Source organism: Nyctereutes procyonoides, unplaced genomic scaffold (assembly GCF_905146905.1).
Source record: "Nyctereutes procyonoides isolate TBG_1078 unplaced genomic scaffold, NYPRO_anot_genome, whole genome shotgun sequence".
NCBI lineage: Eukaryota > Metazoa > Chordata > Mammalia > Carnivora > Canidae > Nyctereutes > Nyctereutes procyonoides.
This window is the reverse complement of record NW_026575134.1, coordinates 1,737,557-1,839,415: the sequence shown is the minus strand read 5'-3', so window position 1 is coordinate 1,839,415 and position 101,859 is coordinate 1,737,557. Positions and strand designations below refer to the sequence as shown.

The 101,859-nt window shown below is 56.8% G+C and overlaps 2 protein-coding genes across 8 annotated transcripts; both read left to right on the top strand.

Moving 5' to 3' along the window:
* The first annotated feature begins 22,312 nt into the window (after positions 1–22,312).
* DDC (dopa decarboxylase) lies at positions 22,313–77,010 on the top strand. The gene is given in 16 exon segments (XM_055301260.1): positions 22,313–22,484; positions 23,155–23,383; positions 25,191–25,304; positions 26,994–27,113; positions 33,619–33,753; positions 34,434–34,577; positions 47,073–47,139; positions 51,129–51,223; positions 55,886–55,953; positions 62,550–62,626; positions 66,952–66,971; positions 70,934–71,000; positions 71,003–71,031; positions 72,609–72,710; positions 75,771–75,983; positions 76,625–77,010. Coding segments are annotated over 15 exon segments (1,542 nt in total). The 5' UTR covers positions 22,313–22,410; the 3' UTR covers positions 75,972–75,983; positions 76,625–77,010.
* Positions 77,011–82,307: 5,297 nt separating this feature from the next.
* Positions 82,308–90,926, top strand: FIGNL1 (fidgetin like 1). 7 transcript variants are annotated; one of them, XM_055301307.1, is made up of 3 exons: positions 82,308–82,426; positions 87,357–87,439; positions 87,745–90,926. In XM_055301307.1, exon 3 carries the CDS (start codon positions 87,757–87,759, stop codon positions 89,785–89,787), a length of 2,031 nt encoding a protein of 676 aa, XP_055157282.1. In that variant the 5' UTR covers positions 82,308–82,426; positions 87,357–87,439; positions 87,745–87,756; the 3' UTR covers positions 89,788–90,926. The 7 variants fall into 7 exon arrangements, with proteins under 7 accessions (XP_055157282.1, XP_055157287.1, XP_055157285.1 ...); XM_055301312.1 differs by lacking the exon at positions 82,308–82,426 and adding an exon at positions 82,480–82,502; XM_055301310.1 differs by lacking the exon at positions 82,308–82,426 and adding an exon at positions 84,134–84,174.
* Positions 90,927–101,859: the final 10,933 nt, after the last annotated feature.

Here is a 101,859-nt window from a genome sequence, read left to right as displayed (position 1 = left end):
CGTGAAGAAATACGGGTGAAGGTAACGGAGTCCTGGAAGGTTCTGTTGGGATGGAATCAGTCCCTGGTCTTGGCTAGGTGATCTCAGAGGCCAGGGTCCCCGCCACACGCAGCTCCCGACGGCAGTGGCGCCCCATCGGCCGCGGGCCCAGGCCCTCCGGCGGCAGGTCGGCGTGTCCCCGGCTGGTTATTTTGTGCCCCCTCGCCAGGCAACCCCTCCTTCGACAGACGCCTCTCTTGGGACGTGTGTTTCCTTTGAACAAGCCAAGGCACCACGCCGTGCTGCAAGGGCGTCCGCGATCTGAAAAGCGTCGAGTCTCAGCAACGTAAAGAGACGGACATCCACGTACTGGGCTGCAGACCGGATGCCGTGGCTTTGAAACTCTGAGGGGGACTGCGCAGTGTAGATGGGCCTTACGACTCGCCTGGAGGGGCCGCCTCCCGGAGTCTGCTTACAGGATGCACCCAGACCCCCCAGCCCGCCAGCGACGTCGGGGCGTCCGCAGGTAACAACACCGGAACAGGCTCTTCAACTCCAGGCTGTGTCTTGGAAAGCCTGAGCTCATGTGATATCATGAAACGTACCTAAGATTTAAGATCTTGTGTCCACAAGCCTCCAAAGCTGATGTGCAAACACAACGCTTTGCTGAGCATCCAGGCCTGAGGCCCCTCGCGAACCACTGCTGAGCCGTGACTCTGCCATGGGCTGGCCCTGGTCACCAGCGCTGGCTCTGCCTGAGTGAGGGGTGCTCAGGCGAGCGATCCCCCCCACCCACCCACCCACCAAGGGAACGTCCTGTACCAGCTCGGAGAGTCCGGAAGAGTGTTCCTGCAGGTGCCCACAGTGTCGACGAGCCTGAGAACGTGCCCTGTGCTGGCTTCCTCCCATCGCTGCCTTACTTCCCCCATCCCTGCCCCGGTTTTCTGTGGTCACGAACAAAATAAACTACTTGTGCCTGAATCTTTGTCTCAGGATTAGCTCCGGAGGGACCCCAGACCAAGATGGGGACCGGACTGGAATTGGGGGCAGCAACATTCTGGACGGAGAGACTTCCTTTAGCATCACGCCCTAATGTCCTTCCAACCCACATCCCCCCGTGGTTCTTGAATGCACCAGCAAACGATTTGAACGTTCCTCTTGAAAGAGAGATGTGTGAGTAGCAAGGAATTTTTTGCAAGAGAAAACTTGTACAGGAACCCTTGCCCTTCCAAGTATCTCCGTTCCCTAAAAGGCGTGGTTTACCTGCTGAGGGACACGGAGATAGATGCTCCGCAGAACGACGACAAGCTCGGGAAACAGCAAGATGAGAGAGGGGGACTTTTGCTCCAAAATTAACGTCGGGAGAATTGTTCTACTAGTTGGGGGGATACATTAGGACCCTCGTCGGTCTTGCCTCCCTGTAAGTCCCAGGGGCGGGTGAAGATCTAAGAGTAAAAAAATGTAAGTGTAGAAAGACATCACAGAGAAATAGGGGTCCACGTGTCTACACTCGGAGTGGAGGAGACAGCAAACCTGGCACCGAGGAGCCCAGAGGAACAGACCTGGGCCATCCGGTCTGAACAGCCCTGGAGTGAAAACTCTGAACATCAAGGAACAGAAACCGCAAAGTGGGGAAGGGATATTGGCTGTGACGCAGCATGATGATGAGGTGCTGTCGAGTGCGGGGAAGCAGGCGGCAAATGCAGCTCGCCCGGCCCTACCTCCTACCTCCGGGGGCTCAGCGCAGTTGCTCCTCCAGGGTCAGGGTTGACAGACGATACTGACAATAGCACTGTCTCCAGGATAGAATTATGGAGGGATGTTTAATCAATGTATTTATTTTTTTTTAAGATTTTTATTTATTTATCCAGGAGAGATGCAGAGAGAGAGGCAGAGACGCAGGCAGAGGGAGAAGCAGGCTCCCTGCGGGGAGCCGGACGTGGGACTCGATCCCAGGACCCCGGGGTGGTGCCCTGGGCCGAAGGCAGATGCTCCACCGCTGAGCACCCCCCCCCCACCGCCCCAGGCACCCCTGGAGGAATGTTTTAATTGCTGCTCTCGGAGGCTTTAGTGTGCTCCCTCACGGAGCACAGGGGCACCCTTAGCTGGGTTCTTTCCCGAGAGCGGCCCTGTGCCCGCGGAGGGCCGTGCACGCTGCACGGAGGTCAGCAGAACGTCCCTAGGACACAGAACGTTCCGCTGACTGGTTAGACCGAAGCATCTCTGGAAGGTCTCGCTCGGGGGAGGACGGCGTCCCCGAGAGGGAGGTGTAGGCAAAGCGACCTCCCGACGCCAAAGAAGCCACGACGCTGAGGGGAAAGGCCAACCGGCCGGGTCGGGTATGACAAGAAATGGCCTGAGAAGGAGAAGACGGAAGCATGTTTTGGGCCGCCAGCCGCGGGACGCGTGCTCTCCCATCGGGTGCAGCCCACCTCCCGGAGGCCGCGGGCTCGCCGGGGGCCCCCGGGGCGATGGTGGGGAACAGGTGTGAGCTGCAGTGCAATCTCTGGGGCAGATCTCGGACGTTATGCCCCACGGGTGCACTCAAGTGTTAGGACTTGTGTGGTTAGATAAAAAGGATAAATGGGGTCAGGTGGATGCCCAAGAAGATTTCAGGCCACCGAGTGGTCATCGTGGCAGGTCGGTCCAAGGTGGCACCAGGCCGGCTGGCCCGTCGGCACAAAATAACCCCCCGAGGGGCGTGTGTGGGCAGGTGCCCCGAGGTCATCCACCCGAGACCGTGGACTGATCCCACCTCAACAAGAATTTTCCACTAGTCACTTAAATCCCTTGGTACGTTTGTCTGCTGGTAGGAAAACTGTTGGTCAGAGTGACATTACCGGGTCTCTTCCTTTTCTGTAAGTCGTGCACTCGTGTACTCCGTCCTCTCACACACTGTCCTTGGGTGATTTGATCCAGTCCTATTGCTCCGAACCCCACCCCCACGTTCGTCGCGCATAACTTCATTTCCCGCCCAGACCTCTTTTGTGAGCCACAGACTCCTGCGTGGAAAAGTTCATGCACGTCTCCACCAAATGATGATTTATGTATTTGTGGCTTCAATTAAATGTGGTTTTTTAATCCCCGAGCCAAACTCTTAATCTCCTTCGTGCCCCAACCTAAACGGGCCTGCCCTGGGCTCCTCTTCTTAATCCGTGATGATCACCATCCCTCCAGGGGCCTCCTGTCCCTTCAGTCATCGTGACTCCCTGGCCATCCTCTTCCAGCAACCTCCTGACACCCCCACACTCACGTCCACACCTGCTCACGTGCAGACCCACCCACGTGCACACACACATCCACAAGCAGGCCTGTGCGTGCACACACGACCCCCTCCCCTCCCTCAGCCCATCCAAACTCCTGCCACGTTCCTTGGATTTCTGCTCTTCCCCGCGAGTCAGGAGAGTAGAGACGAGTTTACTCTTGTCACCCGTTGGTCCGTTTTCCACACAAGGGCCAGAGTGACCTTAAATGAAGACACACAGACGCTAAGGCCCGGCTTTCTAAAAACACTCCAGAGCCTTCCCCTGCAGTTGGAGGAAATACAGATTGAACCATGGCTCAAAAGACCCCCTGCCTTGTACGGTCCTTGGGGGCAGGGGCGGGGGTGGACTCCTTTTAGGGCTCGCACTGCTCTCTGAGCCTCACTGCCCTCACAGATGCCTTCCCTCATCCTTCCCCTATGAGGACAACTACTTCTTTGGGGTCGACTGATGTCAGGCTGCACGTGGAGCCGTTGGTATGTGTCCCTGTAGGGCCCCCTTCCTCTCCCTACTCCTCTCCTCCAGCGGCTCCTGCAGAGCCTTAGAGTCTCCGCAGTGCCCTCAGTGACCCCACCCTGCTTCCGTCCGGGGTCCCAGCACTAACCGTGCATCCTGGATCCCCACCCCATCCCTGGCCTTTCCTGGCCCCCGGGCGCAGAACACCAAGAGCTCTCCCTCCTCCAGCCTGTGACGAGCGCCTCAGGCCATGGCCATTCTGTCCTCCCCGTCTGGGCCCAGTTCTTTAAGGAATGGCCTGAGCACGGCCTCCCGCCCCCTCTGCCCTTTGTACCTGCCGAGCCCCTAGCTCCGAGCAGCTGCAGGTGCACCAGAGAGTCCAGCCCCCACACTCCCTGCAAACGTCTCTGCGTGTTCTCGATGCCCCCTCTCAGCCGTGCTTTATGTCCCAATAAAATTCTCTCAACTGTGTTTTCTCCGCAAATCGCTCAAAATCTTGCCCACTGTATGGTTCTCTGCATCGTAACCATCATTTCCGTGGTTGGGGAAGGAAGAGCTGGGGCGTGCGGGCTTAGCTCGGGGGGCTGCCGAGAAGGCTTCCCATGGTGCGAGGTGGGAATTTATGGGATGACCTGATGAGGCTGAAAAATTGCGACCGGGGCTGTTTGGGGAAGTGTAGGCGGTAAAAGGATCCACGCGGGACTGCAGAGGAAGCGAGCCAGCTTTGGGGAGTGAGCTTTCCCTGGAGGTTTCTCCAGATTTCCTTGACCTTTATCACCAGCAGAAGTTAATGTTTAACCAGCACGGGAGGCTGCAGGAGCGAGGACAGCAGCTGTCTGGACCTCAAGCTGCAAAGAGTGACCTGTCTGAACGCCGCTTGCCCACGTTTCCCTCAACCCCAGAGCCAGCGAGTCTCCTGAAAGGGAACAGACTCAGAAGGAAGTAGGATTCCCAGCCCGTAAGTCCCTGGCTTCATACTTAATCAGATGGTTAATTTTTGGAAACTGCAACACCTGTACTTTGACTCTCGGTCCCAAGGTACCGATCACTGGCTTCACATTAACTCACCTGAGGACCGGAGGTCACTACTGGTCACCACTAGGTGAGCCTCACAGGATGACACCTACTGGTCACCACTAGGAGCCTCACAGGATGACACCGCGGCTCATGTGGGCACAGGCCCTCGTGCCACTCGCGTGTGGCCAGGTAGGTGCTGGGGAGGATTTCCTGCCTGTCGCTCAAGGGCAAAGACAGGACAGACAGGGGCACATCTGGTCCTTCCACTTGCATCCACTGTGGTTTTGGGTCCTTTGTTCCCCTGAGTCTCCGTTTCTTCCTCTCTAAAACGGGGATTTTTCTAGCACCTACCTTGTCAGGTAACTGTGAGGATTAAGGCTCAGACTGTCCGGAAAATATCCAGCACTCGGGAGATGATAGAGAAATAGTGACTCTTCCCTCACCTGTAACGTGTGGAGCATCAAAGACAAGTCAGAGTCTACCTGTGGAGTGTGATTTGAGGAGAGCTGGAGGGTCTCGCTGCCCACTTGCCGTGCTGATTGTAGTCCCGTCCGTCGGAAGATGCCGGCCTTGGGAAGGTCATTGCTTCTCCATCAGGCTTGAGTTAAAACAATGCTTCTGAGTGGTTAGTGTGTGTTGGGATTCACCTTCTGCATCTTTAACATATCCTCAGACACACGAGATGCGGAGTCAGGAGAGGTGAGGAGGACAGTCGCCCAAGACCTCCTGGCTCGTGACCACACAATTAGCACTTAGATGTTGTTGTGGCACAGCCTGGCCCCTGCCGCCCTGCCATTCTGGGGGAGCCTTGCATTTTTAAAGCAATGCCCATGTCCCAGGCAGAGAGTACTCACACGAGCCCGTTGGAGAGTAAGGAGCGGGGTCCGGAGGGACAGGACCAGAGATGCAGGACTGTCGGCAGGAGCGGGATGGGAAATGTGGAGGCGGGGAACGTCAAAGCTCAGCCGGAAAGTGGCAAGTGCAGGACAGGACACAGGGTCGGAGGAAGGCTCTGGGCTTCCAATGTGGCCTGAGGGCACGGCAGGCATTATCGAGATACTTTCCCCATGCACAGGCTTGGGGCCCGGTGCTCCCAGTTCTGAGGGTCCCTTACCAGAGGAGGCCAAACCCCTGGGGGCAGTCTGCCCTGCCCTTGGTTCGCCTAGTGATCCAGTGTGTTGGGTCCAGGAAGTGACAAGTGGCACTCATATTGCCGGGGTAAGTCCGGGGTTCGGGCTTGCACTTGCTCTTAGGGTTACGCATGGTGGGGATAGAGGCACCCGAACGCGGGATGTCCTCACAGAGTGGATCGAGGACATTTTGAAAACAGGAATGTATTGGTGCTGCTTGAAATTTAAATCTTCATAGTGGAAGAAAGATAAATAGACCTTAAGTATATTAAGCAAAGCTTGACACAGCCATGGGGGGAGATCAACCAACTCACCATCATAATGGAAAATTTCAACACATCATTAGCGATGATAGTAAACTGAATAGTGATCAAAGGGACACAGATATTAGATTTGGAAAATTTCGATAAGTAACCATCTTCACGTATTGGACATAAATAGAAGCCCTCACCAGAGAGCTAGAGAATGCTCTTTCTCGAGTGCATGTGAACTGTTGCAAAATTTGAGGATGTAACAGGCTGTGGCCTAAATCTCAACACCTGTCAGAGAATCGCTATTACCACGAGTTCCCTCACTCCGATGCAGCTCAGGTCAGTTCAGTTCAGTTCTGTTCAGTTCAGTTCAGTTCAATTCAATTCAATTCTGTTCAGTTCAATTAAGTTCAGTTCAATTCAATTCAGTTCGGTTGTTTTTTTTTTTTAAGTAATAATTGCTCTCTATGTCTGAAGTTTTTTTGAAGAGGTACCACAACTCACACATCAAGGGAAAAATACAATAGAAGTGAAATAATACTCAGAAATAAATGCTAATGGAATATGCTACATTTTAAAGCTTGAGATATGGATTGGAAGCAGGATGTAGAAGAAAACGTGTAGTTTCAAATGCTGATATTCTACATTGGAAGAGCACAGAAATTGAGACAAACAATTAAACGTGCTACAGAAATAACAGAATGAGGATAATCGAACACAGGCAATAATAAAGATCAAGAGTAAAAATTAATGAAAAAAAAATAAAGGTAGATGAGGGCAGAACAACAAAGCTAAAGGGTTTTCTATTTAGAAACAGTTCTGGGGCGCCTGGGTGGCTCACTCGTTTGAGCATCCAACTCTGGATTTAAGCTCAGTTCTTTATCTCAATACAAACTAAAGACAAGAAGGGGAAAATAAGCAAATAATATTGTAAGAAAAGGGGTCGTCATTACAGGGGCACCTGGGCAGCTCATTCGGCTAAATGGCCGGTTCTTGATTTTGGTTCAGGTCATGATCACGGGGTCCTGGGATCGAGCCCCACATTGGGCTCCCTGCTCACGGGAAGTCTGCTTGAGGATTCTTTCTCCCTCTCCCACTGCCCACCCACCGCCCCCACTCAGGCACTCTCTCTCTCTCTCTCTCTCTAATGAAAAATAAATCTTAAAAAAATAAGGAGACATCATCATAGATCCAACCAAGCAAAATGGTAATGAGTATAATGGTAATGACAAGGAGACAAACCTTTGTCATTAAATTTAAAAATTAGAAATTATATTAAATTTACATTTGAAATAACATCAAGGGGAAATAGAAATCCTACTGATCGGTCCTAAATTAGAAATAAATTGATTTGTTCATAATATTTCTTCAAACATGGGAGGAGGGGCAAATTATTTTTATGTACGGTTTGTCACACACTGTCAGTGACTTGGATAATTCTAAATTTCAAAATTATATAAATTGCTTAGAGAATTAAAAAAGAAGGGATTTTTCCAGTCTATGAGACCACAGAATCTGACACTAGAGAAAATCCATGTTAGCAAGAAAAATTACAATTTTATTCATGAGAAAGTCGTAAAAAGTCTATGCAATGGTTAATGCACCAGTTTTATCCCAAGAATAAAAGGATTATTTGAAAATTAGAAAATGTATTAATGGCATCATCATATTAATTTAGAGGAGGAAAAGTATGCTTTTCTCTTCTGATGCAGAAAATATCTTGGTAAAATTGAACATCAACTGATTACAGAAGAAGGAATAGATGAAACCTTCTAATAAAGAATGTCCAACGAAACCGTGTTATCAATAGTGAAATGCGAGCAGCATTTTTTTTAAAGTCAACAAGGTAAGGATGTTCACAGCTGCTTCTCTTCAACAGCATCATGGAGACCCCAGAATAGTGCCAGGCACATACGTATGAAACTTTTTTTTTTTTTTTGTGAAGATTTATTTGAGAGTGAAGAGTTGGGGCAGGGGCAGGAGGAGAAGAGACTCCTGAGCAGACTCTGTGCTGGGGGAGGAGCCAGACCCAGGCTCTATCTTACAACCCTAGGATCACAACCTGAGCCGAGACCAAGAGTTGGACACTCAGCCAATGCACCGCCCAGGCACCCCCACATACGGAGTCTTAAATTTTAAGTTTCCTAGTAGCCACATCTTAAAAATTTAAAAATCCATGTGAACTGTAGTAGAATGACAGATCTTATGCAACACCTCAGTGGAATATGGCCCTACACTCAAACTGTGCACTGGGGAAAGTTCTTATGCTGCTTCAGTTTTTAGATTTGAGTATAAATTATGAAATAAAAATAAATGAAGCATTCATTTCCTCACTAGCACTGGATGTGTTTCACGAGCCCCACAGGCAGGTGTGGCTGGCTCATGGCCGTCGTCCTAGAGAGCAGAGTCCTAGACAATGTAATAAGGCAAGAAAGAGAAATTAGAAAAAGGACTAGAAAGATATTGAAATCTGCTTGAAATAACAGACAAATTATCAAAACCTTGAAGAGAATGTAATTAGGTAGCCAGAAAGAGAATCAAATCTACAGAATCAATGGAAATTCTTTTCTTAAAAGATTTTTTTAATATCTTTCAGAGAGAGAGATCATGAGTGGGGGGAGGACAGAGGGAGATGCAGACGCCCTGCTGAGTAGGGAGCCCGATGCGGGACTCGATCCCAGGACCCCGGGATCATGACCTGAGCTGAAGGCAGACCCTTAACTGACTGACCCCCCCCAACTCCAATTCTATACTTTAGCAATAAACAGTTACCTTCTTCGATCACTAACAAGAAAGATAACCTTTTTACATATTTATGAGACATTTTGTTTCCATTTCTGATAAATGCCGTAATTCAAATGAGCTTTCTTTTAGTGAGAAGGTCTTTTTATATTATAAAACCTAAAAAAAAAAAAAAAAAAAAAAAAAAAACCTAACCCCCAGTTAGCAAATTTTAAATACCTCTTTCTATTTGCTTGTAGGTTCTCTTCCTAATTTCTATGGTTTGAAGAACTGATACTCTTTTTTAAAGATTTATTTTATTGTATTTATTTTAGAGAGAGTGTGTGCGTGTGCATGAGCGTGGGAAGGGCAGAGAGAGAGGATCTCAAGCAGACTGTGCATTGAGTGTGGAGCTCAATGCAGGGCTCGACCTCACGACCCTGAGATCATGACCTGAGCAAAAAATCAAGAGTTGGATGCTCAACTGACTGAGCCACCTCAGAATAGATACTCTTTAAAAAAAAAAATGTTCTTTATTTATTCATGAAGACACAGAGAGAGAGAGAGACAGAGACACAGACAGAGGGAGAAGCAGGCTCCGTGCAGGGACACTGCTGGGGGACTCGAACCCGGGACCCCGGGGTCACGCCCTGAGCCGGAGGTAGACGCTCACCCCCTGAGCCCCAGGAGTGGTGGATTTCACTTGATTCTCACCCCCTGGTCCAGGGGTCTGTGCGGGGTCAGCCCCTCCATCACCACACTTGTCCTTCTCGGCCAGCCCCCTTGTCTTCATCCAGGTTTACCACGCAGTGTGCTGCAAGGGGGTGGGGGCCGCCCTCTCCAGAGCCTGGAGTCCTCGCCGGGGGAGCCCTGTGCGTGCAGCCACCTGCCGCCGGCCCGCGGGTGCGTCCAGTGGGCTGCTCCCTCTTCCCACTGAGTCCCGCTGCTCCTGCCCACCTCTCGCCTGCAGGAGCCCACCTCCGTGCTGGGGGGAGCAGCGTCCTAGCCTCCTGCCCTCACTGAGCCACTGAGGCAGGGAGGGAGCCACACACCAGGGGCCGGGCTCCCTACCAGCCCATTAGCCCCACCACCCACCTGCTGCAGGCCCGGCCCTGCCCTCCAAGGCCTCTGTTCCTGGCCAGCAGTGTACCGCATGCTGCGTGTGCGTGCGTGTGCGTGCGTGTGCAGGAGTGGGCTCTGTGCACACCTTAAAAGAGAAATGAACCCTGCCTCCCTGCCTCTCGTACTGCACTGCTCGGCCTGCCTGAGGGGGTGTGGGAGGAAGGAAACCCAAGAATCTTGCCATTTGTGATGGGCCTTGAGGCCTTATGCTAAGTGAAATAAGAGAAAGACAAACACCATAGGTCTGACGTCCCTCACAGGTGGACTCTAAACAACAGAACAAACAAGAGAACCTGGACTTACAAAGAAAAGACTGGCAGTCGCCAGGGTGGGGGGGTCACCTTGGGGGGGGGTGGATACCCAGAAATATCAACTTGCAGCCATAAAATATAGATATTGCAGAGATGTCGTGGCAGCGGGGAGGGTACAGTCGATCGTGTTGTCTGCTTGGGGTGGTGACAGCTGGTGCGCGGGCTCGTTTCACCACCCATGCGAGCGTCCGATCGCCGTCCTGACACCTCAAAGTCCCATAATATTGTAGATCAATTATACTTCAGTTAAAAAAAAAAAAAGAGCCAGGGGCATTACCGTACACCCGCTATAAAACATCAGAAAATCCGTCTTCAATCAGGTGTTTTTAAACATGTTCTCTTTTAAAAAGAAAAAAATATATAGAAATTTGTGTGCTGAGTGCTGGTCGCCTTCAGGGTTAGAGCAGGATTTTGAATCGCATGAACTGGGCCAGGTCCTCGGCTGCTCCTGCGGCTCTCCGACCCGGACCGACGGGCTGGGCAGCGGCCTGTGTGTGGAGGGGCTTGGTGGCCGCCCTGTCACCCCCAGGCAGCCCTGTCCGCGCTGGTCCTTCCTCCTTGAGAGCCGGGCAGCCCGCGGTTACGCAGAGGTCGCCCTGAGGGTGTCCCCGAGTCTGGGTCCCGCACGGAGCGCCGGGGACGCAGAGCCCTTTCCCTGCACCTGTGGCCCTGGCCCCGCCGTCTCCACTGGCCCCGTGGTCCTGCTCCTCCCCTCCCCCTGCCCTCGGGCCGGGTGGGGAGCCGCAGGGCGGAGGTGGGAGATGCTGCGGGTAAATAAGCAGAGCACGCTGCTGATTGGCTTTGGGGAGGCGGACACTGTCTATATAAGTGGCAATCACATCCTCTGTGCCTTTGAACTGTCACGGAAGAGAGGAGAGAGGAGAGCGAGCGGGCGAGCACCTCTGGGCTGCCTGTGAGTACTGCTCTTTGTCCTCGTAGCCCGAGGGACCGGCCACCCTGCCGGCGCGGCCCCTGCATGGCCGGCACCCTGGGGTCTGGAGCCGGTCGGCGTCCTCTGGCTGTGGCTCGGGACGGCTCGGTGCCCAGCCGCGGGCTGCGGGGCGCCCTGGGAACGCTCCCTCGACGTTGGCGCCAGCCCAAGCCACCTGCCCCGGGCATGTGTCTCTAAGCAAAAAGTCAGGCAGAGAAGCAGAAACTTGTGATGGTTTTTCAGCCCGCCGTCCCTCAAGCGTGACAGCAATAGAGCAAAGCGAGCGGGGATGGGCTTCCAGGCTGATTCGCGGTGCGTGTGGGGCACAGAGGCCGGGACGGTGGGAAGGGAGGCCCAGGGCCGAGGGCACAGCTCCCCGCGGGAGAGCAACAGTCCCCCTACAGGGTCGTGAAGGCGGCAGGGGGAGCTGCAGGTGGGGATGCGCTCACCTGCCGGGGACCACTGTTTTCTCCAGTTTCCAAGGGAGATTCAAGCAAGGGATCTGGGTCCCCCCCCCCCAATCCTATTTCTCTCTTATTTTCCCCTCCTAATCCTATCTCTCTCTTATTTTCCCTCCCTAATCCTATTTCTCCCTCAAAGGCTCCGAGAACTGGCCGCTCACTCGGTTTCTGGGGCAGATGGGCGGCCTTTCCCCCACGGAGGCCGTCCCGAGAGCAAGGGTGCAGGTGACGGCCCGGAGCCGGCCTGCTTGGGCCCTGCGGGCTGCCACAGGGAAACAGAACCTTCCCGGGTGGGGGCAGCCTGTGAGATCCCCGCAGAGACAGCCGGCTCCTGGCGGTCAGCGTGGGCATGACGAGGCGGGTCCGGACGATCCTGAATGGGAAAGACTCTGTCCTTTACCGCAGCCTCTGTCCCTTTCCTGGACACGTACCAGGTGCACCCCTGTGCACACGGTCAATTTGATGACAATAATTAAAAAAAAAAGAAAAAAGAAAAGAAAAGAAACCCTGCCAAGCCCTTACAAATGCAAATAAGTACGCGGTGGGGGGATTTACATCAGTTTTCCACTCTCTAAGAGGTGGATCCTTCTGAAAGTTTTACCCTGTAACCTCGGAAACTGAATCTGGTGGTGAGTCTGGGGAAAGACTCCAGGGAAATTAGACTTTGTGGGTAACAGAGGTCCTGGAGGGCGCCGGGTGCTCGTCAGCACGTCTGGAGGATGCTCAGGGCGTCAGGGGCGACAGGGGTGACCGCGGCAGCGCCTGGGCACACACACGGCCTAGGGTGAGCGACCCAGTCCTCCGGGTGTGCAGGGCCACGACGGGAAGTGCCAGCGGCCGTGGGGCTGAGACGAGCCCCCTGCTTCTCCGAGCCCGTCCCCCCATTTCGTGGGCCAGGCTGGTGCTGCTACCTTGCAAAGCTGCCGTGACGACGGGGAGGACCCGGCTGGCCCGGGGAGGGTGATGGTTGCAGCGTTTGCTCTGGTGGGAGGGAGTCGGGGAGGCCCTTCTCCGGGGGGGCACGGAGCTCAGCGCACTTGGTCCAGCCTCTGCCCACTTCCGCCCAGGTGGCGGCTCAGGTCAGGGCTCTCACCGCCCACCTGCTCCTGCGTTGGGACCGGCAGCCCCGCAGCACCCGGAGCACACCCTGGGCCGCAGGTGCCGCCTCCCCAGCCCAGGCCACAGCTTGCTCCAGGCAGGCTCCGGGCAGGCCCCGGGTGGCCGCGGCCACAGCTGCGGGGGCGGAGGCCGGCTGCAGCACCCACGGCTCCTGCTGCCGGTGCCACGGCCCGGATCGGGGCGCCAGCCCCTCTGAAGCCCGTCAAACGGCAGTTGGAACACGCGCGGGCAGCAGGCTCGGCAGAGGCAGGCGAGACACGGCGTGCGTGAGCCTAGCAGAAGTTGGGCAGCAGCCGGGGCTCATCTGCTTTCCTTGGACAATAGGATGTGGCAACTGTGGGTCAACGTGTTCTTGGGCTTTGACTTGCAGAAGCCTCGCACGCAGGTTTCTTAGCAACGGCGGGCGCAACCGCCTCCGAGGAGTGGCAGGGAGATCGCAGTCAATATTTACCACTGACCCGATTTGTGAAAAGGAAAAAAAAAAAAAAAAACAGGGACTCCGTAAAGAGTGCGCCTACTGACAGACTTACGGTGGCAGGTGTCGTGTATTTGAAATAGATGATAAATCCATATGTGACCGAGCCACAGGACGTGACCACTATTATGAAAAAACGCAACCAGCTAGAGCATAATTTAATAGTGTCGCGTCTACGGGAAAGGCAGATGGTGGGGGCCTTCTGTGAGCTGTTCATGTGACTACGAGACAGGGAGAGAAAGGGGGCGAGGCTTTCAAGGGGGACGACAGGTGCTTTCCATGCAAGGAAAGTGTCTTCTGGAATAACGTGAACTGAAGTGGAGACGGTGGGGGGTGGGGAGGGAGTTATTGGAATTACCGGATGGTTCCTGTATGAACTTTTCAGAATAGCAAACGTGGGTAAAGGGATAAAATGTAAAAATTCTACCTTTGGATCGGAAATGCAAACAAATGATAAAAGGTAGCAGAGAGGGGGTGTCCATGCTTGCCGTGCCGCCCGGCGGGTGGCGTGTTTGTCGCATTGTGGGTCTTCTGGAAGGAGGCTGACGACATGCAAAAGGGCGGAGAGCCTGACACCTGTTAACTCCGTTCGGGCGTGGACACCTCCGAGGGACAGACCCCACGGGAGGTGAAGCAACGTGGCTGGTGGTGGCAGCAGCCGACAAGGGACAGGCTGCGCGGCAGGTGCACGGTGTCCGGGCACAGCCACCCCGTGGAGCCTCCCCGGCAGGTGTTACTTAGGGTGAACACGTGCACTCCGGGCACACGTAGCTGGGCAAGCGCGACAAATGAGTGACAAGCGAGGTGCCCACCGTCTAATTGTCCGAGATCAGGAGTAAATCGGAGCGACATCAACCAGGTTGTGGCGAACGTATTTTTCCTCTGAGGTCGCTTCAAGTTTCCGTTCCTCGGTCGCCTCAGGTCACGCCGGGATACGTGTGCAGGGATGCGGGTGGGAGTAGCGTGTTTTCCCGGGGGGGGGGCGGTGAAAGGGAAATCGTGATCTCTCTCTGGGCCCTACCCTGGAGAGCTGCGGGCCGAGCTCCGATGGGGTTGCTCATTAACCAGGCCATAAAGCAGAACCGGTTCCCTCCCCGCTCACAGCTGCGGCCGAGGAGGAGTGAGGCCGGCCCCGGGGCTTTGTCCGGGTGGGGCTTTCCTATGGGAAAAAGGAAAGGTACCTCCAATCCCTGCGCCACCCTGGGGTTCGGTCACCGCCGGGTGACCCAGCCGGGTCAGGCCCGTGTTGTCATACGATGGTTTCCACACACACGTAGCAACAAACGTTGCTCAGAGCCCCGCGCCTCCTGCCGGCAGCGTCTCACCGCCCGGTTTACGGGGCAGGAGGCCGACTGGGGGAGGCCAGCGCGGTGGGGCAGCGGCCCAGCCTCCTGCAGCACAGCCGGGCCTCCACCTGTGGGTCAGGTGGACCCCAGGTGCACATTCTCTCTGCTCGGGGCCAGTGCGGTGCGGCGGGGATCGTCCCCAGTGCGGCCAGGCTGGCCAGACGGGGGGGGGCGGGGGGTGCTGCCCGGGTGCCCGGTGCCGCCCGTTAGAGCCCTGCCTTGGCCGGAGCTCATGCCTTGGCGGGTTACTGATTACGTACCTCGGTTGGAATTCCGGGCTTAATGGCCACATGTCTCAGACTGGAGGCGGCGGCGACAAGAGGTCGGGGCGCCTGGCACAGGTACGCCTCCCCAGAGAGCTGGAGCCAGCCCGTCCTGTTCCCTTGGGCCCGGAGCCCCAGCTCCGCAGCCAGGTCCTGGGGAAGCAGCCTGGACGCTGTGGCCTCCAGGGGGCGCCCGGGAAACCTTCCCGGAGGGGACGGGGGTGGACACGGGTTTCCAGAATTTAGTCTTTTTTTTTTTTTTTCAGGCTTTGTCAACCCAAACCCTGGCCAGGGTTGCCGGGCACATGCCACCCCTGTGCCTGAGTCCAGTGCATTCAGGGGGAGCCAGGCCAGGGTGCGGGGTCCACGGGGGGCCCCTAGCTTCTCGGCCGAGGCCCTTTTCCATGAGTTCAGGAGGATGGTACTGTTCCTGACGAGGTTATTACGATGATTAGTAAGAAAGTACGTGCCGCGAGCTCCACACGCTGCTGGGCACCCGTCCGCTAGTATAATGCCGATGGATGAGAGTCCCTGCCTCGGCAAGGACACCCCAATGTGCATGAAAGTGACTGAGTGGGAGACCACGGTACATGTGCGATTGGGGGTACCTGCCTTAAGCATCGGGGTTGCAGGAAGGGCGCTTGGGCAAGAAGGACACGGAGCTCGGAAAGCGTTGCCACCCCTCGCTCCACACACGGGAAGGGCCTGACGTCTCCAGGCCCTAATGCTTCAGACTTCCCACCTGCAAGATTAGGGCGGCAAAAGCTCAGGTGTAACCAAGCTTAAAAGAGGCGGGAAGCCCGCCTTGAGTCTCTAGTCATGCCCCACCCGCTGAGCCCCGCTCCCAGGACACCGGGATCCTGTACGTTTTGCCAGTGGGAGGCGCTGGGGGAGCGTGGAGGACACAGGTATCCCCCGTGGACGCTGGCCCAGGCTCCCCCGCGGGGCCGGCTCGGGCCTGCTCAGATCTCCGCTCTGTCCCGGATCGGGTGGGCGTGGGGCGCGGAGGCTCCCCGAAGTTAACCGGCCTTCCTCCCAGTTAGTGAGCAGTGAAGATAAGGTGCAAACCCTGGACTCTGAACCGAGTCCACACTCCGTCCTGCGTGAGCACTGCCTCCCGGGAGCGCCTTCTCCTGCGGTTGCTTCTCCTCCCACGTGAGTGAGTCTGTGGAGTTTCTCGGTAGCTCTCAGGGCTTGTGCGCGGCGGCTACTGACCATCTGCACGCAGGACTGACTCGTTCCGACAGCTTCCTGGAGGAGTGTGGGCTGGGCGTGCGAAGCCAAGGCCCTGCATCCGTCGTGGCCTCCAAGAAGCGCGTTTGTAGGTTTGTAGGCAGGGAGGTCTGAGCCTCGAGCCCTCGCCCTGCTCCCAGGCCCTGCCTCTCACTGTGCCATCTGACGGCGTCCCCGAGCACAGTCCAGGGCCCCAGGGGTTGCAAAGACGCTGCGAGGTTTCTGAGGACTCCTTCAATGTCTTGGCTGGTCCTGGGTCCGTTCAGGTTTTCTATTTCTTCCTGTTCCCGTTGTGGTGGTTTGTGCGTTTCTAGGAATGCGTCCGTTTCTTCCAGGTTCCCTAATCTGCTGGCATGTGGTTGCTCGTAATACATTGTCATAATCGTTTGTGTTTCTTGGGTGTTGGTTGTGATCTCTCCTCCTTCGTTCATGATTTTACGTATCTGGGTCCTTCCTCTTTTCTTTTTTGGGGAGTCTGGCTGGGGGGTTATGGATCTCATTCGTTCTTTCAAAGAACGAGCTCCTAGCTTCATTGATCTTTTCTACTGTTCCTCTGGTGCCTATTTCATTGGTTTCTAGTCTTATCTTTATTATTTGTCTTCTCCTGCTGGATTTAGGCTTTATTTGCTGTTCTCACTCCAGCTCCTTTAAGGGTAAGGTCAGGTTGTGTATTTGAGACCTGTCTTATTTTTTTTCTTTTTTTTTTTTTAAAATATTTTATATATTTATTCATGAGAGACAGAGAGAGAGGCAGAGACACAGGCAGAGGGAGAAGCAGGCTCCCTCTGGAAAGCCTGACAGGGGACTCGATCCTGAAACTCCAGGATCATGACCTGAACCAAAGGCAGAGGCTCAACTGCTGAGCCACCCAGGCGTCCCGAGACCTGTCTCATTTCTTGAGAAAGGCTTGTGTTGCTGTGTACTTTCCTCTTAGGGAAACCTCTGCTGTATCCAGAAGGTCTTGAACAGTCGCATTTTCATTTTCATCTGTTTCTGTGAAATCTTTAAAATTCTTCTTTAATCTCCTGGTTGACCCACTCATTCTTCAGTTGGATGCTCTTTAGTCTCGATGCATTTGTGTTCCTTCCAGATGCTCTCTTGCGGGCTAATAAGGAGGCAGTTGATGGAATGAACGCTGGGTGTTACATGCAACTGATGAATCACTACACTCCACATCGGAAGCTTATAATCCACTACATGTTAATTAACTGAATTGAAATTTAAAAAGAAAGAAAAGAAGCTGCGTTTGCAAAACACTGGGATTTCCATTTTGTAAAGAGGTGAGCTCAAGGACTGTGGATGGAAGAAACAGGTGAAATCACGTTTCACCGAAGGAGAGGGAGGAGCTGTTGCTGCTGGTTCTCCTACCTCACAAAATGAGGTACTTTTGCTCAGTTAATATATTTATTTTTATTTTTTAAAAATACTGTTTTTAAGAGCAATTTTAGGTTTGCAGGAAAATTGAGAAGGCAGTTCAGAGTTCCCATATATCCCCTCCGCCCCTCACCCCCCCGCCATGCCCCGCATCATTTCCTCTAGTTTTAATAAAAAATTTTGCCCCAATGCCAACTCTGAGGGGCACTTAACTCATTATCCCATTTAACCTCCCAAGAGTGCTTAGGGCTGGGCATTTTGACCAGGCACCTTTGTGCAGGCCTAAGGGGGTGTCAGAGCTCAAGGATGTGCCACAGCTCCATCGCCATCCTGACGGAGGAGATGGCCGAGCCCCCAGGCGTCTCAGGGGCCTCTCGAGATTCTTCACTGCCTACACAGTCTTAAAAAAATGCTAATTTAAAGATTAAATTTAAAGCTCCTAAATTGTTAACCAGAGTCTTCCCAGTTAGGGAAGAGCGTCAGGGATTTCTCTTAAGGCAAGTACAGAGCTAGCCACCCTATTGTTAGAAGACTCTCATTGCTGGAAGTTTCCTCGTGGTGTGGGTTAGAAGAAGCATTTCTGGCGTTGGGGTTATTTCTGCTTCTGCACCCGCAGAGGAAATGTCCATCAAGAAGCCAGGTGACTCAGAGGAAAATTGGTCCAATTACTTATATGCCTGGATTGGTGCTGATGTGCGTCAGGGAAAGAGACAAGGCCTCAGGCCCCGGGGAGAAGCGTGTTTCAAATCCTAATTATGGTTCATTTTTCTTGGAATAGTGTATAAAAAGTGTAAGTACTTTTTATCAAGTTAGAGGAGGAAAACCAGGAAAGGTTGCAGTGTCCGGCATCCCAGGGTTTGGACAAGACCTGGCTGCTGAGCAGCTGGAGGCAGGACCACAGACAGACACAGAGCACCCCTTTGCGGCGGGCCCCCGGCTGCCCCCGGTGCTGACTGACTCCCCAACACCCAAACCGTGGACTTGGTTGGTCCTGTCAGTTCAGCTGTGTCATCTCTGAGGTCCCACGGGCGCTCAGCCCCCGACCCCCACGGCGTATGGGACACCCTCCAGGGCCTGGTGTGGGTTCTGGCCAAACACTGTGGCTGAGGTTGGTCCAGGCTCTGGTGGGACTTTGGAGCCACAGGAGAGGGAAACTCCAGTCCACGGTGAAAATTCGGGTCTATGCTGGGCTAACTGAGCTGTTAGTGAGGCTGGAGGCACAGAGGCTGAGCATGGACGTGAGGGACCCGGAGGGGATGGGTCAGGGTTCCGTGGGGGTCATTGTCTCTCTCTTAAAAAAAAAAAATTAAAAGATTTTTATTTATTTGAAAAAGAGAGAGCATAGGCAGGTTGGAGGAGGCAGAGGGAGAAGCAGTTTCGCCTCTGGGCAGAAGCCTGAGATCATGACCAGAGCCACAGGCGGATGCTTAACCCATTGAGTCCCCAGGTGCCCCAGGACCTTTGTCTCTTGGGGCTTTTTCTAAGGCAGATACTGGCTGTTTTAAAGGTAAAGAGTAGGGTAGGGACGCCTGGGTGGCTCAGCGGTCAAGCGTCTGCCTTCAACTCAGGGCGTGACCCTGGGGTCGTGGGATTAGGTCCCATGTCAGGCTCCCTGCATGGAGCCTGCTTCTCCCTCTGCCTGTGTCTCTGCCTCTCTCCCTGTGTCTCTCATGAATAAATAAATAAAATCCAAAAAGAAAAAAAAAGGAGTAGGGTATACTAGAACATATTCCAGAAAGAAAATGTTTACAGGGCCAGATGTTTGGTTCGTCCACTCATATCATCACTCATTCATCCCCTAGATCGCAAGCATTTGAGGAGTTCAGTGTGACCTCGGGTCAGTGCTTGGTCCTGAGAAAGCAAAAAGCAACAGTTGAAGATGCTGCTTGGAGAAGCTCCCGTTGGCAGGGAACGTCCGCGCAAAGATAAAGCACAAAACCAAATAAGCCGTGGGGCAGGCAAGAGGGACGAGGGAGTGCAGGGGAGTTCAGACCTGCCTGACGGATAAGCCAGCGGGTGGGGGGCGGGGTGGAGAGGTCCGGGCAGGCCAGGGTCCCTGCACCCACGCAGCACGGTGACGGCGCACACAGAATCCCGGGCTGGCCCGCCCGGGGATCAGATGATGTCCGCACAGGCTCCTCTGAGGGCCTGCAGGGGCGTCACTCCCAGGCTGCATCATGGTCGACGTCTTCCAGCCAATGTCTGCCTAGCTCGGGGGCCTGAGCTATCAAATGGCTACAAAATGAGCACGAGATCCCCTTCTAGAAAGGTGCATGTGGGACACGGTAGGCAAATAGATGACAAAAGAACTGGGATGTCATGAGCCAGCCTCCTCTTATAATTTGGGACTATTTCTTCTGGGGGGTGAGACGGTGGGTGTCCATCCGTTTTCCCTGCGGTGCCCTGTGTTGGCCATCTGTGCCGTGTGGCTCACAAGGCAGCAGCCGATTCTCGGGGAACTGAAGCATCCTTCTTCTTCTTCTTCTTCTTTTTTTTTAAGATTTCATTTATTTTTCATGAGAGACACAGGGAGGGAGGCAGAGACACAGGCAGAGGGAAAAGCAGGCTCCACGCAGGGAGCCCGACACAGGACTCGATCCCGGGTCTCCAGGATCATGCCCTGGGCTGCAGGCGGTGCTAAACCGCTGAACCCCCCGGGCTGCCCCTGAAGCATCCTTCTTAATGTTGCCCAGCTCCGCACGCTGGGTTTCCACTTGTGCACGTGCTATCCCCCAGCAGGGCACACGCAGGTGGCCCCAATACCTACTCCACTAGGAATTTTTTTTTTAAATTTCTTTTATTTATTTGAGAGAGAGAGAGAGAGAGAAAGAGAGAGCACAGAGGGGAAGGGCAGAGGAGAGAGACACAGCAGACTCTGTCCAGGACATGAAGCCTGACGCAGGACTCGATCTCATAACCCTGAGATCAGACCTGAGCCCAAGCCAAGAGTCAGGTGCTCACCCTCCTGGGCCACCCGGGCACCCCATCCACAGGACATTTTTAATAGTCATTCACACAGTACAAATCATCGAGGAAAAGATCATGAGATTCGATCACCTAAAAATTGAAATTCTTATAGATCATCAGCAAAATTAGGTCAAACAAAAACATGAAGAAAATGTCTGCAGGATGCATCACAGAGATAAGAGAGAACCTAGTACAGCAGAGCTTTCACAATTAAGTAAAAGCGGTGGACAAGCAATTCAAAAAACAAATCCACGTGGCGAAGAAGCGAGAGAAACGCACTGAACCTCATTAATCCAAAAAAAAAAAAAAAAATCCAGACTCGTCAGTCCCCGGGAGGCTGGTGAAGCTCACAGCTAGATTGCTCAAGCACAGCCCTGGCGACGGCACGGCCGAGCGAGCACTGTCACACGCTCCCGCCGGGAGAGCGCTTCGGGGAGCTAGGATTTTGGGGACACGTGTGGCCCTGTGACTTTAAGATACAGAAAATATCTATTTAATAAGACTTCGTTCCATGGAAATTATGAGGTCAACGCTCTTCCTTTCAGAAAATTGTAACGCAACACAACGTGTGGGGGAATGTGGATTATGCCTCTAGGTGTCTGACGGAAGAGCCAATAGGTGCCGTTTATCGAATGTTCCTTTTGCGCCCCCCGTTCTAAGCTCTTTCCGGGTACTCGCTAATTGACACAGAAAAATCCTTTGCGGTCCTGCCGTTACCGTCACGACTTTTGTTTCCAGGTCAAGTTTGCCACAGGGCCGGTTTACACCGGGCAGCACAACCAGACATCTGGGTCAGAGGCCTTCGGCTCTCAGTCCTGACGTGTTGGCCGTTGGGCTCCAACAGCTCTTCCCCCTGACGCAGTTGGGACTGACCGAAACGTCCACCGATCGAAGCGTATCGTGAATACAGCACGCGTAAGCTGGGAAATATGAACGAGGCTGAGAACGCACAGGCTGGAAGAGTATTAACGCGGGACGCGCACTCGTAACTGCTTAGATAGGTAAACTGACAAAAACACCTGCAAATCCATACAGTTTTGGTTGAATCTGAACCACACCAACTTGAAATACTTTGATTTGGGGTAAAGGGCAAGCTTTACTCTCTGTGCAAAGTTTGAAATAATCCGTCACTCCAAATGAAAAATCCGTTTCGAAGCCTGCAGGTCCAGGGACTTGTAAACCAGAAGCTACACAGATAAAGCTTTGTGGCTTTGCGCTAAGAGCCTCCGGAAAGTCTGACCGTGATATTTTGGACGGGAAGCAGAGCTCTCCTGGGCCTCGAGCTTATAAACACAAACCGGGGACTCCAGGCCATCCCACGTTTTTAGCATCTGCTGATGCTGTGACTTGGAACCGTACCTTAAGTCCCAATCGGTGTCACCCACACGGGTTCCCTAGATGCAAAGTGTATCCTCAAACAATAACACTGAGATGAGGGTTTGATCTAACAATTGGTCTTAAAACAACCTGGAAACGTCCAACGGTGCCCCCGGGGCCGCCCACGGAGCAGGGAGCGCTCTGCGGAAAGCATCCTTGGAGACTGGAGAGAGCGCTGAGGGGTGGAAAGGCATCTCCAGAGTGGCCCGCCTCTGCCAAGACGCCCTCCTGGAACACACCTCAGTCCTGCGTCTGTGAGCCGTCTTCATCCACGCACCTCGGCACGCCAAGCCCGGCTTTAGCGAAGAATCCTGCCAGCCGGCTCATCGGGAAGGCTCCCCCCTTGATATCCAGCCGAGCGCTTCTTCCCTCACCCTAGACCTCGAGCCGCGTTGCTCTGAGCGGCCGTGTTCCATCTGCGCCCTACGGTACCTGTTGGCTATGCAGCCCGACCCGCCGCCGTGGCCTAGGGGGCGGAATCCAGTCTCCCTCCCCTGTTGCAATAGTCTTGAATAAAATCTTCAGGTTGTGTTTAACAAACGTCTGGCAAATCATTTCTCCTTAACACCTCTCACCTGATAAATGTGGTCAAGAAAAAAACGCAGAACCCTGGCATGGTCGACGGGAGCCGATGGAAGACGTGCTGGCGTACTGGCCCCACGTTCATCACCTGTGCCGTGTATGGAAGGTATAGACTCACCCCTGACCTGGCGCATATTCCCACGGGAAGGTCCATCCGGAGTGATGAAGCTGTGAACCGTGGGAGGAATTCAGAAATGCACCCCTTGCTTAGTACGTGGTGGTCCCTGACGAGTACAGGAAGCCCCTAGAATTCTGAGGGGTGGGCTCCCACTGACTCCGGAAGCGACAGGGTGCAGACAGCAGCCGGCAGGAGGTTATGCACCCGAGCTCTGGGCTGAGCGCGGGACGCACACCGTGGGAGGTCGCTTCTGCACCGTGCTGAGCGATCGGCTCTGTCGCCTGCAGTTGTCGTGCGGGCCCAGGAGCCCAGAGGGTTCTGCTCGCCTGCCTCCATCCAGTGGAGAGCCAGGGGCACAGTAGGACCGGGCAGGGTTCACCGTCTGGCTTGGGCAGGGCCGGCGTGAGGTGCGCGCGTCCAGTCCCTTTCTCTGCTGCAGATGGTGAGACAGGAGCAGTGGCCAGGGGTAGGGTAAGCGTGTTGCTTCGTGTCCAAATCCAGTGGGGCTTCCACGGTCCGGACAGGGACGGAGGCGCACCCCAGCTGGGACCCCAGCTGTCACCACCCAGTCGCGGAGCAGTCAGCTCCCTGGCAACTGGCCGCCCCGGGTGAGAGGTCGTCGTGTTGGCTGACAGATTTGTTTTCTCCGGCTGTGCAGGTGCTGCCTCTGGCGAGGCCCAGCCGCCATGGACTCGGCTGAATTCCGAAGGAGGGGCAAGGAGATGGTGGACTTTGTGGCCGACTACCTGGAAGGCATCGAGGGGCGCCAGGTGTACCCGGATGTGGAGCCCGGCTACCTGCGGCCCCTCATCCCCACCACTGCACCCGAGGAGCCAGACACGTTTGAGGACATCATCAGTGACGTGGAGAAGATAATCATGCCGGGGGTGAGCGTGAACCCGAGGCCGCGGACGGGGCAGGGGGCTAGCGTTAGGGTAGGACCTACCGGGCGCTGGGCAGTCACGCGTCTTATGCCACCTGGTCCTCAGAGCCACCTTGCTGGGGAGAGATTTTATCACTCCTATTTTCTAGCTGAGCCCACGGGGGCCCAGAGAGGTTAGGTGATCCACCTGAGGCCGCACAGCGAGGACGCCATGGAGCTGGGACGGCACCCAGGTCAGTCCCCCTGAGCCCCTGGTGCAGGCAAGAGTCCTTCCACGCATTCCTGACATTCTTGTATTTAGCAAGAAGGCAGATCACAAGCCTGGAAGAGATGTTTTATTTATTTTACTTGAGACATTTACTTGGGGGGGTACAAGGCCCTGCTTCTGAGCAGACGCTGCCCTGGAAGGCGGCCGGCTCCTTTACCTGCAGCCAGTGAGTCATGGGGCCACCGACCCGGCTCCTTTACCTGCAGTCAGTGAGTCATGGGGCCACCGACCTGGCCAGGGCTGTTCCTCAAGACCTGGGCGCCTCTTTTGGGGCCGCTGCCCGCTTTCCAGCCTCCCAGGGGTTTCCTTTGACATTTGTGCTTGGAGCTAAGTGCAGGATTCCTGTTCTCGCCTGGAGGTTGTGCAAACACACGGAGCGCTGGCTCCCTCGCTTGCAGCCCCTCCAGGCAGGAGCGGTTAAATGTCAGGCGGAGGGGGTGGCGGGTGGCGTCGTCTGCTGGCGTCTGGGCAAAACACCCCGGGGCTGCAGAGCTCAGACGGCAGACAGCTGTTTGCTTCTCCTGGTCCTGAGGTTGGCAGCGCAAGATCAAGGTCGCGGCCGATTCAGTTCCCGGGAGGACCCTCAGGCGGGCTTGCGGATGGCCGCTCCCCCTCCCTCCTGTTGCCTCTGCTCCTTGCCACATCCGATGCACCCCTACCTGCCCGCAGGGGGGCGGGGGCACTCCTAGTACCACCCACCTCGGTGTGAGTCAGGGCGTCAGCCCGGGACCTGGGAGCACAGGCACACCCGGCCTCACCCGGAACGTGGGACGCGACAGGATTGGGAGTTCTCCTCCTGAGTGCGAAGGGGGCGGTCGGGGCGTGCAGGGTCTGGGCCCCGGGGTGGGACTCCGGCCCTGCCCAGCCCCCCGTGACTGCGGGGACGGTACGGGAGCTCCCAGGGCTCCGTGGGCAGGTGTGCGGAGTGAGAGCAAAGGCACGCGGACCCCCAGCGGAGAATCAGTCCCGTCCTGGCCTCCAGGGCCCCTGCCTCCGCAACTACAGCACCTCCGTGACCTGGGGGCGGAGGGCGTCTCAGAGGCTTTGTTCTGTTCCCTCAGAGCAGACCGGTCAGCAGGAGGAACACATCAGAGACGCAGAGCAGCGCCCACCCCTCCCCCCCCCCCGCCCCACCCGTCGTCTTCTCCCCTCCCCTGTCTCCTTCCCTGACCCTGGGACGTCCCCAGCCAGCCCTGCATTCTGGCTCCAGAGGCCTGTCCATGCACATCTGCCCCCCCTCACTCCCCCCGGGGCCCCTGCAAGGCTGGGGACAGAGGAGACAGGGATGCGGGCCAGGATGGAGCCATGGTGGCTGGGGGAGCGTCTTGCACAGGAGATTGAGTCGGGGGCGGTAAGACCAGCTGAGAAGTCTGAAATCAGGCCGGTTCTTTTTTTTTTTTCTCCTAATATGGGTTTTAGTTTTTTTAGAGCAGGTTTGGGGAAACCTGGCTCCTAACCTCTCTTGCTTTTAGAGAGGTCACAGGCTTGGCCGCGATCGGGGCCCGGCTCCCTCACACCCCGGGCACGGCTCCTCTGCACACAGGTGACCCACTGGCACAGCCCCTTCTTCTTCGCCTACTTCCCCTCGGCCAACTCCTACCCGGCGCTGCTCGCAGACATCCTGTGTGGGGCCATCGGCTGCATCGGCTTCTCCTGGGTGAGCTCGTGGGGGCCCCGGGACGGTGGGAGGTGCTGCCATGGGGCCCGGGCACCTGTGCCCCCAGGGCCTGAGCCCGCGGCAGTGGCACCTGCCGGAGGGGAGAAGCGTTCAGCCCTGGAGACGGCGCCCATGAGGGAACGTGGGATACGGGGACACAGCCAGACAGAGGCTCCTCTCGGGGCCAACAAGCAAGGCCGGTCCTGCACAGTCACGGGGTTTTGGAGGTAGCGGGAATTCACAGCCGCGGCCCCGCAGTTTCCGCAGCCCGGCCCGTCTTCCCGAGAGCAGAGCGTGCACAGCCAGAGCCGGGTGCAGAGGGCGTCAGGGGTCCCAGGGCCGCAGACTGCCATGTGGCATGTCCCTGGGTCTGCGACCTCGTGGGCGCTGCCTCCCACAGAACAATCACCCGAGGCATGTGCGTTGGGAGTGTTGGGTGCCCAGCACCGGGACCCAGCATCGCCAGGCTCCCCGCTCCACCCAGGAAGGCTTGGGCGAGGGGTCCTCCCTGCGGCCCTCCCCGTGTCTGCGGAGCACACTCCCTCCTGAAGGACACCCCCTCCCCCCATTCTCTACCAGGGCAGATGTCATTGGACCTGCCAGTCAGGAGCCGTCATGTCCCTTTTGGGTGACGTCTTGGCATCTGCCCTATGGTGTCTGTCCTTCCTGAGGACACTCTGATGTCTCTGGAGCCCTGGAGGGCTGCCCCACTGTTTCCCGACCATACAGGCCATGGCACGGGCTCCCACACCGGGAGCTGGTCCGAGCTGGGATGGGCCGGGACCCTCCCACGGGGCTGCCTGGCGGAGAGAACGGGCTGCTTGTTCTTAGCAGCCATGCGTCACGAGCTGGCGTGTATCCCTGGGTGGGGACCAAGACCGTCCTGCCGTCTGCCCTGGGCAATGACGGGAGAGTTCGAGATGGTACAGCAGCACCTCGAGCTCATGAGGGCGAGGGCAGCCACCTGCCCCGGGGGCTCCCAAGGGATTGAGGCCACCTGGAACCCACTTTCCAGACTGTGTCCAGTCCCACTGACTCACTCGTGACTCTGGAGGAGGGCCCTGGATCCCGCTGTAAGCACACAGACGGCTGTGGGGGCGGCCGGTGGTGTGGTGGAGTGCGACACCTTGCCGGAGAGTCAATACGGGCTGAGCAGCATCTGGGACGGAGAGATGCTGATCTGGGCTTCCGTGGAGGAGTAAACCCTCCTGATGCTCCCGAAATCCCACAAGACCTGGCCCTTGTTCCGACACCTGCCTCTGGAGATGGGTGGCAGACAAGGGTGGGGGAGGGGGACGAGGGCGACGTCCCCAGGATGGGGGATGGTGAGGTTGCCGTCCTTTCTGGGGCACATCTGGGGCCTGGGGACTGTGGTTCCCTCGGTTCTCGGAGGGCGGGAGGGAAGGGGGGATGGGAGGTGTGCTGAGCCCTGCAGCACCCAAGCCGAGCGGCCCCCCGTCAGAGCTGCCAGAGCGAGGGGTCCTGCTGCTGCTTCTCCCCAGAACCCCCAGACGGGAGAGCACGCCACCCCGTTAATCCCACCCAGGGACGGGCCTCTTGAAAATGTTCAAGCCTCTTGGGCAACCGCCCCTAAGGCTCCAAGCCACCAAAGGGAGGAGCTGCTCCTCGCACAGCCATCGGTCGGTCCCAGGCCGGCGGCGGCTGATTCCTCTCTTCTCGCCCCGCCAGGCTGCAAGTCCGGCGTGCACGGAGCTGGAGACGGTGATGATGGACTGGCTGGGGAAGATGCTGAAGCTGCCGGAGGCCTTTCTGGCCGGGCAAGTGGGAGAAGGGGGCGGGGTGATCCAGGTAAGGTGACAGGAGGGGGGACTGTCCGGCTTTCTGGGGTGCAGGGGCTCCACATGAGGGCCTACAGGTGGGAGAAAGGAGGCCTTTGAACCTCCTGCGTGTCCTTCTGGAGAACAAGCGACGCTGAGCAGTTAGGAGCCTCTGGATCTGGACGTGGGTCCTGGCGCTGGCTGTCCTCTGTCCCCAGGCTCGGTAGAGCCAAGAGGCCGTCAGGTGGACACCTGCGTGCTGAGCCGGGGGCAGCCACCGTGCGAGCACTTTGCGGGCATCAACCCGTTTAGTTCTACAAAAGACTAGGAGTTGGGGGCCGTTCCACACCGTTGCACAGGCGAGGGGACCGAGGCGACGAGCCTGCTTGCCCCAGCTGGTACGTTCTAGGGCTGGGCTCTGAGCCCGCATCTGTCTGTCTGCAGAGCGGTGACCGCCACCGCTGAGCACCCTGTCCGCGCGGCCAGCGCGGCTGTGACCACGCCGCGTCGCCCCAAGGCTTCTAGAACACGCTAGGTCGCTGAGAACCACGATCTCCTGGAGTTGCTGCCTCTCCCATGCAACACGTCACGGGTCCTCCTCACGGCTGAGTGTGTGCTGGATGGTGACGTGCAGGGGGCGAGGCCGCGTGAGGGTTCAGGCGTGTCTTTCCCACTGGGCGCCTCGGGACAAATGCCACCGAGAATACCAGGGCGTTGTGCTCTTTTCCTTTCCCGGCACGGTTGGACCCTGGGCTCTGCTGAACCCGTCACCCTCCTTGACATCATATTTCTGGTGTCAAGTATATAATCATGAAATTGGGAAGCGCCATTGGCTGGAGGGTCCGAGAGGCAGGGAGGGCGGCCGGTCAAGACGCTGAGGTCCTAGCGCTCCTGGGTCGCGGTCGGTGGCCACGGACGCCCACAGTGGCCACGCCCCCCACTCTGTGCCCTGCGCCCTCTGAGCCCCCGTGGGGCAGTTTCCCGTGGCCGCTGTCCCAGATTCTGGTGGCTTCAAGCAGCACAGAGCGATCCTCTCCAAATGCCTTAGCTCAGGCATCTGACACCTGCGAGGCTCCAGGCGGGACCGTTGCTGTTTCTAGTTTCTGGAAGCTTCCCACCGTCCGGGGCCACAGCCCCTCCTCCGTCACCAAAGCCACAGCGTCCCTTCCCTCTGAGCCATCTCGCACGGCTGTGTCTCCCCCCGACCACAGACGAGGAACGTTCTCCGCTTCCAGGGCCCCGTGCGTGGGTCAGATGGGCCCGCTCACGTGGTCCAGGATGCTGCATCTCAGCTCTTCATCACACCGACAGGATGCCCTCTCCGTGGAAGCCCTCACATGTGGGGGGGACCTGCATGTCTTTGGGGGGGGCCTTACTCCGCCGCCTGCACACAGGTTGTGTTGGAGGTCGGGAGGCAGGGCTACCTCACAGGAGAGGCCCTCGTTCCCGTGCCAGGCTCGGGTCACTCTCGGCGGGGACTCTGTGCCAGGACTGAGGGCCGACGTCTTTGTGGACAAGACGCCACTGTGGCCTGGCTCAGAGCCCTTCCCGCTGAGCTCTCCTGCCTCCCTGCCTTGGATTCTGGAACCTTCCATCCCGCAGCAGCGACTAAGAGCGGGGAGGGAGGGGGGTGCCCATGACACACAGGCTGAGCCTCCACCGCAGGCCGTGAGCCCACTTTCAACGTGAGCGTAGTAGGACAAGGATTTCCTCACTGTGCACTCAAGGTCCACTCCCTGGACCCCCTTCCGCTCCCTGGACCCCCTTCCTCTCGTCAGGGATTGCGCGTCCTGACCCTGCCGACCCTCAGGCCGAAGGCCACACTCGGGGTGGGGGTGGCGTGTACCCTCTGGCCTTGGGGAGGGAGGCTGCCGCCCGGCGCCCAACCCAGGCCCCTCACCGCAGCTCGGCTTGGAGGATGCTTGCAGCTTCCGTCCTGCTTCTGCGGGGCCCCCCCACAGTCCGGCCTCTGAGGAAGAGGCCAGAAGGGAAGCGGGGTTTCGGGAGGGGACGGGACCTCGGCTTCGAATCCTGCGTGACCCGCTTCCAGGCCTGGGGTGAGCTTGCGCTCACTGCCGGCGGCCAACGTCACTTTTCCTTCCTGATGCCACACATTTTGCCCAGATCCACTTGTCTGGTTTGTTCCCTCAATGTGAGCCCACCCCGCACCCCCACCCCACCCGCCACTTGCTAAGCCGTGTCCATCCGGTCCCTGCTCCTTCTTCCCCCTGGGGACATCTTGCTTCTGCGGCACCTGTCGCTGCAGCCCAGCCTTGCAAAAACCCCTCGTGGGTTTTCTGGGACCTTCCATTTCCCGCGAGTCGGGCACCTCTCTTGTCATTTCCAGTTTTCTTTTGTTAATTTACTTTTTTGGTCATTCTCTCCTCTGTATTTGGAGGGAAAGGCTCATCATTTTCTCTGCATCACTGTTTGAATTTTCCGCACTGCCCATTTATTGCCTTCGAGATCCACTTTGGTTCTGCTCTTCCTCTTTACAAAAATGTTTTTTACAGTCAAGTTTTTTTTTGTTTGTTTGTTTTGTTTTGTTTTTACAAAAAAAAAAAAACAGATCTTGACTGTAAGCATGGAATCTCTATAGGACTGTTGGGAGCATTCCCCTGGTGTTGCTTCAGTACCCGTGTGTGTGTCTGCACAAGATCCGGAGAATACGGTATTTTCCATACGGTATTTTACTTACTCTTTTGTTGTGAGCATTTCCATTCTTTGAGATTATTGCACGGTTTTCCATGACGTGTCACAATCTACGTAAATAATTCACGGCATATGTCGTATCAGATCTTTCCCTTTATGAATAACATCTCCGGGGACCGATACCCTTTAGGACAAGCGCAAGCAGCGTCTAAGCAAATCATCAGCCTCCTGCTGGGGCTCTCCGGGTTGGGTCCACGTCCACCGTTCACACTCCACAAAGAGTAAAGAAAGTAAAAATTAAAAAAAAAAATAAAAGAGTGTTTCCGGATCATTGGGTCCTACACCTAAAAATAGTCAGGTTAAAAAAATAAAAATAAAATAAAATAAAATAAATAAATAAATAAATAAATAAAATAAATAAATAAATAAAAATAAAAATAGTCAAGTCCTTTCAGCCTTCTGCGATGGTTCTTCTAATTTGATGCTTCTCAAAAATCTTATAAATACTCCGTAATCTCGGGCGTGACTTTCATACCAACAGTGACTTTTTAGTGACTGCCCACCGCGGGCCAGGCTCGTTCCTGTGCTTTCTGCGATCCTTTTTCCAACCTGCAAATAGTTAGGAGGGTTGATGGCATTACCGACGACTTCTCTCATCGCCGAGGAACCTGAGGCCAAGAAAGGGAGCGGATCCTGCCCAAAAGCCCGGATAACTGAAGGCAAGACAAGAACAATTCCATCAGCTCATCCCCGACTCTTCGTTTGGGTTAGTGTCCAGAGGTGCACGTGGGTTCAGACTTGCAATTATATAGATATATATTTTTTTAAAGAGTTTACTTATTTATTCATGAAAGATGCAGAGAGAGGCGGAGACACAGGCAGAGGGAGAAGCAGGCTCCATGCAGGGAGCCCGACGTGGGACTCAGTCCCGGGACCCCGGGTCACGCCCTGGGCTGAAGGCAGACGCCCACCGCTGAGCCCCCCAGGGGTCCCTGCAATCATCTTTAAGGACAGTCCCATCTCTCCGAGATGCCAGCAGCCCCGGCATCGGCTGGGCGCCCCCCCGGCCCCTCCCGGCCCCTGGAGCCCAACCCTCCTTCACGCCGGATGCGCTCAGTTTTGCTGGACGCTGCAGCCTGTTTGCAGAGGAAGCCCAGCCGCCCTCCGCAGCTGACAGCGCTGGCGGCCTGCGATCGCTGAGGCCCCAGAGCCGCGCGGCCTGGTGACAGCCGGGGGCCGGGGCTGTGGGGCGATCCTGCACCCTCAGGGCCGTGGTCACAGCTACCAGACGCCAGCACAGTGACGGGCAGCAGTGGGATGGCCAGTCATCCTCTGAGCCCGACAAACCAGGCGGCGACATGGTCTCTTAACTGGGTTTGTGGAGGAAAAGCCAACGGCTCACCGCCCGTGGGTGACACTTGAAACCCGGAGGGGGAAGGGCCTGTCTGGTCCCCGCCGGTCAGCTGTCGCCAGCGTTCCTTCTGCTTCCTGGCCGCCTTGCCGCGTGCTGCCGGGAAGCCAAGGGGGTGTCAGACTGCGGTCCCCGCCCCAGGACCGACCCCTGCTCCGCCGCCCCGCCGCCGGCTCCCCCTCCCACAAAGGGCCAGGAGGCTGCTTGAATGCCCGCCCCAGGGCTGGAGCCCGACGGCTGCCCCGGGGACTCCACGGATGATTTCTGTCTTTCGTGGGGCGTGCCTTGTGTCCGGTCGCTCCCGGCTGCCTGGAGGAGGGGTTCCGTGCAGCACGGGGCGCAGCGGAGAGGCGACCCAGTAGGGAATGGGCCCAGGGGCTGGAGGCCTGTCGTCAGCGGGGATTCAGGGCAGAGCAGAGCTTTGGGGCTAAGGTGGGCTTCGGGGTCCCAGGCAGAGGACACAGAATAAGGCAGGTGCTGCAGCACCCAGAAGCTCTGCTTTTCAGGAAGCTTCTCTTTGGATGTGAAGGACTGAGCCAGGGGGTCCAGGAGGCACAGGCTGGGGCACAGGAGCTGAGGCCCTGTGGGGTCCCCTGGGATCACCCGTCGCCAGCCGCACCCAGGACCTTCGTTCTAACACGTCTACACTCCAATAAAAAATAAATTTATTATAAAAAAAAAACACGTCTACACTGATTGCTGACGAAGAGATGGCCTGAGGCAATGAGGAAGCCACCTCACGGGCCCAGTTAAGAAGGTGGCATCGTGCGTACTTGAGTCCGTGCGCCTGAACCCCGAGGCTTTCTGTTCACTCTCCACCACTCCCCGAAGGGGCCCTGTTAACGCGAAAGAACGAGTGAAAGCAGCGCGATGGCCAAATAGGAGAGGAAATCCGGATCGCTGGAGGGCGAGGAAGATAAAAATGTTAACGGGCGGGTGGGGGGGGGGTTGGCCTAGCGATGTTATTGTATGTTTTTCTGCAAAACCCTAAAATCTTAGAAATCTCGCATAGTCCATGAAAATCCACCTTCTTTTATTTTTTTCCTTTCCACTGTTCATACCGTGCAGCCCACGGGCTTCTTCTAGGAGTTACTTGAGATGTGGCGATCCTGAGCGGTGGGAAGGGGGGCATCGCTGTAAATGTGGGGGTCCCCCTCCCCCTGCCCCCTGCCAGCTGCTCGCTGGGACCAAGTTAGTTCCTCTCTGGCTGGGCACCCCCTTCCCACCTGATGAGGACGACAACTTCGAGATGCAGTTATTTTGCAAATTGAGCAGGACGGCCAGGTGGCTGGGTGACGAGCCGAGTCCACGTCACCGTTTACCCACTCCCAGCCACAGAGGAGCCAGGATTGCAGCACTCTTCAGTGCTTGCCAGAATGAGGGCTTTTTAAATTTTTATTTTTTACTGAAGTTCCATTTGCCAACACAGAGTATAACACCCCGTGCTCATCCCGTCGAGCGCCCTCCTTGGTGCCCGTCACCCAGTTACTCCGTCCCCACCACCCACCTCCCCTTCCGCAGCCCTTTGTTTGTTCGGAGTCTCTCGTGGTTTGGGTCCCTCTCTAGTTTTCCCCACTCAGGTCCCCTCCTGTCCCTTGTTGCCAGAATGAGTTGACGCTGGTTGTGCGAGTCCGCTGCGCTTCTCCCAAGAGCAGGGGCTTAAACAATAGGCTTCATCGTGTCCCGGTTCTGGAGGCTGGAAGTCCCAATCAAGGTGTCAGCAGAGCCGATTCCTTCTGATGCCTCTGTCCATGGCTTGCAGAGGGCTGTCCCCTCCGCGGGTCCTCGGCGGCCTCGTCTCTGTGTCGGGGAAGCCTGGTGCCTAACTTCCCCTTCTTGCAGGGACACCTGCCAGAGCTCCTTTCACCTTAGTGATGTCTTTGGAAACCTTATCTCCCAATACGGTCACGTTCTGAGGGCCTGGGGGTGCGGCCTCCAAGGCCAGATTTGGAAGGACGCGGTGTAGCCGATCACGTTAGCAACCGAAGGGAAATCCTCCAAGGGAATTTTGGAATCTCAGGGAAAATACACGGCAGTTTGTAAACAAACGCAGATGTCCGTGTCCACGCGGCGATGAACACAGAGCTGGGGGGAGATGCTGGTAGCCTGGGCCGGGGTCTGCTCCCCGAGGGGTGCGGGGGGACCTAGGAGTAGGACTTCCCAGCCACACTGGGAGGACCACGGGGAGAGGCGTGCGGAGCGCATCCTCTCGCAATACCTGCTTCAAGCCAGGCGCCCAGAAGTGCTGGCTAAGGGGCCACAGAAAATAGAGCCATGTGAACGAATCCGAAGAACCAGTGGGCATTTTCCAGCAGTCACGGGGGCTCGGGCTTCTCCCGTACGGAGGAGGACAAGCTTTGCAGCTTCAGATTCAACTTTTAAGAAAAATAGAGACACTGAGTCTCCCCAACGGTTTAGGTGTTGACTCCTTTGCTGCTCTTTGAGGCTCATTGCAACCTTTTCTTTGACCCAGGGAAGCGCCAGTGAGGCCACTCTGGTGGCCCTGCTGGCCGCTCGGACCAAAGTGACCCGCCGCCTGCAGGCCGCGTCCCCAGGACTGACGCAGGGCGCCATCATGGAGAAGCTGGTGGCCTACTCCTCTGATCAAGTGAGTGGTTGGCTGAGCCTGTTGGCCTCCAGGATCTGAATCCTTGTTTTGGGTCGAGTCAAATTGAAATGAGACCGTGCAGCATTTCAGACCTCGCCCCAGCTGTGCTTCGCAGTGGGCGCTGGTTCTTCTGTCCCTGTGCACAGAGGTCGCGGAGGTCCACAGGGGTCACCTGCCAGGGTCACCAGGGGGGAGGCTCCAGAGCTGGGAGTCCTGACCTCCTGACCTCCACGGGGTGGGCGGCCACAGGGAGATCCCGACCCCGGGATGGACTCAAGTAGCAGACAGTGATGGTGGGAGCCACAGGGCAGAGGGGGCGCCTTCAGTAAGAGCCGGCTTTGCCGGGAGTCCCCGAGACACAACACAGCCACCACACAGTAATGGTGCCACACCGCGGGCTGCTTTTCTCCAGACACTAAGCACCGAGCTGGCCCCCAAGCAGCCCAGGGCCCCATGGTGACAGGCGCCGCCAGAGAGAAACCCAGGTGTGCTCACTCTGCTTCAGGGTGTGTTTTGCAACATCTCACTCTTGTCCACCTACCTGGAAAGCAAGAGTGCACAGGATCTGACACACCAGGAGTGAGGGGCAGGGGCAGGGGGCTGACCCACACACGGGGGGGCTCTCTGCAGAGCCAGGGGCTCACGGCCACGAGAATCCAACTCCGCTGCCTTCCTTCCAGGCACACTCCTCGGTGGAAAGAGCTGGATTAATTGGAGGAGTGAAATTAAAAGCGATCCCTTCGGATGGCAAGTTTGCCATGCGCGCGTCGGCCCTGCAGGAGGCCCTGGAGAGAGACAAGGCGGAGGGCCTGATTCCTTTCTTCGTAAGTCAACCTGCGGACGTGCTGGGTATGGTCCCCTGGGCACCTCTGCACCCTGCCTGGGCCGGTCACAGGTGGGCGGCACATGCGTGCTCAGCTGGCCGCTCCCCGGGGGAGGCTGGGGCCACACTCCATTGGTCCCTTGGGCCGTCTAACCTCAGTAAGAGGTAAGCGGAGCAGCCAGCCCGGAGGATCCTGGTGAGCTCCTGTTAGAAGCGACACCCTGTGATGGTCCCTTGAAGCGCTCTGGGCCACGGTAAGTGCTCCGTCAGAGGAGCATATGATGGCCCAGGGGACAGGTCGGGAATAACCCGCAGGAGGCCTTGCTGCCCAGATCAGCGTTCTCAGCACACGCCCGGACCCATCGTTTGCAAGGGCGGGGTGGCAAGCCGACAGCGACTGACTACAGGTCATACCCAAGTGGCCGAATGGCATCAGGCTCGAGCCCATCTTGTAGACAGATGGGCTTTCCCCAGCGGGAAAGGAATAGTCGGTGTCACGACGAGAGCCTGGGAGCTGTTGCACCTGATGGGGCCGTGCAGCGCCTGTGGCTGAGGCATCACGTGTCATGTCGCGTGTCATGGCGATTGCTCTGCGACCTTGGCCCTAGGTTCCTGGTGCTCGAAGGGGCTGCACATCAGACGCACCTGGGGAGCAGAGACAAGGTACTGGGGTACTGCCTGCCCCAGTGTTACCAGGGGAGGGAGCCAGGCATTCGAGGCTTCTCGCAGCAGGGACACCGGGCGGCTCAGCCCGTTAAGTGCCAACTCTTGATTTGGGCTCAGGTCATGATCTTAGGGTCATAAGGTGGAGCCTGGCGTTGGGCTCCACTCTCAGTGGGAGCCTGCTTGAGATTCTGTCTCTCCCTCTGCCCCTCCTTTCTAAGACCAATCAATCTTAATAAATAAATAAATAAATAGATAAATAAATAAATAAATAAATAAATAAATAAGGGAAGATTTTCACGGCCAGTTCAAGATCCTCACGTGCCTCATGACTGCCCCTCAGTACCGTAGCATTTCCTAGTTGTCAGAGCAATCTCGGTTTGCTGGGCTCTTACGGGCCATGTGTTAATAATGCCCACTATTTTTTTAATTTAAGAATTAGTCTTCGAGACAAACTTTCTTCCCCCAAAGAAATCGGTTCCGTCAATTCAAATGAACTACCCCTCGTTGACGATCTATCCTGTGAGTGGGGAAGGCAGGGAGGGTAGGATTTGGTACAAGACTTGGTCGTGACCTATGGAGTTCCGGGGTGGGGGGGGGGGGTCCGGAGCATCCACACACGATCACTGTAGAAGGATGGAGAAGATTCAGATGTAAGTCGTGGGAGGAGCTGATGGGCAGATGATGTGGCAACGTGGCTTTTTCCCTCTGGCTCCTCGTCGTATTTGCTTTTTGTCTTTGTGTCTTTGCATCTGTTGTGAGGATGCAAGCCGGTTGTTTCATTGTGCTTATTCTCCTTGGGGATCACAGAACTTCCATAATCTATAATTTGTCATCTCTTTGGGGAAATCTTCAGTTTGGGGAAATTCTTGGTTTTTTGTTTTGGGTTTTTTTTTTTTTTTTTCCTTTTCCAGAGTGGCTGCACCAGTTACCGTTCCTACAAGGGATGCATGAGGCACTCAGGCTCTTTGCATCTTCCCCAGCATTTGGTATTTGTAAATTTTAGGTGTTTTGGTAGGAGAGTAGGGATACCTTCATTCACATTTCCCCCATGACTAATGATGTCGAACATCTTTCCATGTGTTTGTTTGCCAGCCATATATCCTTGTCAGTGAAATGCGTCTTCGTGTCCTTCACACATTTTTGATTGCATGGGCAGAGTCAGTTTTTTAAAAAAAAACAACTAGTCAACGGTATGTAGGGCAATTGTAGGTGTAAAGAAAAATGAGCAGAAAGTACAATGGGTTCCCAGATACCCCGCCACCCCTTACCCCATAGTTTCTCCTGTGATTGCCATCTTGCAGTACTGTGGTACATTTGTTCTAATTAACCCACTAGTATGATACGTTATTATTCCTAAACTCCGTAGGTTATATGAGGGTTCACTCTGCGCTGTTGTTTCTACGGGTTTTGACTAGTGTCTAATGGCATGTATACACCATTTCAATGTCATACTGAATAGTTTCCCTGATGTAAAAACCCTTGTATACCAGCTGTTTCCCCCCACCCACCCAACCCCTGGCAATGACTGATCTTTTCACCGTCTCCATGGTTTTACTTTGTCCCAAAAGTCATAGAGTTATAGTCGTACAGCATGTAGCCTTTTGGGATTGGCTTCTTTCACTTAGCATCATGCATTTAAGATTCTTCCCTGTCTTCCAGGGTCTTTATAGCTCTCTCTCTCTCTCTCTCTCTCTCTCTCTCTCTCTCTCTCTTTTTCTTAAAGGGTTATTTATTTGAGAGCTAAAGAGAGTGAGGGAAGAGGCAGAGGGAGAGGGAATGTCCAAGCAGACTCCTGCTGAGCTCAGTGCTTGACACGGGGCTTGATCCCACGACCCATGGAATCATGACCTGAACCAATACCAAGAGTCAGATGCTCAATTGATGAAGCCACTCAGGTGTCCCTGTATCTCTTAAAAGAAAAAAACCACTGAATAGTATTCCATTCTCTGGATGTACCTGTCAAAGGACATTAAGATTCTGCACCAGCTTATGGCACATGGTCTTCCAGTCCCACCAAGCAATGAAGTCCACTCTGATACTATTTACCTGGCAACAGCATTAGATCCCACAGGCCAAGGGTTCGGTCCTACCAGACTGCCCCACCCCACTTCACTTGCCATTTGTAACTCCAAGTTGTCACCCGATCCACTGCTATAGATCAGAAATCCCAATGAGCCCCATTGTCGGGTTTGATTACTTTGTTAGAGACGCTCACAGGACTCAGATCCACATTCTACTTGCCAGGTCACTGGTTTGTTCTAAAAGGTTCTAACTCAGGAACAACCAGATGGAAGGGATGCTTGGGGCCAGGTCTGGGGAAGGGGCACTGGGCTTCCATGTCCTCTCCTGTGCCACTCTCCCCAGATCTCCATTTGTTCACCAGCCCTGAAGCTCTGCAAACCCCCTTGGGGGTTTTTATGGAGACTTCATTATACAGGCACGGTTGATCGCATCATTGCTCACGGGTGATTGAACTCAATCTTCGGCCCAATCCCCTGCCTGGAGGTCAGGGGTAGAGCTTACTGTACCAATACTCTAGTAACAAGTTCCATTCCCTTGGCAGCTAGTCAGCATCCATAGGTGACCTCCCAGCTTTTCAAAAGTCACCTCGTTAACACGACAGACGGCACCTCTATGGCCGTCAGTGCTTAGGAAATGCCAAGGGTCTTCGGAGCTCTGTGCCAGAAATGGTGACAAAGACCAAATATAGATTTCTTCGTAGAAATCACACTGTCACAGACATCTTGGTTGTTTCTAAGCTTTGGCAATTATTTAAAAAGTGCTGTGAACACTCATGGACAGGTTTTTGTGTGATGTAACTTTTCAACTTGTTTCGGTAAATGAACTGGAACATGTGCAGATCACGGGGTAAGAGAGGGCTTAGTTCTATGAGAAACTGCCAGGCTCTCTTTCAAAGCAGCGGTACCGTTTTTGCATTTCTAGCAGCTATGAATCAGAGTTCCTACCTTCCCACAGCTGCCCCAGCATTTGGCGTTGCAGGGTTTTCGATTTCAGCCCTTCCGGTGCATGTGTGGCGGCATCTAAATGTTGTTTTCATTTAGGATCCCCTAATGATGCGTGCTGTGAAGGTCTCGTCATAGGCTTATTTGACATCTGAATATCTTCTTTGGTGAGGTTCAGGTCTTCTGCCCGTGTTTTCGTTGGATTGTGTATTCCATTATTGTTGGATTTGAGAACTTTTTATGCTTTAGATACTAGTCCTTTATTTTTTTTATTTTTTTGAAGATTTATTTATTTATTTATGATAGACATAGAGAGAGAGAGAGAGAGAGGCAGAGACACAGGAGGAGGGAGAAGCAGGCTCCATGCCGGGAGCCTGACGTCGGATTCGATCCCGGGACTCCAGGATCGCGCCCTGGGCCAAAGGCAGGTGCTAAACCACTGAGCCACCCAGGGATCCCCAATACTAGTCCTTTATCAAGAGTTGTATTTTGCAAATATATTCTCCAGTGGGTAACTTTTCATTCCCCAAAATGTCTCTCACAAAGCATAAGATTTTAATTGTACTCAAGTCCATTTTACCAATTTTTTTCTTTCATGGATCATGCCTTTGGTATTGTAGCTACAAACTCATCCCCACACCCAAGAGGGTATAGATTTTCTTGTGTGTTATCTTTTAGGAGTTTTATAGTTTTGCATTTTGCATTTCGGTCTGTGAGCCACTTTGAGCTAATTGTTATGAATGGTGTAAGGTCTGTGTCCAGATTCAGTTTTTTTGTGTTTTTATTTTTATTTTTTATTTTTTTTTGCGTGTGAATGTCCAGTTGTTCTAATGGCAGTGATATGGTAAGAGGGAGAATGATGTATTATATGTATTATTATGTTATCCCCTTTTTTTAAATATTTATTTATTTATGATAGAGGAGAAAGAGAGAGAGGCAGAGACACCCTTTTGCCTATTTGTGTGCTCCTTCCTTAGAATTTAAGCCTTCATTTACATTAGAATTTATATTTCAATTAAGGTTAAATATATATCCAGCTTCATCATTCACTAGGTTTGCATGTCTTATCACCGCAATACTGAAAAACTGGGTTCTACTGAACGATCTGATTCTCTTCACCCAGGATGTTTTCTTACCGGTCAGAAGCTCTCATCTTTCCTAGTGCTTTTTTTCTTTGTCTTTGGTGGAAATCTAAATGCATGGATTAACTAATATAAAGATGCAGAAAGTTTTAGGGATGGAGCAGGGGGAGATTGACGCTCAGGAATCATTAGAAAATAAACGTTATTGTCTTTATTTAAATACTTTTTTATAGAATGTCATGTTGAAAACACATGCACATTCATTGTTTATTCATGTTTCTACACAAAGGAAGACCCATCAACGCAGGTGCTCATGATTCAGTGGTGGGATGTCAGAGGCTGCATAGCATTTCCTGATGGCCGCTACTCTGGGCCTGCGAGTTTGCAGGCATTTCAGAGTGGCCAAAGGCTTTGTCGGGACGTTTTACGTATGTTATTGGGAGGCACCACCCCTTGTTGGCGGGCTCTCACAAAAATGGTGGGCAAATTCATGGTCTTAGCAGCAGGTGCCAGGTGCCTCCACTTGTTGTATTTCAAAACTTACCATGATTGGATATGCAACAGTTGCAAGTTCATTCACTTGGTCATTCATTCAGCCGACAAACATTTATTGAGCACCTGCTGCATGCCGGGCCAGCGGGCCCTCCAGGATCTTATTGGTTTGACAGAGACACTAAGTGAACGGTCATGTACGGCTGGTGCAGTGTGATCAGTGACACAAGCAACCCAGCAGTTCCCACCATGGGGATGCGGGGATCAGGGAAGAGTTGCTGCAGGAGCCACAGTCTGGAAAGAGTGAGGGCTGCAGGCCGAGGGGCGGGTAGCCGGGCTATTTGGGCAAAGCACTCCCAGGAAAGGAGATAGCAATGAAAATAGATGGTATCCCAGGAATCCGAAGTGCTAAGAGTCTCAGAACTTGCTAGGGCCACGAGGCTGGCAGGTGCGCCAGGATGTGATCCCAAAGGTCCACCATGTTGCACTGCTGTCCACAGAAGGGCAGGGAGACAGCAAATGGGAAGTGTTAGAAGCTTCGAGGGTCTTTACTGCCTGGAGCATGAGTGAATGGAGGGATGTAGGAGGTCGTGGTGAGGGGGTCACACAGGGACCAGCACGAGAAGGCGGGCTTCTCCCTGGGAGCAATGTGCGGCCATTAAAGGAGTTTTAAGCAGAAAAGAGACATGATCTGATTTGTATTTCCGGAAGCCCCTCTGGTGACTGAGGAGCACAGGCTGGGATGAAGCCTGGCACAGGGAGCGTGGTGGGAACGCGCCTCTGGCGGTCGGCCCGTGATCATACAGGCCTAAATCTGAGTGACTGTCCCCACTGGGCACCAATTCCAATTGCCCTATACAAACAACAGGGCACACTCGAGCGGCTTCACCTGGGCAGGGGTGGGGTGGTGGAGCTGCTGTCCTTCCTGTGGCCTGTCACTCATCCCCCAACCACGATGCACGGTCGTTAGCAATTAACCCCCGACACTGGCAGGGGTCGTGACTTAGCCCTAGACCATTCCTCATCTGAAAAATGGAGTTCCAGCCAAGTCTGACTTTGCCCGCAGGAGTGTGTTGGGATGTAAAAGTCATCCATCGCCCGCATGGGGAGGCGGGAAAACATGATTAATGTTAACAATCACTGGCAGGTGCTTAGGGTGGCAGACAGGGGAGTGGGAGGCGAGACGAGAAGCAGGAGATGAAACAGTCTGGCGATTGGTGGAGGATGAGGGTGGCGGTGGGTATGGAGAGAAGAAACGGATTCAAGAGGCATTCACGGAGGAAGTGGTGGCCAACAGAGCAGGAGGCGAGGTGGGAGCACGGGAGGACTTCCCGAACTCGGGTGGTGACCCCGTCCACGCCTGAGCCGTGAGACCCGAGAGCCCAGAGACCGGAGCAGCAGGGCGTGGGACACGGCGGGCGGGCTGAGCGCAGCTCTGCACGAGTTGAAGGTCTGCCTGTCGAAGTAGGGAAGCCCCCGGGACAGCCGCGTTCCCAGGGGAGGGGAGGCCTGCACCCGAAGCAGGTGCGGGTCCCCAGAGTTCGGGTGGTCCCGGGGTTGCTGGAATGCACGTGCAGCCTCCCGGGTCTGGGAGAGAACACGGACAGATGAAGAAGCGTTGGGAGAGAGGAGCCCCAGGAGGAAGGAGAGGGAGAGACCGCGGGTGGGAGGGAGCCGGACCCGGAGCTGAAGCCACGCGGCCCGGGAGCTCAGGATCCCTCGGTGCCCCACGGGCTCTACAGCAGCAGCCGGGGTTTGAATTCGGATTGCCCAGGGCCCACGCGGGAGTGAGGATGGGGGCGGGGATTCAAGTGTAAGGGGGCAAGGAGAGCGCGGGCAGGGCCTGCGACACTGGGGCAACGTGGGTGTGCAGAAGCGAGCCCTGGGTGTGTTCATACGCGGTCAGGAAGCCGGTAAGAAGGAGGGAGGCAGGTATTGAGGACAGGACCGCTTGTGAGCGGGAGGAACCAACCACGTTAGCATTGGTAGGTAGGGCCCCCGGTGGGTGTGCCGCCGTTGGAGCGTTGCCCTAAATAGCGAGATTCCAGCAACCGTTGGGGGGAAGCTGTGACGTTTGACACAACGGGCCCCGGACCAGCCCCTGTGCCAGAGCGCGGGGAAGGCTGACAGCCCATCCACGCGTGCTGGGCCCCAGGGACTCGGGGGGCATCAGCCTCCTCCTTGGGGGACGGTGCCCCCTGGGGAGACTCGCATTGCCCGGTGTTGGTGCTGTCTGGCGAGCCGCGTGTACGCACAGGGCAGAGGCTGCGATCAGCGCGGGGTGGGGGGCCGGCGGAGGGTCCTGGAGGGTCCCTGGGCAGTGCTCGTGGCCACAGGGCCTCTCCGGTTGAAGAAGAGAGGAGGGCACGGCACAGGGACGTGAGAGGTCACGTGTGTTGGAGGACGCGCAGGACATTCATCTTCCGCGGGTCCCTCAGTCGGGGACCCTGGAGCCAGAGAGGGAGGCCAGGCCCAGCCGAGAGGGGCGGCAGCTTCACACGTGGACACGCCGCCCACTGGCTCCGTTGAAACTGCATCTAGTGGTCATAGTTCTGGGAGACACAGCTGCCTGCACGGTTCCGAGATGGGGCCCCACTGCCTGGGGGTCGCAGACATCCCGGAATCCAAGGCCCTCGGCAGAGAGCAAGGGGCCCATTTGGCAAGTTGGAAGCAGGACAGGTGAATCTCGGCCCCTCCTCGGACCCGTGGGGGGCTTGGAAGAGCTGCCCTCCCTCCCGGGGCCGGCTGGCTGCCCCTGGAGCCGACTTCATAAGGTCAGGCCCGGGCCAGAGGGCAGCGGCCGCGGGGTGCACGTGGGCGGCGCGGCAGGCAGGCAGGAGGGACGGCGTCTGGGCAGCGGCCGAGCTGCAGGCCCCGTCCCCGCGCTCCCTCCCCCGGCACAAATGTGATTATGGCCCCGCAGCCCAGCCCAAATCAGGTTAGCGTCAGTGCACTGAGCCGGGGTAATCAGAGCCCGGAGCGCAGCAGGTGCAGGGCTGGAAAGAAGCTTCTTTTTTTCTTCTTAATTTTTTAATTATTTTTTTATTGTTTTATTTTATTTTTTGGAAAGAAGCTTCTGAGAATTAGAACAAGCTGCCCGCGGCACCTAGAACACGCGCCCGCTGACAGCCCGGTCCCCTGGCGGGCTCAGCCGATGGGCCCGGGCCTGGCCCAGGCGCTGGGCTCTGTCCTCACCTGGCAGGACAAAGCCACCCCCAGGGTCTCACTCAAGTCAACTGCAAAGTACGGATCGTAAACCTGTCCGGCCCGTCGGGCGCCACACACAGTGAAGCCCCAGGCGGGGCCGGGTGGGTGCTCGGGACCCGTCCCCCGCGCGGCCCTCCACTGAGCCGGGGCCGAGGACAAGGCGGGCTCTTACGGTCTTTACAGAGACGCTCCGTGCTCAGTACGCAGACCCGGAAAGTGAGGGTGCGTGTGTGAGATGCAAACCTAGTCTGGAGAGACACGCAGTGTTAATATTGGGCAATATTGGGACCTTTCCTGTGCGCACGTTCGTAGGTGGAAAGTAATTTTAACGAGAGGACGCTTAGTACACGTGTAGTCTTAAGAACGCAAAGTGGTGCATTTATTTCAGTTAGAATTTGAGGAACATCAAAGGACGTTGAAGGGACATGTAAGCAATAGTAAGAAATCGTTGAAATTGAGAAAAAAAAAACTACAAGCTAGTGGTAAGATGGATGAGTCGCTCCGTGGTCTTTCCCTGTACATTTTTTTTTTTTTTTTTTTTTTTTTGCTATTCCTTTGGTGATGCAGGCAAAGCGTCTTAAGAGTCACAGGTTGTACCTACCGAGCCAGGTGCCTCCGACGAAGCATCTCACTATTCAGTTATAAATTGGGAAGAAATTGCAAATACCAGAGGAAAATCGCCTCGTCCCTGGGAGTGGCGCCGAGATGCTGGTGCAGGGGAGGCACGCGGGGCGTGGAGGGACGGGACGCCGAGGCCTGAGGCCTCCAGACCTGCCGAAAGGAAAGGCAGGAGCCGGGCCTCCAACCTGAGGCTTTTGCCCCAAGGATGCGGCCTAAGTGTGAGCGGGTCCACCTTGTGTTTTCCTTTCCCGTATTCCCAAGGCTTGGCCGTCCCCCCAGGACTGGCCCGGGCCGGAGACGGGGGATCGCCTGCTTCTCAGCAAACCCGCCCATCCGGCCCGCACCCCAATTCCCCTCCGTGGGGCTCCGGGCTGCGACCCCCACAGCCAGGGCCATGAGGGACAGTCCCTTGCCCCAAAGCCCACGGAGTTTATGCAAAGCAGCTGCCCCTCCGCTGCTCCCCTGCCTCGCATGCTCCTGCCCTCCTGCTCCTCTGGCTCCACGGCTGCCAGGTTGGGCACCTCCCTGCGTGGCCCTTGGGGGCACAGCCTGTCCCTCCTGCGTGGCCCTCGGGGCGCAGCCTGTCCCTCCTGCGTGGCCCTCGGGGTGCAGCCCGTCCCTCCTGCGTGGCCCTCGGGGTGCAGCCTGTCCCTCCTGCGTGGCCCTTGGGGCGCAGCCTGTCCCTCCTGCGTGGCCCTTGGGGCACAGCCTGTCTCTCCTGCGTGGCCCTGGGGGCGCAGCCTGTCTCTCCTGCATGGTCCTCGGGGTGCAGCCTGTCCCTCCTGCGTGGCCCTTGGGGCGCAGCCTGTCCCTCCTGCGTGGCCCTTGGGGCACAGCCTGTCTCTCCTGCGTGGCCCTGGGGGCGCAGCCTGTCTCTCCTGCATGGTCCTCGGGGTGCAGCCTGTCCCTCCTGCATGGCCCTGGGGGCGCAGCCTGTCCCTCCTGCATGGCCCTTGGGGCACAGCCTGTCCCTCCTGCGTGGCCCTCGGGGTGCAGCCTGTCTCTCCTGCATGGCCCTGGGGGTGCAGCCTGTCTCTCCTGCATGGTCCTCAGGGTGCAGCCTGTCTCTCCTGCATGGCCCTGGGGGCACAGCCTGTCTCTCCTGCATGGCCCTGGGGGTGCAGCCTGTCTCTCCTGCATGGTCCTCGGGGTGCAGCCTGTCTCTCCTGCATGGCCCTGGGGGCACAGCCTGTCCCTCCTGCGTGGCCCTCGGGGTGCAGCCTGTCCCTCCTGCGTGGCCCTGGGGGTGCAGCCTGTCCCTCCTGCGTGGCCCTGGGGGTGCAGCCTGTCCCTCCTGCGTGGCCCTGGGGATGCAGCCTGTCCCTCCTGCGTGGCCCTGGGGGTGCAGCCCGTCCCTCCTGCGTGGCCCTGGGGGTGCAGCCTGTCCCTCCTGCGTGGCCCTGGGGGTGCAGCCTGTCCCTCCTGCGTGGCCCTGGGGGTGCAGCCTGTCCCTCCTGCGTGGCCCTCGGGGTGCAGCCTGTCCCTCCTGCGCTGCCGTGACACCAGCTGGCTCCCCACTGGCAGGCGGCTCCCAGCCCGGCAGCTTCGCTGTAGCTGAATCACGATGCTACATTCAGGGTGCCTGGGGGCTCAGTCAGTGAGCCTTCTCCCCTCAGGTCCGGTCATGCTCTCAGGGTCCTGGGATCGAGTCCCGTGTCGGGTCAGCCAGGAGCCTGCTCTTCCTCCTTCTCCCACTGCTGCTGCCCCTGCTTGGGTTCTCTCTCGTTCTCTCTCTCTCTCTCCCTCCCTCTGTGTGTGTGTGTGTCAAGTAAATAAATAGAATCTTTAAGAAAATAATTTCGACACAGTGCTCCTGCCCGGCCTGAGAGTAGCCCGTCGGGGCCCGGCTCCCCTGCTCACACCCCACGGCCACCATGAGTCCCGCCAGAGTCTGGCGCAGCACCCGCTGGGCAGGGGCAGCTCTGGCCCCGGGCGACCATGTGAGCGGAGAGCCAGGCTGGCCCGCTGAGCCGGCCACGGGCGGGCACGATGCTGGCACCCCTGCAGGAGCGCTCGCTTGGACCTTCTCTGCGAGGGCACCGGGGGCTCCAGGCAAACGCAGGTGGTGGTCCTGGTGATGCAGAGCCAGACGGGCCTCGGCCAGGTGCTCAGGTTTACCAGACTGCGTGGGGCTCCGGCCCTCGCCTCTTCACCTCTGCTCTCAGGGCGCCGTGGCGCCGCCGGGGTCCTAGTGGGGGCTCAGTAAAAATCAGAATCGAATTCTCCACTCACGTGGAATGAAAATTCACACTCTTGTCCCAGCGAGGGAGAAACGTCCTTATCCAGATGGCCCCGGCATCGGGAATGGGTCAGGCCCCTCGCTCTTGTAAACACCACGAGCTTTTTGATCACTTCGGAGAGAGTCTGCGTTCGACAAATAGGTTTCAGCCCCAATTCCACGTGCGGCCAAGTTCCGCATTCCCCGCAATGCCGGGAGCTCAGACGCGGGACCTGCATTCTGGAGCTCCCAGGCCGGGGAGCCCCGTGTGTGTGTGGGGGGACACCCACCAGTCGGACGGCACCCGCTCCCTCGCCGCCTCACGATGGGCTCAGATAGCAGGTGCGGGCGCAGAAGGCCAGGCCGGCTTTCCCGCTCGTGTGCCCAATGGTGCCCAACGGCGTCTCGAAACGCACCTTTAGGAATTGTTTTCAGGGTCTGTGAGGCCTTCTCATGAGTGTGCTTGGAGCAAACCTTCCTCTTTCTTTATTTTTTCAATATTTTATCTATTTATGCATGAGAGACACAGAGAGAGAGAGAGAGGCAGAGACCCAGGCAGAGGGAGAAGCAGGCTCCATGCACCGGGAGCCCGACGTGGGACTCGATCCCGGGTCTCCAGGATCGCGCCCTGGGCTGAAGGCAGGCGCCAAACCGCTGAGCCCCCCGGGCTGCCCAAACCTTCCTCTTTTGAGGCCTGAAGCTCCCCTGGGAGCAGGGCCCTTCGGAGGACAGGCGGGCCGCAGAGCAGAGCCAGCGGGTGGGACTCCTGGTCAAAGCCCAGGGGTCTCTGAGCCGCCGGCAGTGCTGTTCCAGGGCAGGTGTGGGCAGGTGCTCTTGGCGCCTCTGCCCACATGCGCCAACCGGGCAGGCTCCGTGCCCCCCTGCACAGAAGCAAGGACCTGCTGTCGCTGGTCGACCTCTGTGCTTCGGTCAGGGAAGCAGGCCCGGGACACACCGTCCACCCTCCCCGCCCCTCGGCCCTCGGCACGTCAGTCCTGGGCGAGCACTGCTCCCAACCTCCAGCCTGGTTCCCGCCGGTGGATGTTTCTCTGCACCCGTCGGGAAGCTTCGTGCAGGGACGGGACCGGCGTGCACAGACCCCGTCTCCAGCGGGCGGGCGCCCACCCGGCTGCGCCTCCGAGGCTCAGGGCCCGCCCGGGGGCTGCAGGGGTGCGTGCGGAGGTTCCACGGTGACTCCCGGGTCCATCGGCCCTAAAACCCTAAAAGGTCTGCTTTTTACTTTCCAGGTGGTGGCCACACTGGGGACCACGTCCTGCTGCTCATTCGACAATCTGTTAGAAGTGGGTCCTATCTGTAAGTATCCGGCTGAATTTTCTTCTGCAAAATGTTCTCGGTACGGGAAGCTCCCGTGGACCTTCCTCTCGGGGCCCGTCCTCCGTCAGGGCATTAGCCGTTCACTTAGGTAAGGTAACGCCGCGACCGTGCAGGATGCGGTGCCGGTCGGGGGAGGACGCGAGGGACGCTAACACGGGTGACCCCACAATCCGACGCTTGCCCGACTCCTATATTCGCACCGGCACAGATTCCATTAGCTTCAAGTCCGCAAACTCAGACCCCGGCCTCCGTGGACCAGCGGAGCTCGGCCGGCCCGACGTGCCGTCTGGAAGGAAGGAGTCTCCCACGGGGCGCAGCCGGGCCCCAGGGTCGTGGGGCTCAGGGCCCCCCGAGCCAATCAGGCCAGAGTCAGGTCGGTTACCGGCTTCGGAGGAAGCAGCTGAGGCTTCTGAGGTGACCGTCGAGAAGCACGTGACCTCACGCCGTAAAGCCAGGGACACCCAGACCCTGGATTCCTCGGGGGAATCTGCTGCTGTGCCTCTGGGGTCGCTCAACCCTCCCGCTTCTGTCAAGCACATGGGGGGGTCCCAGGGAGGGGGGCTCAGAGGATCCCCAAGGCGGGCCGTGCGTAAGGTCCGTGTTTCCGAAGTTTCTTCTTCAGCGCAGGCCTGGGAGGGGTTGTGTGGCGGGGGCCTTGCCCTGGGGAGGGGGTGCAGGTTCCCGACCCCCTCCCCGGCCTTGTTCCCGGCCTCAGGGCCCGGCGCCCCCTCCCTCCGCTGCCCCGACAGTGGGGTTGTTCAGACCCCAGCCCCCATCCCTGTGGCTGGTGAGAGACATGCCACCTGCGGACACCAGCTCCGGCCCGTCCGCGTCCCCCCCCATGGGTCCCCCGCAGAAGCGGCGCTGGGCCGTGTGGTCGCACCTGCTCAGGGCGCTGCCCCACCACCTCGGCTGTGGGCCGTTCCCGTCCCCGGCGTCGTGTCCCCATCTGTACGGCGCCAGGGTCGGACGCCGGAGCTTCCCTCACTGGGCCGTGCAGAGGGCGGCAGATGCACAGAGATCGTGCAACCCCCGGGGCGGGTGCCGCGGGCACGGACGCGCCGGTTCGCGCAGGTTCACGTGCCGCCAGGGGCAGGTGGGTGACAGCCGGTGGCTCAGGCCCGCGGCCGGGGCGTCGCCCCTCAGGCGGCAAATGTGCCCGGCCCAGCCGCTGGGTGCTCCTGTGGCTCAGATGTCCGGCCGGGAACTGGATATCCCAGGGCTCTCGGGTTTAGGGGCGCCTCGGCAGGGCAGGGCCCACGCAGCCCCGTGGCCGGAGCCCCAGGCCGCCGCCAGCCGGATGACGGCCCGGGAGGCCTGTGCTCTCTGCCCACGGCAGGTGGGGGCCCGGCTCAGGGTGTCCCGCGGTCCTGGAGCCCCCTCTGCCCCCTGGGTCTGGGGTCGCAGGGACCGCGAGCTCCAGGAGGGTTTGGTGCAGACGCAGGGGCCGGTGTGGGCCGACTGAGGGGTCCGACGGCCGCAGAGCCACAGCCCCGCCGCTCACGGCCGCAGTCCCTACGTGAGGTTCATGTCCACATCATATTTACTGCGGGTGACACTGTCGCGGTCAGGAGGCCGGCACCTGCCCGTAAGCCCCGGGCCGCCCGCTCCGCCCCCTCTGACACCGTGTCCTCGACGGTCGCCACTCCCTCCGCGGTCCACGACGTCAGACGGGGCTGCCCGGGAGCCTGAGCTGACCTCGCCCGGTGCTGTGACTGGAACACACCGTCGACACGATTCAGTCCCTGACGCATCCACTGTGGTTCGGCAAAGTCGGGGCGCCGGAAGGCAGCTGTCTCCAAACTGCTGCTTTAGGAAAAGAGGTTTTCTTTTGGGGTCGTTTTAAAACGAGGTCCCCCACGGTCCACTAGGATGGGTCCAGGGAGGTTTCCTGCAGGTTTTACTGGAGCGAGGAGGGGATGCAGAAAGCAGGTTGTTGAGGGCGACAGGCAGGTGTGACAGTGGGAGGCAGAGTGTGGGCCCCCGGGAGGGCGGAAGGGGAGCGGGGCCCACAGGCAGCCCGAGAGCCCGGCCCGGTGGCACCGGGGTGCACAGGAGGGGTCACAGGAAGGGTCACAGAACCGCCCTCGCCTCCAGCACTTTCTGGAACCACCTCGGGTCCGACGATCCATCAGAAAGACTTACAGGACTCCCTGGAAGCCCCTCAGGGGTACGGGGTATTGCAGCGGGCACAGGTGCAGGGCAGACGGGGGAAGGTCCGTGGGTGGCTACCTCGCCCCGTTATGACGACACCCAGCACCGCGGAAGCTCACCGGGCCTGTGGCCTCAGAGTGTGATGGGGCGTCAGCCACACGCTGGCCGCCGGGCCGACCCGCAGCCTCCAGCTCCTCGGGGGAGCCCAGCTGGCACCTGCCGTCCCCGGGTCCCCCGAGGTCAGGTGGCCTGGGGCCCGCAGCCGCTGGCATCAGTCACTCTGTTGCACTGTTTGGGGCCAAAGAGCCAGGCGGGAGAGGACCCTCTCTGGCGGGGACTCCAGGGGCGAGAGGTCACCTCCCAGGAGCAGGGCAAAGGCCAGGGCTCTTCCGGAGTAAAGTCAAGGCCCCGCTGCACCCCTTCCCCCGTGCGCCCCTGTCTTTTCCACCTTCTCTGCGGCCCCTACACATTCCCAAGTGCAGGAGCCCCGGGGCTGGTGTCATTCCATCCCCTGCGTGAAGCCATGGACCCCGACCCGCTGTCCTGCATGCGTCCCAGGGGAGCCCCAGCCATGCACCCCGACCCGCTGTGGACCCCAACCCGCTGTCCTGCGTGTGTCCCGGGGGGGGGGCCCAGCCAGCATGGGTGGCTCAGGGGTCTCTCATGAGGATGAGAGCTGAGTGGGGGTGTCGCTGCCTCTGGAACCCGTTCCCCTTCCTCCTTCCTGACCCGTCTGCCCGTCCAGGCCCCGGGGCCCTGCTCCGCATCACCCCTTCCCTCCGCAGTCCTGAACCCAACAGACACACCACAGTCTTGATCCTCCGAAGAGCCTCTAACAGAAAACCGAGTTTCCTGACCGGTGGTCGGGGGTGGCCCAGACAGCCCCGCAGAGAGCACAGCCTGGCCCTGCGCTTTGCTGTCTGCCCCGTGGCTGCCCCTGGGGTGCCCAGGCCCGCGGTGCACCGAGCCGCAGCGGGAGGCCCCTGCAGCGCAGGGACCGTGGCCGTGGGAGCGGGGCTGAGCTGTGCTCTCTGAGCAGAGACGCCCCGTCGCCTGGAGGCTGCGGGCTCTTGCTGGCTCACGGCCACACCCAGTCGGGGCCCCGCGGGGCCAGGAGGACAGTGCCACAGAGGCCTGCAGCCCCGCACCCTCCGCCCGTAAAGCGTGCTTCGGGTCCCTCGTGCCCCCTCTTCCACCCGCACGGGAAGGCCTGGCCCCTTCCTGCCAGGCAATTCTGGGGCACGTGGAAAGCAGAAATCATGTTCACGAAGGAGCCCAGGATGGTCGCAGGTAGCATAAGCCAGGATGTGTTGGGTACGATGGCGTGGAGGGGGCGGGCGGAGAGAAGTCACAGGGGCTGGGCCGCGGACCGGGCCGCTCCCCGGCGGCTCTGGGGGGCAGGGCGTGAGGACGGGTTAGCCCGGAGAATCGCAGCCAAATCCCCGTGGGTGAGATGCGGGAGGAGGGAAAGGTGGTGCCGCTGGAATGAGGGTGGACGAGGCGCCCCGAGGGACGGTGCGCGTGGCCCCTTAGAGCCTGAGCGTCCACCGTGGGGTCAACCAGGGCGGCCGATCCCATTTCCTCATCTTCTACACGCATCCTGGGCCCCGGCCTGGGCCAGCGTGGTCTGGGGCCAGCTCACCGCCTCTGTGCTCAGCCTCACGGCCTTCAGACCCCAGGGCCTGCCGGGGGCTCGAATCGAGCCAACAAAGGCCGTTGATGGACCTTTCCCAGGAAGAGCGCTGGGTGGGGCGGGCGATCATCAGGCTCCCGCGTCCCCGGAGGGGAGCTCACGAGTCACCTCTGGATTTCAGGTAACAAGGAGGACATGTGGCTGCATATCGACGCTGCCTACGCGGGCAGCTCCTTCATCTGCCCGGAGTTCCGGCATCTTCTGAACGGAGTAGAGGTGGGTGCGCTCTTTATCTTGAATAAGGTCGTCGGTTTGGGTTTTTTTTTTTTTTTAATGTGTGTATGCATGTATCTATTTTGGGGAAGGGCAGAGGCAGAAGGACAGAGAATCCACAGGCCGACTCCATGCGGAGCGTGGAGCTCGATGGGGCTCCATCCCGGGGCCCCAAGAGTCGGCTGCTCAACCCTCTGAGCCACCCAGGCGCCCCCTCCTATCTTTAATCCTATCCTTGCTTAAAAGTCTTATGTTATCAGTGACTTCTCCTGCCGTGTCTGGGACGTTCCATCTGTCACTGCTGTGCTTCGTTTCGGCAATTCCAAACAAATTCTTTGATTAGCAGAAATCATATTTCCTAATAAGGGGGATTGAGAATCTGCTCAGTCATACAACCTGCCTTCTGCAAACACACTGGCTTTCGCAGCTATTTTTTCCGCCGGCACGAGTCCCGGGCGGAGTTCTCACGGCAGCCTGCATCTTAGCTCATAAAACTGTGGGGAAATATTTAGGGAGAAAGTAAAATCTTAATGCCTTTCGGATCCGGAGGTAATGGGTCAAAGCAACCTGCAGTTCTATGCGATCTGGTTCAGTAGGAATAGGAACGCGTGTTCGGACCACGCCGCTCCGTGGGGTATTATTTTAATAGATATCGAACCAGCGGGCACGGGTGCGTTTGCACGTCCTTTACCGCTTTTGGAGTCTGGAATGTGCGGCACGTAACACCCACTAAAACACCTGCTGCTTCTGAGAAATAGTCGTCAAAGCTCTCGACCAGTACTGTGCTCCCCCAGGGCTGCAGAGGGTGGTGTGGTGCAGACGTGATGCGGGGAGACGGCGACATGGGCGGGTCCGGACGCACCATCTCAGACCCAAGTCGGACTTGGCCGCCGCCGGTGGCTGCTCACAGGGCAGGATGCTCCTCCTGTCCAGGAACTTAGTTGCAGACATGAAACGGGGTCCAGAGACACAGACTTAGCAGTGAGCCCAGGGGAGGGAGATCGTGAGCGGAGGAGCCACGGCCTTGACTCTATGCTCGGAGGCAAAAGGCTTTCGTGGGACCCCGGGCCACACGCGGTGCAGGGGTTCGAGGTGCGGCCACTGGCAGTAGAGGACTGTGTGAACGCCAGCTTTCCCCGGGGACGAGCCGTGCCCCTGAGGGTGGGCCAGTGTCATCTGTACACCTCACAGAGCGGCTTTAGTAATGACATCTCCTCCGAGGGGGGGCTGTGGGGTGCAGGAGTTAATTGAATTGAAAGCAGCATCTGGTGGGCAGCGAGGCCGGGCACGGGTGGGATCCTCCTATCGCCCTTCAGCACGGCGGCAGGGACAGTCCCCGAACCCCCCGCCCCGCTCTCGTGTCATGCTGCCAGTCGATTTACTAATTGCTCGTTCGGATGCTCGTGACGCTGTAATACCAGAGACGCGGCGTCAGGTGCAGATGCAAATATTCCCGTCCTAGCGAAGGAAATCCGCTGGTTGCTGATAAGTGAAGCAGCACTCCGCTCGTCTCTCCATCCCATCCGGGCATTTATTCACTACTCACGTGGTAATTGTCTGTGGATCCTCGCACACACGCCCAGCCCTCGGCTTAGTGCTGGGGAGGGGGTGGCGAGTGGGGCTTCCGAGGCCCCCGTGAATGTCAGGGAGGGGGGCTGTGGCACGTGAGCGGTTCCGGTAAGCGCGCTAACACCCCGCGCTCTGCAGCTTGCTGCCGGGAGCTGGGCCCGTGGGAGTCTCGAGGGGGAAGCCTCCACACCATACAAATGACTCGTTTTACAGAGATGGGGCACGTGAGCGGGAGGGGCCGGCCCCGGACCCCGGGGATGGAGGGCAAAGCCTTCGCCGGGGGTGCGTGTGCCTGTCCCCAGGATGTGGTCTTTCTAAGTGTCAGGTTAGGGGTTGCACAGTCTTCTCCCACCACCCCGCTCCTCCCCACGATCCCAGGACCTGGGGGTTTCGGCTTTCCTAAGGGGGCAGCTAACTGTCAGGCCACCGCAGCGCCGGGCCCTGGGGCAAGATCCTATCAACAGCAGACAGGATCTCATAGCCGACGTGAGTCATTTCCCCGGCTCCTGCATTGTTCCTCGCCCGGCGAGAGCCTTGCTGCCCAACTGCTCAGATAACGGGGTTGCAATATCCTGCTGCGTCCCCAGCCCGGAGATAAGAACCCTTCTCTCTGGCGGCAGGAAGAGCACACAGCAGTTGGGTAATGAAAGGCGATTAAACAGACCAGCCCCGCTGGGAGGGAACTAATAAAATTCTCGGCAAACAAGGCTCTTCTTTCACATTTTGTCTCCTTTTATCAACAAATGAAACTCGTTGTCATTTCCCGTCTCCTTCTCGAAACCGCTCTTATCAAAACCTGGAAGGAAATGAATCTGCTCCCCCGGAGCGGGCTGACGCGCGAGGAGGCTGCAGTCGGCCGAGCAGATGTCTCCCCGGTGGCGGGGCGCCCACCCCTGGCTGCACCCCTGGGCCTCCGGCCGGACCCGGGTCCTGCTCAGCAGCCGGAGGACCAACCTGGGCACGCGTTTTGAAGAATATAAGAGCGCACCCCTCGGGAGAGCTCCGTGGAGATGCCGAGTGCCCTCCTCGGCCGGTCTTGGTTGTTGAAATCTTATTTTCTGCTTGGAAATAGGGCAGCCCCTAAAACCGACGCGCTAAAGCCTGTTGTTTGCAGTTGCTACGCGCTGTCTTCCAGGATGGGAGCCCGTTGCTGATAGGTGTGCAATGAGTGTGGATATTGTCTTTAAAAGGAAAGAAGAAAATGTTTAGGTACGTGGGAAGAGTCGTTGCTTGCTGCATCAGCAGTAATAAAGAAGCCAACCAATTAAATAAAAACCGGGTGATCCCGATGGCCGTAGGTTAGGAGTGATGTTTCCAGCCTCCTGTCGCTTACGATGATGCGCGTATGCTGAGAACTTCGCTAGCGCGTGAACTTGGGGGAAGGTGCAGGCACAAAGGGTCCCGTAGGCCCGGTGGCTACAATTTCCTGCAGGGTTCACGGGAATTCCAATTCCCGTGTGATTATTCCAAAGGGTCTAGTGGTTTGAAAGGTACATACGTTGTACATGAGTCCAGACTGTGCAAATTTGAAAGTGTACGACATAAAATATCCATAACGTCCCATGTTACGAGGGAAGGGAGCGCCGTGAATTGTCCCAGTTAAAAATGAGTAGGGACTCGTGTGGCTCCAGGGCAGGAGAGCCCCCCAGCCGTGAGCTGTGTCCCTGTTGCTGCTGGGACTCGCGGGACAGCAGCTCTCCTCATCCTCCCTTGGCGTCGCCCTAGGATTCCGTGTTCGGGTTCCCCACGTTTTGAATTATCCAAGGTCCTCATATCCGCCTGCTTCAAACGTGAAAGCCCTACACCGAGTTAGGATGAACACAGAAATAAAGGGCGGTGTTAACCGGAAAGTTCTAGATTAGCTCAGTCCAGTCCCTCCTGTATACGTTCTCCTGGACTCCTCTGGATTTCAGGTAACAAGGAGGACATGTGGCCGCATATCGATGCTGCCTACGTGGGCAGCTCCTTCATCTGCCCTGGACTCATCCCACCGAGGGCACATGGTTGGACAGTGGGAGTGCTAAGGCCAAATCGGGGGCTCTTCCAACAAAGCTTATGTCCTGACCTGTCCTGGGTGCCTGGCACTGCGTCCCGAGGACTGCGAGCAGGCTGGAGGCCTTCATGCCCCGGGGGAGGTGGGGGGCTCGTGCCTTGCCTGGTTCTGTGGGGTGCCCTCTGCAGGCACCTCTGGCCCGACTGGGCGAGTCCCCGTCCTCCTCCTCCAAGCAGCAAGCCTGCCCAGTCATGGCCACGTGATGCTTGTTTTCACATTGCACCTGAGCGATTGCCCTCTGGCCGGAACTTCCCGCTTCACTGCAAGCTCCTGAGCGTCAGTAGCCGTCACCGTGGCCCCTGGGACCACCACCACCCACCCAGGTGGCCGGCTCCCACCTGCAAATCTGCACACCCGCAGACCAGCAGCAGCCACGGCCCAGCCTTGGAAGTGGGGAGCGTGCTCCGTGGCGGAGGGGTTCGGGCCTGGGGTGCCACCATTTCTCCGGAAAGCAGACATTCCCAGTCGGGTCTATGCAAATTTGCAAACAGCGCAGGAGGCCGTTGAGCTGGGGTCAAACCTCGGGCGGGCTGACTGTAAAGCTGTCCTTCCTGCTTTGTGCTTTGGCCCCGAACCACTTCTCATCAGCGCTGTGCGTTCCTGAGCTGTGATGCATTGTGATACCCACTTGAAAATGAGTAGAGGGGCACCTGGGGGGCTCCGCGGTTGGGTGCCTGCCTTCGGCTCAGGGCGTGACTCCTGGGTCCTGGAATCGAGTCCCCCGTCGGGCTCCCTGCATGGAGCCTGCATCTCCCTCTGCCTGTGTCTCTGCCTCTCTCTCTCTCTCTGTGTCTCATGAATAAATAAATAGATTTTTAAAAAACAAACAAAAAAGGCCATGAGTACAGAGAGGCCCAGCGAGGTCCGGAGCCTGGGCCTCCCCAGCTGCTCCTGCCCCCGCGCCCCACAGCCTCAGCTCCCGTCCCTCGGCGCGGTCTTACTCTCAAAAAACCAGATTGCCCTCCGTCGTGTAGGGGGTCTTGTTTACGGCGAGACGTTCGTAACTGAGATGTCTTCTCTTTGTTGTCCCTGTTCCTCGGCAGTTTGCAGATTCGTTTAACTTCAATCCCCACAAATGGCTGTTGGTGAACTTTGACTGCTCTGCCATGTGGTGAGTCTCCCCACCGGCTAGACGTCCAGCCCCGCGCCTGCTGCGCTTCACAAGGGGGGGTTCGCGGGGAGGAAGCCTGGCGGGGCGGACGCCGTCACTGCGGGGCGCGTCGTCCTCTGCCCGCTGCCTCCCTGCCTCCTAAAGTGGGGATTCGTGCTAAGTCTTGCCCCGTAGGAAACTGTGGACCAGAACACAGTACGGCAGCATATGGGCGCGAGAACTCGGTCTCTCCATCTCGCCAGCTTGAACAAAGAGGACACAAGGAAATTTCAGGGCGTGTTTCTAATCCGGTGGCTTCTGCGTTTTTATTCTTTGATGTTTCATGACTCTAAGCCCAAGGGCTCGAAAGCATTTGCTAAGGAAAAATAAGAGTAGTCCTGTTTCCCACACAGTTCCCTGAAAATTCTTAACAGCAGAGCCACCATCACGTAGGTTATATTCAGGGCAAGAGAAACAATTCAGGAACGTACGCGGATGACCCCCCATCACGCAGACCGTGTTTGAAGGAAGAGGGATCTTTGGGAGCAGTGTGGGAACGGTGGGAACCAGATCTGTGCGTTCATTGCGGGAGGAAGGAGGTTAATCGACCTTAACACTTGGGGGCTTTGTGTGAATTTTGTGCAGATTTGGGCGTGTGAGTGAATGAATGGTTTCTCACACCCGAGGGGTGAAGGACGGAGTCTGTACCCGCCCCAACCAGTCTGTTCTCCCAGTTTCCTGAGTGCCCAGATGGATGATCCTTCGGTAAAAATCACATCTTCAAAAAAAGAAAAAAAAAAATCACATCTTCAGGGCTTTACTAAAAACTCGGTCCAAATCAATTCTTTTCTGTCAGCCTCCGACCCAGACTTTGGTAGGTGATTTCAAAGCCCCGTCGGGTGTGGGCATTCCTGACGCAGCTTCGTCCGAAATACTAGCAGGGATCTGTGCAAGTATGGCCTGTACGGAGGTCAGTATCCTTGTCTATTCTTGCGGCTGCGTTCGCCTATTTTATTTAAAGTGGAGCACGCAAGGAGTGGCTCACACGGTGTGTCAGAAGTCCCCCCGCCCTTTTTTTTTTTCCAGTTTTCATTGGGCCTGAAATGTAATTCTATCCTGCTGGTGTGTTTGGTCAGATTGTGGGTCCCTGGAATGGCCCTGGTGCACGGCCGGGGCGGTGGGGGCTGCCTGCTTCATTTTGGGAGGGGTGGTGGCCTCAGTGCCAGCTGGCGGGGCCCGGGAGGGCTGCCCGGTGGGGCTGGACAGAGGGCCAGTGGCGCACCCAGACATTTCACTCATTACCTGGGCAAAGTCATAATATCAGACGTAGATGTTTAGGGGCACCCGGGTGGCTCAGTCAGTTAAGGATATGACTCTGATCTCAGCTCAGGTCCCCATCTCAGGGGCAAGCATTCGGGGTCACGGTCTGTGATGCAACGTTGAGACATACTAAGGATGGATACAGAAATGTGGCGTCCTGGCCTTGGGCCCGAAAAGCCAGGGTATGTTAGGGATGAGGGAGGACGGCTCTGTCCGTGGCGGGGCTGAGAAGGGACGGAGCCCTTCGCCGGGCGCGGTGGGACCGGGGCTGCCAGCAGGACCCCGCGTTCAGCTCGGGCAGTAGCCCGCCCAGGGAAACCTGGCAAAGTGGAAGGGACGTGTGGGAGAGATGCAGGGCTGAGGCCACGTCACTGGGGCCGGGGCAGAGGTGAGGCTTGACGCCTGCTGAATGAAAGTCAGTGTCACGTGTCAGGGCAGCCCCCAACGTGAGCTGCTCCAGAGCAGGGCGCTCGGTTACTGGGGGGCAGGGGAGATGAGGAGTCAGTGCTGGAGCAGTCCCCTGCCCGCCCGCCCGCCTGCGTCACATTCTGAGCACAGAGGCGGCGCTTTCTGTGTCCTGAGCCTCTGGGGTCCCGGATGAGAATGCTCGTCCCGGATTTTCGGGTGATTTCGTGCATGTGGGGAAATCCGTCCTCCCCCAAGCCCCGGGATTCACCCCGTGACTTTGCAAACACGGAGGACTTGTTGCCAGACTGTGATGTTGGAGGATTTGCCTTTCAGCATAACAGCCGCTCTCTGCTGCGTCAGGCACTGTGCTCGGGCGGCTGCGACAAAGTGCCGCACGCCCGTGGCTTAAACTCCGGAGCCTTATATCCTCATGATTCTGGAGGCTGGACACCAGAGGCCAAGGTGCGGGCAGCACTGCTTTCTGCAGATGCCTCCGCCGGGTGTGCAGACCGACCGCCGTGGTGTCCCTCCTGTGTCCTCACTTGGCCTTTCTTCAAAGCGTGTGTCATCTTCGTGTAAGACACTGGCCACACGCCGGTCACACTGGCTTAGCGCCCGGGCATACGACCTCGTTTTCACTTATGTTGCCTCTTTAAAGACCCCGTGTCCACAGACGGTCACATCCTGAGGTCCTGGGGGTTAGGGCTCCAGCATATGGATTTTGGGGAGGGGGACACAGCTCAGTGCATGACGACGCTCACAAGAAAGGACTAGATAAAACCATTGGCCTGACATTTAGGGATTTAAGCCGGGTCAGCTTATTATCAACCCTACAACCTTAATTGTGCCACCTACTTTCTGGCTGGCCTATTCGATTCTTGTCAAACTCAGGTTTTATTCTTTCTTTTTTAAAAAAAAATTTTAAAAGATTTTAGTCATTTATTTATGAGATACACACACACACACACACAGAGGCAGAGACATAGGCAGAGGGAGAAGCAGGCTCCATGCAAGGACCCCGATGTGGGACTCGATCCTGGGACTCCAGGATTGTGCCCTGGGCCAAAGGCAGGCACCAAACCGTTGAGCCACCCAGGGATCCCCCAGGTTTTATTCCGATCTCATTCTACCCCAACACCCCCCCCCAGTTGGTTGGTTGCTCTCTTGTCTTGGCAGCGACGACGCTTAGCATCACCCTACTTCCAGAAGGCTCCTCCCACGGCTGTCTGAACCCCATGGGCAGCTGCACAGCCGAGGCGCTGGCGGAACAGTGTCCGAGTTCGGAGAGTCTCAGCCTTGGGACAGTTTCCAGTAAAGGGAATAGACCCCAAGTAAAATGAAAAACTAAATAACATCACGTATAGGCTGATGTCGGTTGAGGCCCGGGGGGGGGGGGAAGGCTCAGGAAGAGAGAGGGCAGAGGTTCAGGTGAGAAGCTTGGGGGTGCCCGGGAGCTGGACGGTGGGGGGAACACGTGGGGCAGACGCCTCCATGCCCCCCCCATTCATTCACTGCCTGATTGTTGCAGGCAGAGAGGTCACGGAAGGCCCACTGGGTGACATGGCATTTGACGAAGGGCCATGCGAGGTCGTAGAGCAAGAGTCCAGGAACCTGGCTGGGGTGCAGGTGGGGAGACCATCCGTGCAAATTTTTTTTTACAGATGTATTTAAATGTTTCCTAATACAACAAGGAAGATACCTTTTCTTTTCTTTTCTTTTCTTTTCTTTTCTTTTCTTTTCTTTTCTTTTCTTTTCTTTTCTCTTTTCTCTTCTCTTCTCTTCTCTTCTCTTCTCTTCTCTTCTCTTCTCTTCTCTTCTCTCCTCTCCTCTCCTCTCCTCTCCTCTCCTCTCCTCTCCTTTCTTTCTTTCTTTTCTTTCTTTCTTTCTTTCTTTCTTTCTTTCTTTCTTTCTTTCTTTTTCTTTCTTTTTTTGTTGTTGTTGCTCTCACTGGCTGTTTTGTATTCCTTAAAATCAAAAGAGCCTCTCTTTTGTGTAACGAAATTTTACCAATGCTTAGTCTGTAATTTAAAGTAAACATATTGGTTATTTTCTCTAAATATGGAAATGGACAAGATAATTGGAGTTTCGAAAACTTGCAGTTGTTATAGGCATAGTAAACACGTTTTGTAATGATTTCATTATTCCGTTCATAAGTTTTTTTATTGCTCATTGGGTATTTTGAATCTTTTGTATGTAAATGCGAGCCATTCTGCTCAGACCTCAGTGTCTGTTTAGCATCAAATTTTCTCCACAGAAAGCCTCACATTCCACAAACGCCAAGGGCGTGTTTGACTGTACCTTTAAAAAGAGGCTTGATGTCTTTTTCCAAATAAAATTTAAAATTTTTTAAAAGATTGTTTTTATTCCCGAGAGACACACAGAGAGAGACAGAGAGATACAGAGACAGAGGCAGAGACCCAGGCAGAGGGAGACGCAGGCTCCACGCAGGGAGCCCAATGAAGGATTTGATCCCAGGACCCCGGGGTCACGCCCTGAGCCAAAGGCAGACGCTCAACCACGGAGCCACCCAGGGGCCCCATAAAATTAAATTTTATCAAAGGAGTTGTTTGTTTTTTTTTTTAATCAAAGGAGTTTTTAAAGCGTTTGCACACTTCTGTTAAACTGGATTCCTTTCGAAGTTCAGTGCCTCGGGGAGATTGTCCATCACCCCACTTGTGATAAGACTTGATACTGGAACCTGCATCATAAGCAACCAGTGCTCAGTTTTCTGAGTCTCGGTGTGGGTTCCTTGCACTTTGGTCCTGGTGCCCTTTGCATCTTGGATGCTTTTCTCTGTTGCCGGCCCCGGGATGCAGCACGAGCCCTCATCCTGTGGGCCCCACACAGTCCTGCAGGTTGAGTTAAGGACGGTGTAGACTTCGGTCCAGCACAGGACCGTCGCTCAGGAAAGCGTCTGGAGCGTGTGCGGGTCTGGCCCATCAGCGGCGAGGCGGCCGCGTTCTTCCGCTCTCCGCTGCGCGGGCTCCAGCGCCGTGCGAATGTTCTGATTCCAGAGACCCACGCTCCCAGGTCCTCGCTGGCCTCAGCGGGAAGGGGGCCGCGACCTTGGTTTGTGAGGGACACAGTCCTACCGTGAGCCAGAAGTGCTTGTACCCCCCTCCGTCTTGCTGTCCTCCCCGAGGCTTGAGCGCAGAGCACTCCGGTGGGGCCCCGCCACCGCGGCCCACGCAGGCACCAGGTCAGGTGCGCCGCGACTTGCTGCACAGGCTCAAGGCATGCAGACGCCTCAGTACTGCTCCCCGACAGGGTCTGCCCTCTAGCCCTTTGTAGAAATAACACTTGCATCGCCTTTCCTCAGTAAGTCTGACGCCTGGCTCCTGCCTCCTCGCCGGTGAGCCGCTTCCTGCCGTGCTAAACCACGCGCCCTGGCTCCGTCTTTCTGAGACTCACTCATGTGATATTTGCTTTCAAGCCTCAGCTACCGTCAGGCTGACATTTCTTCTCCAGTTTGCCCCTAGGATAGTCTATTTGCCATAAAATTGCTTGGAGGTGGTGTCCCTGCTGGCCAAATGAGGCGGAGAGGTGATTATCATAGAGCTCAGGCCTCGAATCCCAGCTCAAGTGTGAGTTGTGACCTGAGTTCTCCGGGACCATCACTGCCTGCGGAGTCTGAGGGCGGCTCGCAGGAGGGCCACCTTCTCACCTGTAGCTCCTGCTCGTCCCACGCACACTCGTGATGCTCGTCAGTGCCTGGACCTCAGAGGGCATAAGTGCTCACCTGCTGGGTTTCCCCTCCTGACGCCAGGTCACCAGCTCTTCAGAAACCACCTGGGTGTCCCAGAGAGGGATTCCATCTGGAGTTAGCACAGACCCCACAGGTAGTCGGGCTCCTTCCCACAGGGCAGTTACACGTCGTGTGTCCAAGGGTACCCGACTTCTGTCCAATTTGCTGTGAAGCTGGGAGTTCCACGAACCCCCTACGCCTTCAGATTTGCTAATTTGCCAGAATAGCTCCTAGCACTCAGGAAGGCACCTGTCTTACTTACCGACTTATTTTTAATTCCTTTAACGTTTATTTATTTATTTGAGAGAGAAAGAGAGAGCATGAGTGGGAGGGGCAGAGAGAAAGGGAGAGAATCTGAAGTGGACTCTGTGCTGAGTGTGGAGCCTGATGCAGGGCTCTGTCCCTGGACCCTGATATTGTAGCCTGAGCCGAAACCAAGAGTCAGATGCTTAACAGACTACACCACCCAGGCAGCCCATTTACTGATTTATTTATTATAAAGGAAACAAGTGAGGAAGAGATGGGTAGGATAAGGTAAGGGGTGTGGGTGGAGGGCACAGAGCTCCCCTGTCCTCCAAGCACGACTCCATCCCAGCACATTGATGTGTTGAGCATCACTGTCCTTCATGACACAGGTATGATGGATTGGCTCGTTGGCCATCGGGCATTAACTCAATCTCGGTCCTTCCCTCTCCCCCCCTGGTTCCCCAGAGATTGAGGCTGTAGGGCTCAGAGTCCCACCGTCAACTCTACTTGGTTTTCCTGGCAACCAGCCCCCATCCTGAAGCTCCCAGGGGGCCCCAGCCACCTGTCACCTCATTGGCCTACAAGAGTCATTCTTATTCCTCCAGAGATTCCAAGGGTTTCAGTTGCCCTGTGCCAGGAACCAGGGATGAAAAGCAAATATTTATTTTTCATTAGACGGCCCCCTGGAGTGCTCGGAGTCCTGGAGATGAGCGCTGTGCTGCGGCGGGGCCGGGGGTGGCGGGCACTCAGGTGACAGACACGCTGACAGAGCAGGGTCCAGGTCCCAGAGCAGGTGTGTCTGCGCTGAGCCAGCTGGAAGAAGGACCAGGAGGGAAGCCGCGGGGGCCCTTCCGCCAGGCTTCCTCGCTAAACCCCACCATTTGTTCTCTCAAACCAGGGTGAAAAAGAGGACGGACCTGATAGGAGCCTTTAAACTGGACCCTCTCTACCTAAAGCACAACCATCAGGACTCAGGTACGCTGGCGTCCTCGCTTTCTGCCATGTTCTGGTTTTGTGTTCCTCGGAGCTGCATTTCTGCCAGAAGCCAGAGGGGAAGGTTGGCGTCCACACGGACCAACCCCTGGGAGCCCCTTCTCTGGGGCGGGGGTAGGGGTAGAGGCAGGGATAGGGTGCTGATGGGGCCCCGGGCTCCTTGGGTGGGGCCCCCAGTCCGGAAGTGCTCAGTGCAGGGGCCTGGGAGGGGACCCCGGGGGCCGGGGGCACCACACGGCTTTCAACATGGGCGTGGACACCTCCTGCATAGGACCTTTAAAAGTATGACTGCCAATTGGAGAAGGACAAACATTATATGGTCTCATTTATTTGGGGAATATAAAAAATAGTGAAAGGGAATAAAGGGGAAAGGAGAAAAAATGAGTGGGAAATGTCAGAAAGGGAGACAGAACATGAAGACTCCTAACTCTGGGAAACGAACTAGGGGTGGTGGAAGGGGAGGAGGGCGGGGGGTGGGGGTGAATGGGTGACGGGCACGGAGGGGGACACTTGACGGGATGAGCACTGGGTGTTATGCTATATGTTGGCAAACTGAACACCAATAAAAAATACATTTATATAAAAAAATAAAAATAAAATAAAAGTATGACCGCCCTACTGTCTCCCCGAGAGCTGCATCCGCTTGTACCAACACCCCCGGGGGACGCGGAGTGGGGCTGGGGGTTAGGGGAGCCAAGGAAGCCCGGATGACACGGGGCAGGATCAGCATCTCCGCCGTCGGGTTTGTAGACCTGCCTCTGTGCCTGCACCTGCGGTGGGACCCGAGCCGTCCCCAGGCCTGCGCTCTGGCTGTGAGCTTCTGGATGACTGGGGCGGAGAGGGGACGTGGCCAGGCGCGCGAGTCCCAGTGAGGAGCACGATGCTCCCTGGCACACGGAGATGCTGCAGGACTTCCCAGAAGATGCCAAATAGCCCGTTTCCTGTGGCTACTGCCCTAGGCCACAGCCACACGCCCGATCATAAGTTAGTTCAGGCCAGGCTCCGGGGGGGCGCGGAGCGGGGAGACATGGACATTTCTGTGAGATTTTTTTTAAAAAAAGATTTTATTTGTTTATTTGAGAGAGAGAAAGAGAGCACAAGCAGGGGGAGCAGCAGAGGGAGAGGGAGAAGCAGACGCCCCGCTGAGCTGGGAGCCCAATGTGGGGCTCGATCCCAGGACCCCAGGATCGTGACCTGAGCTGAAGGCAGACGCTTCACTGACTCCACCACCTGGGTTGAGATTCTGGGATTCTTACCAAAGAAATAAGAATTGGATATTTCGAAGAATGATCCCAGCAATACAAAAGATTTTTTTTTTCTTTTGAAAAGCATGAAATGAACATTTCCAAACATGAATAGTACTTACAGCCAGAAGGTGTAATTATTTCTGAATTCCCTCCAAATTTTTAAGGTTTTGAAAACAAACTCAGAACTATTTAAGCGTTGCTCTCAGGTATGGCGTAGACGCTCATCCCCTCATCCCGGTGGGTGTTCACAGACCCCGCCCCCCGCCTCCCCCCAGCTACGCTTGCTCAGATTTTCCCAGGACCTAACGCTGCCCTAAAAAATAAGGTCTAGTTTTTAAAAACAGAATTGGCAGGAAACAATGTGAAATTCTGAACCAACTGCCAAGCTCTTATGTTACCAAAAAAAAAAAAAAGTGTATTTCATGTTTGGATAATAAAAATCTTTGCAGTCGTGACAGTTAGAAAGCAAAGCGTTGCCTCTTAAACCTTGAAGTGATTCTTGGAATGAATTTAAGTGAGGGGCATCTGAGGACGGCTTACGGCTCGAGGCACGCAAAAATGTATTTTTACGCTGCTTTTATAGAAAGGCTGCCTCCTATCGAAATATTTGCTATGGCTGTTAGAGATGAGAAATATTAGTGATTTGCATTTTTCCCCTAAAAAATAAAAGACCACAAACTTCTATAAGTCCACAAAAACAGTGGCCCATTTTGTGTTTAACAAGTAGATCGCCAAAAATCAGCTTTCAGCTTTTATGGCCAATGGCTGTAAGGGCATATTTATCTGCACGGATTTAGCCCTGGTGCCGCTAAGCCTTGTGCTCCTTGAAATGAAAACTATGTTTTACAGGGTTTGTTTGTGTTTTTTTTTTTTTTAAGATTTTATTTATTCATGAGAGACACGGAGAGAGGCAGAGACACAGGCAGAGGGAGAAGCAGGCTCCGTGCAGGAAGCCTGATGTGAGACTCGATCCTGGGACCCCAAGGTCACGCCCTGGGCTGAAGGCAGATGCTCAACCGCTGAGCCCCCCCCCAGGTGTCCCCCAAGGTTTTGTTTTTTTTTTTAAACCGTTCTATGTGATAATAAAAGGCTCCTTATTAACTATTTAAAAAGACTGTCAGAACTGCCCTTTGGGGAAAAAAATTAAAATTAAAATTAAATTAATTAATTAAAAAAAAAGGAACTGCCCTGTGGCCCCTCATGCTGTGCACTCAGCTCGCGAGGCCGCAGCAGCGGGTTATCCTGCGTGGGTGCCTTAGGATGCCTCCGTCACTGGGTCCAGGGCGAAAGCCTCCCCCCCCCCCCCGTGAGGTCTTCCCAGATCTCTCCGCTGGAGCCGATACCCTGCATGGCACGTGAGTCTGGCCACGCAGCCATCTCACCCACTGGTTTCCTGCCTGTTGTCTCTCTGTCCCCCCGGAGCCTCGGATCCGGTGGTGCTGCTGCTGGAACACTGCTGGACTCGGGGGATGGTGACCGGCGGCAGCCGTCGGGCAGCAACGTGGGAGCGGCTGCCGTGCCAGCACGTCCCTGCCTCGGTTCTGCACTTTGCGTGTGATGTGAACAAAGGAGGGTCATTCATGCGTCTTCATGCACGACGTCATCTGGGTTCCGAGCAGACCCTTGCCCGGTGCTCATTACATGCCACGCATACTTTGGGCCGCGGCTCTTTCATTTCTGCTGGCCTGCGTGCCTCGCTGTTGGGTCACTGCCGGTGACCCTGCTGGGGACATCTGCTTCACAGTGTGTTTCATACGGTGCAGAGGGCAGGGGCTGGGAGTTGCCAAGGGCTGTGCGACTCCGGGCTTCGGTCTCAGGGTCCCTCATAAAACCAGGAGGCGGAGCCTTGCAGGATGGCCCCCCACGTTTTCCCATCGCCACCATTTTGCGACCCTGATTGGGAGAACACCTGTTGTCTCCAGAGGAGAGTCAAAGAGCCGGTGATAAGCAACAACTTTAGGTTTCCGTATACGTGGAATGTAGACCCGTCTGCAGAATCACTGAAGAGCGGTCTTGGCGGGGGTGGGGGTGGGGGTGGGGGTGCTGGGTGGCGCTCGTCCCAGCTGCCTGCGGCCTGGGCCTGCTACGGCCAGGCTACCGTTGCTCCTGCTGCGGAAGCGGGGACACCGGTGCGCCGCAGCGTGCCCCGTCTGGACCTACACTGGAGGATCAGATGTTCAAAACACAGGACCTCCGCGCATGTTCCCAATTCCCAGGCGACTGCTTGCCTGAGGTCACCCCGGGGCGACTCCCACTGGTGAGAGGCTCTGTCCACCAAAATCCTTGGCTCGGCTGCGTTAGGTGCAAGGGGAGACCGAACGCAAACCCGCCTTTTCTGTGACCACAACGAAGCCATCTGAATCCAGGGTGATGACTCGGCTCCAGTGGTTGCTCACCGGCGTCTGCCCCGTGCCGGGCTCTGGGCTGAGATCCGGGGATGCAGACACGGACGCCCCTCCCCAGCCGGGTGCTTGTCTTACGGTCTAATCACTCTGTATGTCACCAGTTCACCTTCCCACGCACAAATGAGTGCACGATGAGGTCTTCAGGAGCCGAACGCCGAGTTACTAGTGGGCAAGAGAAGAGAGCTCAGATGTTGTGCTTGTGGAAGCATAGAAAGCAAAGCAAATGGGAAGCCCCTCGTCGACCAGCATTTCCACTTTGTTCTGGAAAGCCCCGTGGATCCGTGACCTTGGGAAGTGCCAAGGAGAACACCCAGCCCCTGCCCTCTGTGGTCTCACGGAGGAGATGATGGGGGGGACACAAGAAATCGATCTTGGGGATCCCTGGGTGGCGCAGCGGTTTAGCGCCTGCCTTCAGCCCAGGGCGTGATCCTGGAGACCCGGGATCGAGTCCCACCTCGGGCTCCCTGCATGGAGCCTGCTTCTCCCTCTGCCTGTGTCTCTGCCCCTCTCTCTCTCTGTGTCTCTCATGATTAAATAAATACAATTTAAAAACAAAACAAAACAAGAAATCGATCTTGAAAATGAGGAGGATTAGGCATGCAATCGACCAATGTGTCTAATGGCTTCTTTTTGTTTGTTCCTTTCCCTTTTGCAGGGCTCATCACCGACTACAGGGTAAGTGGGAGATCCCGCTCGCTGAGTCCAGGTCTCAGGTAACCACAGGTGTGAAGGCAGCGCTGGGAGCTGTCGTGGGCTCCATTCCTCTCGGGGTCAGGGGCGCCCTGGAGGACCGCGTCTACCTAGGTCCTAGGTAGCTAAGCAAGCCAGGCCGCGGACAGCTCTGCTGAGCCCAGCGACTCTGGGTGTCGGGTCGGGGGGAGTCATCTTGCCCGCCCTTTGGGATGGAGGCAGGCAGTTCTGCGCCCAGGTTCCTGTCGGGGTGGGCGCTGCGCCTGGACCCGCGGCCCCGTGCTGTGCGCAGCTGCTGTGCGCCCGGGGCCGGCACCTGCAGGGCCCTGGGGAGCAGGGCCAGAGACCTCAGGGGTGCTCCGACGGCAGGCCCCGTTCTCAGCCGGGGGCCGTGTATGGCGCTGGCAGCCGCTGAGAGGTGAGTGAGGCCCCCCACTCCCTCCCGGACCCCCAGGCTCCCGAGGGGCACGGGGCCCAGGTGGCCACACGGGCCAGGATGGCCGTTCCGCACAGCGCCATGGGCCGCTGTTCTGAGACAGACCTCAAACGTGTCGCTCCTCTCTGATGGCCCTTTCCGGCCCAAGGGAAGCGTCCCCGTGTCTCAACCCCTCAGCCCGTCCCCTGGACTTCAGTGTCTCCTTATGCCACGTCTAATGCCTTATGATAACGAGGCCTCAGCCATTACGCACCGGTGGCTTGTGAGCTGCGTGTCACGTGTGGACAGCCTTAGGTTGGTCCACCTGCTGTTCTTCAAAGACCCGTATCCAGGCAGGTGTGCAGCGCCGCGGCAGCCGGCCTCACCCACATCCACCTGGCCTGGGAGGTCCTCCTGGATCGTTGTGTGCTTCACTGCCCCTTCCCAGCAATGCCAGGGGATGGCACCTAGTGTATCCTTAGCAGATATTTCACGATTAATGAATAAACAGTGAAATTTATGGAGGATCAAGTTAGAAGGATGGGGAAAATTGTTTTGGAGTAGAGAGTTTTCGAAGAGCTGATGCCCATAAGTTAGCCCTTGGAATACCAACTCCACGAAGTAGGAGAGGTCCCATGGGACAAACGCAGGGCGTCCCACCAGGAAAGACCACACAGGTCAGTGGGAGCCTGTGCTGGGCCCTGGCCATGCAAAGGGCCTGGGGCACCAGTCTTGACCTATGAGTGGCTGTTCCTTGGTTCCCTCATCAAAGCCACTAGTGTCCCCCGCCTCCCACCTGACCCTCTCCCCGTGCCACAGCCCTACAGGGCCCCAGACCGTATTTTCTGGCAATTTTACTGCTGTCTTAGCTCCGATATAGGGACATCTTTCCTTTTCTATGCGCTTATAGATGCCTCTGGAGCTCTTTCATGGTTTCTTCCTTTAGAGCGAATTCCAGGCAAATGCCCCGGTGCCCAGGCTCTTCCTTTAGAGTGAATTCTGGGCAAATGCCCTGGGGCCAGGCTCAGCAGACCAAGAAAAAAGACTATGATTGACATCATCATCATTTTGTTCAAAGACATTGGGAGCCCAGCCTGAGGTGGCCACCGCCCTGGGGCTGCGGAGGAGACACTGGGATTCCGGGCCGTCTCCCAGGCTAGTTGGGGAAGTGGGGGGTTCCAGGGGTGAGCACCGCGCTGGCAGGAGGCACCGGGCCTGAGGGCAGCGTCAGCACCACGAGGAGGGAGCTGGGAACACGTCGGCGAAGGGGGTTCATACTGCGTCCGCCCGTGGCGGCAGGCCGGCGGTGGAAACGTGGTGTCGTTTGCCAACGATGCACGTGGTCCTGGGCAAAGTGGGGACCCTGATCCCCGTTTCACAGACGCGGAGACACAGGGTCAGCGAAGTCAAGGAATCTGCGGAACACGGTTAAAAGAGAACCAAGGACTTAAGTCAGAAGCTCTCACTCCGAGGCTCCCAAGGCCCTTTGGTGAGGGAAATGCGCCTCCCGGTCCTCGTTGGTGGCTTCTCGCGAGCGGGACGCTGTACAGGACGTGCCGAAGACAGGGTTTAGAATGTTTCAGGTGTGGAGGGAAAGTACCCAGAAATGGCTCCGCTGTGTCCCAGAAACCTGGAGCGGGCTTCTGCGTGCGGGATCCTTCCAGGCGGCCCGTGCAGGACGGTGGAACGGACCTTCCTCCTGCTGTATCAGCACAGTGGTCGGAATATTCCACCGAACGGCATGGGGTGGGCGAGGGGCGGGGGTTGGAACAGCAAGGACCCGGAGTCCCGTCCCCTCTGTGCATCCGGGCTGCGTGCACGGGGAGCTGAGTGCACGGGCCGTTTCTGCTCCGGGGGCACCTACCTCCGTCCTGTCCCGGGCTCAGGTCATGACAGCACTTTAGGGCCACGTGCGAATGAGCGCTCGATTCACCTGTGAGCACCTGCTACTCCAGGACGGAGAGGTTAGCTTCGCCCTGCTGTGCGTCCCCCTGCTAGACGTAGACCTCACTGGGATGCGCAGCTTGTCGGCTTGGCGACGAAAGGCTCTGGAACGCAGCATCGGTGCGCGACAAAGGCAGGAGACGATGGCTTTACTGCCTACTTAGTCAGTTAGCCGGGAAGGTGAAGGATCTTCTTTCCGATTTTCCAAAAAGACGCGTTGGTTCCGTTTTTACTGACGACCCCCCAGCAGCCTGCAGACACAGTGCTGGGTCGGCCGCCGTGCGTCTGCCGGGGACGCCGTGGCGCCGAACGTGTCCCCCTGGCCTCTTCTCACAGCGCTAAGAAGACAGTGGTATGACCCGTGACCCCACCGGGCCCAGCGCCTGGGGGACCCCGAGCGACACTGTGTCAGATGCCGGAGTGTCAATATCGGGTCCCCGCTTCTCTCTCCCACTCGAGAGCCTCCTGTGAAATCCTTGCTGGGAGCCCCAAGTTCAGAAGTGGCTCGGCCGTGGGTGCGCCCAGCGCACGGCTTGACACCTGCCTGCCCCGGGCTACGGGGGAGCCGTGCACCCCGAGCCCTGCGGGAGGGTCCAGGCCTAACCCCCTCCTGCCGCGGCCCTGCACTCACCAGCCCCGTCTGCGAGCTGTGCCCTGCAGGGAGGTCCAGGGAGCAGGAAGGGAGACTGCGTTGCCCTGGGCATCTTTGCAAGTCCAGGATGGGGCTCTTGGGAGTCACAGCGACATGCCCCTGCTTTCTCGTGCCAGATGCCCCCTTGCCCTCCCCCCCTCCGTGTCCCTTCTTGCTGGCTTCAGCACCTTTGCCACCATGGAGGCCCCCACAGCCCGTAGAGTGCCAGCCAGCTGACAAACTGGGGACAAGCTAAAGAGAGACTATTTGAAGACCAACATGTTGGGCTTTTCTTTTCTCTCTTTTTTTATGATTTTATTTATTTGAGAGAGAAAGAGAGAGAGCGCACAAGCAAGGGGAGAAGCAGAGGGAGAAGCAGATCCTCGTTGAGCAGGGAGCCAATGTGGGATTTGATCCCAGAACCCTGAGCTCATGACCTGAGCCGAAGGCAGACGCTTCACAGATGGACCCCCCCCGCCCCGGGCACCCTGTGGTTGTATTTTCTAGTGACCATCTTGCAGGTCACTGCGAGCAGGGCAGGGAGAGTCACTCTTGCTCTAGGAAAGGGTGCCAGGACGTCCCAGGGAGCCTGCGGAGCGGAAGGTGTGGGTGTCGGCTTGGTCCTTCCTCCTTCCCATGGATGGACGGACGGAGCAACCGGCCCCACTCTGCTGCCCCCGCCGGTCGGTGAGCCCCGCCGGCATCTGCTCAGGGGACATCGTGCCTCCCCAGGAGCGACCTGTCCGTCCTCCCGTGTCTCGGAGCTTTGCACAGAAGGCTCCAGCTGCAGGCGCTGCTCACCGCACAGTCGGCTTTGCATCGGCACGGGCGGCAGGGGACCGGCCAGGGGACCTCCAGGGGGTTTGCTCCTCCAAGGGCAGGAGGCGCCCGGTGAGCCGGAGGAGAGCAGCTCTCGGTACGTTGCCCCCTGACGCAGCGTGTTCTGTTCTCTTCCAGCACTGGCAGCTGCCCCTGGGCCGGAGATTCCGCTCCTTGAAGATGTGGTTTGTTTTTAGGATGTACGGGTCAAGGGGCTGCAGGCCTACATCCGCAAGGTGACTGTGCGTTCATCACTTCTGGGGGTCACATGGGGACTTCCGTAGGAGCTTAGAAATGAAGGACGGTGTCTGGCTCGGCCAGATAGCTCGGACTCCTGAGGGTGGGCAGTCGGTGCAGGATGACAGACCTGCACACGCCCGTGGGGACCAGGGCCGTCAGGTCCCGGAGGCTGCGGAGCCAACACCCCCCACAGCCCGAACTGTTGCCACGTCTGCCCGTGGCGGGTCCAGGCAACAGTGTTGGAGCGGTGGGGAGAACCCAGTACGCTCTGCTCCAAGCACCGCCAGCCCGGGAGGGTCTCCAGGCGGCTGGGGATGGCTAGCTCCTAGCCCCGGGGTGCCCGGTGCGCCCCCGAGCAGTGGCCCGCACATGGCCTTGGACCCTCCAGGTGAGTCCCGGCGACCTGTTTGACTGAGTGAACCAGGCCTCCGTGACGAGCCTACAGAGGGAGAGCCACTTCAGGCCCCACCACCCTGCCTTTTTTTTTCTTTTTTAACGATTGAGGAAACTGAGGCCAGAGTATATGCTGCCCCCCCCCAAGACACCCCCCCCCCTTTAGCTGGCTGCAGCAGGCTGCTGGGTCCCAGCGCTTCCCTCCCACGCCGGTGTCTGTCCTCAGCCCCGGCCCCATCTTGATGGACAGAGGTTCTTGGGCTTCGTGGGAGCGGGGACGGCCGTGGTCTCTGGGGTGAGGGACGAGGCAGGACTGCGCACGTGAGTTCAGGAGAACATGTCCTCCAGCACAGTGAGGATTCAGCTCTGGGGAAGGAGGAGAAGGGCTTTAACTCGCCAGACGATTCCAGCTTTAAGCTCAGGGCCCCCGGGGTGTGATCAAGCGCTTCCTGTGAAAACACTCCACACCCGCCTCTGGGCGCCCGGCCTCGCGGGGAGGGAGGGGATGCTCAAAGCCGGTCCCTTGGCAGGTGGGGCTCCTCTGGACCCTCGCTGGGGTGGGGGGGGGCGGTGCACCTGCCAGCACAGTCTCTGCTGCCCTCTAGCGGCCCCAGACCTATTCCTCTGCCCGGGAGCAGCCCTTGAGGGTGGCTTGGGACCGGGCCACACTCGCTCAGGGTCCGGAGTGCGCAGCAGGTGCGCAGGCCACGCGGGCTTGTTCTCAGTTCACATCCTATTTGAATCCCCTATGGGGCTCCGTGAACCCCGCAGAGCCAAGTGAGGTGGGGAATTCAGTGAGACGAAGGCGTGTGCCGAACGTGACAGGTGCTGTCCTTCTCCTGTGTGGGTGCAAGGGCTGCGGGGGCCGCTCTCGCTGCACAAGCACCTTCACGTCCCTCTTCCCAACCTTCGTTCTGAAGTGCTGATGGGTTGTTTTGGTGGGATTCAAGGGTCCACCGCACAGAAGAAAACATTAGTTGGGGTTTTTCTGAAGACCCCACGATCCTCCCGTCGGGGTGGCGAGTGTCGTCCTGCCCTGAGTGTAGGTGACGAGCACTCGGCGGAGGTGGCTGGGAGCACGTCCCTGAGCGGCAGCCGCGGCCCAGGAAGCGTCTCCAGGTGGCTGAGTCCCGAGCTGCGCGGCCCTGGGGAACTCAGGCGGCGGTTCTCCCCTTTGCAGCACGTCGGCCTGGCTCACCAGTTCGAGCGTTTGGTGCAACAGGATCCCCGCTTTGAAATCTGCACGGAAGTCACCCTGGGGCTGGTCTGTTTCCGGCTAAAGGTAGGTTTGTGGCTTTAGTCCCCGTTCCCTTTGACGGGTGGGCGGGGAGGGAGGATCATGTGTCACCTGGGTGCTCAGAGCAGCACGCTGGCTCCCCAGAACCTCAGAAGTCACCAGGCATTTTGCCGCCTGGGGTCCCTGGGTCCAGGCCCTGCTGCCCCTCCTCCACGGAGCTGACACTTCTTGCGTGTGTAGACCTTTGGTCCTAGAATGCTCCCCGGTTTCTCCATCCACACGGCTGCCACTGCGATGCTCTGAGCCGTAACCTGTACACAGGCTCACTAACCGGGGGGTCACTCCCAGAGCAGCCCCAGCCCCAGCCCCGACCTGCGGACCCCGGCATCTTCACGGGCCCCTCTAGGTGGCCAGGTGTGTGCAGAGGGTTGAGAAATGCTGGTCTGTTGTCCTGCTGCCCTACTCATGAGTGTGAGTGTGTGTGTGTGTGTGTGTGTGCGCACGCGGGGTGGGGGGGAGCTGGCCCAGAGGGTGGACGGCACAAGCCGTGTCTGCTGGGGATCATGGCCACGTTTCTGGAAGGTCCTCGAGAGAGGCTGTGCACACAGGCCCCTTATCAATCTATCTGTGGGAGGGAGGCCGGAGGGGGGCCAGGTGCTGGCCTGTGCAGCTGAGCTGGCCGTGCGCGCTGCCACCTGCCTTTTCCACTGGCTCCATGTTTCCATGCGGGAGGTCAGCAAGGGGAGGAGGGCTAGGCCTGTGCAGGTCAACGTGCTGTCATCCAAATGTGGCCTCCCGCTGACCCTATCCTCCCCGTCACTGATTCCTGGAGCTCCTAGGGGGTAAGGAGGAACAGGCACAAGAGGGGCACCTGGGGGGCTCAGCGGTGCAGCACCTGCCTTCAGCTCAGGGCGTGACCCCGGGATCCCGGGATCGAATCCCACGTCGGGCTCCCCCTGCATGGAGCCTGCTTCTCCCTCTGCCTGTGTCTCTGCCTCTCTCTGTGTGTCTCTCATGAATACATAAAATCCTTTAAAAGAGAGAGAGAGAGAGAGAGAGAAGCAGGCACAAGAAAGCCTGGACTCTTCAGAGACTGTGGGGTGCTGGTGTTCCCACGCAGGGCTCGGTGAGGGGGCCGTGAGCTCCGTGCAGGTGCACGGCGGTGAGACCCCACGTGCAGAAGACGGGGAGGCCTCGGAGCACTGGCTCCCAGCGGCCAGGTCCCCGGGTGCCCAGAGCACGGGCCGCGGCTCAGTCGGCCCTGGTGTTGGCGGCGGGCTTCGATGCGTTTGCCGGGGAAGAGACGTTTCGTTTTGCTTTGACTCGCCGGTGTTCGCGCAGGACTTGCACTCTTTGGTCACGCACACACCGCACACTGCGTCCATGTAAAGCCCAGGTGGGGGGCGAGGGGCGCTGACCCCTGCGAAGCTGGCATCCGCGTGGGACTCGCCCCCAGACTGCGGACCAGGAGGCCCGCCGGTCGTGTGTGCCCCGGGTGTTCGCCGCATTCCTACAGCGAGCCACAGAAGGGAGACCGTTAGGAAGAAAACCACTAGGAAGAGAAAACACGCTTGCTGAGCTGCGCCGGATTTATCGAAAGAAGCCCGCGTGGACAGCGATCCGTGCGGTCCCCATGGGGTCCGCGGGGGTCAGCTGCACCCGTGTGGGGCTCAGCATAAGTGTGGGGTCCTGCGGCCACCACGGCGACCTGAGGCCCTCATCGTCCCCCCCACGCCAGCCTCCGTGCCCCCGACCTGCCCGACCCCATCTGTCCATGCGGCGCGGAGAGTCCCACCTATTCCAGAGCCCGGGGTGCCCGGTGGCCAGCAGAGTTCCCTTCTGTGCAGGTCAGCTGGGGGCTTCCGTGCCACCGACCCCGTGTCTTCTCGAGAAAGCACATCGAGGCACGCGGGCCGCGTTCCTGCTTCCCTGTGCGCCTGCTGGTCCCCGTCTCCCGAGCCGTCCTGCTCCAGGGTGAATTCCGTCCTCTGCACCCCCCGGGGCTTCAGATGCACACTGGGGTCCCCCTCCCTCCCCGTCCTCCCCGTCCTCCCCTCCCTCCCCCTCCCCTTCTCTCCGACTGCTTTCTCTGCTTGGCTTCTTCCTCCACTTAATAGAAGACATACCTCGCCTCACCCACTTGAAAACGGCAGGCACATTTTCCCTAAATAATGTGCTTTTGATGTCTCCACTGTACGCCTACGCCTGTTTGCTCTGGCCTGGGTCTTCCTGGTGAAGTGCACGTGTTGTTCCTTCCCTAGCATCATCCTTGGGCAGGACAGGCTGTGTCTAGACCTGGCCCAGGTCCTGCACTGGGCCCCGTAGGCGCCCCACGGAGGCCCGCAGCCGGCGGCAGGGAGGGTCTGCTGGGCTCATGGGTGGCCCCGGCGTCGGCCAGTGTGCGACTGAGCGGAGCCGGACCGTTCTTCACCCTCTGTTCTCCCTGCTTCTCGACTCTCAAGACAGAACGAGAAGGCAAATGCACGAGCCCCATGAGGGCCACAGAGCAGGGAGGCGAGGCCCCACTCCCATCCCCCTTCACGCGTGATGATGAGATGGGGGGAGGCACCTCCTGGAAGCAGAAGAGCGCTGGGGCAGGGGAGGCAGGTGCATGAGAGCAGCGGTGCCCCGCAGGGTGCCCGCCCCGGCTCGCTGGGCTGCTCCTTGTCCCCGGGGGGTTGCCGATGGCCCCTCTGTGCCACAGTTCACGGGCGGCTTGCCCAGGTTCGAGGTTGGCTGTACTTCCTGTCTCTTCTCTCTGTTTGGGAGCGATCCTGGCGGCGGCTGCCTCCGGAGCCCCAGTTCGGTCGCTGAAGCGCATCAGCTTGTAGATCACATGCCTAGGGAGCTCCGTTTTCCTTACAAAGCCTGGCCCGGGGAAGGGGAAGGGTCATCCTTGGGCAGTGATTGGACCGGTGGAGAGCCCGTAGGGGGAGGCTGTGGTCTCCCACGGCCACGTAACTGAACTCCTCACCCTGGGAAATGAAAGGCAAGTGGTAAGGCGGCCCGTCGTCTAGCGGACGTGCGGCAGCGTCGCCGGATGCCAGCCGTCCTCGGAGGCCAGTCGGGGTCGGAGTCCTTTGGACCGTCTCTCCGTCTCTGCAGGGTTCCAACAGGCTGAACGAGGAGCTCCTGGAAAGAATAAACAGCGCCAAAAAAATCCACCTGGTTCCCTGTCACCTCAGAGACAAGTTCGTGCTGCGCTTTGCCATCTGCGCCCGCACCGTGGAATCTGCCCACGTGCAGCTGGCCTGGGAGCACGTCGCTCAGCTGGCCACCAGCCTCCTGGCCGCCCCCAGGGACTAGAGCCCGGCTGAGGTACGCTGTCCCCGGCCCTGTCCTCGTCTCTGCCCCCAATCTGCCCCCGGCGCTGCCTCCACGGCTGCCTGGGCCGGGGTTTCCACCCAGGGAGGTAGGACCCACATGCTGTCATGATCTTTTAGGAACTTAGACACGTTTTTACTTTGTCTTCTTTTTTCTTTTTTTTTTTTTAAGATTTTATTTATTTATTTGAGGGGGGGAGAGAGAGCGAAAAAGCACGAGCACCAGCAGCAGCAGAGGGAGAAGCAGACACCCCCCCCCCGCTCCCCACCCATTGAGCAGGGAGCCTGATGCAGGACTTGATCCCAGGACCCTGGATCATGACCTGAGATTATCAGATCAAATGTACGCAGTCATAATTCCGAGGGAAAGAAGGAATTCTCCCCATTTCATGGGGCACAGAATCCAGCTGACACTGATAAAATGTGTCCAAGGGAGGCCAGCTTGGCCACCGACCTCGTCTCTGACGCTTCACATGCATCTACGGGGCACAGTTCCAACCAGGTCGGTGGAGGAGAAAGGGCACATTCTCTCTCTCCATTCTAGCGAGATGCATCCAAAATACCAATTCTTTCATTTCCTGGGTGTGTGTGTGGGGGGTGTAGCCATATGTTCATGCGTATTTTTTTCCGCCGTAGAGCTCAAACGTTGAAAAGAAGCGTACCTGACATCATGGAACGAGAAGACAGTCAACGTGTGGCTCCGGGGACCCAGGCCCGCCTGCGGCGTCACGCTTCTCCCTGGGACGTTCTCCTGGAGCTTGTGCTCATGTGTGCTCACTCTCTTACCAATGAAGAAACATTACTTGCTGTCTGAAAACTTGATCCCAGTGCATGTAGCTTCTATTCATTATTCACTTGTGACTGTTGATTAAGAAATCATGCTCTCGATGTCACCAGTGGTGGGAGAGGTTTACCGAAATATTTTCCAGGATATTCTAGGACTGTGGGACTTGAGATTATACCTGTGGTCTTTCCATTGTTCTCTCATGTGGCTCAATGCTTAATAAATAATTTGAAGCGCAGCAGTGACTGTGCCTGGTGAGCATCCTTTCGTTCTAGGTTGTGCCCAATGGGTGGTTGCGAGGCGGACTTAGCCTTTCAGAACAGCCGAAGATACGGCATCCTTGGATATTTTAAAGATTATTTTATTTATTCATCTGAGAGCAAGAGAGGGAGCACAAGTAGGGGGAGCGGGAGAGGGAGAGGCGGGCGCCTCGCTGAGCAGGGAGCCCGACGTGGGGCTCGATCCCAGGACCCCGAGATCATGACCTAAGCCGAAGGCAGAGACTTAACCAGAGCCACCCAGGTGCCCCCATCCTTGGATACTTTAAAATGTCAATCCCTGCGCCCACAAGTGTTTGTGGAGTGCCTGGTATCTGTCAGGGACTGTTCTAGGTGGTTAGCAACATCACCTAGATGTTGAGTTTTACCTAGAGTTTTACTTAGAGATGACGCCAACTCTTGAAGAAATAAACTCGGAACCAGGACACAACCACGGAGCGAGTTCTACTGGTGTGATGGGAAAGACTAACTTTTGGGGCCTTGGTCTCCTCATCCCAGGACCAGTAATCGGTCCATCTGTCCTCTGGCCTTGGGACTGACAAACCACAGGAGTGCTCTTGTGAACATAAATACTGATAAGACGCAATATTTCCTCAAATAGCCCATCCTTGTTTGAAACGACTTTTGCCGGTGGAAACATACTTGAATTTTCATCCCCAGATGAGTTCTTGTCCTTCAGAGACCGTTTAACTGTTGAAAGCAAAGCACTCTCAGAAAAGGTCCTGGGGCTATTGATACTTCTATTGGAATTTCAAAGACCTCTGATTGCTAACTGTAATGAAATTATCTGTTTTTCCGGAATCTGGAAGTATATCAGATGCCTCCTAGTTCCCCGTCTTACACATAAGGCCGTTCGTGTTCTCGCCCATCAGTAAACCAGACCCAACCCACCATCCATCAAGGCACGAGGACGTGGATGTGCCACTGGGACCACTGGGACTTCATGATAAGGGCTGTTGAGCCCTCAGGTCATTGAGTTGAGGCCGAGGTGTCTCTGTCCTGCAATGAGATGGTTTGCACCTGAGTGTGCTCTTGAGCTAAGATTGCTGCAGGGTCTCCAGAAGGAGCCTCCAAAGTCACCGATGCCAGCTCCCGGCTTTCGTGGAGCCGCCCACCCGGCCCCATCCATAAGCATACTTAGGGTTGATGACGGTGGATTGAGTCCCAGGCCGGAGCCTGGACAGCAGGTGACAACAGGGCCGCTGCTGGGAGCCGTGCACAGACAGGAAGCCAGCTGAGTGGCCGAGGGGCTCCCCTCTCTGCGCCTGGCTGGGTCTTTCTGGTGGAGATTCTCAGACATCCGCTTAAATGGAGGCCCAGCAGAGATGGAAGCTGGGCTGGGCTGACTTCCGGCCGGTTTCTAGGTAAAGCAGCGCAGTTCACCCCACCGCCCGGTCTCTTAAGGCGTCTCTGAGACAGCAATCAGGCCGCAAACCACCTCGCCTGGAAACAGCAAGAAGCCCTGCCTCCCGGCGTATTCAACACGCACATGCATGTGATCAATGCGAGGCACCGTTATCAATATTTTTAAAATATTAACTTTATGCTTCTTTTAAAATTCTCAGTGTTTACTCCCATTTTACAGATGAGAAAATAGGGTTTGTCAAGGGGACTTTTCAAGAGGTCTAGTGACTTGTCCCAAGGTGGCGCTGCCAACTGGTGACTGAGCTAGGACTGGAACCCAGGCAGTCTGGCTCTAGAATCCCCCCTCTTGCCCACTCAGCCGAGCGGCCAGATACGCTGTCTGCTCTTCGGGGTGAGCCGTTTGTCACAATAAGTGGCAGTGAGGCCATTCGTTCCCTTCTGGGAAAAAAAAAAAAAAAAACACATTTTCGCCTCCCCCGTTGAGTCTTGGCTCCTGGCCCCAAGACAGTTTACGAAGGTCTGGATTACTCAGGCTTACTTTCGATCGACTCATGGCATCTTTATGTAAATGTATATTCCGTTTGGTGTCACGACGGGTCATAGGCCACTGCTGGCACCGGAAGTCCACACAAATCCTGTCACCTTCCGGCATCCGAGAACGGCACCTGCTGCTCGGTGTCAGAAAGATCCTTGATGGATGTGGATGTGTCCAGATCCTGAAACCCACACCGTTTGGAGTCATAACACCTCTGCCACCAAGTGAGATGCTCTCCCTCCTGCTACCAAACAGTGGTGTCCCTTCCAACACTCCTTCTAGCTCTCTGACATTATGTAACTGGAGTTAGGGTCAGATCCTGCAGTTAAGGGCTCAGGACCACAAGCCGCCCTCCGCCCAAAGCCACTCGCAATCCCTGGCCTCCCCTACTTCTGACAGACCGGCTGTAAAGGAGGGGTCCCCATGAACCCCTCCTGAGGTTCAAGGCTTTGCTAGAAGATCCCACAGACTCAAGACACCATGTTACTTACATTTTGCGCTTTGTTCTAAAGGCTACAGCTCAGCACCAACCAGCCCAGACGGAAGAGCTGAGCAGGGCCAGGAATGCGGGTGGGGGTGGAGCTTCCACACCCTGCTCTCCTGGCACCTCCGCGTGGTCACCAGCTTGGAAACTCTCCAAACTCTGCCGTTTAGGGGTTTTTATGGTGGATCCATTACATGGGCATGGTTGATTAAATCACCATAAGATGAGCTCCATCTCTGGCCCCCCTCCCCTCCCCAGAAGTCACAACCCTCTAATCACACCTTGGTCTTCTTGGTATCCAGCCCCCATCTTGATTCTAGCTAGGGGCCGGCCAAGAGTCGCCCCCCTCTGGAACAGAAGAGGCTCCTGTCACCCACACATTCCAAGGGGTCTCAGAGCTCCGCCGTGTCAGGTGTCACGGACCAAACCGAGACTGTATCGGTCTTACCGTATTACACTAGGAAAGCCCCCTGGAATCATACGCCTCTTTTCCAAAATGTGACAAATAGCAAAGCTTCCTGGAACCGAAGACGCTCACTCAGGCTGACTACCTGGCATTATTGGAAGGAGCCTGTGGAGACACTCGGGAGAGAAGGAAGAGGTGTTCCCTCGATCATCATAAGGGGAGAAGACGTGGAGGGAAGGCAGGGTGGGACCATGGCTTCATCCCTGAGCCCCTAATTCACGGGTCCCATAGACTCAGTACATGAGAAACCACGGATCCTTTCCGCGGAAAGCCTGTGTCTGAGAGCGGGGGTGGAGACTGCCTGATGGCCCCTTGATCTAAGGATGGTTTTACTGCTTTTCTGAATCATGTAAATCCCAAGGATCACACACTAGAAATTATTTTGCCTTTTCTTTTTTACTGCATTTGATACCAAGATCTTTTTCCTCTGCGCCGCTGTGTGGCCTCCTATCGCCTCTACTTGTCGTAAATAATAGAGAATTCAGAAAGACTGTGAGCATAGGTCGCTTGTGTAAAGGGGATCAATCTGGAGCTACCACCCATGTGGTATCAGATTAGAAGCACCTGCAAGTGCTGACTCAGGCTTGCGGTGACGTTCCAGAAGAAAATGACCAAAGCAGACTGCTCCCCCCTGCTCTGTCTGCCCCATTTCCATTGACCACAGGATCCTCCCCACCGTCCCTGTGACTCGCTCAGCGCGGCGATGAAAGGCTTCTCTGGGACTGGGGATGGCACGCCGGCCCGGTGCACGCCCGTGGGCACAGATACTGCTTGTCACAGAGCCAGGAGCCGCGCCTTGAAGGCAGCCACAATCCAGCCACCCTCCAGCCGAGCCCAGTGTGGATCTGCCTGTTTCATCTGACTCCTGTCTGTCTGCTTCCTGAGGTCCTTAGACCATCCGCCTGCCCCCTCCCGCTCCCCACCCAGCTCCCCCCAGCTCCCCCCAGCTCCACCCAGCTCCCCACCCAGCTCCCCCCAGCTCCCCCCAGCTCCCCCCAGCTCCCCGGACCGCGACAAACACCTCTCCTTTAAACTTGCAGAAAGTCACTTTCCTGGCACACAGGGATGCACGTTATTCGGGGCCACAGTCTCTCTCTGCTCACAAACAAACGAGATCCCTGAAGTGTGCGCTGGCGTTCGTTTGAGACCATTTATTTGAGACCACGTTGGTCCTATTCATGAATATGGGAATGAGCAGCCGTGTCCCAGAAGCCTTCACACAAAGAGCCAGCACTCCCTTCACTCTGTCTGCCGTAGGTGGAAACCGCTTCTCTTGCAGGTTCAAAACATCCTGCCTAGAAGCACGAGCACAGGCCATGGTCTTGGGAGGGAGGTTGACCCGCCAGCTCAAGTCTAAGCTCTTCCAGGCTACTGGCGCTGAGATATGGGATAGAGCTGTAACATGTCCCGTTTGTAAAAGATGAAGCGTCCTGATAGGGTGGGAGAGTTCCAGTGCCAGTAACCGAGGTCATAGGGCAGTGGGCCCCGCCCGGCACCGGAGCTCCTGTGGGACATCTGCGTGGGGCCGGATGCTGCTGACGGTTTACCATTCCTTGTGACCCTGGTACTAACCTAATCCTTGGGGTGGCTCCTGAGTTAGAGGCGTTTATTTCCCTTTCACACATGAGGAGGCTCCGTTCAGGGAGGGTACTGAAGGGCCTTACACTTCTGCCCATTTCAGGAAGATGGAAACTGCTGGATTGGGAAGAGCTCTTGTTTCAAAGGCACTAAAGTGAAGTGGCAATGCTTGCATCACTTGTTGAAAAACAGCTCTGGAGACCATAAATGTAATTCAGTATTTGAGTGAAAACCTCTTACGAGGGTAGGGCAGTGGTTTCTGTAAATTCTCCAAACGCTGCCGTTAAAGCATGAGCGATCAAAGTCACTGGGGCACCTGGGTGGCTCAGCAGTGGAGCATCTGCCTTCGGCTCAGGGTGTGACCCCGGGGTCGTGGGATGGGGTCCTGCATCGGGCTCCCTGCGTGGAGCCTGCTACTCCCTCTGCCTGTGTCTCTGCCTCTTTCTCTGTTTCTCTCATGAATAAATAAATAAAATCTATTTAAAAAAAAAGTCACCCCAAATTGCCAATCACCCTAACAGCGTTCATTTAAATTTATTGCCAATCACCCTAACAGTATATGGGATTTCTGAACATTCAAGTAGAAAAAACAGCTGGTAAACGCACAACTGAATCAGCCTGGAGGCAACAGTTTTCGTTTTATTTTTATTCTCTGTATTTTGAGTAATTATGATAATCAGAGAATTGGCTAATAAATCATGAACGATTAGAATAAAGAGTCTCCCATTACTGTGTAAGCCAAGAAATGAACTCTGAGCTGTAATGATCCTCGTGATTGCCTGTTTTCCAAAAAAAATACACTGTCCAATCTCTTTTCTTTCGCGCTCCCTCCCCGTGGAGCGGGCTAAGGCAGGCGCCGCGGGCCAAGGAGAGGAACAGGAAGGCTGCTGGGGCTTCCCGGGGAAGGGCTTCTCCCTTTCCCGGGAGGGAAGTGCTCAGGGGTGGAAGGTGTGTCCTGGTTTGGGCCCTTGTGCCTTAGACGGGGCTGCGCGGGGCTGCGTTCCCGGGACTGTGGCGGCTACAGGTGACCGGCTGGGGTGGATCGGACACCTGTCCCCGCAGCACCGCCCTCGGCCTGAGCAGCGCCGGACCGGCTCTAAGGCCACTGCGCTGCTCACGGCCGGTGGCCGGTGGCCGGTGGCCGGTGGCCGCGCGGGGCTGCGCTGCCTCCTGGGCTGAGAGCGGGACCCGCTACCCTCAGCTGCGCTGCCGGCCTCCGCTGCGTGCCCCCAGGCGCGGTCCAGGGCGATGACGGGGTCTAAGGGGCGCAGGGCGGGGCATGCTGGCCTGGGGACGCCCCCGGAGCCCCGACCCTCGCCCAGGGGCTCTGCGCGCCTCTCCTCGCCTCACCGCCACCGCCGGCCGCGGGGCACCTCTGCTGTGGGGGCGGAGGGCGCGGGGGGTCGAGGGCGCGGGGCGGAGCGGAGGGCGGGGGGAGCGCACGGCCGCGGGGGGCGCGGGGGCCGGAGGGCGCGGGGGGCGCACGGCCGCGGGGGCGGGGGGCGCGGGGGCGGAGGGCGCGGGGGGCGCACGGCCGCGGGGGGCGGGGGGCGGAGGGCGGGGGGAGCGCACGGCCGCGGGGGGCGCGGGGGCCGGAGGGCGCGGGGGGCGCACGGGGGCGCGGGGGGCGGAGGGCGCGGGGGGCGCACGGCCGCGGGGGCGCGGGGGCGGAGGGCGGGGGGAGCGCACGGCCGCGGGGGCGCGGGGGCCGGAGGGCGCGGGGGGCGCACGGCCGCGGGGGCGGGGGGCGCGGGGCCGGAGGGCGCGGGGGGCGCACGGCCGCGGGGGCGGGGGGCGCGGGGGCGGAGGGCGCGGGGGGCGCACGGCCGCGGGGGGCGGGGGGCGGAGGGCGGGGGGAGCGCACGGCCGCGGGGGGCGGGGGGCGGAGGGCGGGGGGAGCGCACGGGGGCGCGGGGGGCGGAGGGCGCGGGGGGCGCACGGCCGCGGGGGCGCGGGGGCGGAGGGCGGGGGGAGCGCACGGCCGCGGGGGCGCGGGGGCCGGAGGGCGCGGGGGGCGCACGGCCGCGGGCACCGGCCTCCCCTGGCTCCCCGCGCCCTTAGGGGCCCTGCGCGCGCCGCCCCCTGCCCGCCCCTGCCCGCGGCTGCCCGCGGCTGCCCCGCCCCCCCGCCGCCTGGCGGAACCGCCCTCCCCCAGCCTCTCACCCGCGCGCCACCCTCAGCGCCGCCCAGCAGGTATTTCGGGGCGCGCGAACCCGAGGCCCCGGGGTCCCCTCCCGAGGAGCCGTCCTGGCTAGACACGGGGCGGGCCTGCGTCGGGACCCCCGCCCTCCGCCCCCGCCCCCCGGGACCCCGCGGACCCCCTGGAATGCCCCCTGCGCCCCCTGGAACCTCCCCGCGCCCCGACATCCCCGCCGCCTCCCGGGACCTGCCCCCCGCCCGGAACGACCCCTCGCCCCCGACCTCCCCGCCAGGCCGCAGCCCTGTCCCGCGCCCCCGCCCCCCCCCCGGCCCTCTCTCCCCGCCTCCCCGCCAAGCTCCGGAGCCCGGGGCTGACCCCCGCGCGGCCGCGGCCCGGACCCGCCCCCAGGCCCCGCCCCAGGCCCCGCCCCCGCAGCCTCCGGGCCCCGCCCCAGGCCCCGCCCCCGCGCGTCCTACGCACACACGCACAGCGCGGGCCCGAGCACGTCGGCAGCGCGCATGCGCACATCGGGCCCCGCGCTTTTCGGAGGCTGCAGGTCGGCAGAGCGGGGCGGGGGCCGGGCGCGGGGCGCGGGGCGGGGGGCGGGGGGCGCCGAGGGCGCAGGGCGGGGCGGGGCGGGGCGGCGAGCGGACGGGGGCGCGGGGGGGTCCAGGCGGGCTCCGCGGGGCGGGCTGTGCGGGGGCTCCCGGCGCCCGCGGTTTGCGGAGGGTCCCTGGGGCGGGGCGCCCACCGCGGGGCGGGAGCCGGTGACCTGGGGCCTTCCCCCGTGGGCCCGGCGGGTCGGTCGGTGCTGCCCCGGGGCCGCGGCGGACGGACGAGCCCGGCCTGTCACAGAGCCGGGAATCGTCAGCATCGCAGACCGAGAGGCACTTCCTGTGTGTTCACGGACTGCGGGGGCGCGTCGGGCGCAGGGAACGCGGTGGCAGGGACCGGGGCTCGGGGACGCCCTCCCGGGGCCGCGGTGACCTGGGGCTGCGGTGACCTGGGGGCTGCGGTGACCTTGGGGTTGCAGTGACCTGGGGGCCGCGGTGACCTGGGGGCCGCGGTGACTATGGGGTTGCAGTGACCTGGGGACCGCGGTGACCTGGGGGCTGCGGTGACCTTGGGGTTGCGGTGACCTGGGGGCCGCGGTGACCTGGGGGCTGCGGTGACCTGGGGCCGCGGTGACCTCGGGGCTGCGGTGACCTGGGGCACGGGGACGCCCTCCCGGGGCCGCAGTGACCTGGGGGCTGCGGTGACCTGGGGCCGTGGTGACCTGGGGCACGGGGACGCCCTCCCGGGGCCGCGGTGCCCTCGGGGCCGCGGTGACCTGGGGGCTGCGGTGACCTGGGGCACGGGGACGCCCTCCCGGGGCCGCGGTGACCTGGGGGCCGCGGTGACCTCGGGGTCGCGGTGACCTGGGGGTCGCGGTGACCTCGGGGCCGCGGTGACCTGGGGGCCGCAGTGACCTGGGGGCCGCGGTGACCTGGGGCCGCGGTGACCTCGGGGTTGCGGTGACCTGGGGCACGGGGACGCCCTCCCGGGGCTGCGGTGACCTTGGGGTTGCGGTGACCTGGGGGCCGCGGTGACCTGGGGGTTGCGGTGACCTTGGGGTTGCGGTGACCTGGGGGCCGCGGTGACCTTGGGGTTGCGGTGACCTGGGGGCCGCGGTGACCTGGGGGCTGCGGTGACCTTGGGGTTGCGGTGACCTGGGGGCCGCGGTGACCTTGGGGTTGCGGTGACCTGGGGGCCGCGGTGACCTGGGGGCTGCGGTGACCTTGGGGTTGCGGTGACCTGGGGGCCGCGGTGACCTGGGGGCTGCGGTGACCTGGGCCGCGGTGACCTCGGGGCTGCGGTGACCTGGGGCACGGGGACGCCCTCCGGGGCCGCGGTGACCTGGGGGCTGCGGTGACCTGGGGCCGCGGTGACCTGGGGCACGGGGACGCCCTCCCGGGGCCGCCGGGCAGGTGTTGGGCTGCTGGCGCGCACATGGGGGGCAGACGATGGAGTCGGCAGGAAGTGGACGGGGAGGTGCACTTCCAAGGAAAGGGTGAAGGTGGAAAGGAAAGGAGGGTGTTCTGGGAGCCGGGACCGAGGGCTGAGCGCTGGGGGCATCCCGGCATCGCGGGGGGAGGGGAGGGGGAGGAGGAGGGCCTTGCTCCCCGTGAGGAAGGTGGTGCCTGCTTCCAGGTGACCTCCCAGTTCCTCGGTTCCAGGACTGCCCCCGAGAGTCTTAGAAGCTAACACGGTGGAGTGGAAAGAAGGGCAAACGGTTGTCAGAAGTCAGGTGTACTTTTGACTCGTTTATTTTTTATTTGTTTATTTTTTGAATTCATTTATTCATGAGAGACACAGAGAAGAGGCAGAGACCCAGGCAGAGGGAGAAGCAGGCTCCATGCAGGGAGCCCGATGTGGGACTCGATCCCGGGCCCCGGGGGTCACATCCTGGGTCAAAGGCGCTGCTGAACCACTGAGCCCCCCGGGCTGCCCCTTTTGACTCGTGTAATTCAGCTTTATCACTTAAAGCAAAGGAGAACCTTCCTGGGCCCTTCATTTTTTGTCTCCTTATGGGAGATACGGCTGTATTACGTGCGTACTAAAAGAACTTATGGATTGCTGATTCACAGGCAATTTGGGAGGTAGATTTTATTTTATTTTATTTTATTTTATTTTATTTTATTTTATTTTATTATTTATTTTAAAATATTTTATTCATTTATTCATGAGAGGCACACGGAGAGAGAGAGAGAGAGAGAGAGGCAGAGACACAGGCAGAGGGAGAAGCAGGCTCCATGCGGGGAGCCCAATGCGGGACTCGATCCCGGGACTCCAGGATCACGCCCTGGGCCGAAGGTGACGCTAACCACTGAGCCACCCGGGCTGCCCAGGAGGTAGATCTTAAAGTACACGAGTTCTTGGTTTCTGCAACACTCCTTTATCACAGTACGCCTAGGAAACTTGGGACGTTTTCTTACGCATCCTTTTGTGGATCGAGAGGTACAGTCCATACATCCAGCGATATGATCACAATCACCTAAAATTCTGGTAAAATAATTCAACTTAATGTAAGGAAGCTTATAAAAAGAAGTTGAGAGAAGGACCCTAAACTAAAAGCACCTTGGTAGCAGACTGTTGAGACCTAGTGTTTATACTTGAGCAGATTTGTTTTCATGTTTCATTCATAATGACAGTTTCATTTTCTAAAAGATTTTATTTATTTATTCATAAGAGACAGGCAGAGACACAGGCAGAGGGAGAAGCAGGCCCCGTGCGGAGGGCAGGATGCAGGACTCGATCCCAGAACCCTGGGGTCACGCCCTGAGCTGAAGGCAGACGTTCAACCGCTGAGCCACCCAGGTGTCCCAGTTTCACTTTTTAATACTTCACGTGACACTGGAAAATTGTGAAATTGTGGGGCATCCTGTTTTCAGTGCTGCTTGATGAGTAAGCCCTTAAAAACATCACCTGTACGGTGGTCCTTGATGTCCATGATCCCCGCCCTGTGGCCTTTGCTGGCAGCGCCCAGGAGGGTCTCGTCTCGTGCACGCCCACAGTCTGGATTGTGTGAACGGGCAAGTGTGAGTTCTGGCGCTGCTGCTTGTTGGCTCCGTGACCTCCGGGGAACTCTCAGCCTTAGTTTGCACGTTTGTGTAACAGGCCCGAGAATGGTACTTTCCGCAGTGTGTTCATGCTCATTGTTTGACTCGATCCTTAACGGTGATTTCTCTCACTCTGCAGATCAAACTGAGGGCCCGGTGCTAGCGGCTTGGCTGACGTCATTCGTCTGGTTCTTCTGAGACGGAGCTGAAACCCCAGGCTTGGTGTGTTGCTGATTAATTTGAAACCCTTTCCATCTAGACCTTACGCGTGTTTTCTGCACGTGCAGGGAAAATGACATAACTAAGACCATTTGCCCCATCACAAAGCGTTGCTAATCGAATCTGTCTTGAATGCTTGAACTCGGTGATTATCTAGCCTTTCCCTTAGAAGTGCTCCGTCCTTCCACACGGGAAGTCTAGCACACCTCCCTGCCGACGAGCAGAGGTATGAGAAGCACGCTCACAGTATCGCGTCTTTGTTTTAGATTCTTCTTGTTCCTGATGTTTTCATTTTTGTCGTTTGTCAGAGCACCTCCGGCATGCAGGCTTCCAGCAGCGGGTCCGTGCACCTGAGTGAGTGGCAGAAGAATTACTTTGCAATTACATCTGGCACGTGTACCGCAGGACAGAAGGCGGACGCGTACCGGGCACAGATATTATGCATTCAGTATGCATGGGCAAACGCCGAGATGTCCCCGGCCTGCGCCACCAGACTGTTCAGAAGATACGCAGAGAGATATTCTGCAGTCATTGATTCTGACAATGTTGAGACTGGCTTGAATAACTACGCGGAAAGCATTTTAACCTTAGCAAGGTCTCAGCAAACCGACAGTGACAGGTGGCAGTCTGGATTGTCAATAAATAATGTCTTCAAAATGAGTAATGTGCAGGAGATGATGCAAGCCGGCAAGAAATCCAGAGACTCTCTGTTGGCACCTGCTGATGCATCGGTAGTCATCCATCAAGAGGCTGTTGTCCTCGATCCCCCTAAATTGAGTGTGTGTGGGGGTTCTGGGGAGGGCCGCCCATTAACTAACTCAGCGCATGATACCACCAGGACCCTGGACATCCCAGAGGGCAGCCCTCCGAAGTGCCCTCAGAGTGCCCTGCCGCCTGCGCTGCCCAACGCCGGTAAGACCTGTCCCACGTCCTTAACACCATTGGGTGACTTTGCCACCGCAAAGATCCATGCCACGCCGTTATTTGGAAACGTCCGGAAGCACAGTAACAGCTCTCCGAAAGCCAACGTAGGACTAAATGTGTTCTCGTCTAATCAGTCTTGTTTGCCTTCCGTCTGCGAAGATCCACGGGAGAGGAGAGCTTTTTATGGTTCTGGCACCATTGATGCCCTTTCTGCCCCAATGGTGAATAAGGCTTTCAGTAAAACGGGAGATAACGGCCAAAGAGAAGAGGGTAGCTTGCCTACTTTTAAGACTGCAAAAGAACAGTTATGGGTGGATCAGCAAAAGAAGTACCAGCAAGCCCAGCGAGCATCCGGGTCCTCATACGGCGGCGTGAAGAAGTCTCTGGGAGCCAGCAGGTCCCGAGGGATATTTGGGAAGTTTGTGCCTCCTCTCCCTAAGCAAGATGGGGGAGATCAGAATGGGGGAGTGCAGTATAAGCCGTACAGCCCGGGACCCGCAGAGCCGGCACATCCCGTTGATGAGCGTCTGAAGAACTTGGAGCCAAAGATGATTGAACTTATCATGAATGAGATCATGGATCACGGCCCGCCAGTCAACTGGGAAGATATCGCAGGAGTAGAATTTGCCAAAGCCACGATAAAGGAGATAGTCGTGTGGCCCATGATGAGGCCAGACATCTTTACTGGCCTACGAGGACCCCCTAAAGGAATTCTGCTCTTCGGGCCCCCCGGGACCGGGAAGACTCTGATTGGCAAGTGCATCGCGAGCCAGTCTGGGGCGACGTTCTTCAGTATCTCCGCTTCTTCTTTGACTTCTAAATGGGTGGGTGAGGGGGAGAAAATGGTCCGTGCGCTGTTTGCTGTGGCAAGGTGTCAGCAGCCAGCTGTCATATTCATTGATGAAATCGATTCCCTGTTGTCTCAACGAGGAGATGGCGAGCACGAATCTTCTAGAAGGATAAAAACCGAATTCCTAGTTCAGTTAGATGGAGCAACCACGTCCTCTGAAGATCGTATTCTAGTGGTGGGAGCGACCAATCGGCCCCAAGAAATTGATGAGGCCGCCCGGAGAAGGCTGGTGAAAAGGCTTTATATTCCCCTCCCGGAAGCTTCGGCCAGGAGGCAGATCGTGATTAACCTGATGTCCAAGGAGCAGTGCTGCCTCAGCGAGGAGGAAATCGCACTGGTTGTACGTCAGTCCGACGGGTTCTCGGGAGCCGACATGACACAGCTTTGCAGAGAGGCGTCTCTCGGGCCTATTCGCAGCCTGCAGACTGCTGACATCGCCACCATAGCTCCCGAGCAAGTTCGACCAATAGCTTACGTTGACTTTGAGAACGCCTTTAGAACCGTGCGGCCTAGTGTGTCTCCTAGAGACTTAGAGCTCTACGAGAACTGGAACAGGACTTTTGGTTGTGGGAAGTAAAGGGACAGACGGGACACTTGAAATTTAGAGATGGCATCTTTGGGATGCAGCCTCTCCCGCTTTTCTAGCCTGGGAGACTGGGAATTTATTAGTCGTGCTTTTAGTGCCTGTACTGAATTCTACACCTCAAATAAAAAATAGCGTAACAGGAGCTCAGATTTTACAGTCGATTGACTTAGCCTGTGTTAATGGAAGCTTTAGTGTTCGTCCAGACGTTCCCTGATTGCGAGCTTCTTCGTACAACATGTGAAGGAACGTTTTTCTTTGGTTTCAAAGCGGTCTTTCTTTTCAAGATGTACAATATGATGAATAGTGAGCTCAGATTGAAACCAGAAAATCTCCTGTGTCACGAGGTGGCATCTGATGGGCACGCGTCTTCCGTTGAAGACAAGGTGTCTCCTGAAGCCACGTAACCCTTCGTGTTGGCCGGTGTCGTGGTTTATGTGGGACGCAGCTTTGCTCACTGCTGTTGAGTAGGTCTCAGATCTCCCCAGACCCTGGGATCAAAGTGCCAGTGTTTTGTTCTGGTTTGTGACCGCTTCAGAAGTAGCCGGGCGCAATCTAATAATCAGAGACGTAGCCGCAGAATCAGAGGGTGAAGAATGCCGTGTTTTTCAGGGAGTGGGTGATGTTGGAAATTAATACTTTATTTGACCATACTTCACAGCCCGTGGCATCGGTCTCTCAAAAATAAACGTTTTCAGATTTTTATAATGGACCAGTTTATTTTATAAGGTAATGGATGTCCATTGTAGAAATATTGGGGAATAGAAATGAACAGCAAGAAGAGAGTAAAAACCACCGTCGTCCCACCACTTTGGGGAACACAGTGGCGTTTCTTCCAGGGGTTTTGCACAGGACCGAGGCTGCACTGCGTTCCCCTTTGTAGCCTGCGTTTTCCTTTCTGTCCTCATCACTTTCCTGTGACCGTGCTCTTTGACAACATCTTCCCTTAGGATCCCGTCGTGCAGATGGACTATAATTAGCCAGTCCTTTCCTGGGAGCATTCAGCACATTTAGCATGTTGTTCAGCTTTTGTTCATTGTACACAAAAACACGTTGAATGCCTTAGTGATTGTTTAAGAAAATAAATACACATTTCTTGAGTAAAACTCTTGCATTAAAGATCATGCACAGTTTCTGTTTTTGTTTTTTTTCATGCACAGTTTTAAGGCCTTTGGCCTGAATTGTCCCCTGGCAAAGTCGAGCGCGTATAGAATTCCCATCACGCTGAGCCACGGGGCCGGTTTATCGTGTCAGCATGGGCCGTTCATTCATTCAAACAGTACCGGGTCCAGACGGCGGTCCAGGTGCTGAGAGCAGGGCAGTGAACAGCACAGCTGGGTCTTCCATAGGTGACATTCAAGGCCTAAGGTTTTCTCTTGACTGTGCTATCGGAGACCAGGAATTTGATACTTTTAATAGGGGAGTTTAGACTGTTGTTTTAATTTTTATTCTTGGCTCGCCTTTTTTTTTGTGTGTGTGTGCTCCTTTAAAAGCCTTGTTTATACAACTGTCCTTTTTTTTTAAAAAAAAAAAAGATTTTATTTATTTATTCATGATAGACATAGAGAGGCAGAGACACAGGCATAGGGAGAAGCAGGCTCCATGCACCAGGAGCCCGAAGTGGGACTCGATCCCGGGACTCCAGGATCGTGCCCTGGGCCGAAGGCAGGCGCCAAACCGCTGAGCCACCCCGGGATCCCCACAACTGTCCATTTTTCCCTTTGAAACATGTCATTGTCTTATTAGAATTTGGATGTTAAACTTCTTGTCTCTAGTTTTTTAGTCAAATCTTAAAATCATAAAGCATTTCACACATTCTTTGTGTCATTTCATTTCTGCATAAAGAGCATTTCTACAGGAAGCCTTGGATTCCTAGGTATTGCCGCCCCGGAATTTCTGCGATTGCTTCCCTGACACTAGCTCTCTTCCACGTCACGCACGCCTTGCCTGCTGCGGTCACGGCAGCTGACCAGATTGTCAGCAATTGCCCGGGAGCTGTTTGTGTCTTACCCTGTAGGTTGGGCTCCGTGGTTACTGAGGGTTTTTTTTTCTGGGCAGCCGCTCCTGCCGGCCCCAACACCCCGCTCCGTGGGTCACCAGCCTCAGGGCCACGTCCCCGTCGGGGAATTCAGTTTATGTTCAAGAGGAAATACCCAGTGGCTTCGCTCAGCTCTTCGGTCAAGCCGAGCCACATCTCTCGGGCTGTGAACTCGCTTTCCCGGAGCTCGGTCTGTGCTGTTCAAGTGGGAATCCGATCCTGAAGCAAGGGGACGGAGGGTGTGTTGAAGCTGGAATGGCAGTTGGAGCTGGGGAGTCACCTTGTGGTTGTTTCTGCCTTCCGCTGCGTGGAAGCCGCCTTTCTCTTGGCCTTCTGCCATTCGGAGTAGGTTTCTGAGGCCTTTGGGTATAGAAACTTCCAGAAACTGGACGAGGTTGCTTTGTATCTGCGCATGATGATTAGATACGAAAATCTGGGATTGAATTCTCTCCTCCTGAGGGTTTGTTGGGGCTGTACTGTCTGTACCACCGCGTCCCTAGGGAAGTGGGCTCTCACCTGGCTTGTTGTGTCTCTGGGGGATCCATTCCTTCATGGAAACACGCACTTTGTACCGGCGCAGGGACCTCGCCTGTGTATTCATGCCTAAAGGTGTTGGTAGGAATGCAGTATTTAGGATCTCCAACATCAGTCCTTTCAAAGTGTTTGTATCCTACATCCAATTTCATTTGATGCGTATTCGGGAGCTTGTGTTCTAGTCTGCGGTCTTCTCCCATTTTGAAATTCTAATGCATTTTCTCAGTTCTAAACTCTGGTAAAGTCCACCTCCACGCTCACCCCGCACGAGGGGCGTCCCGGTGAGGCGCCTGGGCTTTGGAGCCCGGCGGGCCCGCGGTCGGAGTCGGGCTCCACGGGCCACGGACGTGTTCAGCCTCGCTTCTGACACGAGGATGTCCGCGCCCGCCTCCTGGAGAGCGAGGGTGAGAGGCCTGGTTCGGGATGGCTCGGACGCCTCGACGTCCTGCTGCCTCGACTGCCGTCGTTGCTCTGCGGGATCGTTCTCCCTGCAGCTGCTTCATGTGGCTGTGTGCTCCGGCTGGTTCTGTTTAATATTTGTGACGCTTGTCTTCCATCACAGGGCCTGTGTCATCTAAGCTTATGCAGGAAGTCTAATTAAAAGGAGTATCTTTTAGTTTTGTTTGTCTTCAGAACATTTTAATAGATCCCAGATTATGCTTTTCCACTTATTCCTCCTCACGTCTTATTCATCGGTCTCCAGAATCACTCCCCAGTGTTTTCAAGGGACATTTTGAAACCCACCTCCGGAGATCTGATCGGAGGACATAATTCTCTCCAGCTCCATGGCCAAAGGGCAGGTCAGACAAGGGCAATTTTTGTTTTAAGTCTTTATTTAAATTCTTAAATTCCAGTAGTTAAGATGCAGTGTGCTGTTAGTCTCAGGTGTACAAGATAGTGATCCAGTATTTCCCTGTAACACCCTGTGCTGGTCACTACAGGTGCACCCCTGAGTCCCAGTCACCTGCTCCCTCCATCCCCCACCCCCTCCCGTCTGGTGACCAGCAGTGTGTAGAGAAGAGTCTCTTCCTTGGTTTGTCTCTCTCTCACTTAAAGATACATTTTTTTAAAAAGATTTTATTTATTCATGAGAGACGCAGAGAGAGAGAGAGAGGCAGAGACGCAGGCAGAGGGAGAAGCAGGTTCCATGCAGGGAGCCCGACGGGGGACTCGATCCTGGGTCTCCAGGGTCACGCCCTGGGCGGAAGGCAGATGCTCAACCGCTGAGCCACCCAGGGATCCCAAAGATACATTTTTTAACTCCACAGATTCCCAGCTCTTGACCTCAAATCTGGAGTTGGTGGTGAGCAGGCCAGTGGGACAGCTATTTAAAGTCTGCCCCAGCTGTCTGGCTGAAGGAGGGCATTTTAGGAGAATAGATGAGTCACCACTTCTAACGCTTGTCCTTAAACTTACCCATGGGCTTTATAAAACAGCGGTGACTGAGTGTGCACCATTTGTGATCCGCCCTTGGGCGACGTCTTTCTTCGCTCTAAGAGTCTGAGTGCTGTATTAGATAATCCTTAAGACACACTCAGATTTGCTATTCTGTTACCAGTTACCAAGTATTTATCAATCGGACAAGTGCTTACAGAGCACCAGGTGCTGGGCGCTATGCTAAGTACAAAAAAAAAAAAAATTGTAGTTCTATGTTCCCTGTAAACGTCATGATAGAAACCGGGAGGGGGCACCGGGTGGTACAGTTTCGGTTTAGCATCCGACTCTTGGTTTCCGCTCGGAGGTGATCTCAGGGTCGTGAGATCGAGCCCTGCTTCAGCTCCACGCTCAGCAGAGTCTCCTTGAGATTCTCTCTCCCTCTCCCCCTCCCGCTCATGCTCACTTGCTCTCTCTCTCTCTCTCTCTCTCTCTCTGTCTCTCTCTAAGTAAAATAGATCTTAAGAAAAAAGAAACTAGGAAGACACAAAAGGAGAGCTTTGGTGAGGAGTCAAGTCAGCATAATGTACCACTGAATACATGAATGATGTAAGAAAAGGGGGAAATTTAAAAAATCAGGAATTCCATATAGGGCGGCACTTCAGCTGTGGTTAAGGATGTAGCAGATCCTGGATGCTTCGCAGCAGCCAGCTGGGGAGTCTTGGCAACCTGCAAGGTACCTGTGACCGGTGGGGCCTGCCCAGGCCCGAGAAGGCCCTGGAGGTCTCCTAATCCACAATTCCCAGACAGTTAGAGTGACTTGGGCTAAAAATGGGAGGCTCCTCTTGCTGGGACGTGGCCAGAGCAAGCAGCCCTCCGAGCAGGGCCTGTGCTCACCTCCACCTGGGCAGGGCAACAAGCACGCAGCCCCGGAGAGGGCCTTGTCCTCGTGGTCCTGTCCTTTGGGGGCAGGATTGCTCCTTGCGTCTGTATCTCATATGTGCTGTCGTCTTGCCCCTAAAATGCTCCTGGGAAAAACTGCACCAGCCTTTTTTTTCTCTCCCGGAACAAGATAGCAGGTTCATAAGAAAAGGTGTAATATGGAGCTCTTCATCTTAAAATAACGGACGAGGCCACACGTTAACCTTTTCCACCTCCATGTGCAGGACCTTCACTGACAGGAGGAAGTCAGGCTGATTCCAGGGCAGTGGTGCGGGGCAGGGGGGCCGCCGTTCTCAAATATGCCACCACTTATGGTGCTTCCAGAAGTTACAGGGCAAAGGCGTTGGTCTGTGGGGACCCCTGGGCTGAGAGCAGTGGTCCAACAAGGGCGGGGCCGGGCGAGCAGCTGAGGCTGGCTTCCTGGTGACACGGAGCGGCGGGCGAGAGGAGTTCCCTGAGTCGGAGCGTGACGGACGGTGGGCCTGTCTCCTGTGGGCAGTGGCAGGTCAGTCCCGGCTGCCGGGCCAGCTAACGCTCGGGCCATTGGGGGCTGCCCGCCTGCTGACCCCTCACTTTGTGACCTGCTGCCCCCTCCCTGCACCGACTCCCGCCAGGAGGTGACCGTCCCTTCCCCACGGCCCTGCTGAGCAGCGCAAGAGCACGACTGGAGCATCCCCACTCGCCGCGTCCGACAGATTACAAGAAGTCCGCTTCTCCCCTGTGAAAATCCCGTAATAGACACCCCCGGAGTAGAAGATCCAAATTCCTACCAGAGCTGTCATCTGTCTTCACTCCCCCTCTGCTCCATCCCCCTGGTCCTTACTCTTCTCCAAGATGTGACAAGGCTTTATCCACGAGCAGGAGGCGTGGTGGGCGGCATCCCGGGGTGTTCCCGGGCTCCTGTCCTCCAGTTGTCCGGCCAGACACAGATGTGGGTGTGGCTGCAGAGGGACTTGGCGGGTGTCGGGCAGCCGTGGGTCTGAGGACGGTGAAGTTATCCCAGGCTGTCCCAGGTTCTCTGGGCCCTCAGATGAGAGGAGGCACAAGACAGCTGTGGCCGAAGTGGAAGTCAGAGACGCCAGGAGGGAAGGAGCCAGCACAGGGTTGCGGCACAGAGATGCGGGTGGAGAGCCACGTAGAATTGGACTCTGCCAACGAGCTGGGCACGCCTGGACATGGGTGTCTCCCAGAGGTGCCTGGTGAGAGCCCAGAGGGCCAGCCCCTTGATTTCAGCCCCACGGAGGGATCCTGGGGAACCTGGCCGAGCCCACCGGATGCACGCCCGATGGACGGTGGAATAGTGGGTCACTCTCGCCAGGTTCGTGGGGATGTGCGACAGCAGCCATTGGAAACTGAGGTAGGGACTGAGGGCCTATACGCTTCCTGCTCCCTGAGTTTGGAAGATCCGTTCCCATGTCCTCTCACGGCTGTGGCCTCATGTCCTATTTCTCCAGAAGTCCTCCCCGACCGCAGGGTGGGGGTGTCCACCCATCGCCGTCACACCGCCCCATCTTTGTTGGTGCCTGTCACTAGCTGGGGCCTTTGTGCTCACTGCCCCTTTGTCCCTAGCGGCTCCCTGCCTCCTGTCACACCCACTAGGACGTTCCTAACAGCCAGGTGCTTTCCCGTTCACATGAGAACCACGCAAGATCCATCAGACGCCTCAGAAAACCCGATAGCTGGGCCAGATGCAGATGCGCAGGGAAGAACGGCTCATGTTGAAGAAATCTGTGTGTTCGGGAGACTGAGCACGGCCCCAGAAAGTCCTGATCCCAGAAGACACGGTGGCCATAAAACAGAAACGGCAGCTGTTATAGGAGTCACTACAGTGGAATAATAACTTCACCACAAACAGAGGCGTGAAACATCCACGAGAACGATCTCACGGTGTGTGCAGGCGGCCTGCCCGGGCTTCTGTGTGGGGGCCTCACGCAGCTGCCCTCGAGGGCAGCTGGGGCCGAGTCTCAGCCGGGGCTCGACTGGGGAAGGGGCACCTCCAGGCTCCGGCGGTTGGCAGCAGTGGGCAGGACCTGGGACCTCAGAGCCCCTCCGCTGCCCGCCCGTCCTTGCCGGGAGGGCCTTCCCGAGCGGCTCCTTGCCTCCCGAGAGCCAGGGGGAGAGGCCTGCCGGCCAGCGGGCACTAGACGCGTCCACAGCGTGGCGACACCCGCGGCCCTCCAAGCCTCTGCCGTGTCCCGTCCGGTAACGGGCATCACAGCTGCACAGTTCAGACGCAGGAAGGGTCCTGTCAAGAGAAAGACCTTAGTGGAGGGGACGGAATACAAACGAAGGTGGCTGAGGCCAACCTAGTGGCGTGGACGGACGCCTTGCGGGATTCTCAGAGCGCGGCCGCAGGACCAAGAGAAGGAAGCGGGCAGGTCAGCGGTATGGGAGGTTCCAGGAAACTAATCTCCACATAACGGGAACCTTACAGAAAAGGAACGGAGAACAGGAGACCATGGTCACGTTAATAAGAGCAGATGATTTCCTGAGTGAGTACCTGAGAATTCACATAAAACAAAAAGTCTATTGCGTGCCCGGCAGGAATGGAGGATGGGGAAGAAATACGGAGAAATCTCCTGTGTTCGGGCTCTCAGGGAAACAGGCCCAAACCAGACCCAACGGGGCGCGTGAGGGGAGGTTTATCACAGAGCGGCTGCTGGCTGGGGAGGCTGAGACACCCCACGACCTGCAGGCCATCGTGGGTCAGCGTTCGCGGCATAAATGATTTAGAGATTTTGGCCGTAAACCCAGGCTGGCAAATGTGGGGCTGCAGGAAAGTTGTATTTAGACACAGGAGACCCCAAGTTATCACCCGCACGTTCTGGGGGCACCTGGGCAGCTCAGGTGGTTACGTGTTGGGCTCATGATTTGGGCTCAGGTCATGATCCCAGGGCTGTGAGACTGAGCCCAGCTCCGGGCCCTGCGCTCTGCGGAGCGTCGGCTTCTCCCTTCCCTCGCACGTGCTGTCTCTCTCTCTCTCTCAAATAAATAGATAAATCTTTAAAAATAATTATCACTCACATGTTCTTTACAGGAAGAGGAAAAGAAACCATCAAGGATGCGTTACGCAGAATGCAGAGGTGCTCAGGACAGGGAAGTTAACCAAAGGAAGTGCATGGGTTGTCACCAACAGCCGTGAGCAAGGGAGCCAGTGACATCGTGTCTGGAAAAGGAGCTGGAAAGTTTAGTGATGAAACAGTTAAAAAGGATTCCTAAAAATAATCCAAAGCTAACACTGCAGGTGATTTTCAACAAACAGGTGAGGGGATGCCGAAGTAGAACACCTGCTGGTTTTTCATCGTGTGTCTTGTTCTGTCTGAGGGAGTTAGGTTCATATTGTGGTTAAATTTTAATGCTGATGATGTGGGTTTAGGGCCAGGGTCCAGGGACACTGAGGCTGAGCACGCAGACCCCATGGCAGGCTCACGGGGAGGGGTTTGAGGTGCAGGAACAGTGGGCTGGGAGGTGGGGGTGGTGCAGACTCCCGCCACATGGCAGCAAGGGCTAGAGAGAGCCACCCAGGCCATGGGGTGAGGACGTCTCTGGGAAGCTTTTAGAATGGTGGGAAAAACAGACCGCAGGACCACGTTTCTTTCTTAAAAGGAAAATATTCTCAGGACACTGGAATATTACTTTTTAAATTAGAGGACTAAAAAATAAATAATAATGAAGTAAGGATTTTAGAATCACCGGTGTAGAGCATAGGGAGTGCTTAGGGCAAGTTCTTACGAACTATTAAGGCCCCATGCACTCCAAAGATGGGACTCGTGTTCGGTGCAAAAACAAAGGGAATCAGAGTCAAGGACACAGTCACCGGTTCCATTCCTGGACCTTTTGATGAATCTGGAAGCTTCTCTGATAACTGAGCCAAAGGAAGGCAGCCGCGGTTCTGCTAGGAAACCCTCCGCGCACCCCTCATCTCAGTACAGAAGGGAGGAGGTCGCCTGTGTTCCCCGAGAACCTGGCTCACGTAGTAGGCCTGGGGCGCTGGCAGCTGCTGCCAAGGTGGGCAACGTGTAGCGGCTCACGACTCTGAGCAGAGCAGAGTCGGCTCCGGAAGGCACCTCCTGTACATGACCGCGGGGAGCCCGGCCAGGAGATGCCACCTTCCTACAGCCTCCTGGTCAGCAGCTCATGGGAGATCGTTTTTCCGTGGTAGTCCCAATTCCCCAGCTTTTCGTCTCATGGTCGGTGCAGGAATTCTAGAACAGAGCTGCTCAGTAGACGGACATGATGACAACCACACGTGGGATTTTACATGTTCTAGTAGCAACGTTAGAAAAACAAAAATAAAAGAACCAAGTGAAATGAAGACCCAGTTATGTCATTCCAACGTGTAATCAAAGTAAGGATTGTTTATATTTTATTTTTTTAAAGATTTTATTTATTTATTCATGAGAGACACAGAGAGAGGCAGAGACACAGGCAGAGGGAGAAGCAGGCTCCATGCAGGGAGCCCGACGTGGGACTCGATCCCGGGACTCCAGGATCATGCCCTGGGCCGAAGGTGGCGCTAAACCACCGAGCCACCCGGGCTGCCCTATTTATGAGATATTTTAATTTTTTTTTTCTTTCTCACATTGGGTCTTTGAAGTCGAGGTGTATTTTACATTTACAGCACTTCCCAGCAGAAGTGACCACACTCAAGTGCTCAGTGGTCGGTCGTGGGTAGCTAGTGACTGCCAGGGTGGAGGGCAGGGCCGAGCATTCTATCATCAGCCTATGCTTGGAATTAAGGCAAGGAGCTTCTCTTAAAACTCGTGTGAGGGGATCCCTGGGGGGCTCAGCGGTTGACTATCTGCCTTCAGCCCCCATGATCCTGGGGTCTCAGGATTGAGTCCCACATCGGGCTCCTGGCATGGAGCCTGCTTCTCCCTCTGCCTGTGTCTCTGCCTCTCTCTCTGTGTCTCATGAATAAATAAATTAAAAAAAAAAACCCAACAACTCCATGTGAGGCATAAAACCATATGGTAAGAATTAGACGATAGAAATTATTGTCAGCAGAAAAGGTCAGTGGTATTATGCACATGGGTAATTTAGAAATACTATATATTGGGGGGGGAGAATGAGAAGCTATATAAAAATAGAAGCGCTTGAAACTGAAAAGAGGGGGATCCCTGGGTGGCGCAGCGGTTTGGCGCCTGCCTTTGGCCCAGGGCACGATCCTGGAGACCCGGGATCGAATCCCACATCGGGCTCCCGGTGCATGGAGCCTGCTTCTCCCTCTGCCTGTGTCTCTGCCTCTCTCTCTCTCTCTCTCTGTGTGTAACTATCATAAATAAATAAAAAAAAATTAAAAAAAAAAGAAAAGAAACTGAAAAGAGTTCTTAGAATTGTCGATATTGAAGTTTGGACCTCAACCAGTCGTGTTCAACATTGCATTTTAACTTCTTACGTCGCGTCCTTGCGCTCTGCTTAACTTGGGACACGTGGCTGCATGTTAATGAACGATCATCAACTCTTTCTCATGAAATCAGTCCTTGAGAAGAAATAAGAATCAGTGTTTGATCTACACTGATTAAACATCTCACTAAATATGTATATAAACACGAATATCTGCATACTTAAATATACATATATGCATATATTTTAAATATACACATGCCCTGTTTAAATTAAGGCAACAACAAAATGCATACATGCGATACATATGTACGTGTGCGTGTATATATTTCATTAAATATGTCAGCGTTAAATGCGAGTGCAAATGTTGGTGAAGCAGAAATAGGGCGTAGAGCAGAAATGAGACCTGGAACTTCCAAATCACAAGAGAGAAAAGTAAAATCCAAATGAAAGAGGAAAAACAAATTTTTTTTTTTTAAAAAAAGGCTATTCTGTTCATAATAAGATGTCAGGAACAGGGTGAAACATTTCGGGGTTTGCAATAAACGTGAGGAACTCCCCAGTTAATAAAGACAGAGCCCTGTAGATGAGCCGGCCGGGCAGAGTTCAGTTATCTTTATAAAATGGACAGAGATGTTGGAAAAGGAGGGACAGGGCGGGATGGGAGCGGGAAGGGCGAACAGGTGAGCGGGAGCAGCGCGTTGACCGCGGAATCCGGGTAAAAGGCCATCGACTGCATCAGGGAAAACAGTTTCTGTGGGTGAAGCTTTACCGCCTTTCCTGCCAGCCGTGAACCCTCACACACCGAGCCCGGAGCTTCAAAATGAAACACGAAAAGCTACGCGTCATCGAACCCCGGGCAAACATTGTGGAATACTGACCAGCGCCCGGGCCGGGGCGGGGAGGGGAGGCCCCTGGGAGGCAGCGCGCCCCACCACGCCGTGATTCCCAGGTCCCTGGGAACCCTGCCGCCGTGAAGAAGGCCAGCCTAAGCATCGTCCCGGAGAAGCCGCGAATGCGCCCCAGCGGTGTTCTGTCTGAAATAGTCTGGGGGCTGCTTGTTTACACGCTGGTGGCGGGGGGACAGCCCCACGCATTGCTGCTCATTAAAATACGCAAATTGCACGATAGTTTCTACATGTCTGTGTGTGAGTAAGTAAAGGAATGAGAAGAGGCTCCAGAAGCTGGACGATAGCAATTAAGGGAGCTCACCCTCTGCGGTGGGAGCTGGGGGCTTGGGCGTTTCCAGGTCTGACTTGACACACACAACACGGTGGTTCGGATTGTTTTACTCTTTCCCTATTTTGAAAAACTCAGTGAAATTGTATTTTTAAAGTGCCGAACATAGCTTTGTTGAATAAAGCTTTTTAAAAAAATTTCTGTAGCAGCCATCGGGTTGTTCATAAGTAGTGCAAGGGGAGAGGACCTGAAGCCCCGGTTATTATTATTTTTAAAGATTTTATTTATTTATTCATGAGAGACACAGAGACACAGGCAGAAGGAGAAGCAGGCTCCCTGCGGGGAGCCCGATACAGGATTCGATCCGGGACCCCAGGGTCACGCCCTGAGCCGAAGGCAGAGGCTCAACCACTGAGCCCCCCAGGTGCCTCCTGAAGCCCTGATTATTAATGCCTCTTAGAAATCATTTCACATCACATATGGAAAAACAGGGCTGAAAAATAACAAATGGACTGGAAATAAGTCTTTAAAAAATAGTTTGAGAGCATTGACGTCTGGCACATAATGTAAGACGGTATTTAGAAGGAAGCCTCTCAGGATCAGAATCCGCAGCAAATAGCCATCCATCCAACTCCAAATTGAGCAAGGCTGTC

Bases quoted from the DNA above. Each gene is read 5' to 3' on its own strand.
- FIGNL1 (XM_055301307.1), top strand. From the start codon at position 87,757: ATGCAGGCTTCCAGCAGCGGGTCCGTGCACCTGAGTGAGTGGCAGAAG.